This window comes from Patagioenas fasciata, chromosome 2 (genome assembly GCF_037038585.1).
Source record: "Patagioenas fasciata isolate bPatFas1 chromosome 2, bPatFas1.hap1, whole genome shotgun sequence".
NCBI lineage: Eukaryota > Metazoa > Chordata > Aves > Columbiformes > Columbidae > Patagioenas > Patagioenas fasciata.
The window spans coordinates 133,568,350-133,708,244 of record NC_092521.1 but is presented as its reverse complement, the minus strand read 5'-3'; the positions used below and the strand labels follow the sequence as shown (position 1 = coordinate 133,708,244).

General features: G+C 46.2%; 10 protein-coding genes and 1 long non-coding RNA gene across 20 annotated transcripts; 1 reads left to right on the top strand and 10 right to left on the bottom strand.

Annotated features, from left to right (window-relative positions):
- Positions 1–33,506: 33,506 nt before the first annotated feature.
- On the bottom strand, positions 33,507–36,132 carry HOXA1 (homeobox A1). Its single transcript, XM_065831216.2, has 2 exons — positions 35,349–36,132; positions 33,507–34,931 (listed from the first exon to the last, which is right to left on the bottom strand). Exons 1-2 carry the CDS (start codon positions 35,965–35,967, stop codon positions 34,576–34,578), a joined length of 975 nt encoding a protein of 324 aa, XP_065687288.1. The 5' UTR covers positions 35,968–36,132; the 3' UTR covers positions 33,507–34,575.
- Positions 36,133–36,226: 94 nt separating this feature from the next.
- On the top strand, positions 36,227–40,086 carry LOC139827271 (uncharacterized). The gene is made up of 2 exons (XR_011737721.1): positions 36,227–36,386; positions 39,744–40,086. It is a non-coding gene; the product is annotated as an uncharacterized lncRNA (long non-coding RNA).
- A 251-nt stretch (positions 40,087–40,337) lies between these two features.
- On the bottom strand, positions 40,338–46,269 carry HOXA2 (homeobox A2). Its single transcript, XM_065830737.2, has 2 exons — positions 42,092–46,269; positions 40,338–41,418 (listed from the first exon to the last, which is right to left on the bottom strand). The coding sequence occupies exons 1-2, from the start codon at positions 42,471–42,473 to the stop codon at positions 40,670–40,672; spliced, it is 1,131 nt and encodes a 376-aa protein (XP_065686809.1). The 5' UTR covers positions 42,474–46,269; the 3' UTR covers positions 40,338–40,669.
- An 877-nt stretch (positions 46,270–47,146) lies between these two features.
- Positions 47,147–91,728, bottom strand: HOXA3 (homeobox A3). Of its 9 annotated transcripts, XM_071805007.1 has the most exons (7): positions 91,599–91,728; positions 79,747–79,852; positions 65,949–66,142; positions 65,170–65,257; positions 61,963–62,041; positions 50,100–50,688; positions 47,147–48,676 (listed from the first exon to the last, which is right to left on the bottom strand). In XM_071805007.1, the coding sequence occupies exons 6-7, from the start codon at positions 50,569–50,571 to the stop codon at positions 47,907–47,909; spliced, it is 1,242 nt and encodes a 413-aa protein (XP_071661108.1). In that variant the 5' UTR covers positions 50,572–50,688; positions 61,963–62,041; positions 65,170–65,257; positions 65,949–66,142; positions 79,747–79,852; positions 91,599–91,728; the 3' UTR covers positions 47,147–47,906. The 9 variants fall into 9 exon arrangements, with proteins under 9 accessions (XP_071661108.1, XP_071661109.1, XP_071661110.1 ...); XM_071805008.1 differs by lacking the exon at positions 79,747–79,852 and having other exon boundaries at positions 91,599–91,684; XM_071805009.1 differs by lacking the exons at positions 61,963–62,041; positions 65,170–65,257.
- HOXA4 (homeobox A4) lies at positions 67,592–69,870 on the bottom strand. The gene is made up of 2 exons (XM_065830738.2): positions 69,227–69,870; positions 67,592–68,744 (listed from the first exon to the last, which is right to left on the bottom strand). The coding sequence occupies exons 1-2, from the start codon at positions 69,795–69,797 to the stop codon at positions 68,416–68,418; spliced, it is 900 nt and encodes a 299-aa protein (XP_065686810.1). The 5' UTR covers positions 69,798–69,870; the 3' UTR covers positions 67,592–68,415.
- Positions 80,734–83,548, bottom strand: HOXA5 (homeobox A5). The gene is made up of 2 exons (XM_065830739.2): positions 82,777–83,548; positions 80,734–81,808 (listed from the first exon to the last, which is right to left on the bottom strand). The coding sequence occupies exons 1-2, from the start codon at positions 83,336–83,338 to the stop codon at positions 81,558–81,560; spliced, it is 813 nt and encodes a 270-aa protein (XP_065686811.1). The 5' UTR covers positions 83,339–83,548; the 3' UTR covers positions 80,734–81,557.
- HOXA6 (homeobox A6) lies at positions 84,457–91,736 on the bottom strand. Of its 2 annotated transcripts, XM_065830741.2 has the most exons (3): positions 91,599–91,736; positions 87,031–87,136; positions 84,457–85,723 (listed from the first exon to the last, which is right to left on the bottom strand). In XM_065830741.2, exons 2-3 carry the CDS (start codon positions 87,053–87,055, stop codon positions 85,464–85,466), a joined length of 285 nt encoding a protein of 94 aa, XP_065686813.1. In that variant the 5' UTR covers positions 87,056–87,136; positions 91,599–91,736; the 3' UTR covers positions 84,457–85,463. The 2 variants fall into 2 exon arrangements, with proteins under 2 accessions (XP_065686813.1, XP_065686812.1); XM_065830740.2 differs by lacking the exon at positions 91,599–91,736 and having other exon boundaries at positions 87,031–87,694.
- A 1,097-nt stretch (positions 91,737–92,833) lies between these two features.
- On the bottom strand, positions 92,834–96,240 carry HOXA7 (homeobox A7). The gene is made up of 2 exons (XM_065832522.2): positions 95,686–96,240; positions 92,834–94,622 (listed from the first exon to the last, which is right to left on the bottom strand). The coding sequence occupies exons 1-2, from the start codon at positions 96,059–96,061 to the stop codon at positions 94,339–94,341; spliced, it is 660 nt and encodes a 219-aa protein (XP_065688594.1). The 5' UTR covers positions 96,062–96,240; the 3' UTR covers positions 92,834–94,338.
- A 5,619-nt stretch (positions 96,241–101,859) lies between these two features.
- On the bottom strand, positions 101,860–105,237 carry HOXA9 (homeobox A9). The gene is made up of 2 exons (XM_065831027.2): positions 104,363–105,237; positions 101,860–103,294 (listed from the first exon to the last, which is right to left on the bottom strand). Exons 1-2 carry the CDS (start codon positions 104,910–104,912, stop codon positions 103,056–103,058), a joined length of 789 nt encoding a protein of 262 aa, XP_065687099.1. The 5' UTR covers positions 104,913–105,237; the 3' UTR covers positions 101,860–103,055.
- A 4,110-nt stretch (positions 105,238–109,347) lies between these two features.
- Positions 109,348–114,095, bottom strand: HOXA10 (homeobox A10). Its single transcript, XM_065831335.2, has 2 exons — positions 113,146–114,095; positions 109,348–111,694 (listed from the first exon to the last, which is right to left on the bottom strand). The coding sequence occupies exons 1-2, from the start codon at positions 113,957–113,959 to the stop codon at positions 111,420–111,422; spliced, it is 1,089 nt and encodes a 362-aa protein (XP_065687407.1). The 5' UTR covers positions 113,960–114,095; the 3' UTR covers positions 109,348–111,419.
- Positions 114,096–121,582: 7,487 nt separating this feature from the next.
- HOXA11 (homeobox A11) lies at positions 121,583–125,868 on the bottom strand. Its single transcript, XM_065831894.2, has 2 exons — positions 125,092–125,868; positions 121,583–123,612 (listed from the first exon to the last, which is right to left on the bottom strand). Exons 1-2 carry the CDS (start codon positions 125,756–125,758, stop codon positions 123,380–123,382), a joined length of 900 nt encoding a protein of 299 aa, XP_065687966.1. The 5' UTR covers positions 125,759–125,868; the 3' UTR covers positions 121,583–123,379.
- Positions 125,869–139,895: the final 14,027 nt, after the last annotated feature.

The following is a 139,895-nucleotide window of genomic DNA, read 5'->3' as shown; positions in this document are numbered from 1 at the left end:
TATGAGCTGTTTGCTTGTGGCTTCAGTGGTGGCAGTGGCAGTAGGCTTCTTGTTGTTTTAGCATTTGGTTTGAACAAATTACTGCATTCACAAGCAGCTATGAATAATTCTCCTATTTATTTTTTACTACAGAGAAAATGTGGTATCAGGTTACATCAAATAACATGTTCATCAACCATCACATCTGAAATCACTGCAAGTCATTACAGTCTCGGGCTAGAAGTTTTTATTTAAACTTCCCCATACCTAAACACATGAAGCAAGACAGCAAAATGAGAAGTGATGGTAGAGAGGACAGTCAAGGATGCCTCTTTAGTCCATGTCTGAACTCCATCTCATCATCTTTCAGAAGCTACTCAATGTGATAGCTGTGAAAATTGAGTGTCCTAGCTATAATTTGGACAAACTCCTGGTAAAAACCAGGTTGATGGTGCAGCATGTATTTAGGCTCCCAGAAAGATCTACCAGCCTAGATCTGTACTAAGCAGTTTTCTCAATTATGTGAGGTGTAAACATTGTATTAGTTATAACTATAAGGTGTTTAAAATTATTTAGTAGCTATTGTATATTTCATAACTCATCCTATAACTTTAGAGTACCAAGAAACTGGAATTCAGAGCACAGTGTAAGATGACCTTTTGTATGCAAGATAAATCAATTTTATACTCTGTAGGATTTGGCCCATTGAATGTAAAAGAGCCCAAGCTGTCAAAAAGAGAAAGCTGTATTAAAAAAAAAATATATAGGAAATGGGCATCTCAGCAGCGCATTGTAAATAGGTAAATAGGTAGTTCAAGTGTCTGTAGGGTTATGGCATAGCAATTTCCAGCTGGTAAGTGGTGCCTGGCTCATGAAGTGGGAACATTTTATGGGTAAAGAACAGGATTCAGTTTAACAAGCTCTGCTGAACCTCTCCAGAGAGGCAGGGAGGGCAGCAGAGGTGGCTGGTGGATGCCTGGTAGCAGAAAAGGAGCAATCAAACCTCTGGCTGCTCAGGGAAAGCAGCTTTACATCTGCTGCCCTAGAAGTTGTTTGTATTTCCGAGGATGCAAGAAGGGATCAGGCCCTTCACTTGCCTGGTGGAGTGTGTGTAACATTGGCAAAAAAGCCCTGGAAGGAACTTAGCCTCTGTTTATGCCTCCAGCACAAAAGCCAGATCCACAGGGTTGAGCTGTGTCTTTTAATATTCCTTTTCTCTTTTTCTTTGTAGTAGAATCAACAATAGATGGCAGAAGCCAAAGGGGCTGGTTTTATTTAAAAGGTCTATGAAGTTGGAAGAGCTGGGATTTTTATCACTTCATTTTCACAGAATTCAGGATTAAATTCTGCATTTGGTAACAATCGAGTGGCTTCAGCAGAGTCAGCAGGCATATCAGAGGGCTAAATCTGATTCTTAATCATTAAAATATTATGTAAAGGAACATGAATAGAAACAAAGGCAAGAGAGTCTCCACTTCCATATCAATGTTCCAGATACTTTGCATTCATACAGAGCAGAGTTCATGAACTCTCTCTAACCATGTTAACAATCCTCTGGGTTTCTAAAGGAGCAGCAGGGGTTGGAATGAGAAGTCTCCCCATATACATCAATAACATCCGTCTTGACACACTGATGGGATTTCCAGGGGGTTCTTTGCTAACTGTGCCTGCTAAATCCCCTGCACCACTCAGCAGTGGTAGCTCAGTATGCCTCGCAGGAAGGAAAAAAAAATTCTGAAGTTTGTAGTTCAAAACAAAATGTGCATCTGTGGTGTGTGATTTCTTGTACAAAAACAAGTCAGAACGTAGACATCTTAAATACATTTTTCTCAGTGACTGATGTCAGTTGGGGTGTCTTAAATGGATATTTTTACAGAAGTTAAGCACAGTGTTGTTTTGCACCCCCACAGTTTGTATTTCACAAGATATATGTAAATAAAGTTAAGCGTGGCTTCATTTGAAAATCAGAGAAGTACATTAGTCTCTGCTAAATAAAGGAGAACTGTGTGACTGATGATAGCTAGCATGTTGTTAGTTTTGAGGAAGTAAAAAAAAAACAGTGACAGAACTGTGCCAGACCAAGGGTCCACATAGCATAGTCCAGTCTTGCATGGTGTCTGGCACCTGGTGAGTGGAGAACATCATCAGAACAGGACAAACATATTTTTATTCAGTAAATCCTTTTAGTACCTAGCAATTTGTAGTATAAGGACACCCTATGCACTTGCATCTTTTTCATGGAATAGTTCTTGATGGGTTTTTCACCATGTTTTTTTTTCTAATTGTTTTTTGAATGCATTTATACTTCTTATGTTGAGAGATTGCATTCAGGATGAGATTGTCAGTTGCAGTTGGTGTTATGTTGGCATGCCAGTTTCTATCAAATACGAATCCATCCCTTAGAAAATTCAACACTAATATAACAACTGTTTCAGTTTCATAAACATTTTAACTGACTCATCTTTCAATGTAAGCATCTTTTTCATAATGGAAAACAACTGTGTGCTGAAATCCAGCATTTTGATAGAGCTTTCCACAGTGATTCAACAATTTTTTTAAAAAATAAATCTTCATCTTGAAAATAACTTTGAAACTTTCTAATTCTGATTTTTAATGTAGATTTTGTAGACTTATATATTGTGAATCCAACTAATATAAAAGAAAATGTTTCAAAATAGCTGTAGTACTCTATATGTTTTATGTGCTTTGAAACTACATATATAGGGTTCCTAATTCTGTATATCTCTTAAAAAAAATCTATTACCAAAATACAAAAGATAGTAACAAGCTAATGCAATCTGCTCTAAGCACATTCAGTCAAGGGTTTTTTTGGTGACATTTTCACAAAGCTGAAAATGAAGAAAACTTCACTGTGCCTGTGAATAGGCACAGAATAAAACACAACACAGGTGGTGCTATTGTAGCTGATGTTTTTCTGTCTTAATCCCAGACACACAAAGTTCTATGCTGGACCACCTGATACAAGAAAGACATGAATAGGCTGGAGCAAGCTCAGCAGAAGACCACTGAGGTGATCAAGGCTGAAACACTTGCCCCATGAGAACCAGGCTTGTTCAGCCTGGGGAAGAAGCAGCTTGGGGAGGACATAAGGGCAGCTCCTCAGTACTTAAGGGAAGTTGTTGAGAAAATGGAGGCAGGTTCTTCACAGAGATGTGTGGCAGCACGATGAGGAGCAATGGTTATGAAATGAAACAAGATTCAGAATGGATATCAGAAAACAGCTTTTTCATGGTGAGGACAGTTGAATACTGAAAGTCACTGCCCAGAGAAGTTGTGCTGTCACCATCCTGGGGTGTTTTCAAGATGCAGCTGGATAAAGCCTTGAGCTACCTGATCTGCTGTCATAGCTGACCTTGCTGCGAGCGGGAGGTTGGACTGAAGCCTGCCTATGGTCCCTTTCAGCCTCAACTTTTCCATGATCTGTCATTCTATGTGTATCTGTTCTACCAGTGGGATTTTAAACAGTGTAGATGCTCCATCAGGTCATTCTATAAGCACAGACTGCCTTCCACATACACATAGCAGCATCATGGACAGCAATGGGGAGAGCTGTGAGGGAAAATTCCCTTCCTGTGTCTTCCAAGAAAGTGGGACTATGAATGGCACCCACACGTTCAAGGTCTCCTGGCCCTTTTGGGGTGTAACAGTTGCATCAGGCCTATGTGTGCAGGCAGGAGGTGATCTGCCCACCAGCACCTTCTCCACTCTCCATCCTTCCCCTGAAGAATCTGACCTGCATGCATCAGAGCCAAGCTGGAGGAAGCTGTGACGTGATTAAAGAGGACACAGACAGCTCGAGCTCAACTATGGTCAGGAGCACAGTGGTGTGATGGTGCAGACATAGTTTGGCCTTCTGAGTGGGACAGGCCTACAAAGGGCAACCTGAAGCACTCCAACACATGGGCAACTCTGACCATCCTCCTGGGCTTTTCACAAGCTCTGGAGCTTCAAATATTGAGCGTGCGAGAAGCACCTTATTTGCTTAGTCCCTGCAGTCATAGGGACAGCTAAGGACATGGGGGCAGTCCTGGATAGCCCTAGGAGCTCACCTGCTTCAAAGTCTTTGCAAGATCATGGCTTAAGCAATAGTCTTTTCCATCATCTTCATTTTAATTGTCCTCATTTCTCCCAGCATGCCATGATGCGGTAGAAATGCAGCTCTGCAGTCTCCTCCCTTGTTTGCCATACAACCCTCTGAGCTACTTGCCAGAACCTGATCAAATGACAGGATTTCCACTTTGCTTTGCCTTAAATTCTTGTTTAAACAAACAGAAACAAACCTCAAGTAAAAAGTGAAGTAAGTCCTCAGGCTCTGGGTGACTAAGGTGGATTGATTTTACATAAGGGAAACGTTGTCATAACAAAACAGGTGTTATATGGATATTGTGATAAGTATCCTAACAAACAAGGTTCATCTGGCACAATTCACCCAAAGCCTTCAGGGAACTTATGAAATTTATTTACAAGTGAGAGCAAAAAAAATATTCTCCTTAAGCTAAGGCAGCGTGGCAAAATGTCAGCCAGCCATATGCTTCCTCCTTGTCATGGCAAGCACGACTGTTTAAACAGAGGGTGTCCTCCTAGGCACTTCTACAGAAAGGAATGTTCTCCATTCCCTATAGGGTCTTCTGCCCACACACCCTGGCTGGCAACTGGTTCTCTGAACCTTAAAAGACCTGGGAGGAGAGGAAGAACTGTGGAAAAAATGTGTAAAATTAATTTCATCCCAGTGACTTTGAGGACATTCTGTTTCATGCGAATTTAGGGCAACTCAGTAATGTGGTGTATGAAAGAGGTGATCAAGGGAAATGTTATGGAGGAAGCAATTTTACAAGTAGATGTGGAATAAAACATTTGTAAGGAGAAATAAAGAAACTCACTAGCTCAGGGGCAAAGGTCAGTGATGTGGATAGATGCATACATGTTTATATGTTTTCTTACAGTTAAATCCCAAAATGTACTCAGTAGCATATCATCATAAATCCTGACTAGATCAGACAAGTGTTTTTCATTGTTCAGTCACCCTTCCACCAGCAAGAGAGTGCTGACAGCTTTTGTAACAGGTGGCACTTACTCTATTATGTGCTACTAAAGAGTGAAATGGTACGGGCTGTCATCCTAGTCCCAAGTATCATGCCCTAAATGTGAAAGGGCTTTCAGCATCTGACTCAAACTAGCAGTGTAATCTTCTATCTTATGTCGTAAACCTGACTACAAAAACATTTTGGAGTGAGTTTAAATAGGCGGATTTTTATAGATGATTTGTGAGTCTGTATGTCCAAGGTAAAATTCTAGCTCTGCTGAAATTAATGATAAAATTCATACCAACTGTAATAAAGCCAAGTTTTACTGAACTTTTATATAGCCAGGCATTTTTAAATGTCAGAAATAATGCATCCAGGAAACATCAGTGCCTTTACTCAGGTGGCAGTGGGAACTCCGCTCACAAAAACTTTGGCTGTTCTTCCAGTTTAGCTGGTTTCTGGACATGCTTTGCTGCCTCCTACACATCACACAGCAGTGTTGAAACTGGCAGAGAACACGATCTTTCTTTCCCTCCTGAAAGCTTCACATGCCAGTCCTCCTGGTGAGCCCAGGGTAGCAGCTGGATCCCAAAAAACCACATTGCTGACGGTAGATTCAATCAGCAGCACTTGGGTTGTTTGCATGCTCAGAAGCGGGTTGCTGGAGCGTGGCTAGACTAGTGTTGGATCTGTTCCTAGATATGGGTTTGGGTTTGCTCTCCCAGGGTAATGAACCCTTACCCTGTCAGGCAAGAAATGCTGACGTCGCCAATAGTGTCTGTGGGTAAAATGCCGTCTGAATCAGAACCATTAAACCCAGACATATCTCTTTAGGGTCAAGGAGGCAAGGAATTGCAATTCACACTTATGGGTGAGTGAGCACATAAATTATAGCTATTTAACTAATTCCTTACCTTACAAAGATTAATTGGACAAGGCTTTCCCAGAAACCAGAGACAATTTGGACATGTTTGTATATGGGAATGCTTTCCCAGTCCTCACTCAAAATGCTACCACAAGGTCATTTCTCATTAACTGAACTTTGTGAACTATTTCAAACTGCTTAATGGACCCGATGTATCCAATGCCTCCCTCTATAGTAAGGAAAGTACAATTCTGTGCAATTCCCTCAGAGATGCAGCAGGATCTCAACAGCACAGACAACAGCCTTGAAGGCTGGCAAAGGAACAGTGAAGGAGCACATGAATGAGCCCTGGTCTGACCTCTAGGAAGTGAAACTGGGTGTTCCCCATCCAGTCCAGCCCTGGGGACAGACTGTGAGACACTAAGCCAGCTCTCTGTGGTTATATTTCCCTAAAACATTTGTATTTTTCCAAACCTAGTGAATTTCCACTATAATAAGACCTGCCCCAGATTACAGGAATCAGGAGCTTGTGTTTTATTTCCACAAGAACAAAGCATGAGAAGTTATTTACTCTAGAAGGTGATGTGCAGTAATGAGTACGGACCACCACTACTTAGCCCTGGGAAGAAAGTATGAGGTCATAAGTTCTGCATTTTAAAAAATAAAAAAGTCTACAGGAATCAAAGACTTCATTTGTGAACAAAGGATGCTTGCCAGAACCAGAAATAGTTCTGTTGCCTGATGTTTTCTTTCCTCAGGCTCACAAACCCCAGAGGTGTCTTGGAGAGTGGGTGGAGCTGCAATGACTTAATAAAGTACTCTGGAATTTTATTAATGTGAAGGGTTACAAATGCCTGCAGTTCTGCTGCATTCAGCTGTCCTGGATTTTAATGAGGTGGTGAAGAACATTAGCTATGTAATCCATGGGGCTGTTCTTTTGGTCTATAACAGGGTTTCTCAAGGTTATCATACATTCAGATTTTAGTCTTTGGCTTAGTGGAAAGAAAAAATAAGCAAAACAAAATCCTATGCATCGAAAAGGATCAGAAGGAAACTTGGAAATGAAAGGAGTGGTTTGCAAATGTGAAGCTCATGGAGTGCACGGGAAGGTTAGCCGGGGGAGATGAGGGACAGGGTGTTAGAGTTCCATACCCAGAAACTTCGTTGCAGGTCTCAGGCTGACAGAAAGCACTGATTATCTTATTTCATCCCCAGTTGAAGAGATGAAAGCTGCAGTGAGTTTTTAAAACCTTTCTCTTTTCAAGAGCAAATCAGGTCAATCATATTTCTTAGAAAGAACAAATGCTTACTGTCTGGGGGATTCTTTATTAGGGTGTATAGCTCAGACCCTGTGAAAGGGGTGCCTGTGAATTGCTGCCTCTTTTGGAGAAGCACTGTGTCAACCCAGAGTTAGATCACTGTTACAGAGATATCACTTGCAGCCCAAACACAGCAGCAATTGCCTCCCAGGAAGCAAATTGAATTTTTCTGTGTGCTACTGTTCAAATTTCTGAACAGAAATAACAGGCAGCTTTCTGAGCATGGACTGTTAGGTTGTCCTATATCCTGAATTTCTGTTTAGTGCTCCTTCAGCATGCTTAGAAGCAGGAAGAAAGAAATTCTGTATGTGAATCCTTACTTGAACATCGTCTGTGGCTACGGTCAAGTTACACAACTTTTCCATCCCACTTTTCTTCCTCCCCCAAAACCCACCACCATCGTTGGATCTGGTGTAGTGCTCCTTTCCTGCTCCCAGAGGAGGACTTGCCATTCAAAAGGAAGTACACTGTGAAATCAATCAGCAGGCAAGCACTCATCCTCTGCATACAGTCCTTTCACTGGTCAGTTATCTGTTCTCAGTGGTTTGGGGTGGAGAGAGGTCCTAGCCCTAGCTCTGCCACTGCTTGCTAGAGAATCATCACCTCCCCGGGCATGTCTTTCCCTTTCTCCTAGTGTCAGTGGGAATAATTCAATCTCAACCTGTGACACTTCAGCAGACGTGCCAGCGACTCCTGCCCTATGGCAAGACTACTAGAAGCATCTGGTCAGACTTTCAAGATCAGGCAGAGGTATTTGTTGAATGCACCTGAGAAACTGTCTTTCTCAGGAACTGGGATGTCACAGCTGGGGGAAATCTCAGCATGCCTGGTCAGGGCTGTTGAGCAGTCTCTCTCCCATAAGTGAAAAGGCCAGCTTGCCTGTGAAGATATTTGAACGACATTTTTCCCCTATGCCAGATTGCAAGCTGTATGTCATGCTGTCAAGGCTAGCAATCAGCCTGATTGTTGCACGTTTGACAAACATGCTTATTTTTAGAACTGCTAGATATTACACATTGCACTAGATCTCTCTTTCATGTTAAAGACTTTAATCTTCTGCTAGAGTTTCTTATTGGACATCTGCCCAGAATATAAAGACTGATCTTTCTTTTTTTTCCCCCTCTTTGATAAAGTGTCAGAACCTCACTGAAAGGTGTAGATGGCAGTAAAAGGATCTCAGTTGAAGTCATGCCTCTCCCACCTCTCATCCAAATTATATGTAGGGGTTATTGGCAGTATGTTGAAATAACTTTACCTTGGGATAATAGCCTTTTGCTTATCTCCCATCTATCTGTCACACTGTCTAACTTCTGTATTAACAGAGTCTACCTTTGGGCAGCTCACACAGTACAGTAGCTGTCATTCTGTCCTCACTCCTGGGTATTTGATGTAAACTGAACTAAAGTATGCTAAAGGTGTACCAGGAAAGACAGTCATTTTTCCATCTCTCTCCCCAGCAAAGTGAGAGGTAGCCAAAAGAGCAGCCCTGCAGCGCTCCAGATGTGAAGTAGCACAGTACATATCATTACAGAAGAAACATTTTCTGCCTCAGGGGTCTATTAGTAATTTTGACAGCAGAGGCACTCTAATCCCGCACAGAAGAGAATAGGGCTAAAATAAGCTGGGACCTTGTGACTTCCCAAAATTAAGCCCCATCTGAGATACTTTGGCCTGACATCAGACCACAGGTTGCTGCAGACTATATTCCAGAGTGCAGACCTCAAGATTACCTGATTGTGATGGCTGGGAATAAAGTGAGAGTTGAAAAGATGGGAAAGTTCACTAAAAAGGCTCATTTCTTTCATCTCAAATGTAAGGCTAGGTGACAAATGGCCCACAAGGACAATGTACTCCAAGAAACTGAAGCCACAGGAGGTGTGTGAGAGCTTCCTTGACTAGCACGCTTCCCCTCACTGCAGGAGGTGCTACTCAAACACAACAGCAAGGGGAAGCAGAAAGGAGCCCACACTGCAGCAAAGCCTGACTGGAACACCAAGATTAGCCATTTCTGAGCAGTAGAGATCCCAGGACCTCAGCATCCTCCTCCCCAGGCTCACCTCTCCTTTGCATTGTGCCATGAGCTCAATCTTTGTCTTTCCTGAAAGTTAAAAAAAAGGTATCTAAAAAGAAGTAGTTCACATAAGAATAAGCCAAGATGCTTATCATTATCTTTCATAAATTACTTTTTCTGCGTGCTTCCCCCATTATTTATGCTCTCACTTTTTTCTAAATTTCATTCACTTGCAGTTCTATCTTTTTCTCCATGCCCTTGTTCCATGGAGGTGGGAGGGAAGACTTTTGATCCCTCTTTACTGATTTGAATTTTAAAAGGGGAATATGTACAAGAAGTCTGTTCAAGGGAGTCTAAAAATTAAGACAAAAACTGTCAAAACGTGGCACAGCTTTTCCACAGGATAGAATATGTCTAGTTCTTCAAAGAGGGAATACGTGGAAATCTCCTTAAGGAAAAATCACTATACCTTCACAAGGTGCGTGATCTTTAGAGCTGTGAAGCTAAAACCTCCTAAGTCTTTGTGCATTTAATTAAAACTCACCACAACTCTATCTGTCCCTCCTAGCATGCTGTTCAGATGATCCAGCTGATGACATGTGCTGCTAAGAACATGTTCACGGCCAAGCTCCCCATGAAACAAGTATCAGTGCATTGCCTCAAGACCAAGTGTGAGAAAAGGTGGGAGAGCCACAAACAACAGAGAACTGGCCTGAGGCAGTTCAGCTTGTTAGCAGAGAGTGTGGAGCAGCCCTGAAACAGATGTAACCAACACCATTCATCTATAATCACTGTACAGTTCTCATGTCAGGATAGTCTGGGCAATATGAGGATTTCAACTGCTGTCAACGTCCATTCCATGAGAAAACAGAAGATATGGCAAACCTCCAAACATAGTTTAGCTTGATGGTCCAGCAAGTGAGTGTTATACACAAGAGACACTTGCTTTCCAGCTACTGATCTCAGTTCCACTTTCCACTCCACCCTCCCTTTTTGACAGATGGGGATTAGTGTAGCTAACCAATGCACTTAATCTCTGGAGAGCAGGAAACATTTTATGCCACTGAACAGGAGGCTTTGTGAATGCTAGAGGTCAAATTCACAATGATATCTGAAAACCTAAATCCTATAGGGGTAGTTGACTTCCCTCTTGCCTTTGTGGGAATTTAGCCACTGGAGAGTTAGACCTTAAATACTTTTGGGAAACTGAGCCTAAATAGCTGACATTTAAACACTTTATTGGGGAGTTACTTCTTGAACTGTTTCCAAGTTTCAAGGATTCCTACTTCGGTTATAAAGCTGAAAGGGGGGGAACAGATTATAACAGTATTTTCATAGTGAGCCAATAATCCTGCAAGTAGCAGGACAGCTACCTGTTGTAGAAGGAGTACCATCAAGCTCGTACTTTTAAGCAGAACATTGGCCTTTCCTTCCTAACTGCACAGCTGGGAAGCTGTTGAGTGAGTGATGTACCTGCAAACACAGACCCTGAGAGTCTAATACACCATTCATTCTGTTTAGCTGGAATGGTATTGGAGAAACTGAATTTTATGTCAGACCTGTCAATACTTCCATAACACCATCATTTTTCTACATTTGTTAGTACAGTGCCTCTCTCATATATACAAACATTACTTAAAACGTTTGCTATGTCATCTCACCTGCAGGAAAAAAATGAGTTCTGAATTTCACTTTGAAATGAGGATGTCCAATATGTGTCAACACATTTTGCCTCTTCTATTAATTCCTTCCCATAAGCATTTCAACAACCGTGGTTTAAATTAAAATTCAATAGTGAAGTGACTTAGAATAAGGTATTACCAGTACCTGCAAGGACACTGTCCCTTTAAGGTCTTGCAGTCGGCCTCAATTAACATTCCAGTTTTATTGCATGTACCTGGTCTGAAGAGAGTCAGTAGCCACTGGGTGTAGCATAAATTGTTGGCCTTCAGCAAAACGAACAGCTGAAATGCACACAGTACCTGACCATGCTTGTTAGGCTATTTGCTCCTTTAATCACCCACTGCACTCATGAATGCCTGCCATTCAATTATCTTCAAAAACTTCGTCATGTCGCTAAACAATAAAACGTGACAAGACAGGTTTTGCTGTGTTGTGGTCATCTGATATCTAGAAATGTCTCATTATTCTCTTCAATGATTAGCTACAATTACTGCTTTAATCTAAGTACTTAAGGCCATATCCAAGTGTTTCAAATATTCATTACAGAATACCTTATGAACTGGAGAAGTGGTTTTGGAGGAAGAACCAGCTGTTCTCAGCTGGCTGTCCCCAGAGCAGCAGCAACCCCGAAGAGAGTGCTCCCAAAAATGCTGTGACCCCCAGTTTGGTCCTATGACACTGCACTCACTAACCTAAGGGTAGGCAGCCTACGTCTTGCTTTTGCTGATTGCAAGCAATATCAGACCTTTTAGGATCCACGTGCAAGACCAATCTTGAGTCATCTTTTTTGCCATAAATCACTCCAGGCAGAGCTGATGGGTTAGTTGGAGGCCAGAGATTTATCCAAAGCACTCAAAACATCTCCCCACAGGAGGTGCCACAGAAGCTACCAGAAGACTGCACCTGTGTCTACAGGCTGTGTTGGCCCCAAGGAAGTAATGTTACCCCTCTCAGGCAACACAGGCATGCCTGGCCACAAAATTACTGCAGTTTCTGTATTCCAGTTGAGAATTTGTAATTAGATTTAAGACTAGGCCATCTTGTTTGGTAAGCCTATGCAGACCTATACCAACAAAGCCCCTTCAGCCAAGTTAGGACCAGGACAGTTTTTTTGCTCCTGGAATCTGAAAACAGCAAGTTGCAACAGTTAGAACAAATAAAAGACTACACAATCCTGTCTTCCTCAAATCTGGGTAAATTAGGTAACCTCTTGAATTCAAACTCTTTGCTTCATTCAGGCCACACCATTTTTGGTGAGCGATGGGCTCATTCCCCAAGAGGGAATGTCCTGCAGGTGAGCAGAAGTGGAGGAGACAGGGCTGATGTTTGCGCAGTAGAAATGCTGATTGTGAAGGAGAAGGCAGGACAGACCCGGTGTTTAATATTTCTCAGCAAATCTAAATTACTTCCAGGATCAAACTAAAGCTGTCTCTCTCCCTTCTGCCCTGTTCGACCTAAGTTAAACTCTGGTGAAGTAGAGAATTTGTCTAATCTTTGAGTTCAAAGGCAAGACACACATTTCACAGCAGTGCTGCGGGAGGTGGAAATAATACCTACATAAAGTAGTAAACAAGAACAGCCAGCCTTCCACTGGGGGAAAGGCAGTTTTACAGGCGCATTGCCAATTGAAACCTCTCTCCCACTGTGGCTCAGAGTGGGCCCCGTATTCGCTCTGCCTTCCACATTGCATTCGATGTGACAAACTAATAATCACAGCTGGCACCACCGCTGGCGAAGTCAGCAGTTACCTCAAGCAGATGACTGGTAGGAATGGCAAAATAGCTTTTGTGTTACCTACCAGCGGAGCCCTTGAAAGTCAAGTAAGGGGATGTGGCAGATGTCCCACCCCAGCGGCACAAGAGTAACAAGCCTGGCTCTCCAGGACTCACCTCCATTCCAGCCCTTCCTTCGTCCTTCCCCATCCAGCAGCAGGACGAGCCCAGTCCTCCAACCTTACAGCTGCAAAATTCAATCTTGCCAACACTGCTGAGAAGCTTGGAGCTGGCCCTGCAGACAACACAGCTCATCGCATGAGAATGAGTTGGCCATTTTACTTCTTGCAGTACAATGAAACTTATTTAAATAAAATCCTGATTAAGACAGGAAGCCATGGACTTGATTCACAGCAGGGAAAGCTGGAAACTGCTTGCTACATGCCGTTAGATTACCAATTTTTACTATTTTATTTTTAAAGCAGAGTGCTGTTTCTTTGAACTGGGAACAACACGGCATGCACATCATTTCAGATAATGTGTATGCAAGGTCACTTTGCTCATTTGACGTTATTGAGACCAAAGTAAAAAACGTGAGGAATTTTTTCCTCTCCAGTCGAGGAATGTCTTGTGATCTGCAGAACTCAATGACCCTACGGCAGCAAGAAATCTGTCCCAATGTGCAAATGGTAAAGCAAGGAGGCCCACCACACCATAAGGATCAGTGGGAATCACGCAGCTCTCAACAGTCGTTTTCCTATGTCAGGGATGCATCAATGAGGTACAACAAACTTTGTAGCTCTCCCCTCTGTTTCTTGCATTTAACTCATGACTGCTATAGGCCACAGTTAGTATTTGCAGATCATTGCCTTCTGTCTCATTTAGAGGACCCGTTATACACACCAGCACAGCTGGCAGAAGTTCAATTAGACACACATTAGGATTGTCTGTAACAATGTATCAAATTTTTAATTTAATGCTAACTGTGAATACTTTGGCTTGTTTTGGCCATATTTCCTTCTAAATCTTATTCAGCTAATCACTTATCAACTGTTCCATTTCCTAGCAATGATTAGTCTCATGTTAGCCCATGCAGCTTTGTTGTAGCTGGGCATTTCAGATCATTTCCATGTCCTATTGGGATAGGTATGTGAGCAATCCTGAAGCAAATACTCAAGTCTGCTTTGTACAGATGGTTGTATCTGGGGTCAGGAAGGCAAGAACTTCCATGGAAAATGGCTATAAATAGAGCCTGGCCATGGTAAAGAAAATGTAGTTACTGGAATTCATATTTGTTAGTTCCTTCAGCTCTTTTCCTAGATCTTCTTGCAAGAAAGGTTTTGTCTCACATCAGCTAGCCTATCTATGACTTTGGGACACTATATCAGCTTACACCACCTGAGAACGTGGTCCTTTTTATACTGTCTGTATTCAGCTATGCCAGAAATTCACAGAAGACATGTCCAATATTTAACTGCTTTGTGTTTGTCTGCAGATCAGAGAAATGTGCCATATATATTAACCACCATGACTGTTATGTTTGTTTTCAGTACCCAGGCACTGAATTAATGGCATTGACTCTTAGGTATCTACATTTTAGATGAGGGTACACTGCACAGGACAGATGAGTTTGCGACACTGAAAATGAGCACCAGCCGTTTTAGAATAACCCTTTGAAACTAATCCCCGGCTTTCTGTATCCTATAATAACAATTTTCGGTGAAACCAACTTCCTTCAGCAATGCCCTGTTTTAGGGAATCCAGCTACATTAGCAACATTCCCTTCTGCAGAGTAACAAGGGGGCAGTGACAGCCCACTGTCGCTCTTCTGCTGCAATTCCACTTAAGGCTATGATGGAGCAGTCAGCCCTGGCAGCTGCCGCCAGGATAAGCTTTCATGTTTTAATCATGTTAGATCATTCAACAGTTATACCCGGGGTGGCCTGAGCAGCACTGGTAACATGCGAGAGAAATCTGAGGCAGGTGAATGAAGAAGTGCTGTATTGAAAGTGTTCCTGCTTATCAGGGATCTTTTAGGTGGATTTTGGGGAGTATCTGTACATCCCTTCTCTGGTACATGGCATTGTTAGCTGCTTACCCCCCTTAGCCCTTACCTCCAAGCAATCTTATGTAATTGCTAGTGTAAAATGACTTTTTTCCACACCATGAGTGCCCAGGTAGCAGGTAGCTATGTGTCCATCACTACCTAGGAAAACCTCTCTTCCTCACCAAAATGTCCCTCTTGTGTGAGATAAGCAGAGCAATGGAGGATGAGAATGCAAAGCTGATCTAGGAAAGCAGAAAGCCTGAGGTAAAGAAGACAGAGGAACTTGCCAATGCATTAGCCTACTAGCCCTGAGGCCAATAGAACATTGCAAAGACTCCAGGTCCTACTAGACAGCCAGGTGCTGATCACCACTTAACGAGAGGTGTTGTTTTCAGCTGACTGCACTGTGGCTTCTTCACTGTAAGAATTAGTATAGTAGCAGCAGTGGCTATGAGTGGATTAGTTCAAGTTCAGTTGTTAAGTTTCTGTGGCCAGGTGTTTGGCCATGATAAAGCCTGTGCTTGCTGCACCTGAACTTTCTGTGTGGTCTTCTGAGAGTCCTGGACAGCCCTGAGAGTGCCTAGTTTCCAAAGCAGACCTGAATCCATTCATTCAAATAAGTATGTGTAAGACTGAATTCTTTATTATAGCAGTCCTTCAGTGGGATGCTTAAGCTCTAAGGGACTCCCAGCTATGGCCTCTGCTTATATGATGCTACCAAGACTTGTATTACAATAATAAGCCATTGGAGAGATTATTCATTATATATAATTAAGATGTTGTTTAACCATGACACATAGAATGAGCATTAGAGCAAAGACACTTTGCTAAATCTGTAGCGGTATTCCAAGCCATCAAGATATCAGTTTGATTGACAGATCAGATAATCTCTTTAGTAATCCTCTGAATTCTAAACACAAAAACTCGTAACTCATCATCAGATAACAATATGCTGTAGTTATACTCTACAGTAATGGAGAACAGGATTTCAGTTGGCTGGGTTTATCCTCTTGCTGTTTGCATAAGGTTCTTAGAACATCTCAGTTTCAAAACAAAGTATATATTTAACTTTAATAACGTCAGGCATATTCATTGATATCAATGACATTCTTGCAGAGGTTCTGCTCTTTTTTTTTTTTTACACAGCACTAATGATGTAATAAAATTAATTAGTGTAAGTTATAGTGTCTGAAGTGTATATCTTCAAGCTGTTAAATGTGTCAATGGAGATCCATTATGACAACAATGGGCATATTATTCTCAATAGGGATTGCTCTATTTGCCAGTATGAGACATGCGCTTGTTATTAAGACAAAACCAGTGAGAAGAGCCCAGATTTGAATGCAGCTGAAATAAAAGCCTTGCTTTACACAGCGTGATAAGCCTTGATTTTGTGAACACTCTTACTTTGCTTTCATTACATATTCCTGCTGGTATTATTTCATGGCATCAGCTATTTTAAAGGCCTTTATTTGTCATCATACAAAATCAGGCCAACAGAACATGCTTAGCAGTTTCACAATTTAAAAAACGAAAACAACTTGGTGATTAAGCACTTGAATTTCAAATAGAATCTGTGTACCCATATCAATATCTGCCCAGGTCTAGATGGCCCATTAGATGAAACATGTTAAAGCTCACTGAATGTCTACAACAAATAGCACACAAGCAAGTGTTGTGGCTAACAGCACGTCTTTGCACTTGGACACCCTGTAGTCCAGGTAAGCAAACATCTACTCGCTGCTGGATTGGAGGGAGGGGTGATTACCCCTGTAAAGTCCAAATCCACCTGTGTCTATGGATCCATATTGACAATTTAGATATATTCCCACCATCTCTTCATTCAACCATCTCTTTAACTTCTTAGAAGATTTAAACTGATTTTAAGTTCATTATCAACATATTTTAAAACAAATATGAAATGCAACAGTAGGATATTTGCTGCAAACTTACTGCTTAAATGTTACAACACCAGTAACAAATGCACTGCTCAGAACATTTTGAGTGCATATGCCAGTTATTAAAATTCAGTGTTTGAACTGGTTTTCAAGAAGAGCAGTAGTTGCATGAGTTGGGCAGGTCCTCACTGTGCTGAGATGGATACATCTGAAGGCATTTCCAAATCCCACACAGCAGCCTGGCCCCAGTGTGGTATTCCAGCCAAATGGAATAGACAGCTCTTCTCCACTTCCCAAGCTGTCATGCTAGAGAGTTTTCCTTTGTTTGCATTTCTCAAAGGAGTATTTTACCTATGCACACTTAGAAATTATTTCTCAACACTCTGTTTTCCAACCCAGGAGTCTTCTGTGCATGGCAGTCCTTGAATTTTGTGGGACTCCAGCTGGGTCTTTACAGAAGAACATTCAGACATCAAAATTAGGTGTCATTTTCTCTGGAGTATTTTTGTTTCTTTGCTTGCTTGCTTGCTTGCTTACTTGTTTCTAAATTGTAGACTGTTCATTGTCTCACATTTCTGTGACTCCAGTTGAATCAAAGAATTTCCCTCAAAACTTCAGCAGAAAAAAAGTCTTTTATGAGCTGAGATTAAGCATCAAAGCTTTCAGTCCTAGAGAACCTTGGGAGGAATTTACAAGTATTTGAAATTGAATTAAAAAAAAAAAAAAAAAAAAAAACATGCCAAGAGTGACTTCCCTGACACCCGGGGAAATGGGACTCATGCTTCTCTTCCTGTCGTGGCCTCCAATTAAATCAAACTTCAACTTTTTCAGAGCAACATGAGTAAGGCTCAAGGCTGGATCTTCCACTCACTTTTTGCTGTGTTCCCACTAGTTCTTTCTTTCAGGTTTGCCTTAATACAAGAGAAGGAAAGCAAGCAGAGAAAAGGGAAGATCTTTCCTTCCTCTCCTAAATGCAAGTGAATGACCATGCTGAACCTCCAACCCAGAAACTCCCACCTCATCTGCTCTCTGATGGACAACTCCTAATTCAAGAGGACTTTTCAAGAAACTTGAGGAGCTCACAACACCCCTTGCACTGAAGTTTTTCCACTTGCAGTCGTGCTGGCCTAGAGCTGGGCTCAGCTGCCACCTGAGGACTCGGCTGGCACTGAAGAAGCAGAATGACTGTTCATAGCTTTGGTCTGATCCTAGAAATCTAGAGTAATGCCTACACTTAGCTTTATACATCTGGGACAGAATCACAAGTGCATGCAATGTGAGAGCCTAAGCAAGTCAGTAATATTGGGTAGCACACCAAAAACTATTTCCCACTGCTGTCAGGGATTGAAATATTAGTGGTCTATGCCTCAAGAGAGCCGTGAAAACTCAAAACATTGTCTGAATATCACTGACTGTGATCTCCTTGTTTGATTAAGATTTCAAGATTAAAGCTGGATAAGGGAGAGAACCCTTTTCACAAAACTTTCACTTCCTCAGAAACAAAGAGATTATTCTGCCCAGTATATAATGTAATTGAATTTCCTGACGTAATGTAAAGAGCCAGGGCAACCCACCCTGCAGGAGCACGGGCAACTGCACTGTGAGAGTGGGCAGCTTTTGTAGACAAGGTAAGGAGTCATCCAAATCTGGCCAGTTCTGGGCCTTCAATCACAGATCCTGCTAATGACCCCTATGCCACAGATCAGGAATACTATGTAGATGCCAGTGTCTGGTTTTGCTATCTGTACATGAAAAGCAATAGCAATTACTACTGTGGTGTTGATCAGCATCCCATTTATTGAAGGTGCTGAAAAAAGAAGAGCCTTTGTTTTATAGGTTTGAAATCAGAATTACAACTAAGCTATCCGAACTTGCAATCCGAAGTCTGGAACTTAACACATCTAAACTACAGCCCACATTACTTTCCATACATTAATAATTCCCAGAGTTCAAAATATGTTCATCTGGTTAATATGAATCCATTAATGTGCTATATGAGCATGTATTTACTGAATATCACATCTGTGGTTTGGCATATTTATAGTTATATGCACAGTTTACCAGGCAGTTACAGAAGATATCTATTTGACTGTGACCCACTTAAGGATTCCAGCCATGTAATTTACTTTTTTTTTTGTAAATTAACCACTGCTACTGTATAGAACAAGATATTAAAAATGTCTCAATTATGTACATTTTCAATAAGAATGAACCTTTTTCTAAGAACAGCATTGCACCTGAAGTAATTAAATAGCTGTAAAGCTTATAATCGCAACAGAAATTGAATTCTCAGTTAACATTTCCAAAGTTCTATTGATGAAGATTCCTACTGATTATGATTCCTATTGATTGAAAGTGATTCTAATCAGTTTCATTGGTTTTTTTAGAGGATTGACCGCAAAATAAATACTCTTTTCCCATATGAGAATATTTGCATTACTAGGACCCATACAGGGTTGAAGCTTAAAATTCGGTGTTGGTTTACTTTGCCTAGGTGTCTCCCCTGAAGAGAGAAAAACAACTCTTGTTTGAAGACACTCAGCATATCCATCTCCTATGGATAAGACATCAGAAAATTTTAAAATTCCATTTCTGAGAGTTCCATACAGCTCAGCCAGTTCAAACATCTACTTGCTTGAGTTCTTCAGCACTGAGCAAGCATGGAAATCAATTATTAAAAAAAAAAAAAAAAAGAAAAAGCTAAGGTCTTATAAAATGTGAAAAACTCAAATGCTTAATTTCACTACACAATAAGCTAGTCTTCCAAAAGACTGTTAATTTGTTCATATTATGCACCTGTAGTATTTTCCATTTCTCTTTTTTTTTTCTGAGATACATAAACCTTATACTTACGGCAAAATTAATCAGTGGTGTGGAAGAAGTAACACAAACCATTCAGAATACTTCAGCTTTCACAGGGCTTTTGGTCTAGGATTTCTCAAACATCACATCAGTGACAGCCTCATCCAGATTAGCTGCTTCCATCCATTATTCCATGCCATTGTAGTTATTTGTATTTGACCACAGATTTTAGTGAAGTTAAAGCAGAATTTCAGTGGGGAGAGCAAGAGCTAGTGGCTCTGAAGGTGTCATTGTGGCATTGTACAAACCAAACAGCTGCTTACGTGGGGACTGAGACAACCCAGTGACTGGCTCCATTTCAGAGGCATGAATTTCACCCCAGGAGTGGAAGTCCTGTCACCAGCCTGCTTATTTAGGGTTGCATGACAAGTCTCCATCGAAACAAAAATTCAGTTCCAAGTCAGTCAGGTCTGGCCTGTGAAGACACCGTAATATGTGTTAACATATACGAGTCAATATTGTCCTAAATCACCACACCTTCCTAATTTTTCACAGGATTCATAAGACCATAAAGTCAAAAATTCGATCACAGCAGGGAGTACTCACTTCCACTCTCACACAGAGCATGGACAGGCTTATAAAAAATATCTGTAACTGAAGTCCTGAGCACCTGAACTTCAATAAAGGGCAATTGTCAAAATGTTGTAAGTTCATCTTTAAATCTCATATCCTGCATGCTTCCTTTGCACAGTAAAATATCTTTGTTTAGGCATTATAGTGCACAAGTCTTCCTAGAACGATGAGCTGATGTTCTGTCTTTTAACCTTTCAGCACTTTGACTCTTTATGTTGCTATTTACTGTCAACTCCAGAACTGTGCAGCATTGTGACTTCATCTTACTGTCTAACATCAGGTGGAGGATGTGCTTTGCTCTCCTGGCATCGTGATGTTATAGCTGAGGACAAAAGTTCTAACATCTGCAAGTGCTTTGATAAAACAAAATGCTAAAGATTTTTTTTTTATTAAAAAAAAATCAATTGAATTAAAACAATTTGGATAGTGTGACAGATAAAGTATTAGAGAAGCTGCACCATACAAAAAAGATTCAGGACCCAGAGTCTGGCAATTTCTTTAAAATTTCACAGAAGTCAAGATGACAAACAGATGGCACAGTCAGAAAAATCTAGAAGGCAAAATATAGTCCCCATGTCACTTTAATGATGCCTCTGCTTATCACAGTCTGTATTTTAGATCAACTTATAAAGTACTTTTCCGAATCATAAAATTCTCTGGAGCTCTATTTTCTAAAGACAAACTGGTCTGTAAAGATGCATCAGTCAAGCAGAAGATTAATTCCTGTTGTACCAAGTTGTTGTTTTTGGCACAGAAGTCAATATTTATAAGACAGAAAGCAGCTGTAGTATGCAAGTTAGCATAGTGCATAAATCTTTGCAGCAGGTTATAGCAAGATGATTATACTATCCACAGGTAACACAATGGAAGCATTGCCACAACAGAGGCTTCCTAATGGTGGTCATCCATTTACCAGTGTGAGCCACGCTAATGAGGTCACACTGATTCACTTTGTGTCATTTCCCCTTTGGAAGCAATCAGCCCAAATATAAACCAGTAATACATTAGAAAAGGTCACCCAGCGCAGTAGCTCTGTAAAGGGTGAGCTGTTTGTATAGGACTCAGAGCCAGATCCAAGCCTGCCCGGAGCAATAGGACATGCGGTTGCTGACAACAGGGCCTGGGAAGCAGATTAACCCCCCGTCCCCACAAAAGCTGGCTGAGGTAAAGCGCTGCTCTCTGCTTTGCCCGTGCTGTGGTACTTCATCCCTTTGCCTCTCTCATCACCCCACCACATCAGCTGTGGGGGCATCGAGGAAGGTGGGGGGTTAAGTCTCAATTTTCCTTCTGCTGATTGAAGCTTTTGCCTCCCACTCAGCAACGCCAGACCCTGTGTCAGCTTTGGGACAGCAGAGGGATCAGGGCATGGCACTGCCAGCAGCTGTCACAAATGTGGCCCTGCCTCCCTCACAGGGAGACAAGAGGCTTGTCCTCTGACAGACTTGCTGCCCCCTTCCCCATCTCTCCACCCCTCTTGCCCACCACACCAGCAGCTTAACTGCTGGAGGCTGAGGGAAGTGTTACTGACCACCCTGTTTGGGGGGCTGTTTCTTTTTTTCAGGAGACAAGACATGATGTGAAGCCCATTGAAGCCAACAGGACCATTCCCTTGCTTGCAAAGGATTTCTGACCAGTGCCAGAGCTCCTGGTACAATCAAAAGGCTTGGCAAGGACCATACAGCACTGCACTTTCCCTCAGTGCTGAGCAAGAAGACATCCATCCTCCCTTTCCTCCACATCAGAGACTTTGTGTGGTCAGTGGCAGGGTCAGGGCACAGACGCTGGTGACTGACCAACCAAGTGGCTCAGGCAAACATCTTCCTTCCCCAGCCTCAGTTTCCACATCTTCACCCCAGCAATCATTTCCTTCCATGGCACACAATAAACTCTCCAGGGGGAAAGGCTAGACCTGATCTGATTTTTTATACACGAGGTTATACTGATTACCCATATCTCCATCAGCCTTTTTCCTTGTACTGAAATTGAGGACATCAGATCCCTTGCCACAGTGTTACCCCTAAGACTAGTTGTGAAGGAAGTTCAGCCTGGAAAAGTACTCAGCTCTTTCTCTCCCTTCTTGAGAATCCTGTCACACCACATTTTGGTCTCCTGGTGCTGCTCGCATGGGTGCAGTTTCAAGCCCATGGCTTTCTCTCTAAACACTGCTGCACTCCTTCTGATATTTTCAGCCTCACTTGACCAAATTATATGTGGTTTTAGGTGAAGATGTTAAAAATGTAATGTTGAATAGATGCAGATTGAGCCCACATGGGAAGCAGGAAATACAATAGAAGTGTGCAACTCCATTATATTAATTTCTCAGTGTACATTCTGCATGCTATATAAATTTCACTAGTATGATCATCTGTTTCATTCCTAGAAGAGAAAAAGCTAGCAAATATGAATTTCTTGAAATAGGTGGCAGAAAAAATTGACTTGAAATAAACAAAATAGTTGAAACTACATTTTCTTGGCAAGATTTGCTTGTGTTGTTCATCAAATAAATGTACATTATGTCTTGCGCTGTTACTCAGCTGTGATCCTATAATGTGTTCTCTGCATCCTGTCAGACATATGATCCTTTGTCCCATAATAGACCGAACTATCTCACAACCAGCTGAGCTCAGGGTCATCCCAGGGTCAGGCTGGTTAAAGATGGCTGTCAGTTCACTGCCTGACTCACAGACGCACTTTAAATCACCTTTATCTTACTTGTGCTGATGCTTTCCAGACATCACTGTAGCAGGAGCTGTAGTGTCTATGTACAATGTAGGCAAATGTCTTGTAGCATCCCCGAAAATTTCTCCGTGGATATGCAATGTGCAATGTACCCTTATAAAGAAAGTGCAGCTCGATGTATAATGTGAAATTAGAACAATTTCAAATACGTTTATGCAAGGTAGCTAAGCAGTCTGGTGTTCATCCATCTTACAAATGAAAACAAAAATTCAGAGGGTGAAATATCATCTTTCAGATCAGAAATATAATTATAATAAAATTTCCAGAAAAAAGAGTCTTTGCATAAGAAGGATAGATAATCTGGGAAATGCATCACCTGATGTTTTTATTGTGATAAATACCTCCCTTCAGTTCCTGGTGCTATACAACTTCTTAATGTTTGTCACTAGTCTCCAAGGTATAGAAGAAAGACAGGCCTTAATTGTGAATTTACACATGCTTTATTGCCAGTGCAATGGCATGAACACATTTAACAGGATTGTCATTCCAGTTAATTATGCTGATTCTGACATGTACCTATCACGTCTAAAATTGATAGTGCCTTTCGACCAGTTAGTAGCATCACAATATGTTGTGTCATTCTCTCTAAGGTTAAGCATGTTAGGAGCCAGAGAATGGCAGGAGAAAAGAGTCCTTGCATACTAAGTAAGCGCCGCTAGCTTGGCAGCCAAACCTCCTTTTAAGAGAACTGGAGATAGCTCAAACCCAGCACATGTTCTGCATTTCTATGTGTGTTCCAGCTCCAGCCCACCTGCCCCAGGCAAAGAAAACCATCTTCATTATGCCTAATAGTAAACAACACCATCCCAGCCCCTCAGAAACTCTCGGCCTTGTTCACGACACGTAATACCAGGCACCCAAGCAGATGGTAACACTTATTAAAGATATTAAAGCAGAAGAAAAGATGTCAGAAAAGAAGGCAACTACTAGGAAACACTTTGTGGCCAGGGAAAAAAAACAATTTCCATGTTTTCCCTGCAGCAGGAGTCTGAGTCTGTGAATTTCAGACTGAAGAAAACAATGGAAAACTTGAAATCAACAGCAAACCACAAACTAATATCAAATGAGAGTGAAACACCATCCTTAGCCACAGCAGAGTTATTACTGCTCAGATCAAAGCCTCCATTTAAAACTCCACACTGAAAAGGCAGGTAGGAATCTGGGGAAACCATACATCCTCCTTTCCTTCCCACACACTCCAGTATAAGACTTCCAGGCATTCCAGAAGTGAAATGGGGGTACGTATATCTTACAGTCACACCTGGCTGACAAGGATAATATTTTCAGATTGCCTGAATTAGAGGGAGGCAGGGAGGGCAGGCAGGCAGGCAGGCAGGCAGGCAGGCAGGCAGGCAGGCAGGCAGGCAGGAAGGAAGGAAGGAAGGAAGGAAGGAAGGAAGGAAGGAAGGAAGGAAGGAAGGAAGGAAGGAAGGAAGACATTTGCTTTTATAAAGAATGGAGGATAAAAATTCTTCAAGTCATTCATTTTCTCTTAAAGAAAAGCAAGCTTTTATGCTACAGCGAAAAGCACAAAAATGTCAGTGATGGGATCCAAGCTAGAGTCAACAGTGCAGAAACCTGGATGACCTGAAAGCCTGGAATTTCACATTATGCCTGAGAAAGGAGAAGATATCTCCAAAGGCACAGCAAAACATGCTGCCACCTGGACTTTTCTCTGTGCTCTACCCCTGCTCCTGCCCAGCCTGGGGCAGCTGCCCCACTGTCCTATAGCAAATATCCTTGGGGACAGTGACAACAATGGCCAACAGAACCCCTACACTGCTGTCCCTCTTCTTTCCTCACATCAGCCTTGCCCTTTTGAACATCCTCATCCTAAACTGGATCAAAAGTAATAGAGGGGCTGCACCAAGAGCTAGAGAATGTACACTCATGAGGTCTTCAAAATTCGAAAGGCTTGGAGCACCAGTGAACAGATCCTGAAGAGCTTGTCTCAGAGGTGTGGATGAGCATCTGGGAAACATCTAGATTAAGCTTTATTTTTAAAATTATTTTAAATAAGAGAGAAAGCTGTATCCAAGGAGGAATTCCCTCATTCTCATAATTAGAACTTTTCCAGCTCTTCGCCTTTCAAGTGCACCCAGTGACCATTTTGCTGATCAAGGAAAAGCAATATTTTCTGTAGCGGTGTTCTGGCTAAGCACACATACTCCTAGTCACAATTAAAGGGATATTCACACGTGACAGCTCAAGGAATGTCCTTCAGATCCAGCTGACAGGATCTCTGGACCAAAGTGTGGTGCCTGCCTTTGGACAAACTCTCATCGAGCAGATATGTCCCAAGACAAGGCTGCTGACAGACTTCATTCCTTTCTCCTTCTTTGAGTTCAGATAATGTTTACCACACAGTTAGTGACTTTTGAGACTACTTCTGTAGTCCTTTTTCTAAGGAACTCCCCATTGAAACTGCTAGGGTGTTTTGCATAGCACAAATATAGCAGGAGTTAACCTTCTGTGATGAAAGAGAATTTTCTATTTGATGCCTGCTGGCCTTTTTTCACTTTAAATGTTTTACTACAATTTAAACTAAACAAAACAAAACAAAAAAAAAAAAAAAAAAAAAAGAGTCCTACCTCTGAGATGTGAAAGAAAAATATTAGATTATTTAATGTCTACTGAAATGGAGATTGTTTTTTTTCAAATGCTGATATTTATTCCTTGCCCTGGAGATCATTTAGAGACAAACCTGATTTCAATGCTTAGGCTGGACTCCATCACCTTTGGTGGTGCTGCTCTGAATTGATATGGAATTGCACTAAACAAAAGGCCTGCTTTAAGGGTTAAAAACATGGAAAAAAAAGTGTTTCATAGTCATAAATCCTAAAGGACACACCCATGATCACTCTGTTCATTCAGCATGGACACTTTGGACATTTTAGCATGCAAGGCAGCTCTCAAAGATGCTTCACCGAGGAGAATGGCTATTCGAATTTCCTGTATGAAGTGACAGCATCTTTCTCCCTCCAAGTGCAGGCACCAGGGTACAGGGAACACTGTGCAGCTGTGCAGCGACCACCGTCCCATGTGGCTGAACACACACGCTGCCCTCGAGGAAGGGGCCTGGTTCCTTTCGCCTCCTCTAGGCCAACACACACCTGAATGCAGTTAATATTGCTCAGCTCTTGCATTCATCTCCTGGCTGGGTTTTTTTCAGTCTCTAAAGGGAAGGAATTTTATGAAATAAAGATCTAAGGATTGAAAATGTGAGTGCAAAGGAGGGGAGAATATGACAAACCTGACAGCCCATGTGAAAGGTTGTTTTGCTTCTAGACCAAAGGGGAGGAGGCCTGATCCTGCTCCCATGCTAGATAAGCAGATATCCTGCAGGCAAGCAGGGCTGGCAACAGGCTGAAATTATGGTGAGAGTTGAAAAGCTTGTTCTTCTGTATGCACAACAAACCAGAAATGTTGACAGAAAAGCAAAAGAACATCTGCTCTTGCTGATCTATGAACGCTTTCCCTAGCTCCATTAACCTCCCTTCTCTCTCTCTTTTTTTTCCTAAACTGAAAATTGCCATTTTAAATGTTCAAGGCCTTCTTTTCTCTATTAATCAAATTAAATCTCCTTAGCCACAGTTAAAATACTCTGCGAGGTGCTTCGACCAAAGATCATTTGCCTTGTAATTAGAACTCATTTTTAATACAACAGGGGGGAAATAGAGAACCACAGTTTTAAAATCAATATAACTATAAATTATATGGAAAAGGAAACGGTAGCATCCTAGCTTGAAACAACAGATTTATTATCAAAGTGGGCAGTATTGTATCGACAGACTACGTAAGTTTTATAAAGAAAGAGAGAAGGAGACACACAGAGAGAAATCAATGTTAACATGGGCTCACTGTTGCTTTAGATGCTGTATTTGTGGTAACTAATTTTCACTTATTATTTTAAATTGTAAAATGTCACATTGAAAAATGGTTAGTGGTTCAAAAAATCCTGTATGCAGTATTTTCTAAGGGAAAACACCACTGATTCTAATGAAAAAGGTCTGCAGAAGAGGGTCCCATTATGTGTTCTGTATTTAATCCTGGTTGAGGTGTGTTACTAAAGGGCATCCTCCATTCCTGTAATTTGAACAGGATCATAGTTAAGTTTGCAGCTAAGATTTGTATTTAAACGTCAATGATTTGCCTTTGTTTTGATTCACACCTACTAGATAGGATGAGCCAAATCGTTCTTTTTGACAGCAGCAAATATTTTGAATGTATCATCTTCCCTTTTCCACAAGCAGGATTCCCAGGTGGTAGCCCACACATAAAATATGAAAAAACCTTGAATGTCTGACCAGAAGATTTCTTGTTAGGTTTCCTCTGTTTTCAGTGCACAGCCTGCTCTTCTGTTTTCACAGAGAAAAGCAGAGGGGAAATTTTTGCACATCGATGAACACGGAGTTTGCAGCTGGGGCCTGATCCAAAGCCCAGGTTAATGGGTGTGTCATCTTCTGTTTCAGCTCCAGTGACAGTGGGAGTCAATCTGTATAGTTGACTGGTCTCAAAACACATCACCGTGTTCAAAAAGGGGATTACATGGAGATTATCTGGATTTTTAGAATCTCTCGCCTGATTTGCAATCAAACCATTTTGTTAGAGGAGCCTCAGAAGAATTTTCAGTGTTTTTTATCTATGTTCCTTGTATGTTTTACTGTACCACTCAAACCCTAGGGTGAGAAAGGTGTGATCTGAAGAGATAAGTTATCTTTACTGGTGGATTACAGGGTTCAATGAGCCTAATCGTTTGATTTGCAGACCTGTGGGTCTCAGGTGAGCTGAATCTCCCTAGGAAATGAGCCACAGTACGTCCTTCTCAAAGCAGACGTAAGTGTGGGGTCAGGTACAAGCCTCTGCTAACATTCAAATCTTTCCATTTGTGACCTGACTTGAAAAAAAAAAGCTCAGGTAATGCCTCTTTAAATTAATATAAGTTCTGGGGGAACACACATGTTCCTACGGGTAAAGGTAGTACATGCTTCTTGTGCAGTGTGGGTTGAGGTGTGTCACTGATAGGTCTTCTCAGACCCTTTTTGCCTCACACTCTATTTTCGTTATCTTGCCTCCTAGCACTGTCAGAAATACAAAAAAATAAAATATACAAGGAGGGATAAAATAAACTGCAAAGCTGCACTGAGTCCTGCCTGTCTGTAATCCCCACTTCCATGTCTAAAGATATCATTCATGCTAATACTGTTTGCTGGAAGGACTGTTTCTCCAAGATAACATTTTTGCACAGTGAAATATGCATGGCTCTTCGATGGCTCAGCTTGAGTGGGATCACCTTTCAGTTTCTAGACAGTGTTATTTTTTTTCACTTTTTTTTTTTTTTTTCCAGCACAGCACAAGGAACACAACACTACCCCAACCAATGCATTTCATTTTATGATGCATCTGTCCTCAAAACCATACATGGATATTAAATCCACTGACTCTACAGAGAAGTGCTGCAGAGATTTTATTTCTTGTAAAATAGGCTAGTATGGTTAAAGTCTCCACCTTTGCTGGGTGCTAGCAGGAATATTTTACAACTGTGCTAAACTGAGTTTTGGATGGCATCTCTGCTGCAACTGTCGGGTTTTTCTGGCACAGAAGAGTTTCAATGAAAACTGTGTAGAAATCCCCACCCGTGACTTAAGCCCCTTCCATAACTTTCACCTTCTTATGAAGGCAGCGAGAAGTCTGGACAAGTGGTTATTCTCAGAGACTCCTCTGATGTGCTCTCCCTGATTCGTCCCCGGATGGAGTCTGCGATTTACACAGATGAGCTTTGCACCTGAATGCTCACTGATGTGTACTGGAGGAAAGATTCTCACTTCCCCCCCGGCCCCTGTTTCGACCGTCAGCCTCATCCTCACCCCCATCTCTTTTCAATACTTAACGAACCTGGTCTCCTGTGTTTTCTCTTCTCTTTATTTCATGTCACCGGGGCTGAGTGACTGCTGAAGATGAGAGGGGATGAGGAGTGTGAAAAGGGAAGCTTCTGCCTTTGGTCTGAGCCTGACAGGGAATGATGAAAACCACATGGGCTATGAAAAAGTCCAGTCCAACCTTCTGTTTACCGAGCTCCCTAGAAACGTCAACATCTGTCACCAAGTTACCCCTAAAAGGGGCACCCCCTTGCTACAGGACGCCGATGGCAGCTCCTATCCCTCTTCCCCCAGCACGAACTGGAACAGAGGGGTGCTGACAGAGGGAAAGGGAGGTTATCTAGGATTCGGTGATGGCTGTATTAATCGACAAAGGAGATCAGAAGCGATACCCCTGGCTCGGCGCTGCGATGCCACCTCAGGTGCGGCCAGCCAGCCCGCAGGGTAGGGGAATCGCCAGGGCACCCGCGACCTGAGCTCGGTTTTTGCCCTCACTGCAACCGGGGGCCCTAAGGAGGGACGCACTGGACTGGGTGCGGAGGAACGAGGCCGCGGGGCACGGCGACCCTGTCGCCCCACCGGGCGAGGCGCGGAGAGGCACGGAGCGGCCCGGCGGCCGCAGCCCCGCGTCGTCGTTATTGCAATGCACACAACGAATTTTCCCCGTATTAGTCATTTCTCGAAAATCAAACCCGAAGACAGCTGCGAATGCAATCGATCCCTACAAAATGCGTTAGCGAAGTGTTCAATCAAAGTAGATATTTCCTTGGATTTTTTTTTTTTTTTTTTTAATAATCGATAGCATATTGCGCGCTTTTTTTTTTTTTCAGGCGGCGAGTGGCCCGCTGAGTTACAGCCCCGCGTGCGTTAGAATTAGAAAATGTATAAATACTTATGCGCAAAGCCAAGCGTCTCGGATGCAAAGAGCAAGCGCTGCGCAGAACAGGGGAGACGGGCAGGCACTGGGACAGGGCGAGCGGCTCCCCCGGCTCCCGACCGCTCGGACATTTCCTACACGTGCTGCTCCCTGAGCCCCTGTATTTTCCTAATCCCTCCGCTTCCCGCTGGCTACACCACATTTTAGACCGATGCGAACATAGGCAAGAGTTTGTGGCTGAGACTGGCTTCTCGTCATCTCGCCGTCCCCCATTTGGGCTTGTATTTAGTTTGGGGTTTTTTGTTTTGTTTTGTTTTTTCTTTTTGTTAGTTTTACTTTCCTGAACGGAGATAATTTTGCAGCACCTTGAGGTTTTTATTTATAAACTGAGCATCCGAAAAAGTAATGAACTGTCTAATGGTTTCATAGTAATCGAAGTTGATCATTATTCGGCCACATTTTTGTAAGAATCAATAGTCCAGTTTTGACTTTACGAGATATACATTTTAAAGGAAAATAAATCGGAAAGCCAAAAAAGTTGTAAAAGTCATGGCTGAAACATTCTCCGCGTGGAACAAATGCTTAAAATATGTCACTACCCTATAAAAAATCACGCATAAGCTTTTTTCCACGCCAATTTCTGCTCATATTACTGAAATGTGTAATCCCTTTGAAGTTGTGTGGCAAAGAGGACTCATCGTATGATCAAAATCAACAAAGTTTGCCCCCAAACTCAAGCACAAGAAAAGACTTATTTTCCCTAGAGCTCCCATTGATTTCAATAGTCTTTCTGAGCCTGAAATAGGAGTAACTGTGACCTGTAATATTTTATGACACATAAACCATAAAAGAATAATGTTAACAGCTAATGTCGGCCAAGCAGGGTGCCTGGGGGAGAAAAGGAATGTTTGCCTTGGAAAAGGAGAAAGGGAAGAAGGAGAGACAAAGAGAGAAAAAATGAGAAAAAGAAAGAAAGAAGGAAAGAAAAAAAAAGTATTTTAAAATATATATGTACTATATTGCTATTTTTTCAGATAGTATTTATTTTATTATTTCTGTATTCCCTCTGTCGTTACCAATTTACTGTGATCGCACAGAGGTAAGTGCTAAGGAAAACGGGGTGAGGGGCTGTGGAAATCTATCTCCTAAGCTTAGACAGAAAATATTCTGAAACTATTCTTCTCTCCCCCCAAAAATTAAAGACCCCCTTGTTCCCGCGTGGAGTGCCCCACCGTGTCCAGGCGGGGAGCGGCCTCCCCCGGGCGTTCTTGCCAGCGCGGCGCTGCCGTCCAGGCTCTCCCGCGGGCGGACCCAAGGCCAGACCTGGGTTGGCGCATCCCCGGGACCCGGCCGGGAGCTCATCGCCTTCCGTGCCCAGGGTCCCCAGCGATGCCTGGGTGGGAGGGGGTAGTTCCTGAGAAGCAATTTACCGGTGAAAACTCACTCGAGTCTATAGCCCAAACGTGAGCTGCCATTAAAGAGGTGCTAATAAATCCCTACTAAGCATGCATTTATGCAGTGATTACGTGAACTTTGGCCTTTGAAGAGTCCCTGTGATTAGCAACGACGTCCGTCGCGTTATGCCCAGATTTCTCTCCACTCTTCTCCCACAGAGGATGGAAAAGAGACTACAGCCCCGCGGTTCCTCCAAATGCTGGGCGCGTCTCCAACAGCCTCCCGCCAACCCCCATCACCGCCAGGGAGAAAGCAAGCCCCAAGCATCCCTCCCTTTGCCCCCGAATTCCCCCCTTGAAAACACAGGATCTCTTTACGGGAGGGTTTGTTTCCCGCACCCCCAGTGCCTCTCGCCGGGGGTACCCGCCTTTACGCCGGCGTCGGCTGCAGCGAGGGAGCGGGGGAGGTGCTGGGGTTTTGCTGTCACCGCAAAACAGTGGAAAGCGGTTAAGATTTAGTAAAAACTGCTGGGCAAAAATGAGAGGAAAAGTTACCGCTGGCGAGGAGACAGCGAGAGGGAGAGTAATTGTTGCCTTTACTAAGGCTGTGAGATTAACCACTGGGACTTATTCTAAAGTGACCCATCACCGAATTCATTTCTGCTTGAACTTTCGGTGAACCTGAGATTAAAGAGGGGACAGCAGCTAAGCAGTTTGTTGTTAGCTGCCTTTTCAACAGCCCTTTCAGACTGAGTAAATATTGATCGGTTTCAATCTGCTTGCCCCAGAGGAAAACACCAAAGCATCTCAATAGGCTCCGAAAGTTAACTTTAAAGGTGAACAGCAGAAATGGCATTACGCATGATAAGAAGATGCTAAACTCCGTTTGACATTCGGACATCGTTTTGGTTGGGTTTTTTTGGCAGGGAGTTTTTTCTTCATTTTTCCCCTTGGAGGCTCTAGAGGGGAAAATCAATTTTTTTTTTTTTTTCAAGTGTAAAAACAAAATTATTCCTACGACCTGAAAGGGAAATAAGTGTCTCCATTAGACCAAAACACACTGTGATATTTTTTAGCGATATTTTTGTGGTAGAAACTCTAAGGTAGAGATTTTCGTCCCTCTTCCCCACACTCTGTGACTCGAAAGACTGATCATATCGAAATACAAATAACACTAACAAAACAAGCCAAAATCGAGAGGTTTGGGGTGTCTTTGCCTGAAATCGATCAGGACTGCGAAATAAAAAAGATAACTCGGAGTCTGGTCTTCGAAGGGGACGGGATTCTTTGCCCACGAATTGCTCACCGCAGGTTGACTCACTGACAAGTGTCTTGTCTCTCACATTTAGACTATAATTTATGGCCTCTCTTTATAACGCATTAAGTCAACACCGGGGGAGCCGGGTTGCAGATCCGGATTCCGGCAATGTTTAGATCCAGATTTCGATATTGAAATGCCCTCATTGGCATGCAAATGCCATCTTAACACATCTAAGCCTCTGGAAGAAGGCCATCTGTTTTACTTTGTGGTTTTACGCTAATAAACAAAAGGTAAGCTATATGCAGGCGGGGAAATGAAAGAAATAGTGGCATCGGCGGGAGCCTTTGGAGACAGCTCTGCTCCCTTGCAGATAGCTCGGCTCTTGATATGGCCGCCGCGCCTTGCAAATCACTCGTGTGTCTCTTTTGACACACGAGTGAAGAAAAAATCGTTGACTCTCTGCGGGTCCGGCAAAGCCGAGCCTGCGTGGGCAGTCCGGCCCCGGGAGAAGCCCGGGAGCGCTCCCACCCAGCTGGCCTGGGTGAACGAAGTGTTACGAATGTTTACGCTGAAATTCAAGAGGCAGCAGTGACTTGAGACACCCCGCGTCCAGCTGAGCATGTCTCTGCTTCGTCCTGACACCCGGTTTCTTCGACACACTTTCCCCCCACCCCGGCTCCCTGTTCATTTGACACCTTTTGCAGATCGTATTATATTTATCTGCGATAATTTGCTTTTCTTTTTCCCCCGGGGAGCACGTTGCCAACCACCTGGAGCCATCTCCCACCTTGGCACCCATCAGCCGCCGAGGGTGGCAGCCTGAGGGGGAAGGGAGGACAGAAGAATAAGACGGACCAACTTCGTCCTCGGGCTAATTAAATGTGCAGCCCTTGGCTAGGGGCCTGTGTTGTGAGGAAAGACTGGCTGAAGACAGTTTCTGCTTTTGAAGCGTTCTCTGTTTATGTAAGTGTCAGCATCCATCCCGAGGTGAAAAGGTTAGCACTTGACCCAGGAAGTTCTCGTGTTTGTGCTTCAGAAATAGATCGGGATCATAAATTCCTTTCAGTTACAGAGGAGAGATAGGAGGGCCTTATATTTTCTAAAAATATTATTGTTTGACCATAGGAAAGGAAGAAGTTTTGTTTTATGAATCAAAGCTGGACAGACAGAGCTCTGACCCTGGGGGGAAAAAAAAAAAAATAGAACGCATGAGAAGTAACATTGGGAGACTCTTCCTCCCTTTTCCCCTTGGAAAGCAGTAGAAAATAAGAGAAACCAAACTGCTGAGCCCAGCCGTGACTCAGCGCTGACGTCACGCAGCGGTAGGCAGACGAGGGCTACCTGAAAGTGGAATATGTTTATTATAGACATTATAAGGACCCGTAAATCCTGCCCTGGGTCCCATCTCCAGCGGAATCCCAGAGCCTTTCATGATTGTACAGAAAATCAGGAGGACATTTCGCTCACACACAACAGCTGATAGAACTCAGTGTACCTGCAGTACAGTAAAGCACGGTGCGTCATGCAATGGTCCAGACACCAACCACAGAAATTATACATTCATTTGGCCATTCATCACATTCACGAGTAGGTTGAAAAGACATCGAGCCTAAAGGAAGGTTAATATGAAAATAAGAAGACGTGAGGTCTTTTGGACTGTTATAACCTTCAGTGGAATATAATCCAGCACAGTCTTCGGAGAAGCGGGGAAGGTAGATAAGGAAGGGAGGGGGGCAAGCACACCGGGTAAGTTTACAAAACCTAGTGCAATTGAAGCCTTGTTTGTCACACTTAAAGAATAATGCTACTTTTTGAGGTATCTGCTTGAGCTTAAGACATTTACTTGATACGGTCGTCGGCTTTACCAATATAAAAGTGGATCCAGTTTGGCGAATGCACTCACCCTGCTTAACCTGATAATCGAAACGTCATTTCTAGAAAAATCTGTAAAAAGATAAATCTCTCAGACAAAGTATTTACAAGCATCAAACTCATAGACACGAACAAAGAATACATTAAATTAAGGGGATGAAAGTCCTAGAAGTCGTGTAAACACTTGCAATAGTGCATTTCTTCGTGAGGCTATGTACCCTAGATAACCTGTCTTTTGCTCAGGGCAATTCGGAGGAGCGTCCTTACAGAGGAGGAAGGAGACCCTTAGGTGTTTGCCAACACAGCTCCTCCAGCAGAAAGGGCTGGGGAGGCGAAAGAAAATGTCTTGGTTCCGAAGCGCCAGGCCCCGGCGGGTGGGAGGCGAACGGGTGGCAGAGCTGGCACCCCCGGGACAGGGCGACGGCGGGGTGGGGGGGCGGGGCGGCGCGCCGGGACCTCTCGGGGAGACCGACCGACCGACCGAGGGACCGACATAACCATGGTGAACGAACGCGAGCCGCCCTGTGGCGATTAGGCCAGCCGTCGGGGCCACCGGGTCTCAGTTGGAGGCAGCGAGCGTGTCCGAGGCGGAGGAGGCGGGTGAGGCGCTGCAGGGCGACGAGCAGGACTTCTCCGAGGAGTCCTCCGCCTTCTCCTCACAGCCCGTGGGGGTGGCGGGGGAGATGGGCAGCAGCCCCTCTTTCTCCCGTTTCTTTTGCTTCATCCGCCGGTTCTGGAACCAGATCTTTACCTGCGTCTCGTTGAGCTGGAGGGAGGCGGCGATTTCCACCCGCCTGGCCCTGGTCAGGTATTTGTTGAAATGAAACTCCTTCTCCAGCTCAGTGAGCTGCTTGGTGGTGAAGTTAGTTCTGACGGTGTTGGGCTGCCCCACGAAGCCGTACTCGCCAGCCTTGCCTGCGAGGGGACATGCAACAGTAAGTAAGCGCAAATGATTTATAGGAGACGTAATCAATATGTCCACACCGCCTAAGCGATAGGGAGCAAGAACTTCTTAGGATAAGAGGGAAGCCCCGGCAGGGTGAGTGATGGAGTGTGAGGTGCTAAACTGGAGTCAGCCTCTAGTGTCAGAGGAAACTTGATAAGTGGTTTATGAATTACAAGAAATATGACCACTAGAGAGGCGGAGAGGGGGAGTCAGGAATAAGCGGTGCTGGCTTCCAGCTCCACGGGCAGACGGCCGCGGCTGCTCTCAGAGGTGCGGGCCCCCCTACCTGCCCAGCGCCCCGCGGGGCACCGCGCCGCTTTCCTGCACCCACGGCAGAGAGAGAGAGAGGAGCAGACCCCTGCCCGGCCCTCCCGTCGGCCACTGACCTGTTTTGGGTGGGTTTCTTTTCACTTTCATCCAGTCGAAGGTTTGTGCCGGCGGCGAGGTCTCGGTGGAAGGGGAGCGGACGTTTTCCCGGTGGCCGGCATGAAGGGGAGACAGGGCATGGTTGTAGGTGCCCAGGGGCAGACTCTGCTGCTCCTGCCCGTAGGGGGGAGGCACGTACTGAGTGGGACCTCCCGTGTAGCCCTGGTGCGGATGAGGGTGCTGCGCAGCGACGGAGGAGGAGATGCTCCCGGAGTACACGGCGGGGGTGCAGGGGGGAAAGCCACCGCCCAGCTCCGCGTCCTGCCCGAGGGGGTAGGGGCCGTACGCCGGTCCGAAGCCCTGGGCGCCGTAGGTCGGGCCACAGCCGGGGTGCGCGTAGGAAACCCCCAGGCCGCCGTGGTGCTGGTAGGCGGCGGCCTGGGCCGGGGGGTGGTGGTGGTGGCTGTGGGGGCTGATGGGCACCCCGCGGCCCGCGAGGAAGCGGTCCTCCCCGCTGCAGCTGCCGGCGCTGACGGCGCAGGGCTGGAAAGTTGTAATCCCGTGGTCAGGGTGGTAGGCGCGGGCGGCGCAGCCCCCCGCCTCGCCGCCGAGGACGGGGTACTCGAGGAAGGAGCTCATCCTCGCCGCGTCCCTCTGTCACGCCGCCACCGGGTCTTCAGCGTCCGGCGGGGCCGCGCCAACTTTCCCACTTCCTCCATGGGGCCGGCAGGAAAATGACACGAAGGTACAGACAGCGGGCAGGCACGTGGGGGGCGGCAGCCAATGGCTGCGGCGCCTGCGGGACTTTCCCGGCTCCTACCGCTGATAGATCGCCACGCCGGGGGCATTTAAACGCCGAGCGCTCCGACGGCGCGGCACGGCACGGCGCGGCACCGCGGGGCAGGGCGGTGGCGCCCCGGGGGGGCTGGGGGGGCCGGGCCGGGCTGTCGCTCCGCCGCCACTGCCGCCGAGGTCCCGCCCGCCGGCTGAGAGGGGAAGGCAGGAGAGACCCGGCGGCTGCACCCGGCCCGCGGAACTCACCGGCCGTCCCCTCCAGGGTGAGTGCTGCTGCAATGAGGTGCACCGGCGCTTCTCCTGCGGTCGGCGCTGTCAGGCCGGCGCTGGGCACCTCCACCGCCCACCATCCACTGGCTGTGGCCGCGGGAGGGCGGCTGGATTCGCGGCATGGGGCAGGGGTTGAGGGGCAGGGCAGAGGGAGCAGCGCTGAGAGCATCAGCCCTGGGGATGTAGATGAGGATGAGACCCTGGATGCGGTCGGGGACTGCTATGGGAACGGGGATGGACATAGGGACGGGGATGAGAATACGGTGGATGATAGGGACGGGGATGAAGATAAGGCGAATGATTGAGACTGGGAACGAGGATATGGATGTGGGTGGGGACGGAGATGGGACAGGGACGGTGATGGGGATGGGACCGAGGAATCTCACTGCTCCTGCCCCGTCGCAGTCCCAGCGCGACGCGACACCAAGAGTTAAAGGGGCTTGTCCAGCCACATCACCAGGCGGCCGCGGACATTAGCATGGAAATGAGCCGCTTTTGGGACTGACGGCCATTGTGTTCTCCCAGGCCCGCATCCCTGCTCCCCCCGCACCTCCGCCGGGCTCACCCTCGCCAGCCCGGGACTGCGATAGAGGAGGAGGAGCCGGGGACAGGGGGATGGATGATGGGGCGGGGGCCCGCGGACTCCGCAGCCCATCTGCTGGGTTCCCGCGGCGCCGCTGCCGCCCGCCCTGGGATCGGGCAGGGGGAAGGCTGCCCGGGATGCCGCGGGTCGCAGCGCTGACGCGCGTGGAGGCGGCCCGGGGCACGGGCAGAGGAACGGCGGGAGGCGTAGGGCCCACGCCCCAGCCCCTTTGTCCCTGCGCTCCGCCACCCGGGCCAGCAGTGGCGGGAGATGGCAGATGGCCAGTGGCAGAGGCGGCCTCAGGACCCTTGGGAACCGCGCTGAGCATCGGCTCAGACCTGCCCCTCCCCAACTCCACTGGAAAAAAAAAGGGACCGTGAATAGAGAATGAGGGAGGACAGTGGGATATGATTGCGACCTCATATTCGATTTACGTATGCGGAAAAGGAAAGGGGAGGTAAAGGTCGTGAATCCGTCCGTCCCAGGGCACCCAGCCGCCTGCAGGGAGAGAGAATGATACCCACACAGTTGAAAGAGACATCCCGCAAAACGTTAACCTCAGGGATAGATAGATAGATAGATAGATAGATAGATAGATAGATAGATAGATAGATAGATAGACAGACAGACGGATGGAAAGTTCAGCCTCTTGCCATCGGCCCTAGGAGGGGCTGCCCCTCAGTTTTTGCAGGTGCGTTTCCAGCCGGCTCCTACGTCTACCACACTCGATTATTGCTTGTTTTGAAATCCAAAAGGCTCTTCAACCCCTCACCTCTTCCTGCTCACGAGCACACACATCCTCAAGCTCCTCCCTCCCATATGAACTACAACATCCTCTCCTAGGTGCAAATCTCTGCTACTGCTATTAGGTCAGCCCTTTTCCCATGCCACCTCCCTGGTCCTTCTACTGCCAGCCAAAACCGAAGGACTGTTCTCTCCACGACGACTCTCTCCGTATGCCCCGAGTATATATATACATATTTGTTCTGATTTACTACGCAGGAACGGATGGTTAAGGGCTCTCTGGAAAGGTTCTGTTTCTTAAACTCCAGGGGGGTGGGGCGGGGTGGAGGACACGAGTAACAGCACTCCAGAGACATTTATGGCATTATACTGCACCAATTTTGGCTAGGGTTAAGGCTGTAAACACATTTATTTCATTCTTGTAAACCAGTTGTCATAAATACTGCATAAGGCAGAGGAAAAAGGCAGATTGCTGGAACTGTTTACTAATAAAAGGGTTGGCATCTTTTCAGTGGTTTTTCAGGCAGCTAAGAAAAAAATGTGTATTTTGCTATAAATAGATCCGGTTTACCCTTAAATTCCGCCGAATCACATGCACCTCTCTTACAGTCTCCAGCATCCTGAAATCTTTTCTTCTCTCCTTTCGTGTCCATTGTCTCTTTTGTTGCATTGTCTCTCTGGTGGGGCTTTGGGCGCTTGCTGCCTGTGCTGTGTGTGGGGGCAACAACACGAGAAGGTCCGGAGCAGTGGGGAGACCCCCCTCCGCGTCCCGGAGATGGGGAGCTGCCGCCCCTTCCTTCTGCTCTCAGGCCGGCCCGGCCCCTCTGCAACTCCGCTCCCCGTTTCCTGCCCTGGGACAGGGGCCGAGGGGCCGATCCCGGCGCTTTAGTCTTTTCCATGGGAGTGTGCCCCTGCTGTGGCCCCAGGGCTCATCGAGAGACTCGAAGGCGACTCCTACTCGCTGAGTCCCCCCATTTCTTGAAAAGGATTTTTCGATAAGTTTACATCTTGTAGTGGGGTTTTTTTTGTTTGTTTTTTAAGCTCTGCCAGCATCCAGAAATCCGAGCACAAGAGAAACCCCAACCCGTATGTGCACGTTGCAGTCCAATTTAACCCAGTGGCAGAGGAGTTAAAATGCCGGTGAGGCTGCTCGCTTTCCGCAGGGACAGGGTTGGAGAGAAGGAGACGAAGCAGGGCCGAGGTTTCGCCGCATCCGCAGCTCAGCCAAGCTGTTGTTTTAAGAGAGCAATAAAAATGAATTATGACTAAACGCCTTCTCACTTAATAGTTTTAGACGGGGATCCCCAGCCCCGGCAAATACGTAAGAGGATTTTTATTTGTGCATGTGTTCCTGCAATTGATCTCTTTGATGACATTCTCATTCATAGAAAGAGTTTGATTTATGACTTTCGGAAGAATTGCGTTCAACCCTTCCAGCTATAACCCACGCATCCCAGCTCCACAACGTGTTGCAGGGCTGGGAGACAACACCCCTCGCATGGCCGGACAGCAGAACGCCGGCCACAAATCCCCGCTCCAGCCCTACTCGCCTGTGCGGTGAAACCACACGCTCACACACACACACGCACACAGGCAGCCGCGATCGCACTCCCCCGGGATCCCCTGGCCCCGGAGCGGCAGAGCCTCGCTGGCATCTGTTGCTCGGTTTTAGCTCACTCTACGCTTTGGGGTCCGGCAACGCCCGCTAGCCCTATGGCAGGCAATTTGGTGGAGATTTCTGAAGGCACATCCTTCTGTCTCCAGCAGAAAGCGGGGAGCCCCGAGGAAACTGTAGCTTTAAAGTCAGAGTTTCCCCTTTTCGTTATCAGTCCTTCGTCCGCAAGAAGGTTTAAGCAGAAAAATATCTTCGGCTGTGTCCTTGCACCACCCCTCAAAAGGAACGAGTGAAGGGGCCGATTCCTCCCTAAATGCTTCTCGCCCCCTCACCCCACCCCCACCCCCCGTGTTTGTGCCACCCTTTTGATTTTACAGGCACTAACTTCTCCATTTCCTCTCCTTCTAGGGCTGATTTCCTGGACCGATCAGCACGTGAGAAGCAACCAAGCGCATTTTCTGTGAGCTCTGGTATTTTTTAAGATACGCTTGCTGAAACAGCCTGCTGGCTGCTAAACTGCTTTCTAGAAAAAACGGGATTATTTCCCGAAAAAAAAACACCTTTCATGTATGTAACAGGCTAGTTTCTGCAGGAGACGCTTATCCTGCTGAGCCTCTCTTACATTTTCCCTGTAACAGAGAAAGTGCTCGTTCATGCTTTTGTTACAGCTCGGCATATCCAAGCTTTGTACCCTCACAGAGATAAGATGCTACATTTGTACATTAAAAGGAAGAGATCTCCATCAAAGTTACGAATGGTTTTAGTTTGTTTGGTTTGGTTTTTGCCTCCTTGTGAATACCCTTGCAATAAAGAATTCGAACGTGTTTTCCTCTCTAATAAACGTCCTAAATTACCAAAAAGGGAGAGGTCATAGTCAGAATGTTGGATTTTGATTATTAGTAAATTAAGAGTAGAAAGGATGGGGAGAAATACCCGGCGTGTTATCAGTCTTGAAAGAAGAGAGAAAGAAAGAGGGAGAAAGATAAAGAAAAAAGAGAAAGCTCCTTGTAGCAAACAAGAATTTATTCTACCAAAAATATTTATGACAACGCATCCTAATGCAATACAAAAATAAAAAGAAAGTGAAGATACAATTCCTATATGATCACTTTCTTACAGACCTCATATATTGCTTTTATAGAAGGACCTAGAATGTGGCTAGGTTAAAATTGAACACAACTAAAACTTTGTAAGAAACGGCAAATGGCACAGCTGAGGGAGGTTATAAACAGAAAATACTGACCCGGAAAAGGGGGGGGGGGGGAAATCACAGGAAAAATTAAGAAGAACAAGGAAGAGAAAGCAGGACCCTTGGAGGGGCCGTCTTTAATTTCTCAGTAATTTAGATGCTGCAAGTCAATTGTGGTGAGTGTGTCTGTAAAAAAGTCAAAACTGTCAGCAGAAATATCTACGGGACTGTCCAGAGATCCTGGCAAACTGGGGGAAACTGCATCTGAAAGCTGTAGACAGGAATCTGTGGAGAAAACGTTAAAGTCCTGTAAAGAAGGGACATTTAGGGCCTCAGGACTGTCATTGTTCAGGCCAGCTGCACAGTTCTGGGCCATTGTTGAGAGGCAGTTTTGAACAGTGGGTGACTGATGTTGAAAATGTTTCAGATTTTTCTCATTGCTCGTTAAAGGCGAAACGGGGAAAGTTTGGGACTCGCCATTGTGCGCATTCTGTGCCTGCTGCTGGGAGAGGGCATTCTGCTGGAAAGCGTAGCCTTCCCGCTCCAAGAGAGCGCCGGAGACGTTGCTGAGGGCTTGCTCGAAGAGGGAATTCTCCTCCTCCTCCTCCTCCTCCGCCGCTTTCTCGGGGTCCTCGAGGTGCTTAAATTTCCCGTCGCTGTTTTGGTTCTCCTTGCACTGGGTCTGTCTCTTGTGCTTCATCCTCCTGTTCTGGAACCAAACTTTGACTTGTCTCTCAGTTAGATCCAGCAAGGCTGCAATCTCAACCCTCCTTGGTCTACAGAGGTACTTGTTGAAATGAAATTCTTTCTCTAGCTCCAAAAGCTGGGTGTTGGTGTAAGCCGTCCTCAGCCGCCTAGATCCACCGCTACCACTATCGGGGATTTCAAGGGGGTCTGTTAAAAAAGAAAAAAAGAAAAAGAAAAAAACCACCACCACACGCACACACACCCAAAAGCACCACCGCCAGAACAGCGAAAAGAAAAACACACGCACGCACACACAAAATAGATAAATGCACGGATTGAATTTCAGCACCCGAGCACATCGCATCCCGGGGGGAGGGAGTGCTCTCTCTGCACGTACGTGTCTATATCTATATGTCCATATAGCATAAAATAGCAACTGCAACAAAATGGCCGCCTTTGGATGCAGTAAACCCATTGTGTTGCACTGCTGAGCGCCCGGTGCTGTGTGCCCCTTGGCCACCTCCGCAAAATTACTGCCTGCAGCTCCCCAACCTCCCCACACCAGAGCAAACTTTATATTAGCCATACCGCAATTTATAATTAATGCATCAGCTGCTTAGCTGAGCGGGAGCAATCTATCACTCTTCATTACTGTCAAATATCCTAACTCTAGGACGGCGAGACAAGAGAGGTCAGCTCCAACTCAAATAAATCATCCCGCATTAAGCAAGTTTGGGGAAAGTTTGGGTTTCCAGAGAACCCGGCCAGCTCCGTCCTCCCCGCCCGCCCGCCCCTTCGCCTCGTCCCCCCACGAAGCCGGGGGGATGCGGGGAGCCAAAAAAGCGGCCCGGCGGGGCCGGCGGCAAGTCTTTGGACTGACCTTTGTGGCTGAGGCAGGCAGGTCCAGCGGCTGAGGCGGAGGCCGAGGCGGGCGGCAGCGCGGATCGCTTGGACGCCTTTTTCTCTTTCATCCAGGGGTACTCCGGGGGCGGCGGGGCTCCGGCGGGGGCCGGGCTGCCGCTGCGGCCGCGGGGGCTCGCCTTGGGGCGACCGCCGCCGCTGTGGCGAGGGTGGCTGCCGGGGTTCAGGCTGGGGATGGTCTGCTCGAAAGGAGGAGGAATCAGTGTCGAGTGTGAAAGCGTCGAGTTCTTGATTGATGAACTTTGAAATGTATCACCGACAGGGGGAAAAGATGTCAGGCACTCAGCAAGCGATGGCTGGCTATTGATAAAACCGATCTCTCGCTCAAATGCGAAATTCATGGCCTTCAACTGGCAGCCCCCGCGGAGAAAAAGTTCCCTCGGATTCAGGGGGCTCGGGGGGGGAAGGCCCAGGAAAAAGGAGAGAGAGCAGAAAAAAATATAGCATAGAAGATCGCTGGTGGGGTGTTTTTTTTCTAATTCACTGATTACAGCCGTATGGGGACCGTGCTACTATTAAACTATTGAATTCATGGAGACAAGGTTGAAATTGGACCGAATTGGCTGTCACATGATTGCCTCTGCCCAATGACAATTTGGGCTTTAATCAAAAGAAGCCACTGTCTGTTTGATTGATCCAAAAAAGTCGGGAAGGAACGCCTCATTGGGGGCCAGAAAGGCTTTATTTACACTTTTTTTTTTAAAGAGGGAAATGATATCTCCAGTATCTATCCCCTTGGCGTCCTAATCTGAAATGATTGGGGGTGGAGGGGAGGGTGCGTGTGCGTGGATATGTTTGTGTGAGAGGCTGAGAGTGTGTGTGTGTGCGAGCGCGTGTGAGTGTGTGTGTGTGTGGCTGCTTGTCCTGCAGCCTGCTGCCTCCCTCGCCTCCACCCGCACACTCTTCTCTCATTGTTTGGGACTGTCAGGAAAACGCTTTGCACCTCACAAATCATTTAAGCACCTCAATCTGACGCCTTGAGTCATTAACAAAGTAATCCATTAATCTTCAAAGTTTTGACACCGGCAGGCCCCCGCATAAGAAGTTGCATCCAGGCAGGAGTCTGAAGCAGAGGGTCTCGATTTTTTCCTAGGGAATAGCACTTCCTCCAAAACTAGTTTCTCGTTCCCGACTCAGCCTCGATGAGCTGCCTTTGCTTTCGTGGTGGTTTGTTTAATTTATTCTTTATTTTTTCCTTTTTTTCTTTCCTTTTTTCATTTTGTCAATTTTTTTTTTTTGGTCCTTTTTTGTTTCTCTCCTTTTTTTTTTTTTTTTTTTTTTTTGGTGACTGCCGGGTGTACAGTACGGAGAACAACTGGCCGCCGGTGCCGAGCCATTGTTTAACAGGATCTTCCTCAGCAACCTTGCTTCTAGGGGAAGAGTCACATATACAGCAGCCCTTGTGCTTCATGACTTCCCTCTCCAGTTGGCTTCCCGGGATTGGACCGTAAAACATAACCCTAGGAGTACCTCTCTGGGCGAGCCAAATCGCGAGGCTGCAAATGCATCTGGCTGTTGCCTCTTTAAAAAAAAAAAAAAAAATCCTGTGCCTTAGCTTGCAAACGATACTCCCGTCTGCTGGCATAATTTGCTTAATAACCGTAGTAGGCTGGGTCTGGTGAGTATTTTCGATTACCAGGAAATATATGGGCTGGTAGCGGGTTTGTTTTCACGGGGCCAGGCAGAGCGAAAATGCTGGGGGTTGTGACTTGAGAAACGGTACTCGCCTCCGATGCTTGGGTCTCGCCGCCGCCGTGTCCAGTCGCCCCTGCTAGGTGGAGGCAAGTCCCGAATTTTGATGCTCTGGGCACAATTTTCCAACCAGACCGAGGCGAGCGGGAGAGCGATGACAATGATGACCACAATCACCAGCCTGATGAGTCCTATGGTCACAGCCGCCCCGGGCAGCCCGGACTGGGTTTGCCTTCCCGCGGAACTCGGGGTGTCCGGCGGGGTGGGGTGCGCCGGGAGGCCGGGGGAGAAGGCGCTTCCGAGCCGCTTTGCGCGTCCTCGAGGAGCCAGGGACCATCGTCAGCGAGATGCGGTGCCGCCTCGCTTTATTTTCGGAGTTGCCAAAAAGGGGTTGGCAAGCGTTTTCGCAATTAAAAAAAAAAAAAAAAAAAGAAAAAAAAGGAAAAAAAAAGGAAGAAGAAAGAGGCGGGGGGCGGAGGGGAAGAGAACAAGACCCCAAGTACTCAGCGGATCAGTCTGCGCCCAGACTGCACGAAGTGCATTTAAAAAATCGGTTTTAAGTTAATGCACCCACAAGATGTAGCATATCTGCGAAAGCATTGGAGAGAGGGGGAGGGGAGGGGCTGGAAGGCTTTAAATGGGCTTTTTGGTGGTTGCTTGTTTAAATAAAATATAGAACGAGACTTGTCATTTAATCCCTCAAAAGGCATGCCTTACAAATATCGATGCTGTTGGAAAATGCAAGGGGTTTAATTTTCTTGCTTTTAGTCCAAACAAAGCTCTGGTGGTGTCTGTGCGCGATCAATCTTGGCCGCCAAAAGGTTTGACAGCTACTGGCCCTTAAGAACACATTTAAATCTTCTTGCTCTTTCCAAGATCAAATGTGGCCGAGAAAAGAGGCAGAGCAAGAAACGCAAGTAAACAAGGAAAAAAGCTGCTTTTTAAATATACTGGCAGAGGACTGGGCTGCTTGTGGGAAAAGTCCGGTTTTAATTTGCTTTTCAGTGCCTACCTTGGGGTCGGGCTTTTCTTTTTCTTTTATTTAAGTTTTTTTTCCTCCCTCTGGAAAATATTGGGATTAACAGCAGGATGACAAATAATAAAGAGAGAGGTTTGGACTTTAACCAGGCTTTGTGAGTAAAACCTGTGTGGGTGTCTCTATTCTGCACATTTGTTTCTTGTGGTCAGTCTAATACAAAAACCACCTGGAACAAAACCTTTGGAGAGGGGATGCGACATTCTTGGGCAAATCAAGTACTTCTGCCTCCAGAAGGTTCTTTTAATCAGGCGAATCTTAAATGCAAAAATACAGATTCTTATTTGCAACCTCAGGCTCCAAAGAAGGGTTGAGTACGGTTTCTGGAAAGAAGGGGGCAAAATCGCCACTGTTTTTCTTCCTATGCAATTGGAGGGGGATGAAACGCAAAATTCCTTCTTTTTGAACATTTTCTTAAATCTAATTCGTGGTGCTAAAGTAAGAATCACGGACTGTACAGTTACCTTTTGTTGTATCTAACCTAAACGGTCCGAGGGGTGGGAGGCCGGCTTGAATTTTATACCGGCGCTTATTTGAAACGAACAATGTCTTGCAATGTTGCAAAAACGCTTCCTTCGCCTACAAAATAATTATCAGTCGTTGGTCTGTATTGGGTAATAATCAGATTTCAATGAAAAATATCAGGCTACATAACCTTTCCTTCCACGGTTACATATCTGTATATATAATAAACAGCACGATATAAATATATTTGCAGTCCCTTTCTTTGACTGAGCATGCTTTATCTATTTATGCAGAAAAGCTTTATATAGATTCATGGATGCATGTCAATGTTTCAGCATCAGGCAAGGATGGTTCTGGGAACAAGATAAAGCCCAAAGATTAATAATATTTCAGCATGAGACCAAAATGGCGACATTTTTTTCTGTGCTCTAAAAGATACAGACGGTGAACAGCGTGCGTTATTATCTACACGGCATAGGAATATGTCTTTATAAACGTGCAGGAGTATATTTTACCTAGTCTATTAAGGTCCATTTTGATTTATCGTTCAAGTTTCAATCTAAAAATTATGGACATTTAATCTGAAAGGAAGAAAAATCGGATTTAAGCACACGCTTGTGGGTTTCTGCCTTCCACCTCGAGTCCATTCGGCCCGGAGACGCCCGCGGGTGCCCGTTTGGGGCCGGGACAGTAGCCCTTTTGCAGTACCGTGTGCCGCCCATCCTCGCCCCCCACCTCCCCCCCGCAATACACACACTCACACACATACACACCTCCGCTGGAAGAAAGGGAGAGCAAGGCTCCCCTCCCCCACAGCATCAGCCTGCGGTGGGAAGGGAAGGCGGCTCAGCAAAAATTAAACAACCATAATAATAATAATAATAATAATAATAATAATAATAATAATAATAATAATAATAATAATAATAATAATAATAATAATAATAATAATAATAATAATAATAATTCAACTTTCTGAAGGAAAAGAGAGAAGACGGTGGCGGGGGTGGCGGGTAGAAGGAGCCATGTCCGGAGGCAGCAGCAATGCTCGGCCTCCACCCCCTAGCCGAATTTGAGGTTTGGTCGGGGGCCTGCTCTGCCCCGCTTGCTCCCAAAAGCCGGCGGGGCTCAGCAGCCGCCCACCGCCCGATTCCCTCCTCCCTCAGCCGGCCAGCCCGGGGAGGAGGCGGCCCCTCCGCGCCCGGGCCCGCACCCACGCGAGGCTTTATCCTGAGCTCTGCTCCCATGTGCTTCCCACACCGACGCTCGTACGCGCAAACACACACACACACACATACACACCCCGCTCCAGCTGGCCTGCCCGGGAGGCAGGGGACGCTCCCCGTGCTGCTCCGCGGCCGCTACCCCACTGCTCCGCGGAGAGGGGGAAGGGGGCGATCCACGCCCGCCTGCCCTCCGCGCCGGGTGGGCACTGCGCAGCGGGCGCAGGCGGGGGCGGCCGCCGCAGGCCTCAAAACCCTACTGGGGAAACAAAAAAAAAAAACAACAAAAAAAATCAATCCCCCTCCCTGCCTATGAAATGCTGAAAAGGCGTCCCGGGACCCTCGGGTGAGCTAGTGGATCCTCGTTTGAGTTTACAGACGAGTTCCTAACTCCCCACGTCATTAAGGGCTCTCCCTTACTTTGTGCTGCAAAGAACATGTTCTTAACTCTTTATTATTCAGAATAAAAACTTTATTTTTTTTTTTTCCAGAACATGAGCAGCAAGGAATGTATAACTTTCAAAACAAATCTAGCCTTTTCAGCTTCACACGCTTCCCTCCTGGCTGGATGTTACGAGCATAAAGTATTCAAGCTGTGATCTTTTTCCCAGATTTTATTGCATCGTCATTATCATCATAATCATTATCACCATTTTTATAAAAGGAGTTATAGTTTCCTTTCAAATGGTATTTCCTATGCGTGCCAATATGCCATCTAACACATGGCTAGGTAAATACCTCCTGAATATTCAGGGTACAGATTTTTTTATATATATATAAATATGAACAAATGGGGATAAATAAAATTTTAAACACTTAGATTATTCAATGTTTGCAAAAAAAAAATAAATAAATCTGAATGTTCACCAGCATACACACGTTGAAAGACTTACACGTATTAATAATTGTCCAGGAAGTCCCTGTCCAAGCGCTTTTGATGTCTTTCTCGCTATTTAAAAGAAGTGCAATAAAAAAAATTGCTTCCCCGTAGGATCAATCATGTACGAACAAATTCACATTAAAGAATTCCTTTTATAGAAAATTTGTTCATATACCCTGTTTTGATAAAAGTGTAGAAGGTAAAATATAAAGCCTCTGCACACTCCCAAAGTGAGACACAAGGCTACAGTTCAAGAAGATAAATATCTACTAGTGAAACTATAGAGCAATTCAAGCAACAAATATTGCTACGTCACATAAACTAGAAAACGCTTTTACCAAAGGAAACAAACCAAAACGAACATAAGAAACAAGAAGGGGAGGGGCGGGCATATGGGGGAGGAGGAGACAGAGAAGGGAAGGGTTGAGTACTTTCCAAAAGTTGGGGGCTTGGTGTTCCACTTAGTGACCCCTGTCTCTTACAGATGGGTGAGTTTGGGCGCTTCCTGAATTCTTCCCTGAGAAGGATGGTGAGTGGTAAGGTCTGTGTATGTTGGGTGCGCATCGCAAGGTCCATGGTGGTGATTGTTGGCCATTGGCCCAGCCCCGCTGTAGTCCATGTTGGCAGAGGGAGGATGAGGAAGATGAGTTAGACCAAAGATGGAAGGCCCAGAACTGGTCATGGTCTCCACGTAGTTGCCCCCTACGTAGACGGGGCTTCCCTGTATATGTGGATTCCCATAACCGTTGCCTTGAAGAGGATGAGTATCATATTCAGGTGTCACAGCTGCTGTCCCCGTGTATCTTTTTTGAGGAGGTGGGCAATTATTAAGAGGAGCAGTATACGATGCAGGGATGCCATAGGTGTTTTGATGAGGCTTGTTAAATGGTGGAGGCGACTGAGGCTCATAGGGGACACTGTTTACTAAAGAATGCATAGAGTTTAGATACCCCCCAGCAGCTGGAGGAACAGGACTTCTGCTTGGGGATTGTCCTCCTGAAGAGGTCATCATGCCCTTGCCCTTTTGATCTTTTTTGTATTTCATTCTGCGATTCTGAAACCAGATTTTGATCTGTCTTTCTGTGAGATTGAGCAAATTAGCCATCTCTACCCTTCGTGGCCTGCAAAGATACCTATTGAAGTGGAACTCCTTTTCCAGTTCTACCAGCTGGGCACTTGTGTAAGCTGTACGGGCTCGCTTAGAGGAGGCTTGCCCCGGAGGGCTTTTATCACCAGCACAACTCTCACCTATGTAAATCACACAAAGAACACAATCAGCATGGTGAACTCAGACACGGCAGCCAGAGACAACAACCAACAATGCCAGCACCTGGAGAGCCCAGCTCTCAGACATAAGATGGATGCCCACATGCGCAATGAGTACTCCCCCATGGCATGAGGCCTCAATAGACTCCTTCACCTCATCAGTGTCACTATATGACCATATTTGCTTCCTTTAAGAACAACAGTATGCAGTGTATCTTGAGCTTTGCATAAAGGAGTAAGAAAGTTTCAGGGAAACACAGCGTGGTTTAGAAACTCTGAAGGTGAACCTATGGCTTTGCTAACATAGCTGGATCAGGGTCTTCAAGAACTAGCTGTTCTCCATTGCTGTTAAGACCTGCAGCCCTCTTTTTCTGAAAACCCTGGCATACACACATCAGCTAGAAATGCCTGAGGGTTAGGTATCTATATGTAACATTGCAATATATAAACACAAAATTGATGGTATAGTGTTTCTATCACATCTAACTTATAGCATAAACATGGTAGTGATTGGGACGTGTAACATACATAATCAAATAGGGTGGCTAGACTCACATATAGATATACAGACATTTAAATGTCACTGGTTTTTAATAAAATAAATAGATTATATGTAAGGCTGTAAACAGCAATGTTACCAGAGCTCTAAGAAGCAGACTAGCAAGGACATTCACTAAAGTTTTGGACTCTACTTCCAAGGTACGTTTAAGCATAAAAGAGGAAGAGGTTAATATAAGCACAACTCCTGGGCATTTGAGCTAGCACTAGTGTTATTGATTTGGGTTTCCTTGAGCAATAAAAGTGTAAATGCACACTTCCATCTCTCAAATAATATTTTATGGGCTGAAGTTTATGGCACTCCAGAATGATTTTTGTTTACCAGGCTTGTAACTTTGCCAATCAGCTTGTTAAAAGAAGAAGAGGCTCTGACTGCATGCAGGGCATTGATCCTGCCTGCTTGTGATTATGAGCTATTTTATTCCTGTTACACTTCAGCAGAGATAGGTCACTGTCTTATTAATCTAACAGCACCATGCCAACAAAGTACTCAGGACAGGCCTCTGACTTAAGGCCTGGGCTGCTCCACACTGATATCATTTACTGGCGAGGGGATTACCTAGGATATGTGATAGATGCAGGAAGGCACGAGTGGTTTGGGCACAAGTGGTTTAACCACTAGGATTCAAAATCTCTTTGGACCCATCCTGCAAGACTGGGAAAGTTTTGCAGGGGGTGATTTTTTTCTGAGCTCCCCTTTCAAGCAGCGGAAACTCCTTTCCAAATTGAACCCAGAGAGGAAAAGAGCCCATTCCCTCCCTTCACATCCCAAAATAAAGGTGGGCAGGGTTACAGACGCATGGTCAGCCCAGGGGTACTCAGGGAGAAGGGGAAAAATGTTTCATACCTGAACTGGAACTGCTGTTTTTCTGCTTTGTGTTTTGCCGAGACTCTTTCATCCATGGGAATATCTGTTTGGACATGGTGGGTGAGTTAAGAGCAGGGCTCTTGGTGGAGTTGCCTGGGGCAGGGTTACTGCTAGCATTTTGAGATGGTGAGGCAGAAGATGGAGCTGGAGGTTGCGCCTGCTGGGCTGGAGGTGGCTGTGGTGGGGCCTGTGGGTCGGCAAGACCGGGGGGCTGGAGAGGCTGGGTTGGGAGGGTCCTCATGCAACTCTCACTGATGTCATTGGCCTTGTGGTGGGACACGGAGCTGCCAGGGGACTGGAGGGAGCAAGCAGGGCGGTGGTACTCAGTTTCCACAAGTGATGAAGATGGAGGATATTGCTGCTGACTCGCATTATAAGTGAAACCATTTGCTCCTTGGTAGGGGTAGGCACCATAGATTGCAGAGCTGTCGTAGTAGGTCGCTTTTTGCATTTCGTTGTTTCCCAATATTTATTTCGCAAACTGACAGGGTCTTGACACCCTTGGAGAATAACATTGGCACCCCTCTGTCACGTGGCACTCTTCCTCCAATGGCCTCTCCGGGCAGACCTGGGGTGTGGGGAGAGCAGAGCAGGGTGAAGAAATGGTACAAATCCATCTTACTTTCAATAGCTAAGTGACATGAAAGCCATAAAAGAAAAAGTGGTCAGCAATATTTAGCAGCACGACTTGGCCTCAGGCACAGAGCGTTTTGATATAAAAGCTGCCTGGATTTACCGGCAGCTACAAATATGTGCTTTGCTACACCGGGATAGTGGCTTTCTAGGGTTTTTTATTTATTTATTCTTAAGACACAGAGCAGGGCACCACACGGCATGGGGGTTGATCATTTATCACCGAGAGGCTGTTTTAATACCAGTCTCTGAGATGAGGGTGATCGAGGAATCGGTAATGCAAAGGGGCTGGGCTTTTCCTTCATTCTAGCTCGAGGATCAAACCCTCTCGTGTAACCGGTGTCGTTTTATTTTTAGCTTTTCTCTCCAGATTACAGTTCTCCATACAACTTCAAAGACATACATGAGATTGTTCCTGTCTACGTGTGGCAGGGGGCAGGAGCGAAGTGGAAAGGTTTCCTAGCCTGGGATATTTACACACCCCGATCCCAAGTGGTGGATTTGGGCTTGTCTATGAAATGCTCGATAAGAAAATAAACAAAGCCAGCGCCTTTTTCCCTCCGTGCTCGCACACCACCCCGAGCCGACCTGGTCACGCACCCCGACAGCAGCAGTTTCTGCCCGGGCGAGCCCCGGTCGCCGCCCGCTGCGGCTCCCGCTCGGTTCCGCAGCGCGGCGGGGGCCTCCCCACGCAGCCCCCGCGCCCACCTCCCACCCGTGAGAGGGACTGGAGCCTCCACTGCGCCCAGTTCGGCACGAAGCCCCTCCAGCGAGGCCGGCAGGGGCAAGCTGGGCGCTTTGGCGGCTGTTGGTTCGGTTTCTTTCGACAGTTACTCGCAAGACGCTAACTTTTCGTGGAATCAGCCAGATCCTACCTGTTAAAACATGATGGATTGGAGGAAAAAAACACACCAGGAACCTGAAAAACCAGCGTTCATCTCCATGACCACGGCTTGAACTTTCCTTCCAACTTAGTGATAATAGGTTCTGTCTTGGAAACTGCTATGTAATTTGATGTATGAGGGTCACTTGGCTGGGGAGAGGTTGGACACAAACCCAGAGAATGCTTCTCCTGTCCTGGCGAATCCCTTTCTCCACACCCCTATCCCCCCTTTCTATCCCCAGTCCTTCTTTCTTTATGTTGTTTTGTTGTGGTGGTGATGTTGGGTTTTGGTTTTGTTTTTCCAGATTAAAGTCTACTGGTTACCTGCCTGAAAATAACCAGCTAAAGAATCGCCCACATTAATGGCAGAAGAGACCTGTGCACGATCTCCAATACAGGAGCTCTCACATTGTTCTCAGAAATCAAAGTGTGTTACCTACCGTCCCCCCACCCCCTTGCTGACAAGCCACGTATTTTCGGATCAGAAGAGATCTCGTTTCTTTTGCCACTTTCCTTGTGCTTAACCAGCTGGATATTTCCCCCCTCAAACATCTAACGAGGACAAATGCTTAGGGGCGAAAAGTCTTACACAACACACGCACCAAACGAGCTCATTCTATGCCTTTCAAGTTATACAAGTTCTTAGAAAACAGTATTCCCTTTGTTAGATCGTAACAAAACGAAGGTAACACACCTACAGCAGGGCGACTACCCTGTTATTGCACTAATCAAGCTCTTTGAATATTATTACGCTAATAAACCGATGGAGATCTGAGGCGCGCACACGATTTCCAGTTCCTTGCCTCTCTTGATGCTATCAAGGCCTGGTGTGATTTTTCTCAATTCCTTTGAAAGAAACGTTGTAGACACCACTACAAGAAGAGACGAGGAAATAACGAGGCAGCGGTGATTTTACAAAGGCACATGCCTTTCATGATCACCACATCAAATATTTCGCCTTCCCCGGCCGCTCGGAAGTTTGTTGGAGCAGGCAGGACGGGCAGCGCGGAGCAGGGATGCAGAGACCGCTGCTCCCGCAGCCGCCTGTCCGCAGACAATAGGCAACTTTACTCTGAAGACAAAATATTATTGAAGCCTCGGCCGCCTGCCAGCAAGGGAAAAAAAAAAAATCAGCTCCCGCCTTTGGCTTCGCCAAGTTAATTACTTCCTACAAAGTTGTAGAGAAGCAGGGGTAACCTGAGGAGCGCCCGGCCATTCCTGGCGAAAGCGGGAATAGCGGCATTAACAGCGACAATGATCACGATAATAACAGCGCCCGAACGGGAGGCCAGGGCGGGAGAAAGTTTGTCACCCTAGCCGGTGCCTGGGATGAAAAGCGCTTTCCTCTCCCCCCTCGGAAACAAAAGGCCAGGTCTCACAAACACAGATGGGCCCCCATTTTTTCCGATACCCGTTTCATCGCCTCTGTCTCCGTTTGTGCAATACACTTCTCTGCCCTTTACCAATTTTTCTCCCACCAACCCAGACAGCCTGGGGACAGCAGATGAAACCTGCTTGGGTGAGGCATGTTCCCCCAGTTTCTCCCACTCCCCAGTTCAGATCTTGTCTACCCTTTCCTTCCCTCCCCTCTGCCTCCTCCTTTCCTAAATACACCAGATATTTGCCCTATAGCTCCCAGCCGAGCCCCAAACTCCGACTTTAGGATGAAAAACCAGGCAGCCCCCCCGAAAGATTTCCTGAAAGATAAAGACAAAGTTGAGAGAAGCGGGGTGGCGGAGGCGGGGGGAGAAAACAGAGGAGAGAGAGCTGCCTGAACACGAAGTGTAAGGGTATCAGTCACTGCCTGGAAGGAAGCCCCAGCTTGTGAACTCTTCTTGAACCGACATTTAAGTCTACGGTCATAAATCACTGGGACATAAACTCCGCCATTCACGACTGATAGCAGCGTATTTGTGGCCTGCTTACCTTAACTTCTGACGACTGAGGCGGAAGCCAGCATGCTCTCTCTCTCTCTCCCTCTTTTTTTTTTTTTTTTTTTTTGAGACGACACAACCCAGTGAGCGGGGCCTCTCTGTCCCAGGCCGGTCCCTGTGGCCGTGGGGTGGGCACCGCCTCAGCTCCTCCGCACCCGGCACCCCCCGAACGGGAGAGGCGAGCCCTGCCTCGCACGGGATGGGGACGGTTGCTTCGGACACCCGCCTCCCCCGCTCCCCTCCCGCTCCAGGCTGCCCACCCTGCCCCGAGCCGGTCACCGGTGTGCCGGGCTCCCCCTGCGTGGGGCACGGAGGACAGAGATGCTTCCCAGGGCTGCTCTGGGAAGGGAAGGGAAGGAGAGAGTGGAAAGGAGAAAGCGAGGTGGGGGGAGAGCGGAGGGGGAAAAAAAAAAAAAAAAGGAAAAAGAAAAAAGAGAAAAAAAAACGGAAGGAAGAAAGAAAGGCGGCCGCCTGGGGAAGCTTGGACCAGGGTGGGGGCTGGGGAGGGAGCGGAGGAGCGCGGCAGTGAAGGAGTGCGGCCCCCCCGCACCCGGGCGTCACCAAAGTCCAGGAAAATTATGCTAATGAAGACAAACGGCGCTCACAAAGGATCGCTCTCACCAGCCTCCGGGGGTGCTGCTGGGGGGGGCTAGGGTTTGTCCCTCTTACCGATGGGCTTGGGTGCCGGCTGCCCCTCTGCCGCTCCCCGCCGCCGGGAGCCCCGCAAAACCCCGGCTGAGTCCTGGGGATGGGAGCAAAGCCCGTAGAGTCGGGGCTGGGTCTGGAGAGCCAGCCGAAGCCCACCAGAATCCCCGCTCTGGGCAATGCCTTCAGAGCCACGCTGGAAATCATTAGAGTTACTAATTATTAACTGATGTATGCGTGAGCGCACACACACAGATGTACACACAGACACCCCCCTCGCCCCCCAAGTATCCCCAGCGCTCAGGACGGGCACAGAGGCGCTCACACTCACACACATGTGCTGCACAGACGGGTTGGGGTGCCCACAGCACCCCGGGGGGACGCGTGGGAAGCAGCCCTGCGTGGACGAGGGCTCGGCACCTCCTGATCCTCTACAGTGCTAGGGAAGGAGCTGGCCTCTTTCTCCGGGGCTCCGGGTTTTGGGGGTGGTCGTGTGTGCCCACTTTCCCTGCAACAAACACGGCAGCGCCCCTGCCCCTCTGGAAGACAGTAGCTGGGCTATGGGCTCCGTGCGTTAAGCAGAGGCTCCGAATAATGCCTATGTGTAAATTTGACGTTACTTCGTTAATTAAGGCATTAAAAATATAACTAGTCCGTTTAAAACACAAGGGAACCCGGCGTCATCTTAAAGCACAAACAAAGCGAGGGGGAAGCGAGAAATAAAAAGCACTATAAGGCTGGGGTGGCCTCTTACGCATACCAATGGTTTTTGTCATTTATGGCTATGCAAGATTTATGACTTCATGCACCAAAGCTGTAAACAGAGCACTAAAACAGAAAACACTTGCTCCTTATGGCATAAGTGAGAAGGCACCACATGAAAGGGGAAGCGGGCAGCGTAGGAGGAGAGGAGAGGCAAAAATCCCGCGTATGCGTTTTGCTTCAAACAACCCCTTGAATGTCGCATCGGAAGAAAAAAAGTCTTTTTAGTCAATAATCAACCCCACACTTTCTTCTGAAACTGCTGATCTGCCATTCGCCCTCTTGCCCGACCAAATAGCGAGAGGCAGCTCTGCGCCCCGACGAAGCCCCCCGGACTGGAGAGAAGGATTTGGCAAAGGAGAAAGAGCTGGGGACTTCGGAAACCTGCGGACGCCGAGGAGCCTGCTGGTTTGGGGAGCACTGCCCAAAACCTGGGCGATCTTTTCCTAGGAGCGCGTTTGAACTTTGAAGCAATCTCTAGCGGGATATTCTGACTACATTTAAGAGCGGAGACGGGGAGGGGGGGAAGGGGCCTTTTTACAACTGAAGGGATTTGCAATGGATTTAAATCGTGAGAACCGAAGTGGTTCATAGGAATACTGAAGTGTTTCCTCCATTCGTCTTACTGCTTGCAAAGAGTATTTTGCGAGATTTCGCGTAGTAGTCCCGTTTCCCCACGCCCCCTCTCTCCCTAAAGAGGTCATTTTGAACATGAGAAGATGATTATTTTTTGTAATGTCTCTTATGATGTCGGGATAAGTGTCCCAACGCACAGAACCCCGCTGCTTTTATCTGTCTTTCTCTCCCAGAGGCCGAATATTTTCTTTCTGCTCCATTCTGCAGAGAGAGATAGGGCTCAGCTCGGGGAAAGATCGGCTGCGTTTGGGGCTGATTCTCGGGGCAGAAATGAGCTGCCTTGTCTTCCCGAAGGGTCCCACTCTACGGGACTCCCCCCGCTTTTCATGGATTTACTCTTAGTTTCCGAATAAAATAAAGCCTGCAAAACGCTTTGTCCTTGGATGCTCTGAAATGGAAGCAGGCAGCACCATAATTCAAGGTTTCATCTCTTATGGATGAAATAGCGAGTTTTTGCTGGAGAAAGGGGCTAATTCTGGAAGTGGTGCCTGCCGAAGTAGTTAGAGAGTCAGGAGGGGATATCAGCTGCCTTAGAGAAGGACTGGACTATCCAATCAGGCTGTGGTTAATCTAAATTACTGTTTATACTATCTAACACTAAAGAATGGCAACGAACTCTTGCTATTTGCTCAGTAGACTGAGGTTATTTACACAACTCGCCGAAATCCCCCCCTTCTCCAAAACTCTTCTTGCTTTCTTTTGCTCTAGAGCATAACTGTATTATTTATGAGTGTTTTAACTGGGTCAACACGCATCCGAACTGGGTCCATACGTATCCGAACTGGGTCATAAATCAGAGGAAATGCTGCCAACTAATTGAGCTGCAATTAAAGCCTGCAGTTTATTTTTCAGGCGCGTTTTGGCCCATTTCAAATTACGGCAAAGCCAACCTTGGCCTTTAGACACACAGTTGGGAGTGAAACACCTCTCCTCCCTTCGGCGAAGGGAGAGAGACCCCGGATTTAAGAAACGACAACATGCTTCAGTATGGCGAGGAGGGGAAATAGCGTTTATTTGGGTCAGTTCTGCTCTGAGAGAGACTTAAAGAGCAGGAAAGCGAGAAAACAGCCCCAACATATTCTCCCTGCAGGTTTCTGCAGAAGGGCCTCGAACAGCTCCGAGTGGAAATAACCTTGTTGATTTGTTTTCAGTGGAGTTTTTACCGTCGTTCGTTTTTATTCCTCTCTCCCACTCTTTCTGGCCTTTTAGAAGACAAGTAATTACAAGCACCCCGTAAATGAGCACAAAATGGTACAGCAGGAATAGGCGAGAGATGTGGAGCGAACTGGGAAAAAGTGAGCCTCAGCGCTCCGACCTTTCCCAAAGCCAGGACACACTGGGGAAAGGTCGTTTTATACAGCATTTTGCCCCCCTCGGATAGCCAAGTAATATTTCATTTCCGTCATTTAAAGTACATACTTTACATATAGCTGCACACACATCTACAACTATATGCATATACTTACGTATTTATAAGTACGGATATATGTGTTTATGTCAACGAAGGTATGGATATTAATTTAGGACTAGAATATGCTCTCCTGTAGATTAATTTTCACTCCTCCACTTTTTACTCTCGCTTTCCAGACCCTCATTCAGAGAGAGAGGGAAAGCCCCACATTTTCGAGTCTGATTTATCGTTAGAAGCCATGGCTGATTCTTGGTTCAGCTCATTCTCACCGAGGAGAAATAAAGAGAAGCCCCTTGGCTCATTTAGGAAAGGAAAGCTTTGCCACAGAGCTGAGCGCCCATGCTGCCCTCCGCGCAGGGTAAACAAAGTACCGGTGAAGTATCATAAATAAAATGGCAGCACGATCGCATACTCATCGATTTACCGAGCGGCAGTGGCCGAACAAACACCCATAAAACAACAACCACCGTCGCCGCCGCACACTCGAGCACGACCCCGACAGAGAAGCATCCCTTCCGCGCCCCCCCGCATCCTTTTATCCGATTTCCCTAAATGCATAAATAAATAAACACAAAAACAAACGAATAAAATTAAATAAAATTAAATTTAAAAATAAATGTAAGGGGGAAAAATCCAAACATGACCATAAAAGAAGCTTCCCATCTCTAGCTGATCATAAATAACGATAAGATGGCAATCGAGGGGCTGGAGCGGAGGCAGCTGGCCATCAACAGCAGCGTGGGATCTCTATGGAGAAAAATAAATAAAGAAGCAAACTCTCCGTGTTCTGCTCGCTGCGAGGGGAGAGTTGAATATTTACCGCAGCAAATTGAAACAAAGGGGGAAGCAGCCTGGCTCCGGGTGCACACACACCCGCCCGCACACACATGCACTCACTCCAGCCTCTGCTACTGACCTTTGCCTCGAACAGCAATAACTCACCACATAAATGAACAATCAGCGGAAATACCTTAAAATAAAATCCATCCTTTCTAACGAAGCATTTCGTCCTCTCGGCTCGACAATAACCTTTCCATAAGGAACGAAAGCTGTCAGCGAAATGGCCAGCTCTTGCGGGGACGGTGATGGGGGCAGGAGGAAAAAAAAAAATAGAAAGCAGTGCTTGGTCTGAACAGAAACTGGAAAAGCGTAATCGCAGACGGAGCCAGACCGGGTCTCCACTCCAAATGCCACAATAATGCGCTGTATTATGTGCTCACGTGGTCATACGTCAACTTAAATCCTTTTATTTGAAATAGGGAATCATTGAAGGAACAGGGTTTCTTAGCGCGAGCCTTTGCTTCTTAAAGCCTTAACCCAATATGTTAAAGAAGAGTTTTAAGGGAAGGGGAAAAAAATAAAAAGAAAAAACAACAAACAAACAAAACAACAACAACGTCCAAGAAGTAGAGATGACTCGGGGGGGAAAGACTGGTTTGATTCTTCTTCTTCCCACACCAATATCTCTTTATACAAAGCCCACTGGAAGGTAAGAGGAGTTTTTTCTCGTAATATGGGATTACACTGCACTTCGATACTTAGCCTAATTAACCGGCATTTGCTTTCCAGGCCCGCCACTCTGCTCCACGTCCCATGTCCTCTGCAACCCCCGAAGAAAGTCCAAATCTTGATACTATTATTTCCAGACCCCTTCCAAATGGGACGATTACGAGCCTTCCCCCCACCCCCAGCCGCCTCTGCCCCGCCATTGTACAAGGCTTGCTCAACTCCCACACGCTACATCAGGGCTCCTGTAGAAACCAAAAAGACCTATAATTACCTGACAAAGGCAAAAAAGAGTCTCTTCTAAGAGGCTAGTTGATTTTTGTCCTTGTAACACACTATGGAGAATACACCTTCCTTCACTGGCGTGGCTCCGAATTTTGAAAAAACCTTTTGGGACCTTGCTGTTAAACCTGTGCTTACGCATTTCCTATACAGCTAGTTTGAGTGATGCACAAAATTATAGGTTTCTAACGATGAAAAAAAAAAAAAAAAGAAAAAGAAAAATGGGGAGGGGGAGCTTTCTGCCTAAGGGGAAAAAAATAAGAAAAAAAAAAAAGAGCAAAGTTGTATGCGGCCTCCGAGCCCGACAGCTTTGCCTGAGTACGTTCCCTGTGTTTAACTTGTGCTATTGACACAATAAGCTAAACAAACAAAAGAAACCCTCAACTCACATAACTTTGCTGGAAGGAGTCAAAGAAAATCAGATCGTTCACACTTTTAACGCCTTACTGGTCCAGTTCTGTGACTCCAGCATTTTGGATCATGATATATATACCCTTGTCTAATTCTTGCCACCATCCCCCATGAGCTCGAAGAAAACTTTCAGCTGACTGCATATCCTCCCTTACTGTTCCACCTGCACTTCATTGAACAGAATGGAAGGAATTTCGTTTTAAAGGTGATTTTTAGTGTTATGGGCAAGCCTTACATACTCTCGCCTGGATTGTAAAAGTGGACCATTGGAATTTAAACCCATCAGTAACAGTGTATAGTAGCGGACATAGCAGTAAAGTCAGCGTGACATTACAACAGAGGAAGAATTTGCAATTTTTCATGTGGAAGTGACTAAGCTAGTAGCAGGGTATACATACATTATCCCTCACTAAGAACTGGGATAAAAGCTATATACCTTTGAATAAGAGCGAGCATTACCCACACACACCATGCCCAAGTCTGTAACCAGCAGCACCACTAGTAAGTCCGCAGCCCTCGTACTCAAAGTAAACCAAGGCTGATATTTACTCGAGATGAATTCACGGCTCTTTTAAATACGCAGCATTTAAATCCCATAAAAGAAACACACGGAGAAGTTATTCTGCAGCAATGAAACTGAAATTAATGGGGAATGGAGCAGATATTGAAAAAAGCAGAGCAGCTCTTTCTTGGGGCTGTTGTAAAAAGTTATCGACTGCTTTGCGTCAAAAGCAAAAAGATGGCTTTAGAAGTTACAGTCCTGAGCAAATAGAAACTACAAAAGCAATAAATCACAATCATAAGTCAACTTAAATGCCTTAACGCTAGCTATGGCTATTGGCTTCAAAACCCTGTTTCTATGAACATCTTTATTAGTATTAATGGTCGAGTTAATGCTAAAACTACTGTTTAACAATTAACTTCTTGTATGTAGTGGGAAAACTAATTAATTCTTAAGAAAAGTAACTTCTTGACGTGTGAATACTTTCCTCAGGGTGTACTTTGGGATGCTGAAGGGGGAGTCTGCCTAACTTTATGCTGTCCTGGATCGCAGCTGAAAATTATTCCCTTACGCCGATTTTGGAGAAAGATTTCTCTGCTCTGGTATCGTGATTACGAGTTTTCAAATACAAATTCAAATGATCTTGCGAATCGCAGACACTAGATTTCCCCTGCCACCCCATATATTGCATTGTTCCTGTTCCTGGGTATTCAACATTGTGTTTTATTACCTCGATGATTTGGAGACCTGAAACACGGTTTCTAGCAGAAAAAAATGTGGAGTTTATCAGTAGGTCTGCTACTGATTTTTCTGTGCTTTATACACATGGCTTCGAGCTGAGCTGAAATTCCAGGCTCAGTAACAACAAACAGATCTGAGTTCATAACGTGCCTTCATTAAGAGGGACCCTTTGTGCCAGCTCTGGCATCAATAGACACTCTTAGCATTAATGCCATTTAAATTTACCTTCAATATAATTAGATTTTGAATTTTTACTGACTTTCAATTTTACTTTTATAACAGTTGTTAAGAGGTAAACCCACCACTCTCATGTGGAGAATATAAGTAGTATAGAAGTATTTGTTTCCTTGTTTCCTCAAAAGATTTGAAATCTGCTGGGACACAGAGCTGTTTACCTACATCTGTGCGACTGATAGAGATGAAGTTGGTCTTTGATCATTTCCAAGCAGATAAAAAGAATAGAGCTATCGACTGTGCCCTTGTGGAAGAAGTTCTGCTCAGAGTCAGCTGAGTCTGACAGTGTTGGGTCCGTTAAGGAATCCCAAATATCTCTGCACGCAATGCTGTGGGAAGGTTCCTTCGTGCCGTATTTTAGCTTTTAATTTTGTAGCACAAGCGTGAATAGACATTTGCAGCGCCTTTTTGTAGTTAAGATTTAAGCAGCCCATTAAGCCAACACAAAGAGCCCTTGTAGTCCTGTAATTTATGGCCGCTTTTAAAAAGTAGTAAAATACACTAATTGTACATCAGCATCCAAAAATAAGCAGGTAAATCTAGAAGGAATTTGAGCTAATTCTCTGTAATGCTCCCCTCTCAGCGGCCGGCATAAGAAAATGGTCACTAGGAAAAAACATTACATTTCTCCTGCCAAAGGACCAAATTAATCAAAGGCTCCAGAAACCCTGAACGACCGAGCTCCAGACCTCCGCCCGGTGCAAAGCGGGCTAGGACAGACAAATACCCGAAACTTATCTGCGAGCCATTCCTGTGCGTGCACTCAAACAAAATCACGTTTTCTAACATCCCCACATGCCCGCCACGTTTGAAGGACTGGCTGCGGAACTCCTGGAGGAGGAGGCAAACAAACAAGCCGCGATAAGCCATTCAACACCGACATGGCTCCGACCCGCTCTCCCTCGCCTTACGCCTTCGATTTGGGAAGAGGCTAAGAATGGACAAAGAAATTCTCAACCTCTTTCGCTCTTCAAATGACTTTGCATCCTTCCTGTCCCCCATGCCTTTATAAGGATGGCGATCACTCAGGTCCCGTACACTTCTTTGTCTGCCCAGACACGCACATTCACCACCCACAGAAGATTAATAGAGCCAATACAGAAAAAAAAATCATCCTCCTAGGTTAAATATTTGTCGCAACAACAAAAAATTCTCATTCCAGCAGGCTTGTTGTGCATGCAGGTACTAGGCAAATGGCTTTCCTACAGTTACGATGGACGCAAAAGCAGCGGCCGGCAGCCTGGGCGCTGCCCGGCTCTTACCTCCTCCAGCTGCGCAGAGTTGGGCTGAAGCGCTCCCAGTTTCCACCTCCCCAGCCGAGTGGCTTTTTTTCGGGGCTCCCTGTAAACAAGCAACAAACAGTGCCTTACCGAGGAGTGCAGGGGGAGGTGTTTTGCTCCTTCATAGGCAATGGTTTACCGGGTGCGCTGGGAGAGCCCTGGAGCAGGGCGGGCACGGATGGAGCGGACGCGGGCTCCCGGCGTGGGTTCCCACCCGGGTGAAGACCACGGGGAGCTGAGAAATAAAAGCGTGCGGTTGTTTTTTTTTTGGTTTGGTTTGGTTTGGTTTGGTTTTTTACCCGTAGACAGCTATGCCTTCTGTCTCCAAGTGTTTGGAAATATTGTCATTCCAAACTCTTGTTACATTAATGTCTGCTTTATTTTCCTCTGGGAAACCTTTGTTTAGGATCATTTAATCAAGAACAGACATTAAACACAACTCGTGGTGTTCATCTCTGCTGAATAAAATGCGGAAAGGGTTCCAGTTTAAATGCGCGGCGTATTGTGGTTGGGCTTTTATTCAAACGGTTAGCCGGAGCCCGATCCTGCCACCACTAGCTCAGTGAGAGACTAACAATTGACCTCAGTGAGGCGGGATCGGGCCCAAAGCCGTTTCTCTTTTCTCCCCCCCCCTTTTTTTTTTTTTTTTAAGCACCCTGAATGCTATTGAGGGAGGGGAAAATAACTAGACAGCTTCTCTTCCCCTAAAATAAACAATATTGCACAATCCAAAACGACAATAGTCAGATTATTCGCATGCCACTTACTGAATCATGTTTACATATGAATTTGTCAGAAATAATAATGTACCGCCCGTATTAATTCTCGCTAGTAAAAGCCATCTAACGCATCTTAAAATTGTCCAATAAATGTAAATGCTAATAATTAAATAACAGTTCTTGCGGAAGGGTGTCATCCGAGCCTTGGAAATATTAAGTCTGTCTTGGGAGAACTTTTCAAGCCGAGACTTTGCTTTGGTAATTTAGTAGTTCCATAATTACCCTAATAATTTTAAATTTGGTGTTGAACTCTAGTGTACATAAAATCATGCAATAATAGCCTACTAAGCTGTTTATTGCTGTCTCATAAATTTCAGAGCTCTGACTGCTAAAATCTACTGGCAAACACAAAAGAAAATTGAAAGTTCAATCTGCAATCGCAGAGCCCGGGCGCTGCTGCCTGTAGTTATTCTCAGATCTACCTTTCGCTCCACTCGGCTCCAGCACAGGGTAAACCCCCTGGCATTTTAGTCTCAAACTCATACCTTAACCGTTTTGATCCCTAATCAATAGTCATGTTACAAACAGCAATAATCATCGATCAAGCGTGTCGTGACTGGGTTGCCCCACTCGTGTTAAATATGGAGCGTGCATCTGAAAATGGTGGCAGCGACTTTCTGTTATTTATTTTGGAGCTATTAAGTCACGCCACCATATTTTAATCTGTCACAGTCCTTTAAACTGTGTTGCTTCTTGAAAGAGTTGCTAAGTAGCAATAAAGCGCTTTACAAACCCTGTGATTTTTTTTTTAATTTGTTGTTATCCAAACTCTAATATTCATTGCGGCACTTCAAGTTCGTGCATAAATCGTTCAGACTAATGAGTCATAGAGAAATTCGCCTATGACTTTTCCTTTACAATGCTCACTGCCTTTCCATTGCTTTTTTGGCCCAGCATTAGGAGCCGGTGATTTATTAACGCCAGGAAAACTGAACAAAGCAGGTCCTCCTGCACTGTGGCACCCAGCCTTCCACAGTGTGAATTAGAACATTATCAAATGTGTTTGCCTCGGTGACACTTAATCACCAAAAGCCGTAATGTGACCACAAGGCAGCTAAAACAAAGATTTAACATTTCTAAATATTAAACTTGTTAAGCAAATGCTCAGCAGACAAAGCAAGCACAAACAATTAAAGTCATCAAGCTAGAAATACACACTACCTACTTACCAACACAGACCCTACTGCTTGCTTAAGAAGTTTAGAATCTTTCAAGATAAATCAGGTGGGTTTTTTTAAAGGGAAAGAAAAAAGAAAAGAAAAGAAGGAAAAGAAGGAAAAGAAGGAAAAGAAGGAAAAGAAGGAAAGGAAAGAAAGGAAAGAAAGGAAAGAAAGGAAGAAAGGAAGAAAGGAAGGAAGAAAGGAAGGAAGGAAGAAAGGAAGGAAGAAAGGAAGGAAGAAAGGAAGGAAGAAAGGAAGGAAGAAAGGAAGGAAGAAAGGAAGGAAGAAAGGAAGGAAGGAAGAAAGGAAGGAAGGAAGGAAGGAAGGAAGGAAGGAAGGAAGGAAGGAAGGAAGAAAGAAAGAAAGAAAGAAAGAAAGAAAGAAAGAAAGAAAGAAAGAAAGAAAGAAAGAAAGAAAGAAAGAACTCCAGTAATAAGGAATTAAGTTTCACTTCTGAGAGAATCACTCCTAGTGAGGGCTGACGGCCACAGATCCATTCCTGACTATCTGCATTAATTATTTAATGAGTCACGTGACCCTAAAGATTAAAATTTCAATATCTCCCCAGAACAGACGCAACACCTTTATCTGCGAGCGCAGGGATCTTCGTACTTGGGTCTCCTAATCTCTGCTAGCTTTGACAGCTCCTCAGTTTCTAAGGAGAACGCTTGGGCATTAATAACACGTGTTTGTCCCACTTTGTACAGCGAGACGGGGAAGCTTTGCACCCCCCTGTCCCCCAGTCCCCTAAATTAACCAGTCGGACCCAGACCCTCATTGTCTGCAGCGGTTGGGGGGGCTCTGAGAACTGCTGGCAGGGAGACAAGGGACCATCAGGGGCAGCATCCCCCGGGCTGTCCTTCGCGGGTCAGTACTGCCTGTCCGCGGGCCCGGACAGAGTCAGAAGAGATGCCTGGGGCCGGGGGGAGGTGACATCGGAGTTTCCCCTGCCCACGCGTGGAGCCCTGGCCCCGTCAGGACACGCGTGGGCCGGGCTTGGGCGCCCGCGAAGCGCCGTGTCCGAGAGGACGACTCCGGGGCGACCCGCGGGGGGTCCCAGTGGCCCGGCCAGGCCGTGCGGCTGCGAATCCGACAAGAGCCTCCGCCTCCCCAGAGCCCCCGGGGCCTCGCCGCCGGGTCGGCTCCGGTGGAGGTGTGGGAACGGAGGGCGGGCCCAGGGCCGCCCGGATTGAGCCCCAGTGCGGGACAGGAGGGGTTGGGGGGGCGGGGGCCGGAGTTTCATGACAAACCTGTCAAGATTTCTGCCTGTGTGAGGGCTCCCCCACCCCTTCCTCGTTTACAAACACCAGGAAAGAAGGCCACGGGACGGCAAGCACCCTGAAGGAAAAAAATGAAAAAAAAAGTCCCAGCGTTGGGTTGGGTAATCCTCCAATACAGGATGGCTCTAGTTATTAAATACCACAAGGCGCTTGTCACAGCTGAGTTCCCCGTGTAATAAAACACCGGGTATAGCAAGAGCTTGCAGGAGAAACGAGGAGGGGGATGTGGGAAAAGGAGCATTTTTCTTGGTGGGTGGAGGGGAGGTGGGTACGGGGTTAACCGTGTGGCGTTCCCTGCGGCCAGCAAATTAACTCCGAGTTGATTTGGTCTTTCTTTGAAATATTGACAAACTTCCACTTCCAGCGTTTTGGGCTGCGCTTGCCTTTGTGTCCGGAGCAGATAAATCCGTGTGTGAGAGAGAGAGCGGGAGAGAGGGAGGGGGGGGAAGAGACATTAGGTCCAAGTGCCGGATTAAAAAGAATACTGTCTTTAAAGGTCAAGGGTTTGAAGGGTCAGTCTGCTCCTCTAAAAAAAACAATTAATGGGATAGAAAATTTGTCCTCCCGGTGAACTCCTGGTTGCCTTAGCAAAGGGAGCACAATGCGAGAATTTAAACTGGACGATGTAATTTTCGAAGTTATTGTAAAGACGGGCGCTATGGGACGGGGAGCAGAGGGCTCCCAGCTCCGGAGCAGCGTCCCGCTCCCAGCAGAGGCTGAGGGGGAAGGGGGTAGAAAGGAAAATTTACCTTAAGCGACGATAATCTGCCATGGGGTATTTTGCAGTCCACGGTTCAGTCTCCAGCAAGAGAGTGTACATTTTTTTAGCGGATAGCCAAGATGCTGTGTCTGTACACAGGACCTCTTTTTTTTTTTTTTTCCTTTCCCCGGAAAATCCTTTGCGTCTTCACAGACTTTTCCAAGAGAATGCCTTTCAGAACCGCTGTTGAATTACAAAGAAGTATTTATTGTAGGAGGTGATTAATGATTCTCGCTAAAATTGCTATTTGCAGCGTGATTTCATTTCTCTTTACAATGGGAGAAAAACAGGTTTATACGCATAGGCTGCACACTAAACAAATCCTGCATTGCCAGTTAATTCGTTTCAGCTGGAATTTTGCTCCGTTGTGCTAATTCTGGCTCTAAATAATTTGAGGGATTCTCAAGCAATAAACAAACAGAAGAGTTACATGCTTGCGGATACCAGTTACCTCACTTACAGCTATATTTTCCTCCCTTTATAAGGAGGCAGCAGGCAATTCAGGATTTAGTGAACAGCAGTATGTGAGCGGGAGCACACTTTTCAGGCCTGCTCCTTGGTCAATTTTGGAGACAGCACTGTTTGCTGAGGCTGTTTACAGCCACCACCTCTCTGATTCTGAACGTGCTCTGCCAGTGGCACGTTACATTTTTCTCCCCGGCGATCCCTGTTTCGTGGCCAGGCAGAGATGCTGACAATGTCACTGGGGCCTGGTGCTACCTCACCCAAGGGGTGATGATGCACCCGGTCCCGGCTGTCTCACTCACACGAAGAGAAGGACTGATTCCAATAATCCCTCTCGATGTATTTGGGTAAGTAAGTAAGTCTTGGCCTTCAGGCCTTCCCTGAAAAATTTACTAGGACTTGACCTCCTTTACAAGACTTTTTGTACCCCTCTCAGTGTTACTTTCTGTTGTGGAAGCACTGAGCAAGGGTTCCCCGTTACTAGCTCCACTTTGCCTGTGCAGCCAGAGCTAGAACCACGTGAACCCCATTTTGGCATGGTCGTTTCGACAATCTCGGTCAAATAAACCTCTTGAAGTACCCAAATTCGTGTTTCTGCCGAGGCTTTCTCAACACATTTCAAAATAGTCTTAAAAAAATGAAAATAAAATGAAACAGAAAAGGCAGCTTAGAGAAACTTTAGGTTTCCACTCATGTATTCCCCTTTAAAAGTGCTAGCCAACTGAGAAATCATAATCGGGTGAAAAAGAACAAATAAATCACGACTGGCTGAAGATTTAAAGTGTTATCATGGGGAGCATATGTGACTTCTCCTCCAGCAAAACCCTTCATGGGACCTTATTGGGTCCCAGTAGAAACTCGGTTTCTCTGAAACACAGCTGAAAATAGTTGTACGGACTGCAACTGAGAGCCGGACTAATTCTGCTATAAGCCCACTGAAGATAATACCACTCACCTATACAATGAAGCAACACCTTCCCTCGTCCTACAGCGTTCTTTTTGCCAGCCAGCCAACTAGTAGTCAGGACGTTTTGCACTCTATTTAAAATAACCATTACCTTATTGACACGATGAATCCCAGTTAAAACAGTACGTTCAACCGTTGTTTTCCATTCCTGGTGCCAATATGAGCCAAGTACAAAGTGGATGAAATAGCACTAAGTGGACTTGTGTTTCAAGCGTTTAATTATTTGTACAGAATAATCTTTATTATCAGCATTTGGCACTGTTATACATTACACCAAAAATCCACAATTGTACATGGACCCAAACGATTTAGACGGTGCCAAATATGAAGACAGCAACAGCCTTTATAGCATTTTTTTAAATAAATGCAATAGGGAATGTGGAGAAAAACTAAGAGATCACAGCTACTGCAGGGGCTACACTTTAAACCAGTTAAGTTACCTTTGATACATAACACATTTTCCTTTAGACAGCGTAAAGGGACATTTTTCGTAAGTCTTTAACCTCTCGGCGACGTGTTCGTTCTCTCTCCCGTGTTGGTGTGTGCGCATACGTGCGTGTGCACCCTCACACCAAAGGGAATCCACGAACACGCCACGGAACAGCGCTATTCAAGTCAATACCTTACACAAGTGTCTCACGAGGTCTTTGTTTCAACCGTCTTTTATTTTTTTAAAGTGTTCTCTTCAAAAAAAAAAAAAAAATCGAGTCCGTCTTAGGTACAGCGAATTCGTCCGTGACAGCATCCAGCCCTCTCTTACACCGAGGGCAAGAGAGCGTTTCCATAAATAGAAAAAAAATGATGGGCATGGAACCATTATCTATATACAATGTAGACAATCGTCCGGGTTTTGGTTTAAACATGTGCCCGTTCTTGGGCACGTCTCGTCTTCCTTTCCTGCTCCTGTTTTGTTTTACACAGTTGTTTGGTCCAAACGGCCAGCCTCCATCACGGGGCAGCTGGAAAACCCCAATAGATAGGTAAATATATATATTTATATATTTTTTAAAAATAATAACCGTATTTATAGCGCGGCTGCGTTGGGTGTAGCCCCATCGAGCGGATGGGGGTGGCCCTGTGTCTGTGCTTTGGACTGCTGGCTCAGTGTGGACTGGTTTGAGGAGCGCATCTTTGTGTTAGGCAGTTTATGGTCTTTCTTCCACTTCATGCGTCTGTTCTGGAACCAAATCTTGACCTGGCGCTCGGAGAGGCAGAGGGTGTGAGCGATCTCGATGCGTCTCCTCCTGGTCAGGTAGCGGTTGAAGTGGAACTCCTTCTCCAGCTCCAGGACCTGCTGTCTGGTGTAGGCAGTACGAGACCTCTTGGGCTCCCCTCCGTTGTAATTGGGATTGACTGAAACGTGCACACATACACGCGGAGGGGAAATAAAAGAGGGGGGGGAAGCGATGGAACATAATCATTATATAATAACTTGACACCAGGTTCACGTAAGATACATAAACGGCAAGAGAAATTGTTTCACAGCCTATCGACAGTGGGGACAATCGAGGAGCAATAAAAAATGGTGATGGGCATTTGGGTTAGAAGAAAAGCTTCAAAGACACATGGCCCAGAGCCACTACAGGGCAATTAAATTTATGGGGGCTATAATTACTGCCCTAACAGTTTGGCGTCTCGTAAATCTTTTGATAAAGGACCCCGGATACAAAAGGTTTCTCACTTTTTTTTTTAGGAAAAGCGGAGGGAGAAGGAAGCGGGGGGCGGGGGGGGGGGGAAGCCACACATGCAACGACCCATCCCGGTCCCGGGAGCACCCTCCTCCCTTCCCTCCTTTGCAGGCGCATCCCTACCTCCCCCTGGCATGGGCAACTCACCCGTGCTCACATGGATCTTCTTCATCCAGGGGTAGACCACCGGCTCCTTCCCCTTCAGCCCGGGCAAGCTCTTGTCGGGCAGCGTCGGGCAGCCGGGCCCGGTGCCGGTCCCGGCGGCGGGTGCCGCTTCGCAGCGGCGCTGCAGGGCATGGCCTGGGAGCAGGGGCTGGGGCGGGCAAGGGTGGCCCTTAGCGGGCGGCGGCGGCGAGGCGCCCGGGGGCGGCTGCTCGGGGCCCGGGGCGGCGCTCCCGGCGCTGCTGTAGCTGTAGGGCGCCTGGGGGTAGGAGGGTGCCTGCGAGGGGTAGAGCGCCTCGGGAGGCGGCCCCGGCGGCCCTGGCGGAGCTGCAGGAGCCTGGTAGCCCGGTTCCCGGCGCGGTCGCGGGAAGTACTCGGGTAGCGCCGGGCCCGGGTGCGCGGTGTGCAGGTGCGGCGGCGGCGGCGGGGCGTGCGGGTGGTGCGGATGGTAGCTGGCGGAGTTACCGGCGCTGCCGCTGTGCTGCGTGTACTCCTCGCAGGGAGGGAATTTGGGTTCGATGTAGTTGGAGTTTATCAAAAACGAACTCATGGTCATTAATTTGTGAAGTGCAAAAATACTAATTTTTCTCGCGTTGTCGTTTTTCTGGGCTCGGTGAGGCCCCTCCCCTTCTCCCCCTCCTTCTCCTCCCTCTCCCCCTCCCGCTCCTGTCAAGTGCTCGCCGCTGCCAAAGTTTGGGCCTTCAGCTTCCCCCCCGCTTTCCCCGCCGCACTCCCCTCCCTTCCTCTCTTCCCACCCCTGGAGCGCCTACAACACACACAACACACACCCGCACACACCCCCGCGCCCCCCATCACCACCTGACCGCCATCGCCAATTACGGCGCGGGGCCGCGGACCCCGGATCAGGAAATGGAAGGAGGGCGAGCGGCCGCGGGGCAGCTCCGCGCCAGCGGACCCACCGCGGGGACCGCTCCCAGGGGCCGCTGCCGCTGCGCCTCCTCACCGGACGGCGGCTGCTCGCCGAGGGAGCGCCCCGCCGGGGGCTGCAGGCCTCCCGCGCCCCCTGTCCGCTCCTCACCAGCATTCCCGGCTCCTCCCGCCCACCGACCCGGGCCGCGTCCGGCAGTTGGCGGTGTCCAGCGAGATAAAACTAATCCAGCTCTGACAGTCTTTGCCCCCCCCAACTCCCCAGCACTTTTTGTTTCTCCGTTCCCCCGCGAGAGAGCGTAGGGAGCGGGACAAGGAAGCGGAGCGCAGCCCAGCTGCGTGGTGCAGAGGAAGGCAGGCGTTGCACAAGGCGTTGCACAATCCTTTCAAACAAGCCCATCTCCAAATGCCTGGAGTCGGGGCTGCGCACAGGCAGAGGGCGGCAGCGGCTGCTGGGCACAGGCCACGGGCGGGGTCTGCCCCCAGCGCCCCGCCGCTGCGGACCGCGGGCGGCCGGGAGCTCTGGGACTAGCCTTTTGCATCTTTGAAGCCGTGCTAACCGGAGGAATAGATGCCAAAGTTAGTATGAAGGCGGCGGGGAGGCCGAGGAAAGTCCTCGAGTGGCTTGCGGAGTGTGAGGGATGTAGCGTGCCTGAAAATAACGGGGAGGAGAGGGGGAAGGGAGGGGAACGCGGACAAGACGGTATCAAATACTTCCCACCGGCGATGGCAGGGCTCACTGCGTCCATCCCTCCCCACGAAGCAGCGGTTTCCAAACTACGAATTTAAGTCTGTCGGTTTTATATGCCTCGTCTTGGGTTTATTTCTTAATTTTCATTTCCGCAAGAAATCTCTAGCACCTTAGCAGAAGTAACTCGCAAACCCTGGCGTGGGGGGGGAGAGGGCACTCGGGCACTTCTGTGAGGCTAAAACTGAGACTGTTAACGATATTTGCAGCTCAGAGGGAAAAGAGGCAACCGCCCTGACCTTAGGTAATTGAAATTTGATGGTTAAACTAATTACGCTCTTATTCTGAGGGGAAAAATACTAATTGAACGTCAGCTAGTCTGGTACATTCGGAGTTAGAAGGGAACTTTTCGGATTTTTTTTTCTCCTTTTCCGGAAAGCATATAAACCCATAGAAATATTTACCGCACCCTTCGAGAATATAATTACTGAATGGGTAATCTAATCTGCTGGTATGGGAAAATACATCTAATATATCAAGCGCAAATATGATACGTTTTAGATCTTGCCCTCCTAAACATATTACATTAACAGTTACCCTGGTTTAAATTCAGATTATTGTCCTTTGCAGTTTTATAGATAATGGATACATGCAATAAAATTCTATTTGAATATATATTCCATCTAACAAGACACACATCGTATCGATTTATATTTTATACAGACACGCATGCACGCACGAACATTGCAGGATGCTTGTAATATGTTAGAACACTTCCAACACTTGGGTATACTGGGATACTTATCTAAACAATCACTCATTTCCTCTTCCTATCGAATGTCTAATTTGTAAAGAGAGTTAAAACACATTTACTTACTCATTTCCAACAGCACATCTATGGAACTCTTTAACTGGGCTAACAGATAAGTTTCTCTATTTACTCTGCATGGAGAGGAAATGCGGTTACACACACGCGCACAGAGACAGCCGCAACAGTTTAACAACATACACTTGACAGGAAAGAGGAGATTGTTTTATTTATATTTAAAACGAATAAAACAACACAGCAACTCCTATTGTAAAAGAATAAATCTCCCACCTACACGATTATAAAAAAACACGGAAGATTGCCAAAGCCCACCAAGAGCAGTGAGCATTTTCGCGGCATAAAGAGATCCACGCACACATACAGACATAGACGTACAAATACCTGCCGGCTAGCACCAGATGAATTACACTGGGTTATCTTAAATATTATCCTCGGCGTAAGTCCTGAGGCACTGTGGCCAGGGCAGTACAGCAGGCTGCTAGGCTCCCAAGCCACGGTAAAACACAACGACAAGTGGTGTCTCCAGCTTGTAAGCTCAGCGCTATATTGGGAGAGCTGACCGGGCTCTGCTTCGTATTATTTACCGTGATTAGATCTCAAAGTATACTTGTTTCGCTGGGTCTCTTTCTACCGTGGGGCGCTAGCACTCGTTTACAGAGAGAAGGATGCAATTTTGTATATGACTGTAAATCTGCAAGGTGACCTAACTGCCCAGCTGAAGTCTGTTTTTTTCTTGCGATTCTATTAGTCTGCGAAGATGTGCTGAGGCAGGACCTCCAAAAGGCCTGTTCCATGTCTTCGTGGTTTTGTTATCATAAACAAGAACCCAGCCAAGACCACCAAGTGTTATCTTGCACACGGCCATTTCGACATTTTACTGCAAGATTTATAGCTGTAATAAACAATCTCAGAAACCCTTTTTTTTTTTTCCCCGGAACTTCCCTTTAACAAACTTGTAGCGTCATCCTAAGCTCTCAAAGAAAGGAGAGGGAAAATAGGCCAGGTCTCTTATTTTTCCAGAAAGCTAAAGGCTCGATTTCACTGGTGAAAGACAATTTAATCAGTTAATAAAGGAATGAGAGCTTCCCGACAGATGCTGGCCGAGGAAGAGTTGGGGACCCCACTGGAATTAAGTTGAGAGGGAGAGAGCTGATTTCCATGCACCCAGAAGAGCCAATCTCATACATACCCAAGGAGGGGGAAAAGGGGGATCCCCCATTTTCTTGTGAAACAGGCAAGAACTACTGCTACCTCCACATGCGCGGCTAAAACCTCATTACCTCGAAAGAGAAAATAGTAATAACAAGAATAGTAATAGTAATAATAATTCAAGTCAACCTTTCGCCGTGCCTGGGTATCCTCCACCGGGAGCGGTAGGAGGAGGAAGAATCGCACTAGCAGCCTGGTTTGAATTTGATTTGAACCATTTTGAATATATTTAGCCCCAGCTTTCACCTCTTGAATGCGAAGCTGTCCCAAGTTTCAAAGTGACCGAAAAGTGACACCGTGTGCATTTTGTTTCTTATTAATCTTACACATTGACAGTCTTTGTTAAATAACAAGGCGTGCCCTTCACCAGGCGACATTTTCATATTTGTTAGACGCGGTGACCTGAAGTTCACCTCGGCCTTGGACTTAGTTTTTCTAAAAGGTCTATAACAGTGTCTTTTAGATAGCGGGGTGCTTTGCCCAGGTCACTACTTCTAAAGGAAAATTAAGAAAAAATCGCGGGAAAATGTAAACGTTATGGAATGTATCGACTGTATTGCCTCCTTTGTTCCTGGGAATGATACAGCCCCCGAGGCTGCTCCTGTCTCCGCGGGCGGGAGCACTCCTTTCCTATGGTCTTTGCCGGGACAATGCTCGCAATTTTGCCTCAAGTTCAGTATTTGGTAAAAGCGGTGGCTTCTCCGGCATCGGGGCTCCTCTTAACAACGAAATGGTTGGCGGGATTTGCTCCACTCAGTCCTGGCGCGGTTAAATAAACACACGTAAAATGTGATCTGTGCCCGGATTTTAAATGAATGGTCTTTTGAGCAGACCTTCCACGCCAGAGAGCAGTGTGTTGAATGCAGGGAGTGAAAGGACAGAAAGAGTTCGTCTAAAATTATTAACTGTTCTGCTCCAGGTTGTTGTCTATTTTTTTAAGGAATAATTTAAACAATATTTCAGAAGAGTCAATATTTATCGAACTCCCACTTTCAATTTATTTGAAAATATTCTCATTGATATTTTTATTCTAAACCAGGTTTAAAATACGGGATTCGAACCACTATTTGTCCTGGTGAGGAAGCAAATGGATTTCAGTCACCTACTCTCGAGTAAGCCGATTATAGTAACAGCTTTCGTTCTGGGTATATCAAAGACGCATTGTTATTCTTGGAAACAATCCGCCTGCTATTCTCTAACAAAACAGATATTTGACTATGGTTTTTAGCTTGTTATCAGGCTTCGCTCTTACTCGAAATAAATACTCTGGATGTGAAAGGTTATATACTATCTCCAGCGAGGGCAGGCTCCCAAAACGTGCAATGCCAGGACTCGCTACAAGTGAGCAAACAGCAGCAACTTGTGATCAACTTCTGCATGCCGAACAAACATTTGCGTTATATACTTTCCAGTCTTCAGCAGGTACTTTAGGCAAAATCTCCAACAATCACTTTGGCTAATCTGAAATCTGACCTCTCGCATATTTGTTCCCAAGAAATAGCGCTCGACTGCCACGATCCAGCTGTGTCTCTGGCAAATAATTCATGCGTACTAGCCACACAGAGGCCGGTGTAGCCTCCTGCCTTGGAGGTCGGAAGAGAGTTATGCATGGATGGGGCTGAGGTGCCTTCTTTCTCGGACTTCCTCATCACCACGTCCCCTCCTCCACACCTTTCCTATCTTCCATCGGCCCCTCACCCTCATAATTTCAGGCTGAAGCCCGTTTGCTGTGATCTCCTCCAATATTGGCTAGATCTCCCTACAAACATGCCTAACGGAGAAGCTAAAGCTTCAACACCGAGGAACAAAAAATCCCAGCAATGTCGGAATAAGCCTCTACGTAAATAAATTACACTAAACTTTCTATTTTTTTTTTTCGGGGGGGTGGTGGAAGGAGGGAAAATAACCCTTCCTGCTCCCCATTTGGCTGGGAACCGCTGCCTCGGGTAATTCCAGAAGGCTGTGAGATCCCTCCAAATCACGGAGCGGCGCAGGGCGCCAGCTTCTCCGCAACATTTTCCATCGGTAGCACACCATGGCCCTACAGCTCCGTATTTTAAACGAGCTCCTTCGGACCAAACATATAACCCTTATTATCTCCAGCATGTCCTGTTTAAGCAGAGTTTAGCGGTCGTTGCAGAAACGAGAACCAAAACAAAGGCGCGGCTAGGGTCGATATCCGCGTTAATAGCTTCGCTCCTATCTTATCTTCCTGCCATTTTTCCAAGTGAGAAGGGTTAACATTAAACCTCTTAAAGCAGGTTATTATATAATAAACAAGGGCGAAACATTTCGCTACCTGACTCTCGAAGGACGGAGCATCAGCGGCTGCTGTGGGGGTAACACGCGTGTCTACCTGCCGCGGTTGAACCCGAGATATTTAGACACAAATGTGGCTGATAATTCATGATGAAATACAATGTGTATTACTCTTGAAAAGAGGAATTTTCTATCCTTTCCTCGGTAATTGAGGTCATTCAGCCAGTAGGGTTCACCTGGAGTCCATACTGTGATACACACGTAACTCAAAGCTATTTTATCTTTTGTGCTGATAGTCAAGATCTCGGCTATAACATTGACATCAAACTCTGTCTGGGTGAATGACTAAGAGTGGTGCAAAACGTAAACTTTTGACCCTCAACTTTTTGACCTGCAGTTGTAACGCCCTTAACCACAAAGATATACAAAAGCTATGCAGCTTCTTTTAGGAGTAAGAGACTCGCACTGTTTGTTTCAATAGTTCTGTCGTTTCCCCCAGCTTTCTAAGGGCTTTTTTTAAAATTATTTTTCCTTCTTGCTGTTAAGAAATCGGATACTTTTGCATTTTTAATTATTTTGTGGTTTGTTTTTTTTTTTTTTTTCCTTCAATCTCGCAGCTATGTAAAAGTGCTGTTAAAACAGTTTGCACAGCCTTTCGGCAGCGTTGGAGGGAAGCCTGTTACTCAAAGGCGCTATATGGTTACAATTGCAGGTGAAATGCTGGGTAAGTTCTGGGCGAGAGGTTGGAAGGAATGCAGTGACGAGCGTTGGGGGAAAAGCTGCAGCTCTCTGCTGCGAGGGTCTTAGTCATTTCTTCTTGATTTAAACATAAAGAAACAACTCTAATTGTTTGCGAAGCCTTGTCTAGGCAAACGAGTTGACTGTGAACTTGGTCTAAAGCGAGCTCTGCTGGTGATTCCTAGGGTGTGCAGATTTATCTTTTCTGCATTTACTTAACCTGGCAGTGAACTGCACGGGCTGCCATTTGTTATCCAGAGACAGACTTCACCTCAAGCAAGGACTGTTCCACAAAATTGCAATAATTACCCAATAACCTTCATAGCAAATATTATTATTGAAAAGACATTTTTGGGGGGGAGGAGGATATAGGAAAATTCCTTATGCGTGCTATAAGGCAAAATCCTTGCAAATTTTACACTCTCTCTATGTCAGATTTGATATTGTTTGTGCGTGCAGCTACAGGAACATGTGATTCCGATGGTCCATGAGTATTTGCCTTCCAGAGAGACATTAGTGAGGATGCTTTAGTTTGAAAGGGATAATATTTTCAAAGATGACCAGACGTCTGTGGGATCTGTATTTTTTGCACTCTGGCTAGCAACTCTAGCAACAAATTAGGGAGATTTTCAGGGAAGAAAAGAGAAAGAGCTAAGAAAGCAAAGCGATGTCTTAACTTAGACAGGAGGTTTATTTATGTCTGCATTTAATGCGTTAAATCTGTATTTGCGGGGAGGGAAAAGGCATTGCTCCAGTATCCAGGGTTTGAAATCGAAACCTCCTGATCCGCCCCTCCTGATCTGTTCCATTCAATTTCCCGTAGAGCAGATTGCAAACCCCTCTATTGTCACCCTTCCACAGATACACACTTATTAAAAGTAACGAAATGGCAGAATAATAATTTCCCTGTAATGTTCTGCAATTAGGGTGCTTGCAAGGCTTAGAGAAGGCTGCAGAGCTGTAATTTACGGATGACTTTCCATCGGATTGTTGTACTTCTGATTTAGAGAAAGTTATGCCTTGCAAAGTCACTAGTTACACAGATTAAGAGAATTGCCTAATCTTTAATTGGCCTCACGCTTAGACATAACACACTACACTCAAGTATTTCTTTCAAAGGATTAGGTAAACTATATTTCAAATCGCAGAACGCTACTTGCCATGCCTAAAGTAAAACAAACTCGCACGCACTAATTCCCCAAACACAGTAGAAAAACAATATGCGCAGATAAGAACTCTCTCCTGATTCCCAGCGATTATTGTCCGTTACATTTCCCCTCGGAAAACAATTAGGACCTGGGAATATTTTGGTAGAGGTCAGTAGTCTGGGGTCGTTCGAATTTCAGATTTCAATACTAGAAAATCTTACTGCGTTTACGGATTTGAATGGTTTCAACTGCTTAGGACAGGGCAGGGCCAGAAATATGGAGAAGCTGTCATTTCTAGGTAACTTTCTTTTGTTGTTAGAGAGTTTCTTGCAGTACGGGTGGGGTTACATGCTTGCGGGTTTGAGGATATTTTTCTTTTCCGTAGTTCTTGAATCTCTGTACACTGATTTACGTGGAATATGCTCCAGAAGCCACATTCGAAAATGTGAAAAATACGTAGTAGCAAATATTTTCGCTCTAGACAATGAAAAACTACAATCCGCAATGATATCCAGGTTTCTAAAGTATTAGTCGGACGGGTGTGCGTGTATGTTTGCATATTCACCAGATAATTCAAATATTGCAGTTTTGTTGAATATTGAGTAATCACGACGGTTTGTGTCTAGTTTCATTGCCGTATACAAGCGAAGAATTTTTCTTGGAAAAGGACCCGTATATAAAAGAAACCCAAACTTTTAAAGGGTTTTCAGACCTATGCCTCAAACTACAAATTTTTATGGTATATAATATTATATAATATAATACAATACATACCTATCATAAATAACTTTCTGGTATTCCTATTGATGAAAACGTGACACCCAGTGTACTATAAAATCTCCAGCTGTTTATTACGGAAATGATTTGCAAATGTGCATTGGGATAAGCACTTTTAAAACCTTTCCAATTTTTTAATGTAAAGTATATGCATATGTGTTTGTTTAGTGTTCGTAGGAAGATACACAGACACAAAGGCTTCGGACTCCATTTATCTTACACAAGGAGTTGACTCTAAATTATTAAATATTTGTAAAACTGTGAGATCTTTGAGCTGAGCCAACTTATATATTACATTTTCTTTAATCTTAAAGGAAAATAAATTAGAAATTGGTATCGGTATGCAATGTGAAGACCTTGCAGAGGTACACAATAGCCTTATCCTCCTGTACCTCTGTTCCTTTCTCTCATTTTTGCTCGCAGTAGCACAGTCTAAACCACAACCTTCAAACAGGATGGCACCAGCAAAATAAAACAAAGCCCATTTTCCAGCTCACATCAAACCACCTTGTTCTTTTGCAAACCCAAGTTTGTAACACATGAAAGAAAACAACGCAATACTCTGAATCTCTGCCACATCAAACCTAAGCAGAGAAAGAGATACTCGCAGCTGGTTATACTTTTTTGGGGGGTTTTTTGAGGCAATTTTCAAACCTCTTCCTTAGCCCCCAACTAGTCAATCTGCACCCCCTGAGATCACTCGTCTAAGTTACAGCTCAAAGGATAAGCATCAGGCCTTATTGCTACCCACAGAAAGACAGTCCCTTTCACCCTTTCATTCAGGTCCTGGAAATTCAAAGACTAAAGTTAAATCCGGCCATAAAGTTTATTGCTGAGTAATCACACTCTAGTGAGAACAATCCACTTAAATAAAAAGAATGTTGAAGTAAACACGCAGCTGGGGCCTACCCCACAATGGCAGCCAGCAATATAAGGCAGAGAGGGAGAGCAGAGCTAGGGGGATATTTACAATCTTCAATAAACCAAGCCCGTATTTCATAATTTGCAGCACTCTAATGACCTGTAGTCTCTTGTATTAATACTACAAGTTACAGTCAATTGGTTCGCTTAAAAAAAAAAAAAAAGTCAATGGAAAGTATATATGTATAAACACATACACACCCTTTGTATACATTAATACACCAATATTAGACATACGTATGCATGTGCACGGCTTTATACAAGCATATACATCGATTTGTACATGCATGCGCGCACACACATAGTTTAAATATACTTATATTTATGCAATTACATATAGGAGCTGGGAAAAAGTTACAGCAACATTATAAATGCGCATCCTCAAAACACACCACATGCTCACAGATGGACATGTACACATAGCTAAAGCTTTCTGCACAACCCAACACAGAAATTGGAATCTTAAGCGCTCCAGTACAGTCTGTGCCATTTTAATACTAGTTCTGATGTGCAACATCTTTCACCAATCCAAAGATTATTACCACATCAGCACGCCTCCAACTCTATCATGCCTACATAAGACACTGCCCAGATAATATCAAGCCCTATCTATTTTGTTTTCCCTTTTTTAATCGCCTGCAGTAACTACTCTTTGCTAAACAAAACCTCTCCAAACTTGAAGAGTCTATTGGAGCAAAGGAAGTAATTATCTTCTGCGGTAGTCAAAGTGATTAAAGCTAGGCCCCAAAATCCATCTCTGCCAAAGTCGCTTATTGTGGTTTACTTTGATTTGATCGTTAAAATAGAGAGCTCGCTGCTGCGAGTGAAGGGATGGGGTGGATTTGCAGCGCAACCTGGATCATTAGTGGTTGATCCTGCCTCTAGGGCTCGGTGGGAGCGTCCTGAAAAGCTCCAGGCGGAGAGGAAGGGAAAGAGAAAGAGAAAGGAAGAAAGAGAGAGGGAGAGGCGAGAGGCAGCGAGAGCGAGCGGGAGCCTCGGCTTCCCCACTGTACAAATAAACTTTAAGGAACTTGTGCACAGAACTTACCTTTGACTTGCAAGGAGCCATTTTTCATACAGTATTGAGAACTTGTGGTTTGGATACTTCTGTCCCTAAACCTGACAATTAGAATGGCCAGGAGGCACACGTAAGCCTGCAAAAGAGTCAAATGAAGTCCAGCGTCAGTGAGATTATATGTTATGTGGTATATAATGTTGGATGTCAACTCCCCAAAACCATAAAACTTACTTTAATGGCACCACGTGACTTTTTATAGCCAGTGAGCCTATCTGTCTGTGCTATGGATGATTTTACGATCTAATTCATAGACAAAACCCTATTCATTTGGCACCCAAATGTCATATAGCCGGAACTGGAGCTTATAAAGTTTACTGTTTTATAACTTTTAAGGGAAGGCATCAATGTAACCAGTCAGTAAATGTGCAAATCTTTAGTTGCTCTTAGAAGCTCAGAAGAGTTAACCATTCAAGCTCTGATGGGGTAAGTAACATTACGTTTATAGCAAACTAATTGTAGCGAGGAAAAACAAAAATTTTTAAAGGGTGAAAAGTGGGAATGTGGCTAGCGAGGATTACTAATAGGCGCAGAGAACTTAGACGTGGCTGTCTTGCAAATATACTTAATGAAACCACAGGATAAATTCTAGAGCGATGCAAACACATCTTAGAGTTAGCAGCGTGTTTTAACAAAGCACTTTTTTTCCCCCAACCATCAGCAAACAGCTAACAGTTGATTCACTCACAAAGGGTGTTGATTGTGGTCCTACCATGCAGTTTTCCTCCTAGCGAGAAATCAGTGGGGAAGAACTTATGGTCAAACTTTCAATTGAAAATACTGGTAGCGGACAACCGCAGCATCTACCATTCGTAACGTGCAGCAGGAGCCAGGTAAAATATTATTACACACTCTGCACGTTTGTTTTGTTTGTGTTGTTTTTGTTTGTTTGTTTGTTTGTTTTCAGAGGCAAACCAAGAAGCACAACTTCTTGCTTTGCACAAACCAGATCACAAAAACTTTACAATAGAAAGTTTATTTTTTTGTTGATTTCCAGTCAGTTTTTTTTTAAAAACAAATACAAAAAAAAAAAAAAAAACTGATCACAGTTTGCTCAAACAGCCAGACTTTGACTATATTTGTAACTTTGTTCACAAAAAACATACATCACAGAAGCTGCGCTTAATAAGAGCCACTTCTAAGAGTTCGTGCAAAGAGTCATATACAAAGGCACAGCAAGGACATACTGCTTGGAATCACAGTTTTCGTCACAGATTCACTATTCACTACACGTAGGACAAGTTCAGTTGATTTCATCATTTCACCTCTACAACAGCATTAATTACACAGGAATTATATAGGTAGTTTGAATAAAAATATTTTTAACAGCTTGGAGCTATACAGACATTAACACTTGACCACACATGCACAGTTAAGCAGGTTGAGTGCAACACATAACATTTGTACTAAACCGGGGGAGGGTTTCTTTCTCTCTCTCTTTTTTATTTTAACCTTTTTTTTTTTTGTTCTTTTTTGTTATTTTTTGTTTTGTTTTAACAGTTACTTCAAGTAACACAGCTCGCTTCATATAAATAAGTTAAAACATCTATTATTTTTTTCAAGACAAAGCCATTCAAGACAAAGAAATGTACGATAAAAGCAGATCTACTTATACACGCGAGAGAATGGTAATAAACAGGCTCATGATTAAAAGATGAATAAGGGCGACAATAACAGGGTTTCTTCACAGAAGTAACACAAGGAAGTTTTAGAAAGTCAACTTAGTACTGACATGAGACGCAGGGTCAGCTAATACTGCTCAGTACTTTTAATTGATCAAACGCTTAGGGACGGAATGCCCCTCCTGCAGCTGCCATGCTCATACTTTTCAGCTTATTATCCTTTTTCCATTTCATTCTCCTGTTTTGGAACCAGATCTTTATTTGTCTCTCTGAGAGGCAAAGAGCATGTGCTATTTCAATCCTTCTTCTGCGGGTCAGGTATCTATTGAAGTGAAATTCCTTTTCCAGCTCCAAGGTCTGATAGCGGGTGTAAGCAGTCCGAGCCCTTTTCCCTTCTGGTCCCCCTATGTTGTCTGGAAGAGAAAAGTACATGATTTAGATTCTCAGCAGCCACTCGGAGCCTTCGTGTCTTATTGTAACTACTATGGACCAGGACCGTTATTCTCAGTCCTTCTTGGTTCTGTTTCTGGTTTGGATAAACGCTCAACAAGTTTCCCCCTCCAGACCCTTTTAGGAACGATTTGGGGGAGGGGGATTTGGTGGTCTCGGTAAGTTTTCGCTTGGATTTGGGGTTCGATTTCTAAAATAGATTTATTGGGGGTTTTTTTAAGGCTGTCTTCCCCCACCTCTCCCTTAGATAAGCCGGTTTGTAGCATGCCTCTGCTGCTAGCTAGCTTTCAGGGCTGGGAGAGAAAAGCTGAGGCGTGCAGTCCTTTCCCACGGCTGAGCTGGGGAAGGCTCTAGGAAACAGCGAGCCCCCGGTCGCTCCCCCAGCAGCAAGGACAGGGCAGGTAGCCGGGGCTGAAAGTTGCTCCGCTTCCCCGCGCCCCTCAAGCTTGTTCCCCCGGAGTTTGGGGCGACTGTCCCCCCTCCCCCACGGCTTCCCAGCAGTGAAAACTGCCCTCTTCGCCCTCTCCTATTCTCTTTTTAATATGGCTCGGCAAAATAAATGGGGTCAGCCGCGCCGCTCCCGCTGGAGGATTCCCCTTGCAGAGGAGAGCCGGGAGCAGCCTCGGCTTCCGATCCTCCTTCGGAAAGGCGCTTTCTGCTCCCCCGCTGCCCGCCGGGGCCGGTGCTGGGAGCCGGGCGGGCTGGGTTTTTGGGGCCGGGAGGTTTTTTTCTTTTGGGGGAGGGCTTGCCCGGAGAAGAGAGCATACTTCCCTGCGAGCATAGTTATGCTGTTCGCGGAGGTTGCCTGTTCTCACGCCCTCCTCTCCCCCTTTCCCCCTCTCCCCGACCTTGCTCGGCGCAGCCACCCGGTTTACATTAAATCCTCCTTTTCCTCCAGAGAAATAAAGAAAGAACAGGGTATTTGCTTTACCATGACTTATGTGCAGTTTTCGCATCCAGGGGTAGATCTGGGGCTGTGAAGGCTGGGCTGTGCTTTGGTCGGTCGGGGCACTTGCCTGCTCGCTGCTTGCTGGAGTGTCTTCCTCAGTCCCAGACGAGGTGCCAACCCCGTCTCTGCTGATGTGCGTGTTGCTGCTGGAATTGGACGAAGTGCTGGTGGAGTTGGCGAGGGAGTTTTTCACCCCGTGGTGACTCTCGCTGACAGGCGAACCGGCCACGGCGGTGCAGGGCAGAGGGTCAGGGGGAGGCGAGTGGGAAGCCGTCGCGGACTGGTTGTACCTGGGCTCTGTCGAGGCAGAGGTGGTGTTGGCCGGGTAACTGCGGGGTCTCTCATTGGCACCAAAGTGGGTGGAAGCAGAGCGCCCGACGCTGAGGTCCATGCCATTGTAGCCGTATCCGTACCTGCCGGAGTGCATGCTGGCGGAGTCCCTGTATTGCTCGCTCACCGAGCTGTGATCTCCATAATTATGTAACTGGTAGTCCGGGCCATTTGGATAGCGACCGCAAAATGAGTTTACAAAATAAGAGCTCATTTGTTTTTTGATATGTGTGCTTGATTTGTGGCTCTTGGTCGTTTTGTGCGTCTATAGCACCCTTGCACAATTTATGATGAATTATGGAAATGACTGGGACATGTACTTGGTTCCCTCCTACGTAGGCACCCAAATATGGGGTACGGCTTCACATCACGTGCTTTTGTTGTCCAGTCGTAAATCCTGCCTGATGACCTCTAGAGGTAAACTCGTGCACTGGTGGGGGAGCTGGGAGGGCGCGGGCGGCCCGGGGCGCGCCGCCGCTGCGCGCCGCCGCCGCCACCGCCCGCCCGTCCGCCGGCCTCCAGCGCCACCCGCTGGCGGCGCGGGAGATGGCGGCGGCTCCGCGGGGTCGGCCCGGGGTGACGGCCCCCGACGGTGGCGCGAAGCGGTGCGGAGAGGCGCGGAGCGGGGAGAGCCACCACTGCGCCCGGCGCCACTGCAGCCACCAGCGGCACCGGGAGCGGGCGGAGAGGCGGTGGGGCCGGCGGGGCTCGTTCTCCCCGCCCGGCCGCCGGAGAGCCCTGTGTGCTACGCTTTGTGCCCGTTTTCTGCTCCGGGCGAGGCTTATTTACACCAGTTTACAAACCCTACATGATACCTCCTCGGATGCTGGCAACGCATATGTCCATTTTATAGATTTTTTGTTTAATTTTTTTTTTTTTTGTCCCACCCTTTTTTTCCGTACCAGAGGTCTCGAGAGGCACCCGGGTCCTGCCGATCTGCAATGGCAGGTAGCTATAAAAGATAAAAATCGTGCAACATTTTTCCTACTAGGGGGTCAAATTCCAGGCGGCTTTACGGCCGTCGTTATTTTTCCACATCTCGGAAAAAGCATAAAAATTTCAAAATAAAGAAAAAAGAAACACAACCACAAACTCTAAATGCAGCGGTAGCCATTTTGCATTAGTATTTTCTAGATTTGGCTTTTAAAATATTTAGAGTAGTAACCCAAAATGTGCTGCCTTCCAAACAATAGAGCCTTGATGCGTATACAAGTGGATTTGTACATAGTTTCACACGCACACTCACGCACACACAATATAATATAGAGATATATAACCTATATATTAGTCAATATTTTCACTGCGCTTATTTTCCGTATACAGAACGCGAAGTGGAAGCATTTTATGGCAGTTACTTTTATTTAGATTACCTATCTTTTAATTTTTTTTCCCCCAGTGCTAAGAAATGAGAGTGCGAATTAAAATACCACAAAAACGGGATAGAAGATCCCCGGGTTAATATGTCAGACACATTTTTAAAAATAAACAAAGAAAAAGAAGATGGAAGATCGACCCAATCCCACGAAGCCGCAAGAAATATAGTCCATAATTCAAAGCCCCTTCGGTGTAGAGCTACGCTCACCGAAACCTCAGTGTAAGCTCAACGGGAAACACAGAAATTCGCCCGCTTCTAAACCTCTCCCTGGCTTCCTCTGAAGTTTAACGCCGAGTTTTTCCTTTAGTACTAGTAGTGCATATTAGGCAGTTTAGCGGCATTTAAAAAAAAATCTCCCTGCAATTCACCTTCGCTTTAGCTGCAAGTTTATACCTAGGGCTTTACACAACGATTTTTTTTTACGATTTATCTCCTTTTTGCTATTTAAATATCTTACACATGCGTAAAATTTTTTTTTTCCTCCCCTGCAGACCATAAGCTACCAAACACAGCATAACAACACAGCCCGACGTAGCAGGAGCTAACAAAAACATAAACCTAAGATTTTCTAAAATCCTTCATATTTCTGCAATATGAACAATTCTATGAACAAATCACTCGCTTTTCTCTTCTCACACAGGCACGCCAGGGACACTCACCCACATACAGACGCTCACCTCAAATGTTTAAAAATCTGGGCCATTTCTACAGTAGTTTTAAGCAATGCCATCTGCACTTTGGAAGGGTCGTTATATACATACATGCCTGTAGCTCGAAAGCTAGGACTTCCACATATATTAGAGTTACAGATGATTGCAAATGTACATATTTTAACCAAGTCTTTTGGGAATTAATAGACTGTGACAAACCTATCGGATTTTAGTAGCAGAAGGAACACAAGGTAAATAGTAATAGTAATAGTAAGCGCTAAGGAAAGGCCTGGTAGCGTTTATTAAATGTGGTTCTACTCCCCTGACTTTTCCTCTGTTTCTTCGCTGTTGGGCTGTGTGGAATTTATGAATTTGTTTTCCTTTTTCCATTTCATCCGCCTGTTTTGAAACCATATTTTAATCTGGCGTTCAGTAAGGCAGAGAGCGTTTGCAATCTCAATACGTCGTCTTCGGGTTAAGTATCTGTTAAAATGAAATTCCTTCTCTAACTCTAGCGTTTGGTATCTGGTGTAAGTTTGCCTCCCTCGTCTCCCATGAGTTCCATATACTGTACCTGTAGAAGTAAAGACAAAATGATCGCATTGGACAGGGCCCAGTGATTTCATACCAGAAAGAACGGTTAGCATATTCTGCCTCCTTTTGCAGGCACAATCACGGGGCGGCGGGGAGGGGGGGGGGCGCTTGCGGGGGGAGGGCTGCTCTGATTTCCTGGAGGTTCCCCCACCTCTTTTTCCTTTTCTTGTGCCTGACTAGCTGTAGATACGGATGTGCAGTGGGCTTAGGGTGGTGGGGTGACTAGGATATAAAGAGGCTTTAATGTGGACCTAGCGAAAGTGAAGTAGGTAGCACCCATGTGAATCGCTAAGCAGTGGCTTCCCTCTGCATGTTGAGAGCCTGTGTGCGCGCACACACATACACACGTGTGCGATCCGGGGAGCTGCACGCATGTGTGTGTGTGTGCAGGCATATGCGAGTGTGTTTACACAAACACACTCTATTGCCAATGGCTGTGACTACAGAGGGTCTGTAATTTAAGTATAATTATAGACATCAGCTAAAGATCATAGAAGAGCCTTTGCCATTTGCTCCGGAATTTATTGCCCTCGAAGGCAAAGCAGCATTAGAATAGTCTTGCTAAAAGTTTAACTTTCCAAAAAATAAATTAGACCCACAGTCCAGCAAACATAAACTCGGGAGGAGGGGAGTCATTAGCAAACTCTGGAAGTAAACGTCTGAATATGGGATTATTAAATATAAGTACCACCCCAGTACAACCCTCCCCACCCCCCCAGCACCACTCCTGGACAGAATAGTTCAATTATGTGAAGTTCACTTGTAAGTCAGAGAAAATCGGCGGTGCCATGGAAGTGCGCCCACGGCCCCAGAAACGTGCTCTCAATATCCAATACTTACAAGCTAATGAGCTGGGGGAGGGGGGTGAGGAGGAACGTGCCACAAATGCATAGGATCCTCAATACAGAGGGCATATTCCCTGCATCACTCTCTGACAAGGAAGAAGAGGAGGAGAAGCTTTGGGGTGGCTTTAGGAACGTGGTAAAACTGCACTGCTCGTTTTTTATTCCTTTTTTTTTTTTTTTTCTGCTTCCTAAGGATTCCTCAGTAACTTTCACCAGTGAATCCACAAGCTGGGGTCTCGGCCACCGTTCCCAGGGTGCCAATGTGCCAGGTCTAAAATAACCTGTGAAGGCGTCATGTTACACATTGCACTGAAGGAACCGTGTCCCCCCAGAAGCCTGGACATTGTCTAAGAACCAACCAACCAAAAAAAAATTATTCAGGAAAGAAACTTTTCCTTCCTTCCCCCCACCCCTCCTCCTTGATTGCATCGAAATGCCTTACCAGCGCAGGAGTTCATCCGCTGCATCCAGGGGTAAACAGGGCTCGTGTACTTCCGGTCGGTGCCTTCGTCATTTACAATTTTGGCTTGGACTCCGCTGGATTTGTACTGTTGATCAGGAGAAAAATGCAGGTAGTCCCCGGGCCCCCTCTGTTTGCCACTGCCGGAGGGAGAGGCGCTACTAATTTCCTTTTCCGAATAAAAACAAGAGGCTCCGTACTCATAGGAAGCCCGATTGCAAGCAATGACGGTGTTGGACTGTTGGTAGAAACAAGGTGAGGTGTAAGTCTTGTCTTGCAGGCTGCTTGCCCCGTACGAAGCCGGAAAATGCCTGAGAGCATCGTAGCCCGCCGGGTAAAGGGGGATCTGCCCGAGGAAAGAGTCTTGGCCCCCGGGCAGGCTCCCCGGGAAAGTGGGATTCACGAAATAGGAACTCATTTGCTCTCCCCCTCTCCCGGACCGTGATTTGTTGTGTATTAGTACATCTGGCGATAACTATTAGGAGTCATCGAAGTGGTTTGTTTCTGGATGGCCGAGCGCCAAAAGCGACAGCAGAAAATAGGAGCAGCTGACGGCGGGGCGGCCAATGGGAGCGCGCGCGGCGCCCGCTCCCCCGGGGCCGCCGCCACCGCGCCGCCAACTTACCGGCAGCCCCGGCCCCTCCGCGCCGCCCCGCGCAGCCCCGCGCAACGCCGCGCAACCACGCGGGGACCGGCCGCGCCCCCGAGGCGGCACCGCCCCTCCGGAGGAAAAATATTCCAATAATAAGGAAAGTAATATTATTAATAATAGTAATTATTCCCGGCAGAAGCAGGCAGCGCGGGCAGGGTGACAGTGGCGGACGGGTCACCCCCCCGCCCCGGCCGCCGGAGGTGTGTGTAGGGGGGCGACCTTAAAAGTTGGTGGCCCCACGGCAGGCGCGTCTGCCCCGAGGGAGCTGCGCAACCCCGTGGGCAGGGCGGGCAAGCCGCCCCCGACTCTTCGACGGAGGAGACAGTGGAGGATGCTGTGGAGGGAAAGTTTGGAGCGGAGTGAGCAAGTGATATGGGGAGCGGAGAGCCGCTCAGCGCGGAGCGGGGGCGGTCCGGTCTCTCCATTTTCCCACCGCTATGCCATAACCGCATCCAGGGGTGAAGCTGACGCTTCCCTTCGGAGCTCGGGGACCCTGCCCCGGCGCCCAACCCAGCTTTTGTGAGAGAGGTTAACATGTCCTGCGCGGAAGAGATCTCGTATCTTAATGAACATACCCATAATTACCGCGGAGGTTGTGGCTGGGGCAGGAAACGGTGGCCTTCTGGGGAGGGGGATTTTTCTTTTGCACCAAGTGCCTGAGAAGGCCCCGGGAAGAGCTGGGTGGACTCCCGGCGCCCCCCGAGCAGCTCAGATAAAGTTCCACGTGTCTCTTCTCCCCAAGTCCCCCCCCACCAGAATCGAGACGAGGGAATTAAACATTCAAATTCGAGAACGAGCCAGTAAGACTATTCCTAATTAATACAGCCCTGCTAATGAGTCAGCAGAAACCAATCGGTTTCGTTGTTGCTCCGAATGATTTGACTAAACGGGGATGTGTGTCTTTAAGAGGGGAAAAATACATGAAACAAACATTTCCACCTTCATTTTTCAACATGGCAGTTACCCCATAGCGGAAATATAATTCTTGGCTCAGTAACAGTAACATCAGTAACAGTTTCGTCAGTAACAATGCTGATGAATTTCGCTGAGGCTCTTTTAATTCAGCCGTAACCCTGCAGTTCCTGGAGATAACATGATGTTGTTCCTTCCAAGCTGTGTTTACTAATAATCCGTGCCCATTACAACAGATTGAATAGCCAAATTTAAACGCAATTTGACGGAAAGTGACATTCGTATCAGCCTCGTTTCCTAAAGTAGCTTTCAAAGGAGAGTTTTGTTGTTGAGAGCCTATTCGCCTCATTTCCGGGGGCAGATTACGATACCTATAAAACAGTAGTGAGTTAAAACATCTCTCCACAATAGTTTGTATTGTTCACAGTCTCAGCTGGACTTTCACATTCAGATGTTGATGGCCTCCAATTTTTTTTGTCAACTTCCTTAACCTCTTCAGCCTGGTTAATCCATAAACACACCTGGTAGAATTACAGCTCACTAGCTGCATACTTTGGGAGGTCATTTCAGAAACGTGTATTTCCTGAAACTCAGCCTTCTCCAGAAGAAGGTTTTTTTTTTTTTCCTACGCAGTGCGAATAAAGTAAAAAAAAAAAAAGCAGTGAACACCAGCAAACAAGCACAAAAAACGCTAAATACAAAGAGTAGATTTTCAGCAACATAGGTCAGAACGAAAACGCATAGTGAAAGATGAATACTCGGGGCAGGCGAAACCCACCGGCCCTGTTTTAAAAAGTTGTGACCAGAGGGTCTTTTCTTTGAAGCCATCACATAGCGACCAAAATTTTTAAAAATACATATCTCCAGGCTTACTCATATTTACATTTTACAGCATCGCTTACGGATTGAATTGGGTTTTTTCCTCTCCTTTTCTTTTTTGTTTCTTTCCTCTTTTCCAAGTTATTGTTTGCGTCCTGTCGAAAGTCTGATCACAGGCAGCAAAAAAAAACATTTATTCGTTGATCCCACAATTTAAAAGGAATGAAATCTGCACGTTTGCCTCACTGGGTCGTGTTAGAGTAGTTACAGTGACAGCTAAACAATCTGCACTGCCATCTCCGCTTCAGTCACATTCAGGCGTCCTCTCCGCTCCTCCCCCTACCCCCAGAAAACCCCGAATTACAATAATCTGTTCCCCTCGAGCCCTGCCAGGGAAGTGCCCTGCCAGGACACATTTCGCAGCAGTTTCCCTTCACCATTCCCCCCTCCAGGAAAGCAAAAAGCCAGCTGCTCCATTTTGCCATCGCAACAAAGTAACACTTTTCGATACCCATGTATTTCATCCGCCTTTTATTTGTTTTCGGAATTCTCCGCACCCCCAACACCTCCTCCGCCAAACACTTCACCTTCATCCTGCCGTCGAAAACCCAACCGGCAAGCCCAGCCACCCTGGGATACAGGTGCGGGGCAATTACCCTCTTAAGCTTAAAAGCCTCCTTCTCCTCGTATATAAAACCACTTACGAATCCTTCTCATGCTCGGCAGCGTCACCAAAACCAATCTTTAACTAATAGCTCCTAATCCAAACAGTTTGAGCAAGGCGAACCGTTGTTTAGACTGGCGAGGTATCGGGAGCCTGGCCGAGGGGACGCGGGCGGGTCCTCCCCGGCCATCTCCCACAGTGATATTTTACATTTGACACACACCGAGGTACACGCGGAGGGGAAGGGGAGGGGGCAGAGCCGGCCCTGCCGGGATATCTTGCTCGGAGGCGAGCTCCGATGCTCCCGTAGGAAGGGTAGGCCGGATTTCTTATTTTTCTTTTCTTTTGCCTTTTTTTTTTTCTTCATCTCTTATTTGGACTTCCCCCGAGCAGCGCAGGGTCCCGGCGCTACCCTTTCCCGGGGCAGCGAGGGCCGCTCCGCGCCCGCCTCCGCTGTTTCGCCACGCCGTGGCAGCACTGAGCACCCGCGGCCCCGCAATAAATAATCCGGCGCTCACTGCAGCTCCAGTCCGGCAGATACCGCAATGCAATGCAAATGCAATGCTTTATCAGCCCGGCAGCACAAGCAGAGCCGGAGCCAACATTTAAAGCACACCGAGCCGCTCATTCGCCATGAGGAGGCGGGAGCGGAGCCGGCCGGCGGCGGTGGGGGGGTCTCGGAGGCGCCGTCCCCGGGGCCCCGTCTCCCCCATCGGCACACACCGCGGGGCACCAGCCTTCCAGTCACCGCTTCCCCGCCCCACCGCCGCACCATAACAGTCACAACAAGGAGAGACAAGGGGAAAAAAAAAAAAAAAAAGCTCCGTCTCCGGCACTGAAATCGGTTTAGCCGCTGCAAAGCCCACTCCGCACAACCGAGGCGCACAAACCGCCCACGCCGGAAAGCGCCGGGAACGCTGTTCCGAGGGACCCACGGCACGAGGATTTTGCAGACTGATAAAGATCTGATAAAGAAAATCAAAAGCACATTCGCGCTGTTTCCCTCCCGTCTAGAAATAACCTTTCCCCTGGATATGCCAGGAGAGCCAGGAGACATTGTGCTGATTGCTTTTTTTTTTTTTTCCGAAACAGTAAAAAATAAATTACATCTAAATTTCAGCTGCCGCAAATGAACTTTAAGTTAATGCTGCCAAATAAACATTTAATATTGGGGAGGGGAATTTTTTTTTGCCTTGTGCGGGGAAAAAAAAATCCCCTCGGATTGATGCTGCAAACCTGAATTGTTAGAAAATAGCCTGCATGTCACTGCAATCCCCTGGCAAATACAAACAGAAATAAACTTAGCGGAAAAAAACACGACGGCTTTCATGCTAAATAACAGAAAGTAGACATTTTATTTAGGCATATTTTTGCATGCATTGGTTAAATCGAAAACAACTGAGCTGCATCCACCTCCGTTTTTTGTTTAATTGCACATGTCTAATATTTAAACGTATTAAACCATGTTTCCCTGCTTACGCTAGTGTCATATACATTTCTCACCTTTTAGGTTCTGGCTCACAGGAGCCCCTGCGACTTTGACAGCTGTCGCTTTGGCTGCACAGGAGACGAATCGCCCTCCTTTTGGTGCCAGAAGAAGCAGGAAATTAGCCAGGTTGCAAGTTGAAAATCTGCCACGCCAGTGCTTTGAATCCAATATGCCACACCTTCCAGCGGGGGAACTGGAAATTGCCATCCCGGATCTGTGTTCTAGGCGGCTGCTTATGCCGAACCTCCGCACACTTGGTTCACTATTGCCTTACAAAGAACAAATGAAATGGGGATTGAAAGCCAGAGAGATCCGAAGCAGGACAGAGCTCAGCAAAAGAATGCGGCTCTATTCTCGCAAGGGAAATTATAAAAAAGTTCATGTTCACGGTTACCATCCACATGACCGACAACGACCAATGGAAAAACCGAACAACTCATAAAGTTGTATTGCAAAGTTGTAAATTTTCATAAACAACAACGGATTTATGGCCTTTTCCTCATCACTAAGAAGAGGCAGGTCTTAGAGAGGCGCCATCTTACCACAGAGGCAGCGCTGGAGTTTTTTTTAAAGACCTGGAGTTTGTACTAATTTTATTAAAATTACAATTAGTACGTTAACCAGGACGGAATGTAGTAGAAAAAGGGAACTTCCGCGCAAATGATTCCCTGGCTCTACCTGTATTTACCCGGCCGAATAAAGGGACACTTCGGGCGAGATTTATTTTATTTTATTTTTTAAAAAAAAAAAAAAAAAGTAGATCTTCTTGACGTTATATAGTACCTGGCATAAATGATACATTTGCTAAAGTGGGTCGATTTTTCCCCTTTTTGATGCACCCGCTCCCTGAAAGCCGCACGCGCAAGCCACATACGTCCCCGATAAGATCATTTATACTTGGAAGTTTTGCATAGCACTTTCTGTTCATTACCAAATATTATTTCATTGCGTGTGATTTTTGCTTGGTCGCTTGCCGCCTGGACTGGGGTTATGATTTCAAGAGGACACGGGAACCCGGTGGAAGGAAGCCCTCCCATACAGAAGGCTTTCCGCTTTATTAATCAACTGCACTAGGGGGAAGAAAAAAATCGAGATACAGAAATTGACTGATTATTATCAATTCATCACCTTGGAATTTTTTGTCTGATTACGAAAAAAAACCCCAACCCTATATAGTCTAATTTCTTTATTTATCTGTGTAATTTATTTTAATGCTCCTTTCAAACTGTTTCCTAATAAAGAAACACAATTCATTGTCAACAAGCATATTTATTTTCTGTGTAACATAAAACACATTTATCGTGGGAGATACTTGAACACGGTATCACTTCCAAAGAGAGTTCACATACATTATTTTTTTTCCACTTCCAATACTTACACGGCATATCCAAATGTTCACAACGAACACATCGAAACACATTGTAACATACAATTTTTGAATAAACTTTAGCCAAACCTTCAAGACGGATTTATACAGAGTTCTTAACAATACATCATGCTACAAAGTTTCCAAATCAATTACATACTTCCCAATTTATGACATGATCTTACAAATGAGTTCCAAGACGAATATAAATGACAAAAAAAAAAAAGTTCCAATATACAGTATCTGCTATCGTAGGAAAATTCACGGTATTATGTATTAACACCTTCGGATAATCAGGACAAACAATTGTGTTTGTTTAACGGTGGTTACATGGCCATTTAAATTTACTTTTCAAATAACAGTTTCCGCTATATTAAGTAAGATCAGCCTAGAGTAGGAAAACGGCCTATAGCAGAGGCAGCCGAAGGTAAAAGCCAATGGGCGATGTTAAACCGCTTTGTACAATATTGGCGTGTGTTTGCTTCCTCACTCGAAATAGTAAAGAATCGAGAACAAAGATATATTGCAGCATATGGTTTTCATTTATAATTGCTTTGGAATAAATATATTATTTTAAATTTAAATATATTCAGCCTTTTCGGTACCAAATTCTATACCAAAGCTATTGATGCGTGCTTTTCAAACGACTACACTTACATTTCTAAAAGCATTTCGCGATTCACATTAGTAATGTTATCTTATTTTCACTACTAAAATACAGTATACTTTCGAAGATAGGTAGGCGGAGCAAGATATATAGGTAGTCTTGAAAATAGGTAGTACAAATCATTGCTGTAGATTGTAGTGGTTTGTGGAACAACTTTTTTTCCCCCTTACTTGCTGTTTAAGCTTTTGTTAGTGTAACTGTTAGTTATAATACTTTTCTAACAATTTAAAAAAAAAAAAAAAAAAAAGAGAAGTGCAGAGCTACTTATTCAAAATTAGGTAGTTTTTCATAATGTGAGCCTAATGCACTTTTCCCCTTACACGTGATTTGGACTATTGAGTCAGGTAGTCACTTCGGAAGGTCATGGTTTACTATCTGTGCAAGCAGTAGTTCTCTCACTGAAATGTCCCCTGGACAAACCCACCCAGGTTTGGATGAACGGAAAACAAAAGGATTGTAGGATGCTCTTAGGCGATATTACCGAAAGATTCGGTACAGGGCAGGTTTGAGAGTACGGGAGAGTGGAGAGAAGGCTGGAAAACCACCGTAATAAACGTTTTCATGTTTGCAAATGCTCGGTTGCAAGATGATTATTAAAGGGAACTCTTTTTTTTAATAAAATCTGTGAGTCTTTTTTTCTTCTTCTTTTCTTTAAAGGGAGCTTTTCCAACTGTCATGTGCATACATTATACTAAGAGATCACTTCCTCGAGTGGGACTCTTTAGTCCTCCTCCTCTTCGTCTTCTTCCACTTTCTCGACAGAGGCTGCTGCTGACGTGGGCTCGTTGGGAGCCGGGGTGCTGGAGCTCTCCTCCTTGTGCTCCTTCTTCCACTTCATCCTCCGGTTTTGGAACCAGATTTTGATCTGCCTCTCCGTCAGGCAGAGGGCATGAGCGATCTCTATTCTCCGCCGCCGAGTCAGATAACGATTGAAGTGGAATTCCTTCTCCAGCTCCAGGGTCTGGTAGCGGGTGTAGGTCTGGCGCCCTCGCTTCCTATCTGGACCTGAAAGCAGGCACACACGGCCGGGGGTTAGGCAAGAAGAGAGGTGGAAAGTTTTCTCTCTTTCTTTTTTTTTTTTTTCTTATTTCTTGTGTTTGTTTTTTTTTCTTAATATTAGTATTTTTGAAATAAACAAAAAGTGGACGAGCGAGAGTGAATGATCCCTTCCTCTCACTTTCACCCGCCTCCCCACTTTGCCCTAACAAAGGCATTTCAGCCACACGACCTGCCCTGCTCAGGCAGGGCAAAAGTAAGTTGCTCGAAACCTAGAAAAAGTGGAGAGAAAGCATTCAGGAGAGGAGGTGGGGGAGGAAATTGCTTTTGGGAGGAGGAACTTTCCCCCCAGGCGATGTATTTCCCTAAAACCTTCCAGACTTTCGCAAGGGGAAATAAAAAACTGGAAGGCTGGGCTGTATTTATTTTATTTTAATGTCGGGGGCTCCCTCCACCACCCCACCCCGCTCCGCCTGGATCGTAAACAATACATCGCACTTAGCTCCAGAAGAGAGCTCTCTTTTTTCATACACTCTCCCCCCCCCCCCCGCCCCGGTTCCCTCCCCCCCCGCCTTGTTTTCCTGTTTAGTATATTTCTATAGATTCTTATCTCCGTGGAAAGGGCAGGGGGGGACGAGAGTGGCACATCTCGGCAACGTGGGCTGGCAAAGTCCTCAGCAGCCCGTCCCTCGCTCCTGAACGCCCCTCTCCCCTCCGCCTTCCCCAGCGACCGGGATTTTTTTTGCCCAACTTCGGCAGAGGACAGGGGAGACGCTTACCCGTGGGGGCTCTGGGAGCCCGCAGCCAACTCGCCACATTTCTATAGCAAACAGCGCAAATCAACTCAATGCTAAAATTCCATAGCAAATGGAGTTAAATAAATTTACGAGGCTAGAACCCATTAATTGGGCAATAAAAAGTTTTATGATACTCATTTACATACAATGCCACGGGCTTTCTACGCAATGGCGCCTCGGCTATAATTAAAACCATAAAGGCTGTGCTGACAGTAATTCTGGCGACATGCTTTGCCTGGCTGCCACGGCTCCAAGCCCTCTCCGCTTGCCCCTACCTGAAGACCTCATCCAGGGGTATATCCGGAAATTAGGCTCAGCCTGGTTGTGCAGGTTGCTTTCCTCCGCTTTCTCACAGCTGGGTTTGGTTAGCTCATTGCAGAGGACGGGAATGTTCTGATCAAAAGAGGAACAATGCAGGTTGTAGGCATCAGAGCCCAGGCTGTATCCGGAAGAGAACGGGCTTTGATATATGGTACTGTTCACATTGTACAAGCCGGGCATGGAGGAGGCGAAGGCACCCGCGCCTGGTCCATAGCCGCTTCTCTGGGAGTTGCTTGCAAAGGAGCAAGAAGTAGGCTCTGCATTTTGGAAAAGAGAAGCCCCCGCCGTATATTTGCTAAAAAGCGCATTCACATAATACGAAGAGCTCATAATTTTGACCTGTGATTTGTTGTCCGGCAGGCTTCAGTGTCGGTTTTACGAGGTAGCGTGATATATGATAACATTACACCCCCAGATTTACACCAAACCCCATTTTCTTTTGGACTGAGCTGCCTCGAGCACGTGACCGGTCATATGACGCCGCCCGCCAATCCCCGCCCGCCTCACAGGTGGTGCCGGACGCGGCCCGCCGGTACCCGGCCATGGACGGGCCGGGAGCGCCGCCGCTGCGCCCGGGAGCGCCCTCCAGCCGCCGCCGCCCGCCCCTCTCCCCCCGACGGCGCCGCCGCCGCGGGAGGGGAGGGCGCTCGGCCCCCCGGGAAGGACGCACGCATCATGTGGTCCTTTAGATGGAACCCGGTGGAGGGGGGAGAAAAAAAAAAATAAATAAAATATGAACTTCAAAGGATGTTGTTCGTCACTCCAGCGTTGCTTTCCGCAAGGAAAATAAGCTGGGGGAAGGAGGGATAACTCCGCAGCGTGGTTTATGGGGATACCCCCACGGCCGCCGGGCCCCGCCACGCCTGGTCCCCGTCGCACCGCCACCGGCTCCAACGGGCTGCCCAAGCCTTGAAAGTCAAGGCGACCCCTGGAGTGAGCCCCCCGGTTTACCTTCTAGGAAAAAAACAGTCACCCCATCCCAATCAAAAACAAAAACAAACAAAAAAACCCGGCGGGGACTCAGCTTTCAAGCCTTCAAAAGAAAAAAATTTATAAAGAAAAAAAGAAAAAAAAAAAAGCTGCTTTGAAGAAATCGCCTACAAATAGTTTTAAATCTCAGCCGCCTGCTTAATGCCCCTTTTGCCTTCCCGTCCTACCCACCTTATAGTCCTATGCGTGAGGCGGCAGCGGTACGCTCACATGACGGGGAACGTTGCTGCTTTTCTAAACACTGAGCGCCCCAACAATGCGAATGGCTCTCCATTGAGGATGCTGCACCATGCCCTTCCTTTAAACGGATCGTAAAATGAGTTTCCTTCCCTCAGACAGGGAGTCCTGGTAAAGACAGCTTTTACTGCCTGCCTGTATTGCACATCATAAACTGGAAGGAGCACAATGGAATTGCCCCGGAAATTCTCCTTTCAATTATAGTTTGGTGCCCCATGTACAAAGACTTTCTCACCAGTTAAAATTGTTCTTGGTGATATTTCGCACGGACCCTAAACTTTACGTTTTGTAAACGGGGGACACCCTCTCCCCCCACACTCACCTCCAACATACACACACTTTTTGGGACTCTTTATGCGCGGCTATTGCAGCCACATGAATATAGGTTATTGACAGAAGCTAGTAAATTCTTTAAAGCCAGATCCCCGAGATATTGATGCTTCAGAGCATGCAAATGTAGCGCTTATATGTAGATATTTACCAAACGTTAAGCACGTGAAAACGCAGTTATTATTCGCAAGCGTAAGGGGGAAGCTAGCGAAAGACACACACCGCCCCCCCCGCCCCGCTTCAGTTATTTCTTCCAATTCGCCAATATTAGACAATATCCCTGCGGTCGCAATCGCGATGTGGAACACGCCGGCAGAAGAGGCTGCTGGAAAGGAATAAAGGCCCAAAAAGTTAAACGAATGCGAAGCAAACAAGACGACGACTAAGAAGATCAAAGAGGCTGAAATAGATGACATTAGACCAATAAATTGCTCCTCTGGTGACAACATACCAAGACGCAAGAAGAAAGAAACAGCAAATATAACCAATGTCTAGACTAAAACACGGACAGTGTAGGACCGAATAGATTAGCTGGGTGGTTGCATTTCGAACTCTCTGATTCGGTACAATTTACAGGTTTATGTATTTTTATTTTCGTGCTCGTGTTTAATGCCGCCACCTTTTTTTTTTTATATATATATATTTTGCTCTCAGCTTTTTCCCTGCCAACCCTTAAGATTTCTCAAATGATCTTCACTGAATAAATCTTAAAAGGACCCCAGACACAGGTTTCCACCACCTTATTTACTTCCCCCACCCTCTGCGTGTTAGGCATAAAGCTGCCTATGAAAACAGCCTCTGAACTCTCTCGTTTTGTCGCACACAAATCCAGACTGGATCCCCGCGTCTGAAAACGCACTTTTTATTTGAATATATATTTTTTCTTTCAGTCGAGGAAACGGCGAAGGAATACAGATTGCAAGGTTTTGGTCACCACAATATTTTCACACACTTTAAAAATAATCCTCCAGGTGGGATTCATTGTTGTTGGTTTTTTTGTTTGTTGGTTGTTTGGTTGTTTTTTTTTGTGAGCTCTGGACTACCTCTCCTTGCCTTCTGAGCCTTCCGGGAAGTAAAAGGTAGTGATAAAACGGTTCTTATAAGTTAAAAGCGACCTGGGAGCACTACATGATTATGGGTTGTGTATTAACCAGTATCTTAATGTGGTTCATACTAGGGAGGATTTTGTTATTTTGGAATCTGTTCTTGTCGTAATTTATCCACAATTATAATGGAACATACTGTGCCAAGTTATTACTTAGTATGACGATGCATAAACACTTTAAAATTTCAATATCATTTTACTGCCCAAGGAAAAAAATTAATTAATCATAATAAGTTTAGCAGTGCCATTGTAGACAACTATTTTATAGGAAGGCTCTTGTTAGAAAGCAGGGAGTGGCTGTTATTCTTTATCCCTAGAAAGAATTAAATCTTTGAAACAGTGCGGGGGAAAATTAGCTCAGTGCTCACATTCCTTCCCGATCCTGAATTTCGATATAGAGATTGGCTTTGATTTAAGGAAATGTGAATAAAACGCAGAGAAAGTAGTTCTGTCACGGAGTACTATGCAGCTATCTGTTTACTTGTCTGGCTTTAACTTGAAAAATACAACATTTATACTTCAGCCCACATTTTATACTTCCTTTCCCCCGTCATTATTTTTCTTCCAATTACTTTTCCCTCCTCTCTTTTGTCAACTGCCATCTGAAAATACTCTACAATTCCCCTCTAAGCCTCATTCTCAAGACGCAAAAGCCAACAAAAGCAAAACGAAAAAAAAATATGAAAGCGACTCGAAGAACTCAAAATAGAAGGCGAGGAGAAGTTAGGAATGACTTTGAGAGACACGTCAAGTTTACAGAGTATCAGCCTGCTCGCATCTGCATCGTATAATGACAACGGGTCCCACAGAGCTGAAATTGCTGGGGATACAAGCAGGACTTTTTATTTGTATCAAAGACAGCTGTTAAGGAATTGCACTCCCCGGTAAATAATTTTCAAACGGGAGGTTTGCAGTACTGCCGTTTCCCCGCACGGTTGTGTCTCCAGCGACGCGGGGCAGAAAAGGGCATTGGAAAATCTGTCCCTTTGCACCCCACTCCGAGAGCGAAGCTTTTCGGGGGCTCTTCTCCCGGGCTGATCCAAGGAGAGATTCTTCCATCCTGCCAGAACTCTTCAGTTCTCCCTCTCTCCAAATATTTAATTTCTCACCAGCCTTTCGGGAGATCAGGGCTCCCTATTTGCAGGCTCAGAGCTTCGCCAAAGAAGGGCGAATATTTGGGGCAAGGGAAAGAGAAGCTGCCAGTTCAGTGACAGGGCTGCCTTCGTCTCTATTAGCTAATAACAAATGTCTCGGTGTTTTGAGAATAATAACGGCAGGGTATGTCCTCGGTGCAGAGCAAGCTTTACTTCTGCTATGAAAGCATGGAGCGTGGTCAAGCAGTAAATGCCACCCGAACCGTGCCCGGCGGCAGCGTGGCATCCCGCACCGCGCTCCTGCGATAAAGTGGCAAAAAAAATCCTCAAACCTATCGGCCTTTGTTAAAACCAAACCAGCGGTTCCAATGCCAGTTATGCTCCCATAAAAGTCGACATTTTAGGAGCTGTCGGGGAGGCGGCCAAGCGCTTGATGGCGGGCGGGCGGGCGCTCTTTCGCGGGGTCACAGCGCCACCTGCCGCCGCCCGGCTGATATCACCATCGCCACAACCGCCGCGACGGCCCCGTGGAGCCAGCGCCTCTGCCCGCCAGTGCACCGGGAAGATAAATGTCCACCTCCCAGCCTGGATTTAAGCAGGGGAAGGCCAATAAAAGGTTGTTATTTCCGCTCGCCCGCTTTATCTAAAACAGCCAGACAAAACAAATGAAAAGGCTTTTGTAGAAAATCTTAATTGTGGCTGGACAGTTGTAAACTCATTAAGAGCCGAATTCCAGACAGTTTGCAGACCCGTCATTTATTACACACTCTTAATGCTGATTCTTTGAAGTTGCCTCTGTCTGCAACAACAGAGGGCGTCCCAGTATCCCCAAATACTGGCTCAGGGATCAATTAGGGGCATTTTGTGTGTGCACGCCACAACGAGCTCCCTTTCACTAATTAGAGCTCATCAAATCTTATCCCGGATTTATTTTTTTCTTTTTCTCCTTTTTTTTTTTTTTTTAAGGTGAAGCGAAAAGCCTTTTCTTTTCTTTTCTTTTTTTTTTTTTTCCTCCCGCAGTTCTGAACATCTGTAAACTTCTTGCCGGCTCCCTAAGTTTTGTCTTTAGCCCTGCAGCGTTTTACACCCCATAAACGGTTACAGCAGTCATTTTCTTTTATTGCACTGTATGGCGCTGAATTTTCCTGACAACAACTTCTGCCAAGACCATAAGTGTGTTTCGTCTTATTTTGCTTTAAATACGTACGTAGATGTAAGTGTACCTCCGTAAAACAAGGCGGCTTTTATTATTATTCGACATATTTGCAAACAAGGGTCGATGTAGCGTAGAAGTGTGCTGCAGCTCATATTATGGAGGATGTCTACTCTGAGCAGTAAGATGTCCGCCCAAAACAAGGGTAAATTTCAGCAAGCTCACAGAATTCTCTATTTTCTTTTGTAGCTGAGCTTGGTTTGGCTTGGGGCGGCGGGGGAGGGGTGAGTGCAATGGAGCTGTGTGTAGAAATCTTCCACTTCAACGAAACCTTCTTTCTGTTTTTCAAAATAAATCCTATTTTGTCTTCTCTGCTCTAGCCTGCTGCCAGCCCAACTCTTTTCCTTCGGCTAAATGAGCGAGTAGCATTGACACCATAAATTCTACCGTAATTGTCAGCAAAATTTTATCTGTATTTATATCTATCTGTACATACATATATAATCCGACGCTCTAGTAAAATGCAAGGGGTTGTTTTTATTTGCCACGGGACATTTAAAAGGGAAAAAAAAAATCCCAAACCTGAAGGGAATGGAAGGGAAAAATGGGTGACGTTTGAAATAACATGTTTTGCATGGACAATTATCTCTAGAAGGGAATTTAAAATGAACGCGCTAGTAAGACGAACCTTCTCATAGAGCTCTTTGAAGCACATTTAGTGCTGGACATTTTCTGGTACAAGCTAATTAACCATCTCAGCCTAAATGTCACCGTCTGAGCTGATTTACATTATTGTCCGCACTGAAGAACGTCGGACATTTTGGTTTGGTCCCAAATCCCCCTGCCCTGCCAGGCGAATTTATTAAACTGGCGTTAACTGGGGAGCGTGCCCCCGCTGCCAGCCGAAGGCGTTCCCTTCCTCTTCACCCTGCTAAGCACTAGTTTACCAAATTACAGCCGGGGCGGGGGGAGAGTTGTGCCTCCTCTCAGCGAAGCAGTGGCACTTAGGATCTGAATCTGCCCGTTTAGGGCGAAAATAAACGCGAATTTTAATCATCTGGGGCCTGAGTTCATAGAACCATGGGTTATACGCCGTCTCAGAAATAACACTGCTACTCGCCTTGCCTCTGCAACTACTCTAGACCTGCCGCGTCTGCTGGTGAAATTCGGTGTGCTGTGGAAGAACCCTTCCTCAATGATCTTAAAACATCACAAAATATAAAAGAATCAATATATTTTATTTGGCAAAAAGTTAAATATCATTTAAACACAACGATTTGGTCAGTAGGCCATGAGGTAACTATTTCAAAATAGACAGTGTACGTTCTGCATCAACATAACTTCCCAGATTTATTTATTTTAAATCGCTACAAATTTACAATAACCAAATGCAGGTTTTCATAGTGTATAATTTATTATCAATAAAATTAACCTTCATTACAATAAGCATCAAATCATTAGATTAAAATGAAAACGTAAACCATAGGTAGTTACCCTTTTCACATATACGTATAGCTCCAAAATCTGATAACTGCTCACTGGTGCAAAACCAATATTTAAGCTAGTCTGTTTATTTACTTTTTTAATATATAGATTATATATACAACCGACAAAGACAGTACTATATATATATCAACTGTGCATACTAAAAAGACTTGCTTCAATATTTTGAGAACCGTGATTCCCAGACATCCCGGACAAACTTTTTTTTCCTCCTATTTTTTCCTCCTTTTTTTTTTTTTTTTTTTGCCTTGGGATATATATAATATATATTTTACAATCAAAGGTTAACTGTCTAATTATACAGAAAAGACTTAATACACTACAGAGCTATACTCTATGCAATTTTTATAATAAACAACCTGAGTTCAAATTGAATTCTAGCTTACACCATTACATCCGGTACAGCACTCAAGCACATAAATTGAGTCACAAACATAATTACCACAATAAAACACAGTGTTCAAGTATTAAAGCAGAGATCTCTCTGCTGCGCAAAGAGCGAATAAAATTAACTACGTAGACTAAACTATACAGTCCGTAAATAGTTGTGCATTATGAAAAGGTAGTTTTTTTAATTTTTTTTTTTTTAATTTTCTTTCCATAAGTGAAGAAACAGGTAGATTTATACAAGCCAGCTAAATAGCTTTTTCGTGCTAATGCCCCCTTTTTCTTTCCTATTAGAAAATTGAAAGTCTTACTTGTACCTCTCCTGGCAAACTGGCCTCTGTGGCAATCAAGGTACAATCATAATCAGAATTTGCCATGGGGAGAAAAGTGAGGCCTGGACCCAGACGCATTGCATGGCAGGGCTCAAGGTGAGGATTTTTTTTTGTTTTGTTTTTAACTTTTTCTCTTTTTTTCTTTCTTTCTTTTTTTACTTTAAGCATTTTCAATTTAACCCGCATGTCGCCATCATTCATCCTTCGCTCGATCTTTGTTGATTTTCTTCATTTTCATCCTCCTGTTCTGAAACCAGATTTTCACTTGTCTCTCAGTTAAATTGAGGAGTCTGGCCACCTCGTACCTGCGGTCCCTAGTAAGATACATATTGAACAGAAACTCCTTCTCCAGTTCAAGGGTCTGATGCTTGGTGTAAGGGCATCGCTTTTTCCTGGTGGACCTCGCGTGGAGCCAGTTTGCAGCTGGATTATCTACAACGAAAACAACAGGAGAAGTTCAGACTCGGGGAGAGACGGGGGGGGCTACAGAGGGAGACCCACTTAGGTGTCCCGATTTGGGAGTTTAGGACGTGGCTCTCATTTTCCAAGGTACAGAGGACAGTGAGGCACAATGGACTCCAAAATACAGACACATGGAGAGGTCACACGCAAACACACGCTGCAAAGTCCCGCCACCCCCGCCTCCCCTCGCCTTTTTTATTGTTTGTAGGATGCAATTTTATAATACTTTCTCCTCCTCTCTCTATGCTAGCTCCCTCCCTCCTTCTTGGCCTCCCCACGCACACACCCCCCTCAGTCTGCCAGTCCGGGGAGTGACCAGCCAGACCAGCATGTCATCGAAATTGTTTCACTTTTTAATTTCGACCTTCTCCCGTGTCATCACTGGCAAGACCCAGGGAGCTGGCAAGTCAGTCTATGCTGGCATAATTAAAACCTCGCCGGTTTAGGACCCTAATTCTCATGGCGTTAATCGCGGTAGCAATCCCGAGGCGCTCTGCCACCAGTTTCGCAGCCCTGGGAGCATCCAGCCCGGGGTTTTCCACGAAGGGGGTGGGAGGGAGGACACCAAGTCAACGGCGAGGTTTCTGCCCTCAGCCCCGCAATAGCCGCCCCGGCCTGCGAGCCGTCACACAAAATAAGGATCAGATTCACATCCAGTGCTTTTTAGGCACCCTCTCCTCGGCGTTTGCCCACGCCTGGGAGCGCGGCGAGGCGGAAGGATGCGAGCACGTCCTGCAGAGTTTGCTGGAGTGGCTAGTGCGGGAATGGGCGGATTTTGTCTTTCTTTTTTTTTTTTTTTTTTTACGTTGCAGTCGTAAGGTAGCATTTTGTTTTCCTTCCAGACTGGAAATCCCGAGCCATCCTAGATCCCATCCGAGCTGCGAAGGGCAGCGCTGGCTCTTGCAGATCGCAGACCCAGGGCGAGCTGCAGCGGTGGCAGCAGCCGGTATTTCGCCGCGTAATTAGCCCCAGCGCCTCGACACCTCCCCGCGGCCGGCGCAGCGCCCTGAAGTCCATTACCCTCGCAGTCCCACTTACTTGGATCGATCTGCGGTTTCTCTCCGTTTGCCTCACTTTCTCCATTGCTTTCAGAGAATGCGCCTTCGTGGCTTTGCTTATCCCTATCAACTGGAGGAGAACCACAAGCATAATCAGAGAGAGACAAAGTGTGAGTGTCAAACGTGGTACAGTCAGCCCTCCTGGCCGCCAGCGGTTCAGGTTTAATGCCGTAATGCCTGCTGGTAGGTAACCCGGGGAAAGACAAGGAGCCCGGCACAGGCTCAAGCCACGAACGCATGTACCTGCCGTCGGGCGGTGCCACGGGCGCCTGGTGATGCGCGTAGGGGTGGTAGACGGCGGGGACGCCGCTGGCGCCGGCGGGGTGCGCGGGGCTCCAGGGGGGGCCGAAGACGGGCGCCTTGGGCTGGAAGCTGCAGGGGGCCAGCTCGGGGTGCTCGGCCAGCGCCGCCGGCCGTGGTGGCGGCGGCCCCAGCGGGGCGGGGGCGTAGCGGGGCGCCGCCAGCTCGTCCCCCTCCGGCACCAGGAAGGAATCCACGTAGTAATTGCTGAGGGTCCCGGGAGCCGACATGGCGGGCGCGGGCGGCGGACCCGCCGCGGTTCGGGGCTGCGGGTTTCACGTAACAACTTGGTGCTGGCGGAGAAGTAGAGTCAGTAATAAGTTGAGGGCAGCCCGGGCGCCCATTGGCTGCCCCGGTCACGTGGCGGGGGAGCAGAACAATAAAGTATAAATCAGTCCGCCGGCTATTAATGGGTCAGTGTTTTCCAGCCATAATTTTTATAGCGAGGCCATATGTTTTTATGCAAAGGGATATTGGAGTTATACGGCGGGGTTTGTTTTAATTGCGGCCAACTGAGATTAAAAGATCAGATTCCGTATTACAGCCCCCCTTCCCTCTTTCTCTCTCCTCTTTCTTTTTTTTTTTTTCGTTTAAGCGGACTATTTTATATCATAATTAATCATCCCATCAGTGGGTCGTGTTCCCCTCGAAAAAAAAACCAAAACCCCACACCCTTGTGATCGGAGACCTTCACATAAAATTATACAATAATTGAAGCAATAAAAAAAGCAAAATAGCAATTGCGGTATACTGTATTTAAATATATATTTATTATATTTCATAAGGAGTTATTGTTTCGGGAGCCACAGGGTTGTTATTAAGTCAGTAACTACGAGCGCGCTCATTTGCATCGCCGTGTTTCACGGCAGTAAAAATTTACGAGTGCTTGGAAAGGTTAAATTATACTATTGTGTTTAGTTTGGGAACTCACTATAAACAATACCGTTCCGTCCGACGCAGAGAGCTGGCAGCAGAAAGTCAAATTCAACGTATCCACTTTCCGAAACTCCGCCACCGAGTCGACCTTCCCCACCCGGCCGGAGAAGAACCGGGGCAGGCGCTGGCTCGGTATTTAGGCTGACCGGCACCAAACTGCACTTTCCCACCCCACCCCGCTGGACAGACAGCGGCAGTGACCGAAACACCCTTCTCGTCCTCCCTGCCGCACTGCCGCGCCCGCTCTCCCACCCCTGTCCTTGGACGGGGCCCCAGCGGCCGGAGACCCCCTCGCGAGGCCGGGGAGAGGAACCTGGGCTGGGCAGCGAGGCGACGGCCAGAGCGGAGCCGCCGTCCTGGCCGGGAGGGAGAACGGGCAGAGCCGCGCGGCGGTATTTATCACTACGATTAATTCTTTAACTATGAAGAGAAGCAGCGGGGGAAAAGGGGAGAAAAAGCCCCGTCTCCCCGCTGCCGAAAGGCACCCTGCTTCTCAGGGCGGCTATCAAAGGGGCGCTCGCAGCCGGCCGTCCCGCATTCTGGTGAATCAAATTTATGTGCAAATATAGTTATTTGTTGGTGGCACCTCCTTTGGCTGCAGGACACACGCTAGCGGCGTCGGAAACCGAGCGGAGGGTTACAGTGCTCCGCAGAAGGAGGGGAGGGTGCGCGGGGGGAGAGTGAGAGACGGCCAGATCCAAGTCCAGTGTTAGGAATTAAAGTCGTGCCTGAGCGCTTTGCAAATACGCTTGTGACTGCCTGATTTTTCTCCGGCGGACACTCAAGCTATTTATCCTTGTGGTAGGCGAAGGAGCGCGGTCAATGAGATGCAGGGGCACAAAAAAAGTCTCCGCGACAGGCTCAATTTACTCGAAATATCTTTTACTGAAAATAGAGCCCAGAAAATGGTAGGGACTGCGGAGTAATAATTAAAATCATGTGTAAATAGTGCTCATGCGAAAGTGTGGTTTTAATTAGTTTTACATCGCTATGTGGGCTGTCTCTCTCGCTCTCTCCCCCTCTTTCCTTCTCTCTTTCTTTTTCTTTTCATGTCTTCCCGACAGTTTAATCCGAAATCTTACAGAGATTCTATTTTAACAACGCTCTCTCCATTCAGGATTACGAAGGCCCATAATGAACCTATTATCCCCCATTAGAGTTCAAAAATTACGGAACAGTTGCAAGATCTCCACAAACAAGAAGCCGGGTATTTTCTAACAATTTAAAAAACGCAAATAAAGCTCTCTTCTCCTATTTTTTGTGGCCATTGTATAGACACGGCGTAATAGAAAAAAATAATTGTATTTCTTTCCTGGAACGACGGAACTCGACGTCATTTGTATTTATTATTAAGAGTCAGCTGTGGTGAAATGTGATTGTAGAACTTCCTTTTTCCATTCAGAAAAAATAATCTTAGCTGCGGGAGTCCTGGATGTTTATATTCGAATTTGGGTTCTCAACTTGCAGCGCGCTTCATTTTTTTGGTTACTCACCAAAAATAATAGCAAATGAATAACAATAACAATAACGTTTAAAAGAACGCGCCTGCATTTTTATTTCCCTGTAAAATTCCGCATTTGTTCACTGCCGGCATCCAAGCGGCAGGAGAGGGTGTACAGAAAGCAAGATATAAAATACAGCAAGTAATTACAGACATTTTTCACGCCGTCACGTTGCTTATAATAACACCGGAGCATTCGCCTCTCTTTTCGCCCTTTTAGATCTATTTGTCCCACAAGTACATTTTACATACAAGCCACGAAGGCTACTGGAGGCAGCGTGGGTTTTGTACAATTTGCGTTGTAAATTACTTAAGGTTTTGGTGGCTTACACCTTCGGAGGCAAATGACTCCAAACAGGGTAGGAATAGGCGTTCACATCAAATTGCAGTATGTGATCGGAATTCCCAGAAATGAAGCACCGCTGGAGCGATCACGACTGAATAAAAATACTCCCTGCCCTCCATTCCGGCATAATCAAATTAGCAGAGCTCCCATTCCGCTACCTTTTACCCCCGGCTGCAACAGGAAGGACCCCGAGGGTTTTTAAGCAAGGGCCGTATGCAAGAGCTGCTTCATCAGCCACGCACCGCGGAGGCGCGGGACACGAACCCGCGGGCGTTGGCGATCTCTCCTGAATGGGAAGTTCAGGATCGTCTTTTCCCGTGGTTTCCTGCCACTGCAAACCTCTCTCACGGAATCGTCGGTGCTGCGAACACACGGAGGTGTTTTGGCACAGCGGAGAGAAAAAATGATTCAGAATTTAGGGGAAGGAGTCCAAAATCAGATGATGCGATTCACATGGGAAATAAAGGACAAAGGCAAACCTGTATATAAACGCCGTACAGGCACGCACAGACTTATGCCCTGCAAATACACTCCCCGTACGTACAGAGACCCAGCAGATACCCCGTAAGGCGTACAGTGTGTGTAGAGATAGCCACAAGCACTTAAATTTGACTGCAGTGTGGAGCTCTGCTCCTACCCCAGCCGAGGTCGTCTCCTTCTCTAAGGAACCGGCTAGGGTGGGTCTAGCTACAATCCGCTAGCTGAACTCCTCTGATGTTCTGCAGCCCAGCCTGGGCTTTCGAAAAAGTTCATACTTGAAAAATTATTATTATTTTTTAAGGCAAAAATAATCAGGATCACCAAAAAGTGAACAGAAAAAACCCTCAACGAGTGAGTTTTGTGCCCTTTCCCTTCCCTGTCTTTCTTTTGCTTAGGGTGCCCCACTGCGCTGCCGTGCCGGCGCTGGCTGCCGGACGGAGGGCCCGGTGGGAGGCGGCCCCTGCCCGCAGTCGCTCTGCGGACACAAAAGGCGGCGGCGGCGGCAGCGGGCCCGGAGAGGTCGCTGTTGCCCGTTCCGCCGCCGCGGAGAGCGGCCGCGCCCGCACTGCAATCGTGATCATAACCGAGGCCTTGCGGAAGCCAGGGCAACCGGTGCCCCCGGGCAGCCGCTGGAGAGCGAGTCCGACGAATATCTGTGACAGGCCCCGGCGGGGACCAGCCACCCCCCACGGGGGCGAGTGCCACCAGCAGGGCCGAGCACCCCCGTGGCGAGTGGCGTCCGCCCGGCCGCGGGTCCTGCGCTTCGGAGCCTTGTCTGTGATGGTGCGCGGAGCGGGGCCGGCAGACTTGATCTCTCCCCACCCCCTCCCTCGAGCAGACTTTTCGGTGTCTGTTTTTTAATAAATCCAGACAGAAAAATAAAATCAGTACACACACCCCCCTCGAGCTCGACCCACACGGAGCAGAATGCCAAAACGCACCTGACCTTGAATGCAGCCTGCGAGATATATTAAAAATCCCGCAAGCAGGCAGGGACTCGCTTAGGAGCTAGCTAACCTTGAAGAACTTGTCAAGCTTCCCCCCTCGGCTGCCGTGTTTATCTGAGGAATCAAAGGAGGTTCCGTTGCAGATGGGGAACAATGGCATTGGGACTTGACGCCTACGGATCACTTCAGCGCTAAGATTTCTTCGGGCAGAAAGGACCCTCGCACCAAGCATACCTGGTGATGATATCAACTGAAGTAATTAAGGCAGTTTCGTGCTGTAGAGAGAAAGGTGGAGCCCCAACAACATGAAACTACCTAAACCACAGAGCAGTTCTCAGGCGCTAATTATTATTTTCCCCATTGTCGTGGTCCTTAACGCAAGGATCCCGCTACGAAAATAAAACCAAAAACGTGACTAAAACATCCCTCTCGCCCGCCCTCCCCGCCGGCGCCCCTTCGCGCCCCCCGACCAGCCTCGGGTGGGTTAATGAAAACAAGAGAGAAATATAATAACAATCCCCCCTCACGGACAGCTTCTCCCTCTCCATGCAGATGCAACCGGGAAGAAAAAGGTCGTGCACCACAACGTTATATTATGAAAAGTTAACGGCTCCCAAGAACCCCGGGTTCAAAGCCTGTCCCCCCTCATCCTGATATACACATACCCTGCGAAGAAGCATTAGCTGTCGTTCTTCTCCCAGTCCTCCTTTTGTGTCTCCTTTTTGCAAGACTCTATTAGCTAAACATGCAGCAAGGGAGGGAGGATGCAAAAAAGCAGCTTGGATGAAATTAGCTCTTCCACACGCAGCCAGGTAGGGAATAGCTTTGTCTGGAGGGGCCCGCTGGCAGGGACGAGAGGCTGGAGTCCCCCCTCCCCATGTGCTCACCTTTACGATTTCTTCTTAGCCCTGAGATAAAGCTAGAATTTTGTCACCGTCCTCTGGACTTAAAGATCTCCTCACACTTCTAGGTGTTCGATTAAAAAAAAAAAATCGTTTCCCTACCCTCAAGAAATAGTAATTTGCTTCCTCAGTCTATGCAGCTCCTCAGTCAACTGAAACCACTCGTTCAAGACAGCAACAATCCAGATATACTAGCAAGTCATAAAACTGAACAAAAGCCGACAAACCTTAGAGCACCATCGCTATATGGCCCAGACAAATTACGACCGTCTAGGTAATATTTAAATAGATTCCTAAAGTAATTGCAGGGGGTTTAGGCAACTATTCCTGTTGTAAAAGTTCTCGAAGACATAAAGTAGAACCTGAGGATAAACAGTCACAAAAGAGGTAAAATTAAAAGGATTCATTCCACGTTTTTTTATTCTTCTATGAGAACATAAACATCGTCTTTTTCACGCACAGCAGCATTACAATATTAATTTATTCCGATTTAAGGTAAGAACTAGATATAGCTAGAACTAACATTTATAATAACGATAGAATGCATTTGCTTAAAACAGTATCGGCATTTTAATAATAATAGACATTTATACATATCTGTATTTATAGCTTTTCCGCTTCTTTCTTTTTTTTTCCTTTCTCTTTTTTATTTTTCTTTCATCTATATGTTTGACCCTTTAATGCATGTAACTTCACAGTATAAAGGAAGACGAACATATTCTCCCTCGCAATCTCAGACTCTGGCTCAGAAAGTCCTTCTGATGTTCAGGATATATATTTTTCAGTGAAATTAGTGAGGAAAAAGTGACTACTTTCTTCTCAAGGGGCAATTTCTGTGTGCTTGTCATGCGTTACCAACGGTAACGTTATTTATAGACCAAAAAAATCGCTAATTCCACATACTTAAGCAAAACTACATTAAGTAAATATCTACAACCAGAAAGAGCGAGAGAAATTCAGAGGTAAGTGTCATAATTTAGTCCATGAGCAACACGAGCTCTTTTATACCTTTAAAGAGAAGAGATTTCATTTTCCTGGCCAATTTAAAAGCTGTAATATTGACTTTTAAGGTAAAGCAAAAAAAAAAGAATCGCTCTTAACACCCATTCCCATTAAGCCCTTTTAAAGGATGCCTGCATTTCATTATTTTAAGTCCTGCTTTTCGAAGGAAGAATGGGGGAGGGGGAAGAAAAGGAAAACAGAGGATGGGAAACTCCCAATATATAGAAATATGGCAAGGCTTAAATTCTTCATTCTGCAGCTAGGTATAGTCCAAGTTGCACCGCTTATAATTGAAAGAATGTGCCTTTAATCGAGCTTGTTTACTTTTCAGAAAGAGATATGAGGGGAAAGATATTTGCAGCTCCTGAAATGGTATTCCTGTGTTTCAAAGCTTAGAAGAACAAATCGGCTCCCGGGAAAGCTGAAGGAAGTGGGGAGGTTCACGCACGGCATTTTGTGCATTAGCGTGGCTTTAGTCCAGCCCCCCACCCCAAAGTAGCTCTTAAGAGGTTAAGGGCATATTGAGAATGTCTGAAAATCGTTAATCCATACAGGTGCGGATGACTACAGCCTAGGAAAATGATACTGGCTCTTTAAACCATAAAGATGTGTTTATAGGTTCATCAAGAGAAATTAAAGTTGGCTGTGAGCTCCCGAATCCTATTCTCTCTGTTCATTTTCTTCAGTTTCATTCTGCGGTTCTGAAACCAGATTTTAACTTGTCTGTCTGTGAGGTGGACTGTGCGGCTGATCTCTAGGCGACGCTCACGAGTCAGGTACATATTGAACAGAAACTCCTTTTCCAGCTCGAGAGTTTGATGCTTGGTATAGGGGCACCGTTTCTTTCTGCCACTTTTTGCCGTGAGCCAGTTTGCTGCATTTTCTCCTTTTGAATTGCCTAGTTTTGAGAAAGTAGAAAAGGGACGTTACCAGTGGGTAGGAGGCAAAGAACTGGAGGGGAGAGGATGGAAGGAGCTTGTATTTGTGTGTGTGTGCGGCGCCTTGCTCCTTCAGCTGAGGGGAGCTGGAATGTGGGGTGTCCTTATGGGAACCGAGATCTGCAGTACTGTTTCCCCAAGGCCCTAGAGTCGGCCGGGAAAATCTGCCTCTGCTCAAAAATCTCCGGGCAGCCTCCGGCAGGGCAGTGTGCCCCGCTGGGTAGTTCATCTCCGACCTCCCCAAACAGGCTTTTGCCCGTTTCGCATTCGGCCGCTCCGATCTCACTGTTACTAGGGGTGGCTTGGTGAAAGGTCTGGGGTCTTATTTAGCCCCACTAAGCACCTGCTTCCAAAAAAAAAAAAAACACCACACACCCCCCAAAAAAACAACAACAACAAAAAACTCACAAAAACAAACAAAGCCAGCGGGTCTGAGCTTTGTAAATGTGCTCTTGAGGTGGAAAACAAGGTGAGCTGGGGAGCCGGAGCCTCCCCGCGTCCAGCCCTTGCCTTCCTGGGGAGCTTCGCCCCGGCCGTCTCTCTTCCAAGAAGTTCGGGGTACCAAAAAAAAAAAAAAAAATATATATATATATATATATATATAAAATCCTTTGTTGTGGGGTGTTTGTCCCTATCAGTGGAACCGACTGGGAAGAGAGGTAACACCGATTCCTCGATGGCTCGAAGTGGTTCGTGATTGGGGATTGGTTCTCTAGTAGTTTTCTGCTTTTTTGTTTTGATCTTATTATTTTTCCAACGAGGCACCTGAAGGAATAACAGGGCTTCTGAAATGCAGCCGGAGAGAAACGCCTGAAAAGTCTGCCGCCCAGGGAAGGGGAGTTATTTTTTTGCTATGGGGACTCGAAAGGGAAATAAATAAGCAAATGAATAAATAACAACCCTGTTATCTAGTGTAGACGCTGAAGGATATCAGCGGTGCATTCATCAGTCTAATTTGATAGCAGTTCATAGATGGCACATTTCAGCGCGGCTGTTATTCCGAAAAGCATTCTGGATCGTAAAATATAACTTACCGCGTTAATAGGTTTATTTATTGGCAGTGCCTATTGCTTGTTTTGGATGCTTTACAAACATCTCTGTTATCTGGTAGGCACCTTCACATCACAGGGGAAAGAGTGATCTTGTTTTCCTATATGTTTAAGCAGCATGCAGGCTAAAGTTGCCCAGAGCGGAGGCTCTGAGGGTTTTAAACTATAGGAAGGACATTAATTTTTACGGCAACCCCATGCCCGAATATAACAAAGTTCAGAAGGTCAGTTTGAGCAGCGCTTCTTGGCAGCCCCGCGGGGCAGCTGGGATCCTCCTTTCGCATCGCGATGCCACTATGACCCTCGACTGCTTTTTTTTTTTTTTATCATCACCACCACCGACACCATCATCATTCGCTTACCTACGGGCTCTTTCTCGGGAGATGCTTTGCTGTTCTCTGACGGAGCTGGAGAGAGCTCCTCTGCGGTGGAAGATGAAGTCTGAGTCTCGTCCTCCCTCTGGGAGATGCACGCCAAGGGGCTGGGAGAGCGCTCCTCGTCCTCCTTCCTCCCCGCGTCCGGGACGGGAGGCAAAGATGGAGGCGTCTGGAAGCGGCCGGGGGGCTGCGGAGGGAAGGAAGCAGCCCCGGCCGGCCCTGCGCCGTAGTTCTTGGAGGTGCCGTAAGCCTGGGAGAGGCGGAAGTAGCCCGGGACGGGGACCCCGCCGCCGCCGCTGGCCGGGCTGACCTCGGCGTTCAGCCGGGGGAAGGGAGCGAGATCGGTGGCGGCCGAGCCTTTGGGGCATTTCTCTGAGTCATAGAGGCAGTAGGAGCTCTCCTCCTTAATGCTTGGAGCGAAGGAGCATGAGGTGGCCTGCTGGCTCTCCGGTTCTTCCATGCGACAGGACCGGGGGGTGTCTAGCCACACTTCCATCCCTGACACGTAGGGGTGCGAGCTGGGGACCATGCTTTGAGAAGTACCTTCATTTCGTTTGCTCAAAACGGGGAAAAGTCCGCAGCTTTGCAGCCCGTAGGACAGATCGGACGCTTGTGGCAGGTAGATACCACTGTTGGGATAATAGCCGCCTCCGCCTCCGCCTCCTGTTCCCGCCGCTTCCCCTCTGCCCGAACTGATCAAGGAGTCTACCAAAAAAGAGTTTGCAGCCGGACTCTCGGAGCATGACATTGTTGTGGAATAATTTGGCGAAGGGAGTAGATAGCCCTTTCTGGCTGACATTTCTTGTGCAAAACATGCTGAATATGATTAGAGATACCCCCACACCACGGCAGACGCTTGCAGCCAATGGAAGCCCGGGCCTCCCCAGCAACCCCTCCCCGTCTGGTTTCGTATGCACCGAGCTGCTCTCAGGTCGACCTCTGAATTTGGGAGATAGATGTATATTAATGTGTAATATGGATTTCCATACACACGGGCGCGCACGCTTCGCCCACATGGGCGAATGCCTGCGCCTGGGAAGGAGCCGCGCTCCCGGGAAGGGGAAGGAGCGGGCTTAGCTGGTACTGGCTCCAAGTTTTGCTCCGCTCTTATCACATGCACCGCTATAAAATAGCCCGGCGGTCGTGAAGTTTATTATACCTATGCTGAAGCAGTGTCCAGATGAAGCTTTTACTGTCACTCCTCTCTTCCCGCGGTTGGGTTTTCCGGTAGCAATGCCTGCTCACCTCCCTGCACAGGCTATGTGTCTCATGAAATTAATAAAGCCGCGGCTCGCCCGGTGTTTTATGCTCAGGCTCTGCTCATTCTATTTGATTGTCTCGTTTTTTAAGAAATAAAAGACGTGTTATTGTTTATCACGGATCACTGGAAACCGTAAAGGGGCCTGGTGCCTCTCGCGTTAAACTACCGAGGAAAGGGGCTGCTTCCAACCTAACATCATCGTCACGACACCAAGCTGGGCTTAAATTTCCTGGAGATAAAATGCTCGCTGCTGCGCTGAAGAATCTCTTAGGGAGCAATGCCACTCTAGGAGGATTGACTGGGCGGTCGCAGCTCCTAATGTTTTAGTTAACGCTAGATTCTTCCCGAGGTCTGATTACCATTTAAAATTTAAGCCAGACATATGCCACAGAAAGAATCCAGGCGCTAGCAGTTCAAATGGATCATCGCAGGATGCTGCGCACCCTGTTTATTGATGTGTTTATATTTGGGCGATCATTTTTATATCTCCCCCCGCTCCCGCTCCATTTTGGTCATTCACTTTTCGCCTCTTCAAAAGCGTCGTCTCTACAAGCAATGTACTAAATAATGAAAAGAATAGTATGTAGATGAATCCAGAGATACTAGACAGCCCTGTTCAGTCAATATATAATTGTGGCGGAGGTAGCAGACAGCAGACAGACAGGGACGCAAAGAGACAGATAGATTTTCTAATGAATCACTTAATGGTGGCTTGCTTTCACTTCCAACATCTCTCGCTTAAGCCATTTTGAAGTCGCCTCACTGCCTGGTCGGCGGAACTAAGGGCTCTTTAGTACAAGGGGAGTCTGCGGCTGCCCGGTACTTGCTGCCCACCCCTGAAGAGGAGGGCTCGCTCCTGTCTCCCGCACGTTACCCGGGGAAGCAGCGGCCCACCGAGCTCCGCTTCCAGCAGGGTGGGTCGGGGAGAGAGGCTTCTGGCCGGGCGTCAGCGCCGTCCCCGGCCCGAGCCGCTGCCTGGCACCCTACTACCGTGCCCGGGAGGGCGCCTGTGGTGGGACCGCTGCCTGCCGGGCGGGGTGACGGCAGGGCGGATGCGGCGCCCCGCATCCCCTAGCGCTTACCCTTGGCTTTCAAACCGCCCCGGGGCGGCCCTTTCCCTCCCGCCCCACGGATCTGTCAAGCTCCACGTGGTCTCGTCCCACAGTGCTTGCCTGCCACGAGGAAATGCTTTTTCCACAGCATGACATTCCCTCGGAGAAGTCCCTCCTTGAGGCGGGAGGCGAGTGTCCCTTTTCGCAGGGGAGCTGAGCCGAGCCGGCGGGGCCTTCCCCAGCCTCCGCGCCCACGGGAAGCGTCAGGGCAGGCAAAGGCTGCTACGACTTTGCAATACCCTTTAAAGTTTTATGGAAAGGCGTCTGATTTTTCCAGTGACATGGGGCGAGCATCACAATGCGGTTTCCTTCTGATCGGCCCATGAGATGCGGTGACAGGGATAGGTCCCACAGCCTATAGGAACCATTAGACTTCCCCCCCCGCAACATTTCCTCCTGTTATATTGTTTGTATTTCCCCAACCCGACTAACCTCGGGATGTGTTAATGTGCGATGGACAAACCCTTATCAGATTCCTATGAGGGCCATATCACTGCTAACAAAATTAATACCATATAAGGCACCGGTTTATTGGCTGGTGTACAGGAAGGCTATTATCAATAGGCTTAGCGTTATAAATACAGATCTAAATAAAATGAAACGTGAGCCCCAACGTCGCCTTCCAAATACATTTCTCTACACAAGTCAGGTATAAAAAATACTCTGGGGAAGTCCACTCTTGCGGTATGTTTATTTTGCATTTGCCAAATTAAATAGGAATGGATTGCAAACCTAAAAAACATACGGAACCGAAGACCAACACTTGAAATCCTTCCAAAGATGTTTTTCCAATAAGCACCACCTTTTAAAAAATCGGATTAGAGGGGAGAGAAAGGCCTATAAAAGTGCGTTGCAATCCTCGTCCGATGGCATAAAACGACTCGAAATGCATCGGAAGAAACACGGGTTGACTTCTTCTCCCTGTCTCCGAGCTAGTGCAGGGAAATCAGACAAAAGGGACAGAGGCCAGGGACAATTTAGAAGGTTTTAAGTTCTCTTTAGCTTTCCCTCCCAGGTTTTGTGGCAGAGGCTGGGGTTTCTCCCCTCCCGTGTCTGGTCCAACCGGCAAGGCCGGGTGTTGCTGTTTTCATGGCAGCGAATAGAGCCAGTTTGATGGTCAAGGCACCGACTCCGTCTAGATCATGAACTCAGCTCGGCGTTGCATTATCTGCGTTTTCTTTAATCGCTTACAAGGCCAAGGCAAATAGTAACCAGCATCATCAAACCCAGTGAAGTAAAACTAATAATGTTCACTTGATTCGTGACTATAAAAGATAATGGTCAATTCTGACTAAACTGAGCTAATTTGGCATGCTCTGGGTTGCAGCTACTGCATTTTCAGCGCTTAACAATGTGTCCCTTGGAGCTTAACCCATATTTAAAAGAAATTTTAAAGAATATTGTGTACGCCAGGGGACGAGAAATACTTTCTTTTTAATTCTACTTCTGTAAGTAAAGCTATCTGAGGGTCTATAAACCCGAGCACATAAAATTCTGATAAATATAAAAACCGGCGAGTAGGTGCTTTCGCGGAGAATCTATATTCACGGCGCACATAGACAACACTATCAAAATAAAACTTTATTGATCTAGGAAAAATATAATAGATGCATTAATAGCGTCGTTAAGCCGTTTTATTGGTTGAACTAGAATTAAAAACAAAAAGGGAATAAATAAAACCCGACAGCTCAGCCTGAGCAAACTCTGACTGGAAATCTCAAAATGTATCGAGTTAAACCGTGATTTATCTTTTTATTATTGGCCTGTATAACCCAAAAGATCAGCACTGTTAATCCACAGACGCATTTTGCGAGCTAATTAAAATATGCTTTTATTCGTAGACATGGGCAAACCGCAATTTGTGAAAACGTAAATGGCCTTGCCGTCTGTTGCAGGAGTGCCTGCGCCGTCTATCCGAGAATATAGCCGTGGATTACATTTTATACAGCTCAAAAAATTAATGCAATCAGGGTATAGTTATTTAATATTGGAACTGTCAGTTGTCAGGAACTTGCGTGTGTGCCAGATTCCTCCTTTTTTTTTTTAATTCTTCTCTCTCTCTCTCTTTTTTTTTTTCTTTCCCTTTTTCCTGGATTTGCTCCAAAGAAGGCGGATTTCAAACAGGAGGTTTAAGAACAGCGTCTGTGCCAAGTTAGGTGACAAATGACGGCCCCGCTAATTTTATCTTTACTAGAAATTCTTTCACACTGTTGGCGGGGTAGGGGGGGAGCTTGGCTTGTTTTGGCGGATTATCCTGTTAAAAACTAGGCTGAGATTTAATTTTATTCCAGGCATCCGGAGGCTTGTTCTCTTAACGATGTTTTATAGTATATGTGTATCGTTTTACTCATTTGGATTAGGAACATATTTTGCAAGTTATTCTGACGAGCTCCGAATTCTAGTGTGCGGCAGGACAAAATACACCCAAACCAATTCATTAGGGCTTTATCTCCTCGCCATTCCTCCAGCACTGTCGAGAACAACGGGGCTTTCTATTGTTCGGAGAGCCCCAAACACCGTGCAGAAGCAACAACGATATCGGGTTATACTTGTGTCGAGAAAATTACATACCCAAGTCTGTCTTTTAAGTGTACCCCTTATATTGCAAGAGATGTGCCGCACAGTCTCATTAAGCATTTGAAATTGTATCCCTTCTCTCTCTCTCTTTTTTTTTTTTTTTTTTTTTTTTTTGTAGCTGTCTTTCCTTTAAATAAGGTCCGGATGCATATACAAATATCTTTTTTGGTTGCGGTCTAGCTTGGCTCTCAGACACACACGTTGGTCTAAAGTTTCGATTTCAGAGCATTTAATGAAAAGATTGTGACAGACAAGGAAAAAAAAAAAAGTAAACAAAACACAAACCCAAAAAGCTTATGAAAAAGCCTCCCAGGGGTTTGGATGTGGTATGTGAACTGAAGTTGAGCACACGATTAATTAAACACAGTGTAGACACTGAGTTGGATTCGCCTCCTCCCTCCAAAACAGGCAAACCCAAGTCATGTGAAATAATAAACAGTTATTGTAAGAAATAAGCTTGTTTTTTTTAAATATTATCCTATGACCGCGGCCGTCAGTAAACAACTCGTAACCAGAGGGCGCTTTAGCTGCTGCTGGGGTCCCTTTGATTTATTCAGCCGAGTATTGAATGGGGCAGGGAAACAACAAGGGGAAAAATAAATATTTGATCAAATATGCTGAGTTTAACTTGACTGGTGTAAAATGAAATGTTGCAGAGGGACCCTCAAGTCGCCCCGCTCCTTCCCGAGACGTGGCTTCTCACGTCCTGGCATTGCCGAGGGGAGGTCAAAAGAGATCAACGTCCCCGAGCTTTTAATGGAGCATCTCTTATGAAATCGATAGGTTCCGATAATCATCTAAAAACTGCTCTCTGACGGCTGTGCATGTGTTTTTAACTACACTTGCAACAGTTCCCTGGAAGCATATTTTTAAAGGGCACTTTCTTAAAAAACTACTGCAGGCAAGTTGCATTATTTTACATAAAAGAGCAAGGACAATTTTTTTTTTTTCTGGACAGATATATAAAAATTGTATATCCTTTCCTATGAAACACGTGGATTAAAATATGAAACCAAAGCAGTATCTCCTCCATATAATACCACCTTCCCTCCCGCCCTTCTCAAATGGAGACATAACAAAAACATGTGAAACTCTTATGGGAGAGAAAAGTAACCTGGAGCTAGGGATACTCGTAGCCAGGATAGAGTTTCAAAGCTACAACCCAGAGCAGACTTGAGCACATGAGAATATGTGACTGTTGTTTGTTTACAGCACATATGCTAGCTTCGATAGATTAGATAGACAGATAGAGAGAGATATCGAGAAAGTAAAATCTGGCCTTGCATGAACATTGGCTTAATGTGCAATCACGAGTATTTTTTAGCACAAATGTGTCAAAACCTGTTTACCACAATCTGTATCCAGCTGCGAGGAAGCAGACTATCCTTCAAAGTTACCAAACGACCCTAACTAAACTGCAGTTCAAGTCCAATAAGATCGTCAGAATTGTCTGTCATTTGCAGTCTGTGTTGCCATAGATCTATTTGATTGAAGACACCTACTGTTCCATACATAAATGTCAAGTTTCATAATATTTCCAGTGCTACAGTATTTTTATAACTGGAAGAAAGCTACAAGTTACTCTGAAAAAATATTTCCAGATAACGTGGATTTTCCATGCGACTGGCCAAAGCTTTACGAAGAGAAAATAAAAGGTCAACTGCAACTTAGAAAGTCCCTTCTATATTATTTCACATCGTAATCATCAACTTTTTGCATTGCTTCCCCTCCTTACGGTTCTGTTCCGCGGTGCTCAGGGGTCGTGGCAGGGCCCACCCCAGCTCACGAGGTACCACTCCGATCCCCGCACACTCCTCGCCCTTCTGCACGCAGGGTAGACGTATAAAACACTTACCTTCACGCATCTCCTAATTTTTACGAAACTTTAACTCCATCGAGAGGCCCCAGCGGCTCCCCCCTCGCCATCCCGGGAGATTTTTTGTAACGCAAAGCCCGGTAAGTGCAATAATTACCAGTGCGGCTCCAGGGATGCAGAATGAACAAAGGCCAAGATTTTTTTTTTTGTTCCCAGGGCTGCTCCCCTCGCCCCGGGCGGCTTTGACATTGATCTGAAGATCGCCATCTTGTGGCAAAGAAGCCTTTTAACCGCCGCTGCCGTCCGTCTGTCTGCTCGCCCGCCGTCATGCTGCGGGGCCCCGCGGAAGAACGGTGGGCGAGCGAACGGACGGGCAGACGGCGGTGGAGGGCAGTAGCCACTCACCTCCCGGTGCAGAAACCTCCGCTGCCTTTATAGGGTTGCATTTCGTGCAGACGAGCGGACAAGTCACGGACACTTTTTATGGCCACATTGTCTCAGCGACACAGAGGATGCGATTTTATTGGGCTAGGAAAAACCCCCACCAGAGAAACTCCATGGTTTAACTGTCTCTGGGATTGGCTATGAATGCCAGTTAATTTTTAACCAGGAAAGGAAGCTTACTGGCTTAATTTTCATTGCCATTCAGCTCTCCATCCGTCCCTCTGTCCCCCTTCCACCGCCTGTCCATCTGTCCAACTCCTTTTATCAGACACTCCCTCTCGCATGCTAGACAAACAAACAAACAGACAAACAAACAAAGTCTCTTTCCCCCGCACACACTTTAAAACATTTATTTTGGGTAATTGCAATCTGACTGGGTGGTGCTTGTCAACAAAGGCCCAAAGTCAGTAAGTCCTTCACCTCAAGGTTATGGGTGATGTCCAAGCAATACAGAAGTTCAAAGCCAATAAACAATGCGAAAACAGAATGTACTTTCTTTCCCTGATAAAGATTAGGATCCACATGAAAGATTCAAACATTCTTCCCCAAACACATTCCTATTTCAGCCGTTGTTTGGGGTTTTCTTTTCCCCCAACTCCTAACTTTCTCCCTCCAATCCTCCCCCCCTCGTCCCCCGCCCACCTCAGTCCACCCTCCCTGCCACCTTGGAGATCAAGGACAATTTCAAACAGTCCATTTCCACCACACTACCATGAGGATTTTTAAAAAAACTTTTCCTTTTCTTTTTTTTTTTTTTCCCAAAGACAACAATTTTCTTTGGGCTCTCACCCTTCTGGCCACATCCGTCGGCTGACTTGGACCTTCCCTCTGGTGCGGGCTTATAAAATCTGCCCCAAACGCTACTGACACCACTAACATTTCCTGAGCAGTTCTCCTGGACACATGTGGCAAGGAGCAAATAGCAATGTCACATCAAACCCTCTAGCATAGGACCTGACCCTGCCTGCGTTGGCAGGAGAAGAAAAAGGCCTAACACACTATGAACACACTCCATTTTCCTGTGACCCACTGAAACGATGCTTAAACAACCCTAGGTTCACTTGTTAACTCCAGAGTAGAAGATTTAACGGTGAAGTTCACAAAAGAAGTGTAATTCACCCCAAATGACTGAACAAGGTCATGAGGAATTTCGGGTCCCAGAGATACATCGGATAAAAGAATGTGCAGTAACGTAACACCAGAGTAAAAATATAAAGTTTCTATTTTTTTATTTTCCTTGTGCGCTGTTCCACTGTATACATGCAACCAAATACTTTCGCATATTAAAACAAAACTGTATATACATATAGATGATACTTATTGAAAACAGTGATGCCATATAAAGATATTGCATTTTGTGAACGTGTCAAAGAAACTACATCCACTTGTTACATTTATTAATCAAAACCCATTCTTATCACCACTTCGTTGCACACCTAAAGAAATCCCACACCCTTTAGCTCCAAAGGAATAAAGAAGGGGGGGAGCAGGGAAAAAAAAAAAAAAAAAAGGAAAAAAGGCATTCGAACAAAATAGGTCATGGGCACTTTTTAAAAAACTATTTACAGGTCTCGTAAAACACTGTTCTTTTATGAAATATACATTCAGATATTCTCAACAGCAAATCACCTTCACGATAGAACGCCGTGTCCTTTGTAAACTGATATAGAATTTTAAATATTTTCCATTTTTTTGGTCTCTTTTCTTTTTTTAAATTGTATTTTTTTATGCTTTGGTTCCTGCAGGGAAATATATATATTTATAGATATTTAAAATAACTCCGAACAAGTCTCCATTCTTTGCATATGTCGCCTGGGCGACAAAGTAGAGCTTGTGACGTTTAAAGTAGACAACAACAAAATTACCATATTTACATTGTTGACTTCTGTTTAAATTCCTCACTGGTCACCTTTAAACGAACATGCGATCGAGTTATTTTAATGATCCAATGTTAGTGCATTGCACAACTCCAAGTTTCAATTAAGTGTTGTGTGGTATTTGCTAAACTGTCGTTCTCCACAGGTATTTCCTGAAGAAAGTTTGTGAGCCAGAAGCCAGAAAGTTAGTTTCCTTTATGGAGTTGTTTCTTTTAAAACACTGAAATTCACACTCTTTTGCCCGTCTATTTTTAGTATTTAAATATGATTTGTCTCTGAAAATATGGCAACGCATACTCGGTTGTCATAAATAAAATGAGTTAATTAAAATTTACTTTTTTTTTTTTTTCAGTGATTGTGTCTTTACGATATATGGCGAATTTATACCTGATATTTTAAAGTAAAGAAGTCTTTAATTTACTTCTCTTTCTTCCGTATACCCCCTCCCTACCCACACCCCCGAAGGAAACGCTAGTATACCCATCAGTACATCCATATTACAGCTGCTCGCGGTTGGCTTCGTGAAGGTGTAGCCATGTCATCCCCCCTCCCTTTAATTCTGTGTGTCGTCCCCCATCAAATTATCTTTTCAAACCCATGGGCAATGGAGCACTGCCTCTAACCCAGACGTTTTCCGCTAAGGAAGGACAAAAGGTTCTCTCTCAGAGTTTTATATTCTGTAGTGGTCCTGGTTGGGTGAGCTGGACCTGACCATCTCCAGCTAGCTGTTCCGCAGCAGCACAGGGGCGACGGTGGACCGAGGGTGGGCGAGGCCGGGGACGGAGGGATGCCATCCCCGCCTGTGCCTGCTGAAAGCGGGAACAGGGTGAGCCGCAGTGCCTGGCAAGGTAAGAGGTATGGATTTTGCACTCAGAGGTGACGTGCACTCTTAGAAATGGATGCCATGTGTGTCAAAATCAAATCGATTCCAGTTTGGTATGTAAATATATATATATATATATATATATATAAAATCATCATTGAAGCTCCAGGGTAGATTTACATGTATGTAAACCCTTAGATTCTTCTAGTCCCGTCAGATACACACCTCTTTCCTCCATGTAACCCCGTGGCTTGACCTTGTCAAGGGCGAAATCTGAATTTAATCTCGTCTTGAAAAACGCTATGAGTTTTAAAGTAGTGGATTAGCTGAGTAATACTGTAATCGGTCCCTGTTAATTTTTTTTTCTTTCATTCTTCTGTTCTGAAACCATATTTTCACTTGGCGATCGGTCAGATTGAGCATTCGGGAGAGCTGGAGGCGTTTTTCTTTGTTTATGTAGACACTAAAGAAGAATTCCCTTTCTAACTCTCTAATCTGATATTTGGTGTATGGGCATCTCTTTTTACGAGTACGTTGTCCACCTGTGGAGTGAAAAAAGGCAGAAGCGTTTGAGACCCAGCGGTGGCAGGCAGCGGGGGCTGAGGAAGGGTGGGGGGGGACACTCAGGCAAAACACATTAATATGGAAAAGACGCGTTTTACCCGCTCCGGGGCCGGCGTTGGCAGGTCGGAGGCTGAGCCCCAGCCCTCCACCTTGCCGGGTGTGGGCAGCCTGGGACCGGCACCCGGCGGGACCCGGCGCGGCCCCGGGCAGCGGGCAGGGCGAAACCCCCGCCGAGACGCCGGGATCCGGCCTCGCTGCCTCGGCGGGGAGGGCGGCGGGAGGAAGGGGTGGTAGCGGGGGGTTCCTGCGGATTTCACAAGCTAGAAGAAAGCCTTTGTAGGCTGCTCCGCCAAGCTCCACGCACAGAGAGTTGCCCTGGGAGCAGCCATCACCTGGTTGCCTGCAGCAAGCAGCGTGGCACCGGGCAGGGGAACCCAGCGCCCAGCCCTCCCCGAGCCCGCATCCGCTCGGATCTCGCCCTCGTTCCCTGGACTAACTCCGGCTCTTCGTCCCCAACAGAGGAAAAGTCAGTGAGCCCAGGGCTAAGGCGCCTCATTCTCATTCCACCCCCCCGCCGGCTAGTTTCAAGCACGCTCTCCACCGCATCGAAGTATTCTCCTCTCGATTAGCCATTACAGTTTTAAAGTTCATTAAGCAGAATACAAAAGGTTTCAAGGTTCAGGAGCTCTTTACACTAAACGTGGTTGCTATCCCTTTAAAAACTTCCTTTTCTGATACAGTTCATTGTCGAGGTATTTTTTTCCCCGAGACGTATACTAGCTTTGCCTTTTAAAAAGCCCACATAAAAAAATCAGACTTTGACAGATTGAATAACAATTGTAAGTAACAAACTGTTGGACAGAAGGCAACACGTAATTGCCACAGTGCCTTAGTAAAATGGCTTCCTTTAGACAAAAAGGCCAGCTTTAGGTTAATTTGTTTCTTTCAATATATTGCTACAGTTCAGGCGGTTACTTTATCTGTTAAGCGCTATTCTAGTGCAATCGTTAAAACGGCGAAGGCTTTGAATTCAGCTCCTAACTAGACCTCTGGTGGAACACATGGCTTTTATAAAATCACTGGATTACATCGATATCAAAGGAGTCTGAATCTCCTTTTTTTGCCGAATTTACAGGCACTGAACGTACGTTATTATATTTTCAAGAGTTGACCACAGAGCTCTTTTTATTATTATGTAAAAAAAGAAAAAAGAAAAAAAAGGAAGGAGAAAGAAAAATTTTTTTAAGGCATCCATTGCCCGGTGGGTATTTCACGGCCAATTTCAGCACTAAACACGTGATCTCGCCTTTTATAACAAAGTTTTGTTGGGGGAAATCTAAAGGCCCTTCATAAACCTTATATGCTTATAAAACAGCATATAAAAATTTAACAGCGGCGGTGCGCTAGATTTCAAGCTGCCTTTCCTAAAAGCGCTCGGGCGCTGCCTTTATACGTACTGGAGCTGCCGGATTTCTCCTCATTGTTGCCGGAAGATGACTCGGGGCTGCTGCTGCTCTCCGGCCGCCTCCGCCTCTCCTTCTCCGCCGCCGCTGCCGCCGCCCTGCCGCAGCCGCCCTCCGAACTTGAAGTTGCCGCCGCCGCCGCCGCCCCGGCGGGCGCGGGCGCCTTCTCGCCATTCTTGTCTACCGGGTAGTCCGCCGAGGCCAGGTTTTCCGCCGTGCCATAAGCCGTCTCGAAAAACTGGTCGAAAGCCTGGGGTAGGACACCGTTCCTGCCCACCGTGCTATAGAAATTGGAGGAGACGTTGGTGCTGGGGTGGTAGACATTCGCTGTGTTTTTGCCGAACATCTCGCCCATGCTAGCAGTGTTGGTGGCAGGCAAGCAGTCTCTGTGCATGATCTCCTCTGCGGAGTAGCAGTGGGGCAGATTGTTCCTGGGGTGCCATTTACTGGAGGGATCAATGGCATATTCCCTGAAGGTAACTTCTCTCACAGGTTGGACCTGGGGTAGGTTGGAGGAGTAGGAGTATGTCATAGGGCGAGAAGACGGGGTCTGGGGCAAAAAAGAAGGGAGGCTGGAAAAATCAGGACCCGAGACGTAGTAAGTACAACTTGGCAAATACATGTTAGAGGAACAAGGAACACGCTCATCAAAATCCATCATTAGGGCTACCTCGGCTTCTCCGCATTAGCTGAGCTTAACATGATTCTCTAACGCAGCTGCCTCTTTGAAGCAGATCCGTGAAGTAAGAGATGGGGAGACGTAAGCTGACGTGGAAAGCTCTCCCCGGCGGCGGCAGGGAGGTGCGGTCACGTGGCCCGACGTTGACATTGACGAGCGGCGGGTCCGGGCCCCGCTCCCTTTGTGGCCATCGCGGGGGGAAGCAACAGCTCCTCGCCAGCAGCGCCTAAGGGCGAGCCAGCTCAGGTTGGCCGGGGGGGGAGTCTTAGAGGACATAAAGCCGCCTTGCCACTGCCCCAGATTTAGCCGCGCGGCCCATGGCACCCACGGGCTCTGGAGTAGAGAGGCTTAGCAATCTCCCCAGGGTTAGGTGAGACCTTTCTGTTTGTTTGTGTACTTGCTGGGGCGTTCGGCGGCTCGCTGACAGGCTCCGAGAAGGAGGGCACAGGAGAGATGTAGGCACGGTTTCTTCTGGAAAGCTGCTTCCGAACAGGAAATGCTCCTGAAGAAATCGGCCGTGCTGTTTTTTAATTTTTTTTATTGTTGTGGGGTTTTTAATTTATATATATATATATTTATTTTGTTTTGGTTCGGTTTAGGCTTTCCCCCTCCTCCTTGAAAAAAGAAGGGGGGAAAAAAAAAAAGGCAAAAGAGCCCTCACCTCGCAGAGTTTTGCTGGAAACGGTACTAGGAAGAATGTGCCAGGGTCAAGTCTGTACTGATTTTCATGGTGAATAGATTACATGCTTGCATTCATGTTCACTTCCGAAGCGCTTAGTGTCTTCCTTCCCTTACTTAAATATTAACCTCAAATACCCTGTGCAGCTTCAGCCAAGCTTCACTGGAGGTAGCTCACAATGTCGAGTTCCCGGGAAACAGGTTCTCCCTTCTCATCCCCCTCCAAACCGTCCCTTACCTTATTCGCAACGCCACAAAACCCTTTAAATTGCAGCCCGCGGAGCTAAATACTGTTTACTGATCTCTCCGTCTCAACGCTGCCGCTAAATACTTGAAAACCAGTGGATGTTGGGCTACCCTGGATTGACAAATACTCTGAGTTTAATTGCCAGAAGCCTAGTTAAAATTATTTGACATACTATTAACCCCTAGGAACAAACTCGCCGCACCGAGATACTTTCCTTTTTGCTTCGTACCGTCGCTGAAGGCTGAGACCCAGGGAGACCTATTTTAAAAACGTGGTTAAAATTTTACTATTGTTGCATGAAAGGGATGATATAGAAAACGGATTGTACAGGGCAGAGACTGAAAAGTACTTCTCTGCCAATAAAAATGCACACACCACCGAATGAGCAGAGCCAAAGAAAATAGAGAAATACGCCAAAGAATACAGCACCTTTTGAGGCATGGACATCCCTTGGCTCTCGGAGAAAAAAATAAAAAAAATTTAAAAAGCGCAAGCTATTCTGATGCTCTATTTCGGAAAAGAAATATTTGGGTTCCGGCTGGATTTCATCAAAATAGAAAAACAGAAAGGCAAAAGGCTATTGTGAAGTCGGTGCTCTTAGGAAACTAAACGTAGTTCAAGATCCCTGCCCCCGTGGATTTTGGAGACTAATGTAAGGAAAAAGAAAATGTTAGGGAAAGAATATTTGTTTTTTCCCCCTCTTCCTCTGCAATGCTGTAGAAGTATTTATATATCCGGAGAAAGTTCTCCAGTAAATTCTGGAGATCTTCGGTATTTAAATGTCAACATCGATTTGTTTATTTATTGCTTAGCTTATCGTAACTGACTCAATAACAAATCTAATCATGTTGAGCACAGAGAAAATATTCTCATTATGTATTTTCCCTACATTATAGTTAACTATTGCGTTTGAATTCAAGCTGTAAATTCAATATTATCAAGTAATTACTTTGTAGTGGAGTAAACTAATTTATTAGCATTAATGTTTATATGCCTTTTTCTTATTTTACAAGGGTTGCCATTCACAAATCAAACGATCTGGACGTATCCCCGTAATGAACCCTTTATTTTGGTTTGCTGCAAGAACTGCTTACTGCGTGTCTGCGAGTTGAACTTGAAATTAATGAATTAATCTTGCAGCTTGACATACTTGCTAGAAAGTGGACGGAAAGAGATTACATGTCGTCCAAAACGCTAGCAGAAGACTGCAGAGTCGTTTAGGGATTGTAAAAGGGTTTGGGGATATTCCCTCTCACCCCCTTTTTTTTTTTTTTTAATTTGGTGGGGGGGGTGCAAAAGCTCTCTTTGGCTTTTTCTTTAACGTTAAACTTTCGCTCGCATTTACTTCCTCCCTCCTGCCTTTTTTTTTTTTTTTTCTTTGTGGGGGGAGCTAGGGCGGGGTTGGAGGGTGGGAAGCCCTTTTTGGTCTCTGAGCACTTTTTATTTTCCCTGTGTCCCCCCACCCTTCGATTCCGTCCATGAAAAACCTCTCCCCACACCCCGCACACACGCAGACACCCCTCCCTTCAAGCAAAAAGGAATGTATAAGGATTTCAGTGACTTTGAGATAACAAAGGCGCCACCATTGCAGAGCCTCGCCCCGCCTCTGTGTGATGGCAAACAAATTCTTGCACTTGTATTAGGGCTTTTAAGGCTATAATTGAACACGGCGCGTCTAGGAGAACCGAAAACAGTTCTAGACTGACCTGCGGTTTTATAGCACTTTGGCAGTCAACTTCAGCTTGTGTCAGACCAGACATGATAGAGCTGCCCAACGCTTAATCGTGGGACGCCACCTCATCGGACTCAATGCAGCCCCCCTCTTGCCTTTCAATAAATTTAAAACCTTTGGGGCTAGCAATGGGGGACAGAGCTGGCACAGGTTTGTATGGGGCTCTTTCCCGCTCCTCTCTCTGCAGCCGGGGCCGTGACGCCGTGCGAGACTGCCGTGCCAGAGGTCGGGGCTGCCTCTGGGAAACAAAGGGAAATTAAGGCAAGAAGGGCGAGAAGGCAACTGGAAATAGGCGTGTGTGTGCCTGTGCGTGGGTGTGCGTGTGTCTGGGCATATGTGTGCTTGCACAGCGTGCACACGTGCAGCCCCGATGCCTACTTTTGAGTCGTTCGAGATGTGTCGTCCCCCCTCCTCCACAAATCAAGCATCCTATTTTTTGAAGCGGGTTTGCAACGCAAGGTGACCCCGAAATGTCTCCCGGTTCCTTCTGGACAACCAGTGGGGAGGGTGATGGGGAAAGTTGCGACGGGCACAGCTCGTCTGGGAGTGAGTAGACACCCAAGGCACAGGCTGTTCTCTGCTTTATTTGCTGTTAAGTGAAACAGAGATAATGTACGCTTAAAGCCCCGGAATGTGTGGGTAATTGCAGGGAGCCTGCTGTTAAGTTGCTGTGTTCAGCACAATTATCAATGTTGATTATTTGGTCTAATGTTGAATTGCTCTTTTAATACAGTAATTGGGACTTCCGCGTTGAGGAAGTGGGAAAACCGAGCCTTCCCCTCGCTAACCTCACTGAAAACAACATAAACAAAGGCAGGCATTTCGTTTGGAGAAGCAAAATGCATTCGTTACGCCTTCCCATGTATTTCGGCCGGATTAGAGAGGGTAAAACCTCTCTGAATTTGGGAGCTCTGCAGCAGGACGTTTTTGCAAGGGACAAGCGTGGTCAAGACGTGGGGAGACTGTGAGCACATTTACCCATAGCTAAGCTAAACAAAGCGAGGGAAAGAAAACTACATCTCTCCTTTGGAGGAATATAAACAGAGTTAGGACGTCTTGATTGCCTAGCTTTTATATATACAGATGGCGTGCAAGGGGGACTGTTTAGCTTACTGTCGTTTGCCTGAGAAAGGTCAAGTTCTATAGTATCTAAATTGTTGTCTTTTTCGACCCCCTTTTGCTCGGGAAAAAAAAAAAATAATAAGCCGTCCATTTACCTTGCCAAAAGGGTGGGTGCCTTTAATTAACCGGAGAAACGTGTGTTAAAAGGAATATGCGCCAAGAGGAGCTAATTAAAATACTACACGATTGCTGTCTTCAATCGCTCCTGCTCCTCTCGCATGGGAAGGGTGAGGGATGTTACGCCTCGAGCAGGAGAAAATATCTCCGGAATTAGGACAGTGTTTTGTAAACTTGCTGGTTGATTTCAACCTACTGAGTCTTGTTAGAAAAGGTAATGTTAGGGAATTTGCAACGTTGTTGCCAACGAAAAGCGCACCCCCTTCCCACCTTTTCCAATGAAAATAAGGCCAGCAGGCGAAAATTCTTCGCAAAATTTGCCAGGAATGCACATGCTTATTGTTCGGATTTTAAATATTTCGGGCTCAGAGGTTCTCAACTGGCGTTTCTTCTTTGCTGTTTGCCGTTTTGTCCGTTATGGAAAGGAGCTATACATAGCCTTTTTTATTTTATTTATTTTTTTTTTTTAACTAAATGTGTTCCCTTAACACTGCCATAGGAGGAAGTGCTACAATAGTCAGCTAAGATTTTTTCAAATAATTTAAATAATGGGTGATTTTTAATATCGGCGAGATGGAAGCCCCATGCTGTGATATGGGATAGACTATTTTTTGTCCAAAACCTGAAGTGGTACGGCTGTGATTTTGCTAGGAAACTGCAGAATACATGTAAAGAGAAAGGACAGATGGAAACTGGATTCAAGTCAAGGTTGTTCTGACTTTGTTGTTGTTGTATTTAATCGCATTACAATATTTCGGGGGCTTGCACATCTCAAAAGGCTGGCCGTACAATATTTTAGATTGATTTTTAATATCATTTGCCGAAATTCTTTCCTCCGTCATCCTTTGTATGTTTTTACGTCGTTGAGATGGAAAAGCTACAGGGGGTGGTTGTTTTTTTGCCTCGTCCCAACCCTTCAGTTTAGTTTCGCCATTCGGATTGAACGACTACGGACCTACAGAGATCTACCCGTCGTTGACGACCAAACATGATATTTTGCGTCCCTTCGCGCTGACGAAATCCCGAGAGCTCTATCTGAAGCCAGACCCCGACTCCGATAGCTGCAACAAGCCAAAATTTCGTGGTTGTGGTGTGTTCTTTTTTGCTTTGTTGTTTTGTTGTTTTGTTTTGTTGTTTTGTTTTGTTGTTTTGGTTTTTTTTGTTGTTTGTTTATTGTTTTTTTTTTTCCCCCGGAGAGGAAGCCTATTCCGGACAGATAATTCCCATTTTTCTCCAGCTATTTTCTTGCCCTTTTGCAGTCAAACGAGTTGTTGTGAGAGATTGCCGGTGCCGTCACAAGCACGGGGAGTTTTTCATACCGCCGTGTCACCCCACCCCTGGACTCTCCAGCTCTGCTCCACCAGGCTCCGGGGCACTGAAGCCCTCTAAAATAGTGGTTATATTAACTGCTCGTAGCTTACTACTGAAAGAGAATGGAGGCAGGTTTGGCAATAAGGGGGACATAAGGAAATATTTTCTCAGACGGTCAAGTATATCAGAAATCGATTGACTGACGATGCCCCCATAAATGTCTCTTTTTCTCTCCTTCAACGCTCTGCTAGGCTTTCCCGACACAAGAAAACGCACATCCAGTCATTCATTTTAACCCTGTCTATATAGATGCAAGAGGTTCCTGACAAAACTAGGCTGCTGGTGAGCAGTTTCTAGACCAAGCCGCGAGCTCCAAAACGAGTGCTAAATCACATTTCCCTGGTCATAATCCGCTGCTTCAGAAACCCGGTCGCTTTGCTCCGACTTCCACCCAGACCCACAAAAAAACCCGAGTCGTTAGCGTCGGTTGTAGCAAGCAGGTATCAGTCCCCTTTCATGCCGACGTATTTTATGTGAAATTAATCAGAGTGGTTTAGGGAACATCCCCAGCAATTTCTTCTAAGTGCGGTGCTATTAAACGACGCGGTTATCCCTATGGACGGCCACATCTCGGGCGATATTCCCACGCGAAACTCACCCGCAGCTTAGAATGGCGCTTTATCATACACATTGAAAAAAAAAAGAATCAGCCAAAACATTCCCATGTCGACTTACATTTTAAAGTATTGCTACAACCGATGCCTTGAACTTGACCTTAGATTTGTTAATCCAGGAAATACATTCAGTGAGAGGAAAAAAATCCTACTGCGCAGCTTCTGACAAACGAGCATTTTTCTGTCTACCAATTCAGGATGCAAAAACCACACCAGAACGATGAGATGCTAAAGTGCCCTCTAGATTAAGAGCAGAAAGCTACAGAAAACGAAATGCCTCAGCGCCGAGACAAGCTCGCCATAGAGCTAGACTGTCCCTATGATGCCAAGATCCACACTTTTCCACAGAAATTCGAGTCAAAGTAATCGACTGGGATTCTCAGCTAAATTGAATTTTATAGGATATAAGGTTCTGTCTAATCCACATTGAATTTTAACAGTGATTTATAAAGGTTGGTGTTGGGGAGGTTTTTAGTGTTTTATTTTATTTTGCCCAACACGCCAAGAAACACATCCGATTTTACTGTACCACACTGCTAACTTTATAGGAGATCCTTATTCACCTATCGTGAAACTCACCAAAGTAAAGACATTTCTTCATCAAGAATTGTCTTAGGGGCGGGTACAGGAAGTATCACTACACTGTGGCTGTCAAATCAACGACTTCAAAGCACCTACTTCGTATTTTGATGTACTATCAGAACTGCATTATAATGAAGATACCTCTACTTGTGTAATCTTTATAGGAAGCTATTTGTCTACGACCGGCTTAAAATACGTACTGCAGTCGAGGATGCAATAGTATGCCCACATACAGCTCGCACAGCTCTGTAATGACCACTTCTTGTCTATTCTTTCGTATGTCATGCAGAGATCCCCATAAATATAGCTCACCCTTTAAGCCCAATATGGCTGCTCCTGCCTATGCCGGGCTGGAAACCCACTCACTGTCCCACTTATTTGCTTTTCCCAACTTTTCAGCAAATATCGATACGAAAATCACTTATTACAAAAGCCGGGGTTCATCAGTATGACAGGTCCACACCGCAGATGCCGGGGGAATTTGAGCAAAATCCCCCGAATCAGACCAGCAGTGTCTGCGGGTCGCTCATACTTTCTCTTTCGGTTTTATTTTCCCATCAAATGTCAATACAGCACGGTATTTTCATTTTACAAACTCTCTCGTATTTAAATAGAAACCAACCACTAGCTGAAGACGAAACCCAACCAATATTATTTTGTATTAAAATCCATCATTTTCTATGCCTACCCGAGGGCACGTCGAAGGCTAAAACCAGACTTTAAATACCCTGCTTTTCTATTATTCCTAGCCCAAGACTACTAGAGAGGCCGATTTATACCATCAGGAATAAGTGAAAGCACTTTGCTTGCTGCGTTCAAATCAAGGCGATTAAGATGAAGTCCAAATGAATTTGAAGTGGCAAGTTACGACACCCGGCTGGCATTTTTCTCTCTAGACACACACGCAGGCGATGGCGAAAAACAGACAGGTTAAGCATCCTTCTCCTGCTTTCTACCACACAGAGCCGCCCACCCTCCTTCCTGGCTCTTGAACGATTAAAATAAATTCCGAGGCAAACACAAGGGAATAAGACAACCGTGAGTAAAACCCAGAAGCCACTTTTCCACGCAGCCTGACCGAATTTTGCAAAACTATCCATCGCAGCACAAAGCCAAGCAACCATCAGCTCTATCTGCAAGTCTGCCCGCGTCTTGGGCGCTGGCCCCAGCGTCTTCTGGCCCACTTTCCTGCCAAGAGCCTTCTTTGCTTTCCACCTATGCTAGAACGCGAAGCAGTATCTCTGGGAAAGGTGGAGTCAGCACCCAAGCTAGGAGAAGCGGTCTTACTTTTCTCAAAGGGCTCTTCGACTCTGTTAGCAGCAGCCCAGACAGCCTTCTCCCAGGTCCCCACAGCAGAAGCGGCACTTTAGCCTCATACACCGTGGGAGAAAGGGAGTGGGGTGGGTGGGTGGGCTAGGGAGAGAACGGGGGCCTGGGAAAACCTCTACAAAGGCCTTCCAAATGACTTTGCTCCAGTCATGCACGGGTTTTGCGGGGGAACCGGTTGGGTGTTTGCTGTTGGCTTGTTTGCTTAATTCACCACCGAGCGCGAAGAGGAGAAACATTCAGCCGCTTGCAAGAAGAGCATGAAAATCTTACCCCAGCATCCAGAAGTCTCTCGCCTCTGCAAAAATATATCCCCATGGAGACTGACAGCCAGGATCCCGCGTTGGGCTGTAGACCTCTGAATCAATGAGAAGGGATTGCACATTTTTTTGTTTCCTCCCTTACACATAAAATATGCACGATCCACAAAATATTCCTTCTCGATCCCTCAGTGACTTGGGCTGTTTTGGGGTTTAAAATTTGTTTTGTTTTGTTTTTGCTCTAGTTGTTGTTGGTCTGCCTTTAGACGGAGAGAAATCTAGCCACTAGGGCACATCGTCCTTCCTGCCAGTTTCAGGCAAAATCCAGCAATATCACAGTCTAATGACGATTATTGCTGTTATTATTACTATTGCTATTTATTTTTTCCTCTCTCTCTGTCTTTCCTTGTCCCCTAGGATTTCCGATGGCGATGTGCACACAAGGTGATTGCAGGAGGCTAAAATGCTGTCTAATTCCATAGATTCCCGTCGCACGAGGGAAAAAAAAAAAAGTCCCAGTGTTTTTGATCACGGGACACCCGGCCGTTCCTCCCCAGTACACCCCGGGTCACAGTACAGTAATGACCGTGGGTTGTGCGTTGTAGGACTTGACCTTTCCTACGTAGAAGAGGGCGCTTTCCTCCACGCTACGGGGAGGGGAGGGAGGGGGGAGCGGCGGGAGGAACAGAGATGCTCTCTTTGGGGGTGTTTAATCACAGTTCAGATCTAGGAACGGGCAAAGCTTCTGCCTTTCAGCACGCCATGTTGAAGCTATTCAGTGGAGCAAGATTTTTTGTTTTGTTTTGTTTTGTTTTTTTTTTTTTTTTTGATTTTAAGGGGGGTGCGGAGGCGGGAGTGAGGCCGGAGGGAGGAGAGGGGGAAGAAAGACTTAATGAACATTCGCATTTCGTACCCTAGTTCATGAATCAACTGCATTCAAGGGGGAGGGCGCCCGGGGGAAAGGGAAGGGCTCATGGCGTGGTTAAAACACCCGCGGACCCTGTGGCCGCGGCAGAGGCGCATCAGCCCGGAACCCACCGCTCCATGTCCACGCCAGCCCACGCGGAAAAGCCACCGCCTGGTCTGCCCCTCTTCTTTTTGGGCTTCTTTACCGACCGAGAACGCGCAAGGCCCTCTCTTCAAATCATCATTAAAGTGCGTTAAAACGCATCTAAAAGTTATGAATGGCAACTAACGGCCTTCTAGCGCCTGCCAATATTTTTTTTTTTATTAAACGCTGTCTTGCTTTTATTGCTAACGCTGCCCACGGAGAATGCTGAAATGGACTAGGAATGAGGTTTTATTTAAGCCATAGCCATTAAAAAAGCCCTTTAATTTATAGGCTAAAAGACGAGATCCTTACCCCTTCGTTCAGAAGAGTACAGAATAAAGCCAGTGCTCTGGGAACACAGGGAGCTTTTATTTTCTGAACATTTCGATCTAGAGCCCCACATTTTTTCCGTTTGCTTCAAAGGCTGTCTTAGGCAGCGAGCGTTTTTAAGTGGGGGTCTTTCTGAGCAGAAGACGCAGGGAAAAGATAAAGCTTTGTAGTCCTACTTATCATTCTTTTTCGAAAATATGCTCCTGTCAAGGTTTATTTCCCATAGCATACCACCTTTGCTACTGCCAAGAGCTCGAGGCGGGGGTAAATTAAATACCGGCTTATTCTATGTGTGGGAAAAAATACAAAACATTCGCTCTACCCGTTCGTCCGCATCAAAGACGTAAGGCCACTTTCTGTCCATGTGAATTTCAAATTTGAGGGACCAAGGACGCCCGGAATTAGGTGATTATAAACCAACGTGTCCAGACACTGGGAATTAAAGGATACGCTGCCAAATCGCACAATAATTATTTCAAGTGAAACTGAACCAATATTTTTTGTCTTTAATTACGTTTTGCTTTTTACGCTGGGAATGAAATATTGCTCTGACATTAATGTTTCAATAAATACGCTAAATATACATAATAACTTGCTCCTTCTGTTCCCTGCGTCCCTCTGCACATTCGTTAAAACGTTATACCTAACATTTTAATTTCTAGGGGACCTGAGAAAATAGAGACCCTACTTTGTTTATGTACTTAAAAAAAAAAAAGTGTTTGTTTTATTTTCAAATGCTTCCTTTTTTTTTTTTTTTTTAACTCCTGCAAATAAAACTCCTCACACATATATAACTCTGCCCAGCAATCCAGGCACAATAAGTTCACCACCAGCATTTTAAAACATTCTCAGTAACGCGGGGAATATAAATAATAATTCTCTCCGAACCGAGCGCAAGGACGGACGTCGTGAAGTAATGTATCACGTTGCTTAATTATTTTCCTTAGTGATATATTTACTTGTAAAAGATATTAGGGGTGTATTTTAGGACGTTGGCGGCAGATTGGTGAGAGGGGAATATGTAATACAACAGCAATTTGTACTTGAAAATGTATGTGCCAACAGCTTTTGGACGGTAAATGAAGGTAATAAATAACACGAATACGCACACCTACGCAGCCGCTCTCCCCCACGCTCCGAAGCCACAACTACCCCGCGTCGGGGACGGGGGCACTGGGGCGCGGGGGGCTGCGTGGTTGCAGCCGTGGGTAGACAGAGACGCGGGAGGACCGAGGCGGGTGGGGACGCAGGCTCCGTGGACAGGGATTCTTTCGCGACTCGGAAAGTCACAGACACCCCGGTCCTGATGAAGAGTCTCCGCACGATCGCGGCCCGGAGGGCTCCACCGGGCACCGCGACTCCCCGCAGCCCCCTCCCTAGGGTTGCCCCAGTGAGGGAGTCACGGAACTCCCGGCCTTTACTCACCTGACTCGCCCCGAGGATACGTTTCGTGAGTGGAACATCGAGGCGGGCCCGAGGAGAAGGCAGCGGGTCCGAGGAGTAGCCGCCGGCCCCGCGGGACCCGGCGCGGAGCCGCAGCCGCGGCCGCTGCAGGCCTGGGTGTCCGGGGGAGTCACCCCATCGGGGTGGGGGAGCTCCTGCTCCTCCGATGGGGCTCTCCGCTTCAGGGCCGGGAAACACGACCTTGCTCCTCCTGCTGAAGCCTGCGAGATCCTCGACACTGATTTACATGGTAGCAGGGTCCGATCCAAAATGTCACCTTACTCCTGCCAGCGATCACCAGTCAAGCGCTCCCCTTTTTACTCTGTGAAATATATATGCGGCAGAGCTATTTGAACAGTAGTGGGAATTTAAATTCGCTAATCCACAGTCAGTCCAGAAATGCTTAACAGATTTCAACGGTAGGTAGTTCAGTGTGAAAACAATCTTGAAACGCTAGCTCCGATTGAAAGTAACCTTTTTTTTTTTTTTTTTAAATCTGTTATTTTACTAATGTCGGCCATGTTCTCGTTATGGATTTCTTCCAAGGTGCCCCTTGAATTATATGGTGCTCTTGGTCATGATGTGAAAATACAAGATCCTGCCTAAGATACAGAGAACTCGAATCCTTCCTATGACACTAATCTCCGACCTGCAGCACATGTAATTTGTGGAATAATTATACAAGTTGCGAAATATAACGGAATAAATACAGTTATTAATTCGGAGCAAGAACAAGTGTAATTCACAAGCGCCTTTCTCCAGGCAACGCAGCTCCTTCCGGAGAAAGCGTGGCAATGAGACGTCTGTCCGGTGCTCGCAGCCGAGGCAAACCGGTGGTTGTCTGGCCGGCAGGTACCGTCAGTTAGAAACGGCCCCCGTAGCCAGCCCTCAGCCTCCGACCTCCGCGCAGGGTGCAACAGGGAGTAACAGCTGCCCGCGTCTCCAGCAGCCCCAACGCGGGGGTTTGCTGCCTGTTCCATCTCCGCTGAAAATCCCAGGTCGCGGGGATGCTGCGGGGATCGTGGAGGCTGCTGGCTCCTCAGAGGCAATGGGAATCCCACCCAGCTCCCCTCGACCGTAGGTAGACCAAGGACCTGCTCGCCAGGGATGGTTATTGTCCTCTCGGGCGGTGTTGCGCCCGTGGGTCTTTCCCCTTAGTCCTTTGCACGGTGCCGCAGGCCCCGGGCACCTTACAGGGACACCAAAGCATAGCAACGACCACACGGCCTGGAAACTGACTGCCACTTATGTACCTCTCCTTGGCTATTTTCGCGACGAGACGAGGAAAATCTCGTTCATAAAGTCTCTGACCGGCCTCTGAAGGGACGAGGCCGGTATTCCCATGCTCCGCCTGAGAAACCACAGCGCTCCGCGGCCTCGAAAGCTGCGAGGGGCTGGAGGGTAAGGTGCCTGCACACCGCGGGAAGGCTGAAAGCCCGCACGGAGCCCGAAACGCCCTACACAACAGCCTCCTGGAAAACAGATCCCTCTCTTGCAGGTACTTTTCATGTAAGTTATTGCACGAATGCGTTACAGTCAGATCTGAGGGTCGGAAAGCGCTCTGCGCTGATCCCCGCAGGGGTGGGTCCTTTTGAATTTCAGAAATGTAAGGCTAGAAGCGCACAGTTAACGCGGTATATGATACCCTCTAAATTTACCGTAAAGGTCCCCCAATAGCTCTAATTAGAGCTGCAGACCACCGCAGGAGACAGGCGGCGAAAGCAAACCTCTCTTTGTGCCTGACCAAACTGGCCCGCCACTCACAACACCGACCAGCCTGCTACTCCTCTCACCGCACTTTCATCCCCTAGCCGGACACCCTCTTCGCACCGCACTTCCATACCCTAGCAGGACACCGGCATCCCGCAACCGACCACCGACTGAACACCGATTTTCACCCGCAGCCCATACTCATCTCTCCCGGCTTTCAGCCGCCTCCAGAGCGACAGTTGGAGCACAACCTGCTGCGCGTTCTGCTTTGCAAGTTCAGATATACTATATACATATATAGATAAGGCTATGCGGCCCCGTGGAGCGGCACGTCCGCGCGTGGTGGTGAGGATCCCACGCGTGTGCGCTCCCACCCGCGGGGAGGATGTGCGTGCGGTTAGGTGCAGGCGCGGCATCGACCACGAGGTGGCGCTGTCAGCCCGTGGATGCCGCCGGCGCGGGGAGCTGTCAAAAGTCAAGGTCACAAATCGGCATTTTTTTTTCCCCCCCTCAAGGTCAAGGTTTCAGGCCTTCCCCGTCCTGTCATCACCACGCAGCCCACCCCCCACCTTCCCGCCGAGGCATCGCCAGGCTGGGCAGCGTCCCCACATCCTGGGGGCCGGCTGCTGGACTCCATTTGCCAGTGAAGGCTGTAGCGCTGCACTGGTATCATCCTGCTCTTCCTCCCCGTGGCCCCCAGCCCCGCTGCAAAAACATTGTTTAACATTACCAAAACATTTATAGTTCAGGAATGCTGGTTATCAGGCATGCCTGCCCACAGACAAACACCGTCCAGGGAAAAAAAAAAAACAACACCATATATACCTATATGTAAGCTACATAACGGAAGACAACTATTACAAGACAGAGGCATTATATTTTTCTTATGAGATGCACGTAGGTGTGGAAAAATAAAGAGTATTTCTTTCAGATTTTATTACAGTGACTATTTTATTAACAGTATTAATACTACCATACCTATCCACACGTCTTGGGTTTTCATTTTTCAGTAGAAATATAAAAAAAAAAAGGAGGGTGCACAAGTACATCTTCACAGTGCGCTGATTTTTTTTTTTATTATTATTTACAAGATAGCTTCTTATAGTGAATAAAAACAAAATAATGTGCTGGTTGAAATAACTGATTGGATTAAAAGGTGCTGTAAGAAGAATCCCTAAAGGTTCTACTGCGGCCTCATAACAGACAATAAACAAGGAAAAACGACTAATTACTTATAGATCAAAATATAGATTATATAAATCAAAATACTTCTGGGGAAGAATGTATTTCAGTTCAAAGTTCTTGGATATTTTTTCCAGGAAGGTGTGGGGGGTTTATAATTTTTCCTCCCCCCCCCCCCCCTTTTTTTTTTTTCTTTTAACTGTAAAGAAATGCCAATGTTCGTGGTTTTGTATCCACCCAGAATCAAATACTTTAAAATTTCCAGGGACTCAGAATATTAATTCTTGAAGATTATTTGAGATTTAAGATAGACAAAGTCCTTTGAAAAGTATCTATGTTACGGTCTGCAGGAGA

Bases quoted from the DNA above. Each gene is read 5' to 3' on its own strand.
- HOXA1 (XM_065831216.2), bottom strand. From the start codon at position 35,967: ATGAGCTCCTTCCTCGAGTACCCCGTCCTCGGCGGCGAGGCGGGGGGC. The intron at 34,932-35,348 runs GTCAGTGGCCGA...GTCCCCTCGCAG, and splicing joins AAGAAACCCACCCAAAACAG to GCAAGGCTGGCGAGTACGGC.
- HOXA2 (XM_065830737.2), bottom strand. From the start codon at position 42,473: ATGAATTTCGCATTTGAGCGAGAGATCGGTTTTATCAATAGCCAGCCA. The intron at 41,419-42,091 runs GTCAGTCCAAAG...CTTTTTTAACAG, and splicing joins TGCCTGCCTCAGCCACAAAG to ACCCCCTTGAAATCCCCGAT.
- HOXA3 (XM_071805007.1), bottom strand. From the start codon at position 50,571: ATGCAAAAAGCGACCTACTACGACAGCTCTGCAATCTATGGTGCCTAC. The intron at 48,677-50,099 runs GTATGAAACATT...TGATTTACATAG, and splicing joins AAACAGCAGTTCCAGTTCAG to GTGAGAGTTGTGCTGGTGAT.
- HOXA4 (XM_065830738.2), bottom strand. From the start codon at position 69,797: ATGACCATGAGTTCGTTTTTGATAAACTCCAACTACATCGAACCCAAA. The intron at 68,745-69,226 runs GTGAGTTGCCCA...TGCACGTTTCAG, and splicing joins GAAGATCCATGTGAGCACGG to TCAATCCCAATTACAACGGA.
- HOXA5 (XM_065830739.2), bottom strand. From the start codon at position 83,338: ATGAGCTCTTATTTTGTAAACTCATTTTGCGGTCGCTATCCAAATGGC. The intron at 81,809-82,776 runs GTAAAGCAAATA...TTTCTCTTCCAG, and splicing joins AAAACTGCACATAAGTCATG to ACAACATAGGGGGACCAGAA.
- HOXA6 (XM_065830740.2), bottom strand. From the start codon at position 87,466: ATGAGTTCCTATTTCGTGAATCCCACTTTCCCGGGGAGCCTGCCCGGG. The intron at 85,724-87,030 runs GTAAGGCATTTC...TTACTTCTACAG, and splicing joins GCGGATGAACTCCTGCGCTG to GTACAGTATATGGAACTCAT.
- HOXA7 (XM_065832522.2), bottom strand. From the start codon at position 96,061: ATGAGCTCTTCGTATTATGTGAATGCGCTTTTTAGCAAATATACGGCG. The intron at 94,623-95,685 runs GTAGGGGCAAGC...GCCTGCTTTCAG, and splicing joins CCCCTGGATGAGGTCTTCAG to GTCCAGATAGGAAGCGAGGG.
- HOXA9 (XM_065831027.2), bottom strand. From the start codon at position 104,912: ATGTCGGCTCCCGGGACCCTCAGCAATTACTACGTGGATTCCTTCCTG. The intron at 103,295-104,362 runs GTAAGTGGGACT...TTTTCGTTGTAG, and splicing joins GAAACCGCAGATCGATCCAA to ATAATCCAGCTGCAAACTGG.
- HOXA10 (XM_065831335.2), bottom strand. From the start codon at position 113,959: ATGTCAGCCAGAAAGGGCTATCTACTCCCTTCGCCAAATTATTCCACA. The intron at 111,695-113,145 runs GTAAGCGAATGA...TCTCAAAACTAG, and splicing joins TCCCGAGAAAGAGCCCGTAG to GCAATTCAAAAGGAGAAAAT.
- HOXA11 (XM_065831894.2), bottom strand. From the start codon at position 125,758: ATGATGGATTTTGATGAGCGTGTTCCTTGTTCCTCTAACATGTATTTG. The intron at 123,613-125,091 runs GTACGTATAAAG...TTCACTCCACAG, and splicing joins GGAGAAATCCGGCAGCTCCA to GTGGACAACGTACTCGTAAA.